Source organism: Uloborus diversus, chromosome 10 (genome assembly GCF_026930045.1).
Source record: "Uloborus diversus isolate 005 chromosome 10, Udiv.v.3.1, whole genome shotgun sequence".
Lineage (NCBI taxonomy): Eukaryota > Metazoa > Arthropoda > Arachnida > Araneae > Uloboridae > Uloborus > Uloborus diversus.
Genome location: NC_072740.1, coordinates 63,155,359 through 63,299,537, shown reverse-complemented (window position 1 = coordinate 63,299,537; position 144,179 = coordinate 63,155,359). Strand labels below are relative to the sequence as shown.

Genomic DNA, 144,179 nt, shown 5'->3' with positions numbered 1-144,179 from the left:
TTAATACGTATATAGTAATTAACATTATGGATGAAGTTTACTAAATAACCCACTCTGAGAAAAATATAAGAAGGGCGTGTCAATTCCGTAAGATATTACAAGCATCCGTTAAATTGGGGGGGGGGGGAATCACAGTTCAATTACCCAACATTTAAAAGGACTCTAAATCGTCCAAAGATAATTAAATAGCAGATTAAATATATGCTTGATTAACAAATGATAGAATATAGCATTTTTAAAGCCCACGCGTGAAAACTAAGGCGTGTACGTATTTTAAGTTTACAACATACCTTTTTGTTTTAATGCAAAAAGAATAAGATGTTAAAAAAGCCTCTTATTTATTTTTGTACTTCATATACATCATACATATGCATATATGTGTGTGTGTCTGTCGTCGTGTTATATATATATATATATATATATATATATATATATATATATATATATATATATATATATGCTGTAGTGAAAAACCGGAATTGGAGCATGTCGACTTCCACCGGTGATTCACCAGAATATTAGGTCATTACCAATGTGATTGCTACATGAATGTTGATGTTCGCCGGCTAATGTCATTATTTACCAGATTTTGGACTTTTACAGTAGTACAATATCTATGCATGTATTGCCCATATTTTCTTTATAAGATTTTTCTCAATATATGCGTGTCTAAATATCTTTCACTTTGCAGTACATTAGTGTTACGCGCTAAGAATCGTAACAGACCGTTGACTGCAATGGGGATAAAAAAAAAAGCGTCGATTTGATTAGTGCGATTCCATAATTAATACCGTTTGATGACATTAGCTTTGTAATACTGATTACAATACGCGTATTCATATATAATTCAAATATATATATGTATATATGCAAAGATGCAACAGGTATAAAACATTGCAAAAATTCAGTTTAAGACTTCAAGTTCATCCGTGATACGTCTCATTAAATGAAGAAGTACCATTCCTGCAAGAGATTCAAACATTTCTATTGTGACTTTTGTAAATGTTTATTTTCATCATTGCAGGCAAAAAGAACATAATTTAAGTAACAAAAAATTAACCTATGCTTAAACTCATATGTAGTAAAACGCTAAAATTCATTTCGCCAATATGTTACATACTTAAAAAATGATTGTGTATTACAAACATTGAATAGTAGGGTTTTTTTTTCTTTCCAATCTAGACTGAAAAAAGTCATAATTTGCTTTAAGCTCTAAAATAAAAATTGCTGACATGAGTTAAGAACACTTCATTCACTTAGTTTTCTGTTCTTGGAGGTACTTTTCGCCAAAAAAAATTTCTTCTGAAAACATTACTGAGATTACAACACAATTTCACCGATAACATATTATTGACGTAACAACACTTTTAGTGTTTGAATGGTATGTGAAACGAGATTATAAGTATAGATTACAGAGCTGTTTTGTTAAAGATACTTTTGATAATTTATGTGATAGCTTCAAAATGACAAGTTACTCTTACTCTTCAAGCATTTAATTCCCCATAAAACTAGCTAAATGCTAGTCTTGTCCACTTGGGACACAAGTTGAGATCAAATTAGAGGTCTGAGGCCATTTGCTGGTACTTTAAATATTGCGAGATGTATGTAACATACCGGCAAATGTCATATGTTCACAGAATTTTGCCCACAAGAATAATGGAAAGATGTGAATTTTAATAACATTAAAATGTAAGGAAAAACACAATTTATCTTACTCAGTTTTATTACCTTAATCATTTATCTTTATCAGTTTAAAAAATAACACTGCAGATATTGTGATATTCATTAATGCCTTGATAAATGTTTTTTTAGCTCACATGAAATGTTATTTTCTGTATCTAGTGTCGTATTCAAAAGCAAATAAATAACTTTGCAGAAATTATAATGTCGCCTCCCCAAGAAATGAAAGTTACGTAAGCAAGTACTCTATAATCCAAAAGAAGTATCGACATACTGAGGTGACAAAAGAAAACAACGAACGAAATCTCCTTCCCAACCTTTTGCCTTCTTCAAATTATTTTTTTTAACATTTTAAAATTAACTTGAAAGATAAATTAAAATGGAAGTCTGAAATTCTACTAAGGGGGTCTGCAGTTAAATGTATACTTCATGCATTCGGGGGCTTATATCACCTAAATTGATTTATTAATTTATATACGTTAAATACTGAAAATTTTTATTTAGACAAACAAAGCTTAAAGACATAATTGATTGTCGTTCTCAGTTGTTGTTTTTTTTTTCACTTATAGGCTCAATGAAAAAAATAATGGCATAATGTGTCTTTAATTGTGTAAAAGATATTCAAATAAGCTTTCAAATGAAAGCTTACGAAGCAACGAAAACAACCATCAATGTTTTTGAAGGGAGAACAGACACATTATCCTAAGATGTTTGCAAACAGTACTTTTAAGTACAGGAAAAGCTGTTAAATATTATTGACTGAAATTTCAAATATCCCTCAAAGCTAGTTCATATTAACTTTTCATTAAAACAATACAGTATTTCCTAGTTAATAATAAAAGATAAATCATTATATTCAACCTCATAAACTCATGTTTTTATTGCTGCATTGGTTCATAATTTAAAATTAAAAAAAAGAAGAAGAAGAAGAGGAAATGACGCGGTAACCATAGTTATTTAGTGTTCATAAATCAAAACATAAAATATATCAAAAATACGAGAAGGGATTCTGTCAGTTTAACTGTAAAGTAAAAGCTTAGCTAAATAATAGGAAAATTGGCATGTAAGGTGAAATGAAAAATGGAAGTTTTTAAAGTTTAAATTTGATGCTCATTTTGTTACTAGAAGATCCTCGAACAAACTTTCACAACTGACATTTTATGCTGCACATCATTCCTGATAAATTTACGTACGTCCTGTGACTCTAGAGCAAATAGTGTTTAAGAGCTATTCTCAGATAAATTTGTAATTTCGTGTCCTGCGCTAAATATTCATCTAACTGCTAGCAGTGAAGGGTCACATGTTCTAATAATCTAATAAGCAGACTTTTACTTTTTTTTAATGTCCCAAAAGTTAGACCACAGTACTTATCACAATTTTAATAAATTTAAATTTTCTGAATAATTTCAAAAGAGATTTGAGCCTTTGTTAAGAATAAAAATTAGTATTAATTTCAAATTCTAATGGTTTTTCCCAAAACACACTTAACATTAAAAATTTCGTTACCGTAACAGTCATTAATATGGTGTTTTAAAAAACATGGTAGTTATGTTTAGAGACATAATGATGAGATTTAGAACTTTTTATTAAAAAAATCTAAACTGTTTACTTGATTTGAGTTCAACTATTTAGCTGTTGGTCATTTCTCTGATTTTGGTTTTCGTTTTTATGCTTACAAATATTATTACAACGGGTGTTTTCTGTTATTGCCACATCCCATTGATAAAAGCTTGCTAAGTAATTAGCGCTGTAATTGAGGCAAACAATTTCTGGTGGATTTTATTTTCTCCATAAAATTAGACATGGCATAAAAAATTGGGAGTTATAAAAATAAATGTTTTAAAAGCAATATTATCCGTTTGTCCGAGAACGACCTTTAAATAAGAAGGGACGTTCCCCCCCTTCTCAATACTCAACCATAGACAAATTAGTGACTCCTAAGGGCTGCATTGTTGGTATACCATTATAGCGCTTGTGCTCATTTTGTTCCAAAAACTTTCGTTTGGATTTAGGTTCGATCTGTTTCCGGTCTAAGTCAAACATATGATGGGAAGTTTTCTATTTTGTAACTTGTAAGTAATTTCAAGAAAGAAAACGAAAGAAAAGAACAGCAAGCAATTACACGCCCATTCAAATTAGTGCTTAATGCTTAAGGAAGTACTTAACATAATTACTTACCAGTTTAGCTCTATTACACATAGCGAAATCACTCTGAAACTTGCAACTGGAAACTGACTGACACTGCTCCCGGGTAGACGAAGCAATATCCTTTTCTTCAAATGATTTTGGGCTGTGTTTGAAATGATATTGGAAGCTTATACTTTGGAACAGGAGCAGACAGTATTTAAATGTACAATGTCATTTGAATAGCAATTTGCTTCCCGTCATCCCGGATAAGTTTCGGTCAGCTTCTAATAGCACATTCCAGTATGATTGTATTCTAAGTCAAAGATCAAACTGGCATCCAACATTAAAAAACTTCTCCTAGCATTGAACATTAATTTAAATGTGCGTTTTTTTCATTCTGTTATTTCTTTTTTATCTCATGCAGCCTAATTGTAAAGTTCCCACGGAATCAAGTGCTTGGCTTGGCCCAGAAACGGTCCGGTTCTTTATCTCAGTAGAAATTGTTGGAATAAACTGTGCATAAAAGTCGTGTAAAGTCAAAGAATATTACTTTGATATTTTCAGGAGTCATTTATTCGTGCAAGGCACTCTGTCTTGAGTAAAAATACATTCCACGGTTCACAGATCTGTGGTCTGTGTATGGAAAGCTGTCATTAAAAAGCTGGAAAAAGAACGATCAAATGGGGTTTTGTCTTCAATTTCATTCCGATAACCATTTTCATAAATTGAATGAAATGCAAAAAAAAAAAAAAAAAGAGTATTGTTCATTTCTGTTGTAAAAATGAAAAATATTGATTCATCTTATTTTGTAGTGATTGAGTTTGAGCTGCTATCAGTAATAAAACCATTTAAATTCTGTTTCTAGAAGGTAACTTGTTTATTTTTGGTGTAATTTCAGTCACGTTTCCGGCTACTCTTCTGCGATATAATGCTACATTTTACGCAAAAACTGCTATCACTAACCAATATTGAAAATGAAAGTAATATTAAAATGGAATTTTAAACTTACCTTTAATACATACAATACAAAACTTACTTGCTTTGCTTAAATTATGAATTTAAGAAATAAGTAACTTCATAATAATATATAAATAATTATAAATAATTATTTTAGTGATTTAATATGAATACTTCATTTCTATATTATTTTGTGGACATTCTAAATTGCTTAAAAGCTACGAAGTGTATTCTTGTTGTGTGGTAAACATTCAATCAAGCATAATCTTGAAGGAAGTTGCTTTCCAATGTTTCTATGATACTTTTTCTTTTAACAGTTTACAAAACTAAAAACGTTCCTGGTGTACTCCCTCCAAAATATGGATATGTTTTCTCACTCATGCTAGTTTCCCACGTGAGTAGTAAAATTAAAAAAAAAATTAAAGAGTAAAAAGATTCGGGGAATGATTTAATACCATAACTGCTATTCTAACCATAACTGCTGTGCTATGGTTAGAATATTAAAAAAAAAAAAAAAAAAAACGTTGCCTAGATAATCAGCTGATCTTTTTTGCAAGCTCTTAATTTTGTTAAAATCTATTTCGGTGATTTTGTTCTTTACGCCGTTACTGTAAAACTTATATTGCAGTCTCTTCATCAGTACGAAAACGTAAAAGGGTCATCTTACGGGAAACGGTCATTTTGTAAATCACGTGACGCCTCATATATTACATTAAAAATAATACTTTTAAATACTAATGAGCTATTTTTTTTCTGCTCAACAAATTGCAATGTTATTTGTGATTTCTTAAGCCAAAAATTTCGCCATTAACCTTTAAAATTATTACTTTTTAATAAATACATGAACCGTCACGTGCGGGAGAGAGGGTTAACGTTTTCATGGAATGGCCCGAAACCACACACAAGGTGGTGTCTGTTCAAAGTTTTCGCGTTGATGAAGAGTTGACTGTAACTTTGAAGCAGTTTTTCACTGTAGTTCTTTGAAAATTCGTGGTTTATGTACTCTGATCATTCACTTTATCTACATTTCAGCGTCGAAAATTCCGATCATTAATCATGCGTACCAAGTACCTACCATTTTCATTGTGAGATATTTTTGTAAGCAATTTCCGTCGTAGACGGTTCGCCTTTCAGAACAATTTGCTTTTCATGCATTACTCATTATTAAAACAAGAGTACCGTCATCGGCGGCTGCTTAAATGAATGTGACGACGGTGTAAAGTTATTTCAGTTAATGTATATATCTATCATCAATGCATCTGTTTAAACCTCGATAATCTATCTGTATTTATATCTATGTATATCGATAACTATCAATAGATGTATGTCTATGTCTGGATCTAACTCTAAAATTATAAATCAATATTTATATGTATTAATCTCTAAAATATAAATTTCAAGAAAACTCTGTGTAAAATATAGTTATTCCCTCATTGTGTTTATCAAAATCTTCCGATGGTTATCAATCTATCTATCTATGTAACATAACTCCATACAATGTATAGTCATTTCTAACTTGAACTGAATTGTTTCGGGAAAATTTCATTATTACGGATTTTTAACAATTAAAGTTAAAATTCGAAAGTTACAACAATGCACGGGATTTGTCGAACAAAATGCTCTAAAAAGCACATACCAAATGTTAAATATTTTTTTTTTTAATTAATTTATCGAAATCCTGACCCCGAGTTGCATATCGCCACGAAAAATATAACTACTAACAAAACCTTATGTAGCATCCTGTACCGTTTTTCCGAGATTTGCGCCACGAACCGACAAACAAACATCTTACTTTATTACTGTATAGATTTTGTGCGATAAAAAAAAAAAAAAGAAATTGTCTGAAAAAGAAATTCTTGGTCCAAATAAAACCAATGGGGGGAAAATAATCCTCAATTCAATTCCCAGGTGAGGCGTAATACTAGTCAAAGAAAATAGATCGTTGATACTAGTATGGTGTTAATCGTATGTTTGGGTGGGTGGAGGAGGCATGTGCTTCGTCTTGCTTTAAAGAAAAAAAAGTAAAAGTGGTGGTGCCTGAGGGGGTTACTAATCTACAAGTTCATGCCAGCTCATTCCAAGCATAGTCATATTTACTAAATACTCACTAGACCAGGGCTGTTCAACTGCAAAGAGCCCACGGACCAGAATTCTGGTCACTGATCACCCGGCGGGCCGCACTTTGAAAAAGTTTAACAATACCCTCTTATCTCTTATACAATAATAATTAACAGTCAAATTATTGATTATAAAACAATGAAACAGAAGGATAATAAAACTATTTGCTTACATTTTAATGGGAAAACTGAGACCGATCCGCTTTCTATACATGCTGAATATGAAGGGCCGCATGCGTCCCGCGGGCCGCCAGTTGGACAGACAATCATCCTAGTACGAGAACCCCATATTTAACTAAATAGAATCTGAAACATATAATTATTTCTTAGGTCAAATTTTATTCAAAAATTCATAAAAATATTATCCAATTGAGATCGCAACTGGAAATTTTGCACAAATAAGTATAAAATACACAAACAATTTTGAGATTTTTTTTAAATAAATTCATTAATGTTTTCTGAGAAATTTAGATTTTTAATTTATTAAAATTTTTTAAATGAAATTTTTTATAAAATTAGTCATGTTGCATATCATATTAAACAGCAAATAATGTACTTTAAAATGCTTTTTTACCAAATCTTTCTACCCATATTTGGTGCTGATTTATTGTCCATTTTATGTTCAAGCGTCCATGAAAAAAGAGGGTTTTTCTAAAAATCAAAGTCTCATAAATACAAAGATAAAAGATATAAAAATCTAAAAATTTGGACTTTTAATTACCTCGAAGGATACAATCGATGTGTCAAATTTCAAAGAAATACAAAAATGAGGGAAAAAATTTCTCAAGTTTTGGATCACACACTTGACATGATCACACACTTTGACCCAAACTACTTTTTCTAGCCCATGTGGGAGGATCGATCCTTGCTCGCCGCGTGATTAGCAGCACGCTCTTACCAACTGAGCTACTAAGCTTCCATCTCGGTATACTATACACTAAATCATTTCGTAATAAATCAACAAAATAAATTGAAATCGTACCTTTATTTGGTTAAAAAGCATTTTTAAAAAGTTTACTACAATTTACCATGTTGAAATTAATGTCTTGTTTCCTGATTTTAAAAACCAACGAACTTTAGCTCAGAGTCCAGCAATGAGATTAGGTCATTCATGGAAATTTGAATCAGCATTCTGATAACAAAATAATTCATTAAAGTTATATCTTTCGGTCCATAAGGATTTGAACTCAATTACATTCGCAACCTAGTTTTAGACTCATTTCAGTAATATTAATGTAGTGCTTCATTTATATAGTATCAAATACAGAAAATAGCTTAATTAATATAGTAGCCAGAGAAATGAAAATGAAAAATACTTTTACTTTTTAGAATGCAATCACCTCTCGTTGATTTATTTACTAATTTATTTTTGAAAAAAAAAAGTTAGTCAACTTTGCTAATGTTAAAGATAAAAGGTCTTTTCGACTATGCATATAGCTTGTAACAGCCGCAGAAATATTTTAACTTGGTAGATTGTCAAAAAAGAAGTTATCAAAAGCGATCAGTTTAGATTAAGTTATGCCATCTTTGATCTGACAGCAGAGTTAAAACTAAAAGTAAGTTTGCAACCTCCCACGGAAGGTTCAACTTTCACCAAAGAACTGTGGTGGATTAGTGAATGTTATGTTAGTATGCAGTTTGCGTCACATTCCACAGATGACAGCAATGCAACAAAGTAAAATATGACCTTGCATCAAACTTACTCCTTTTAACCCTTTTTGGTGATTTTTAAACTTCATCAGATTTATTGATTTGTTTTACTTGCAACGCTATTTTTGGGAGAAGAGTTGCTTTTTTCTTTGCTCTTCTTTTGCCTCTAAATTTCATGTATTGTTTAAAAATTATATGGGTATTTATTTTTCTGATTTAGGAGGCAATTCAACCAATCTTGTGTATGATACAGCCGTGCAAATTTTCAGTTGGTAAAACTGCATAAAACGTGTTAAAATTATTTCAAAATTAATGTATTCAGATAGTGAAAGTTTTACAGAAAACTCGTCCTTAAAATTTGCCTGTTGTTTGGCGGCAAAGTCACTTTTTTGAGCGGATTAAGAAGTGGATTTTTAACTCGATTTTAAGTCGATTGCTTTTTAAATTTCATTTTGATTTATTAATTTGTTTCACATGCAATGCTATTTTTGCGAGAAGAGTTATGCGTTAAAGAGTGGATTTTTAAATCGATTTCAAGTCGAATGATTTTTAAACTTCATTTGATTTATTAATTTATTTTACATGCAACGTTATTTTTGTGAAAAGGGTTACTTTTTTCTTTGGTCTCATTTTGTATTTAACTTCTTGTATTGTTTTGAAATTACGACATGAGTATTCAGTTTGATTACTTTCGCAAAGCAACCGATCTTATGTATGATACAGCCCGTGACAATTTTCAATTGGTAAAACAACATAAATCTTGTTAAAATTATTTTAAAATTAATGTGTTCAGATAGTAAAAGTTTTATAGAAAACTCGTCCTTGAAATTTGCTTGTTGTTTGGTGGCAAAGTCTGTTTTGAGCGTGACTATGCATTAAACAGTCGACCTATATGCGTTCCGGAGCTGCGAAGGCTCCAGGCCTGACCCCATAATTGCAATAAAAGACTGCTTTCCACCAGCGGATTAAATGTATAGTCTGGTGTGTTTGTCTGAGAAAACTGACCTCTTTGCCCATTTATACTTCCAGGGGTTTAAAGACTGCATTCATTTCTTGCAGTGTAATCTCGTTGGGAGTAAATTCACTTGATGTAAAACAAGGAAAATGAGGCGCGCAATGAAGATCCGGTGCTTTGGTTATCCACTGCGAGGATTTTCTATTACGAGGTCAAAAAAATAACAGACAAAATGAAATCAGCTCTCTTCCCAGATGAAAACAGAAACTTCATTCTTTCATCACCTTGAAAATAGCTGTGCTTCACTTCGTAGCATACCGTAAAATGGTCCAACTATGGGCCATTTTTCGATGTTTTCGATGAAAATTCTGTGTACATCTTTGATTTAGAAATTTGAGGACTTTCGCAATGATAGCTATACATCTCGTCTTTCAAATGAAATGTTTAAAAAAAAATCTCTGTTGGAAAGAAGAGGAAGGGGAATTTTTTCCCCGTTGCCCATAGTTGTACCTCTATGGGGTACAACTATGGGCCACCTCATTTTAACCTAGAAAACACATTAAAATCTTGATCTGGCATATTGTTATCTGTGGATACAAGTTACCCTCTGCTTAAAAATGTATAAAAAATTTGTTTAGTCCATTATTTACCTTTTTTTTTCAATTTTTTTAAGGTTTAATCATCACTTATCGTCTTGAGTGATTAATAAAGTTCAATAGAGTAAATGTTGGTAACGTTATTCATTATCTGCCTAAGTTTTGACATAGAAACATTTGAAAACTAGAAAAATCTCACCAACTGAAGGCTTGGTATCTATAGTTCAGTCTCGAAGTCGTCGTTCAGGTCCGAAAAATTTTAAACGAGGTCAACAAAAGTTTTGAAAACTGAACAGTGAAATCACATTTCACGTATTACAGATCTCATCAAAATTATTAAAAATTCTCAGTTTATATTTGGTCCGAATTTCAGTCAATACCTTCTGCAAAAACTCCCATGAATGAGGGCGATAGGGCAACTCCCAAGCTTTTTTCTATCCTTTCTTGCCATTATTTACAATAAATAACACAAAATATGACAAAAGCATCCCTACAGAGAATAAAATAAAGCTCCAAGTCACTAAAAATCGTGTAAAATAGGTGGCCCATTGTTGTACCCCAACATTCCCATTTTCGATAAATGTTGAGAACTTGTGAAAACTATGAAACATTTTAAGTCAAAAATCGGCTTAATTCATAACTGACGAAATAGTAAAGCAAATCTGAACTTACCAGATCTTGGAAAACAATATGAGTGGTCTGCCCAAAGGCGACTTTTGACTCTTCCACGAGTGAGTCGAATCACGCACTAAGCAGGACTAAATTATCTAAGGTATAACAACAACAGTGACAATTTCTGATATACTGTCACTAACTACCTAAATGGTTACACTACCTGGTGAATTTTTTTTTTTTTTTTTTTTTGGAGCTCCTAAGTTCGAAAAAGTGGCCACTAGAGAGCAAAATCATCACCAGGGCAATAGTGGCCCATTGTTGCCCCCTTGGCACAAAGTTACGATATTTGAACAGGAAACTTTTAAAACGCTGCACAATTTTTAGCAAAGATTTTTAAAGCCGAAAATGGCACATTGAAATAGAGGTAGCAAGCAAAGGGTTTTGACTTAGGATGTACTGTAACGGGTCCCCTTACTAGGAATTTTGGCCTTGTTAAGAAAAAAACAAGACACATCTAACGGCTGGTGATTATAGAGCTAATAAAATATTTTATTGTGCAGATTATGCGTCGTTTTTCGTTTAAATGGATACATAAAATTACAATTTTACAATGTACGGAAAGACAGAAAACATATATTACTTCAAAAAAGTGCATTGTTTCAGATACAAATAAACATCATTAGAATTAACAGCCTAAATTTAACAATTTCTAATCTGTACAAAAAAAAAAAAAAAACATTAAAATACAAAAAATAAAAATCTTTGAGAACAAAACATGTTTCAATGCTCTATGTACTGTAAATTTTAGTTATCGGGTGTATTTGAAAAAAATTTGCCTCGTCTGCGTTGGAAATGTTTCGAGGGGAGATCTGCGCTCCAAGAAAGAAGGAAAATTTGCAATATTTCTCATTGACGTGCAAAATAAAACCAATATTTAAATTTGAGAAGCCTTTTGATATAGACACATGATGAGAAACTAAAAATAAAGATACACATGAATTTAAGATCAGTCTGTGTATTTGTGCATGTGTGTGCGTATAATTCTAATTGAAATCAATATTTTCCTTCAGAGCGTCTCTAATTTTGGGGGGGGGGGGGGGTTTGAGGTAAAAAGTTGTTAGTTTCTGAACACTTTACATTATATCGTTTGGAATTTTGCACCATTTTAGAGATCATAAAAAACTGCAAAAAAATGTTTTTTCTAAGATATTTTATTTAAAAGGATTTGCTCACCCTTATTTGCGTGTTTGATAAAAAAAATACTCAACGAGAAAAAATAATCAGCATTTAATATTAATTCAGCTGAAATATTTTAACTCTAATAAGATCTAAATAAACTAAATATTCTTTCTAATAAGTTAAACAATCTTTTGCTTTGCAGTTTTATTGATACTGTACGAACATTAAAAAAATCACAATGAAGCAAAGAAAACATGCAGAAGCATTCGTTCAAAAACGTAAGAAATTATTTTCAGCAAAGAAGTTGACTCTTTTTTGAACAACTTGGAGCTAGTCCTTAAAAGTGATCACAGGGATTACAAGGACCCTGGGTTCATGACATCATCTGAACTTGTTCCATACAATGACATCAGTCACTTTAAGAAGGCCTAAGTGGTTAGCGTGTCCTTGTGGAAGGTTTTTTTTAGCCATAGTATTTATTACTCACTATGAAACCAAATCACTTTTCGTTTTTTCGAGAAGTGTTTTGATAGTTCAGTGGTGGTTATACGGGAGTTGTATTGGAAATAGTTACCTCTTTCTGGATCCTATAGCCTTTTTTTAACTGTAGTGAACTGGTGAAAACTTTCTTTTCTACAATCTTTTATGTGTAAAAGAAGGCTTCTTATAATAGGGATAAGAACAACTGTAAGTCAGTTATAAATTAATTATATCAATGCATATTTTAAAAAATGGAAACGTTTAAGGCAAGGTTATCCCTCTCCTCCTAGTAACTTTTGAGGGAAGAGTCCTCTACAAATCAAATTGCTTTTAATTTTACAAGCTCTTCGAGAGGTTACCAAATTTACATGTTTCATTTTCCTAAAATTAGAGCAACCTTTCGTTCAAATTTGATTGATAAAAAATGTTAATATTATATCCTTCATGGAAGTTCTCGTCTAACAAGTGTATTTGCTTTGAACAAACTTTAGCAGACAAATCCTTTTTTCACTAAGACATATAAAAACGGATTTCTTGACTTCATTATTCTAATGCAGTTTTCAATTATTTTTTGAAACATTGATGCTTATGGGAGCAGTGCAAGCACTTCTATCGAAATTATGGGTTAGCTAATTAATTTAGTGTTTATAAAACTACCAAAACTAATTCCATTACCCCTTACAGACATCAGCTCCAGAACCGTCCTACTACAATATCCTGCTTAGGCTATGACATCGGGTTGTTTAATATTGATCCCCGGATAAATTTAAATAAATGAGCAGCGGCAGTTGATTGCCGAACAACATTTTTTTCCGCTTCGTCTCTCTCTTCTGGCAGTGGCCAAAAGAAAAAAAAAGATTTCGTGGAATTAAGGACATAAAACCCACGTAAAAAAGAAATTAAAGTTGTAAAAAAACAAAGAAACAGAAGAGGAAAAAAAAAGCTGAAAAACCTAACAAAGCAAAAGAAAATCACTAAATTTAGGGAAACCAATCCATGCTGTTCAAGGATCGTAAAAACAACCGGTGCTATGACGGATATGACTTTCCATTTCAAAATCATTCCATAATAGATTAATAGCTGCGAAATGTGTATAATTAGGACCCTACAACATTTACTTAAATACAAAACGAACTAAAAGTTTGGAAGTAAAAAAAAAAATGTGTTTTAAGTTCCTTGCAAAAAGAGCATAACATAAAACACAACACGCTGTTTAATTAGCCAAAACTAGTTTTAAAATTTTAAAAAAATGTCAAGGGTAATGTTCCGGTGCAAATATATGAGATCGGTTTATTTACCTGTCTGTCACAAAGAACAAAGACATATAGCAAAATTTACTCGTTAGCAATGAATAATTTGTTTTAAAGCAGTTATTTCAGCTTGGATTAAGCAGTTTTAGTCCAAAATCTAGAACCGAAGGACGTCAATTCAATGAAATATATATATATTTTTTAAACCTTTCAGCTTGAACCAATCAAAAAATATGTTACAATATCTGCATGAAAAATTTATACATTGCTAACTAAAAACTTATGCATTACTAGCACCCGCACGGTGATGCCCGTGCCAAGAATTTAAAAAAAAATCCCTTGAATGCATGAAAATCCCCTCCCCCCCCCCCCCCTTCCCGCACACACTATAAATAAAAACAGTAAAAGTTTCTTTTGTTATTTAAACTATTTCACCAAAGAAATAAAAAGCATTTAATTACATTAACAGTTGCATTAAGTTGTCAAATAACCCACCAACGCCATTGTTTATCGCCTATCTCGCCAAGCGACCAAGCTACTGAAACCTTACCGATTAGCGAGCGAAGCGATCTCCAATCAAATAGCGATCCGATCTTTTTAACAAAAACTTTTAAACAAAACTCTCCCATTTTATTTCGAAGAAAAATACTGTAATTAAAAAACACATTATATCTAAAACAAATGGAAAGTCCTGTCCCCTGTAAAAAAAAAGAATTTAACTCAAATACGCAACGCACGTTACATAAAATGATCATTCCGCTCTACCTAGAAAAAAATGTTTTAAATTAAAATCCGCATTGCAAATACAAAAGGGAAATCCTCTTCCTCCGTAGAAAAAAGAATTTAACTCAAATACGCACCGCAAATTATATAAAACCAGAAGCGACAAAAGTATTAATTTTGTAAGGATCGTGCACGCCAGAATAGCTCGCAGATGGTAGAGTATTTTTCTACTTTCTTGATACTTATCGTTATATATTTTGAACACGTCACACAATATCTTTATAAATTATTGTCTACGTGTTATTCTGATGTATAAGCTATATTGCTGTGAAGCTTCATTAAAATCCATTTAGTAGTTTTTGCGTGAAAGAGAAACAAACATCCATACACACAAACTTTCGCATAAAAAACTTTATTATAGAAAAATTAAGCTTTCCAGTTGCGAGAGATGTGTATGCAAGAAAAAAGGTTGAGGTTGATTAAAAGAATTGTGAAAGAAAACTAAAAAAAACTCAAAACTTTGACTTTTAAACTCAAAAACCCAAAGAATCTAAAAATAAAGCATTGAAATCTGTTTCCTTTTACCCCAACTGACCCTACTTGGAAATGAAAGTTACAATGAAAGACATTTTAGTGCATCATGTCACAAGACAGCAACTCATATTTCATGTGGATTATAAACTTTGCGATATGGAAAACTGACACAAACTTACTTTATTACAAAAAGTATCCTTTTGTGTCAGTGCGAAAATGAAATGTGTGGCAAATGTTGCTTTGCAAAGAGAGAACTGCACGTTTGCTTACCAAGACTGGTTGTTTTACTATCAATTTCAGATGTAACTGTCACAATTCATCATAATTATTCTGAAAGATCACTTGGGAGGAAGCTGATGAATTATTCCAGTCTCAGATCAGCATACAACAAGCAAGTTTCATGGGATGTAAATGAGGCTTTGGAGGACGACTTCGTAAACCATCGCCGAAGGGGTTCTTAATTAGCTGTATTATACCCGAATGCTTCTTGATGCTTTGAGTATCTAATGTAGCAGAATGTCCTAAACTGTAAAAACCGCAGGTTGCATACGGAACTTTTTAGGGTGCAGTGTTGTAGCACCAGCGGCACATATGAGTATCATTTCGCGACTTTTGGCACCCTTAAAGATGTCAGTTGGTTCCGTATAGCACCTTACGCTGTTAAAAATTCAGGAAACTTTATGGTAAATATTACTGTAAAATGGAATGTTTACAGTAAAGAAAAAAAATAACAATCAATTGTACCGGAAAAAATAAACGGTTGCATCGCCAATTGATACACCACGTGACTTACACCGTATTTCTCCTCACTTGATGTGTCTCAACCCCAACTCAGACAGTGGGTAGAAAAGTCGTCTACCAATCCGAAGATCCCGAGATCGGACCTGCTACTCCCATTTTTGCGTTTTTTAACTCTCGTCTATTTTACCACAAAATTTTACAGTAAAATAGGATTTTACGGTAAAAGTTAAGACACCATGGATGCCAGTAACTTTTACCATAAAATTTCAGTGTTTTTTAGCAGTGCATACACTTCAAAGGACTCCATTTAGTTCCCTTTGACACCTTTAAGATGACATAGGTGGCATAATGACCCCCCTTCCCTTTAAGGAGGTGTCTCTGGTGCTACAACGTTTCACCCTAAAAGGTGCCAGATGCAACCCGCAGTTTCAACAATGTAGCTTTAATTTGTAAATGTTGGTGGTTCTCAAAGCTAAGTTTATATATTCGAATTTGGGAACACCTTCTGTTCAAGCAAATCAAAACTCAATTCTGTACTTAATTCGTGTAATGAATATCTATGATAGTTCTGCGTCGTAAGATGCATTGTATGCATTGTATTTTTGCTGTATGTGCTCATTTCGAAACATTTTTCACATCAGACGTTTCATTCACTATGAATAAAATATGTAATAAAATATGTTACCTATTTAGTTTAGACAGATTTCAGAAAAATCAGGAAGTGAAATTTCTCGAGTCTGAGCAACTCTATTTCATGAAACTAGTTTTATAATGTACATTTGTCTGAAAAAAGGCTCGTGAATAAGTCAATTTTAAACCGTTTCCCCTCCCCCCCCCCTTAAAACCTATTTGAGTTGCTTATGTTAATAGATGTTAGTGTGTGTTAATTTGAGAAATATTTCACATCATACTTTTTTTAAGTTCAACAATAAATGTCACATTTATAATCCAAAGAAAAGAATTAGGTACAACAACTGTTTCATCTGTAATGTATTTCTCCATATACAATGTAAATATTTGGGAGCCATTTAAAGTAGAAATTGCAAACTGTCTCAAGATACAGCACCGTGGTGTGCTCTGCGACAAACTTCAGGTTCAAGCCTCAAAAAGTTATTAAATAAAAACAAAAAACCCGACTGCGTAAAAACCAAAAAAACTAAAAAGGAAAATGTATAAGCCCAGTAGTTTATAATGTATTAATTACTACTGAATAACTACACCGTTGAAATAGTTTTATAATCGTACACAGATAAGACAAATTATAAATTCAAAAGCAGAATAGAAGGATCAACAGTCGGGGCCCATTCCTTTCTGATTCAAGGAACCCCGTAAAATTTGAATGGACCCCGACAGTTAATCCTTCTATTCTGCTTTTGAATTTATGATTTGTCTTATCTGTGTACGGTTATAAAACTATTTCAACAGTGTAGTTATTCAGTAGTAATTAATACATTCTAAACTACTGGGCTTATACATTTTCCTTTTCAGTTTTTTTGGTTTTCACGCAGTCGGGTTTTTTGTTTTTATTTAATAATTTTTTATTTTACACTTTTTAGTTTACTTTTATTGACTTAGTTATTATGATTATAAGACGGTACATTTCGCAACCTTGTCATATCATTGAGAGAGCTTGTATCGTGAGGATTATTAAGTAACTTCCGGTGGTGTAAACTACTGTTAATTAGTCCCTCTAGGGATCTAACTCGGCTTAAAGCTACATGTGCTTGACCTTCGGCAAAAATGCGCGAACTTAAGTCAACCACAGCACAGCTATAGAAACAGCCTGTATAACTCATGATGACGCGAAATCGAAAACGTCCCCCGCCCCCCCCCCCCCCCCCCCCCCCCGTCAGTCAAATCTTTTTTGCAAAACTAAAAAAGCCTCTCAAGAAAATACACGTCGCGAAACTCAGTCCCTTGAATCAAAGCAAGAACAATTGCAACATGTTAGAAATGAAAATCGAATTAGTAGACTTTCTTTCTTTTGGTGCTTATTGTTATATTGCTTGACCTTCGGCAAAAATGCGCGAACTTAAGTCAACCACAGCACAGCTATAGAAACAGCCTGTATAACTCATGATGACGCGAAATCGAAAACGTCCCCCGCCCCCCCCCCCCCCCCCGTCAGTCAAATATTTTTTGCAAAACTAAAAAAGCCTCTCAAGAAAATACACGTCGCGAAACTCAGTCCCTTGAATCAAAGCAAGAACAATTGCAACATGTTAGAAATGAAAATCGAATTAGTAGACTTTCTTTCTTTTGGTGCTTATTGCACGGGTTTATTTTGATGAGGACTACAATCTGAGTGTCTTGCCTTCGTTACGCATGATATATTTTTTATTATAGTACAGAATACATATAAAGAACACATGAAAGAATTTACATCAGAAAGAGGGGAAATTACATCCCGAGCGAGGGTGTCTTGACCCACCGCCTCAAGTGGGAAAAGCAATTGCTTAGACCACTCGGCCATTGAGACCCCAATTAGTAGACTTAGTAAACAAAAAAATTCAGGCAGCGAAAACTACCTGCATTTGTCGCACGCAGGTAGCGTGCGACAAATGCAGGTAGTTTTCGCTGCCTGAATGTCGCACGCAGGTAGCGTGCGACACAGTGTGCAACACCAAATGTGCGCCGATCCCGAACTGACAAAATGGCAATCGGTTTTTGAAATGGTACTTTTGATTGCTGTCATGTGTTTAGTGACACTCCCAAGGTTAAGACAAATCGATTGACGTAAGAATTACCAAAATTGGCCAAGGCGTTTAGCCCTTAGAACGCCACATAGAAACGGACATACATACATAGTCTGATAAACACATTACCCTCCTTTGCGTCGCGCACGCGCAGTCGGGTAAAAAGAGGCATACTGCAACTAATTTTACGCCAACAAACGTTGAAATGCATTTTTTAAATCAATCATTTCCTGATGTTACTTCATTCTTACATCCTATTGTTAGAAAACCCTGCTTTAATTATAAACTAACTTACTAAAACTTAGTCTCACTAAAACTTACTTTCCATTGACCAAACCAGTTTGTGGATTCCCCCCCCCCCTTCATTTTTGTCAACAAATAAAGCCTTTTTTTAAACAGTTACATAGAAAAACAAATGCGTAATCAATTCTAGCGATGTGCTTTCATTTATGTCTCGCAGAAATGATTTTCAAACAGATTCCTTATAAAAATGTTTTTTTAGCCCCACATATGTGCAAAACCTGGTGACCAATGTTGATTATATTTCGTTGTTTTTTTAAAATGCATTTCTTGGCTTTAGTTTTCTTTTTTTTTCTTCTTATCGCTGCAGATATAGTTCATGACTTTGTAATTCATTTCTACGTTGGCAGATTTTCTTTGATTGCCAGCGATTTCAGTTTAGAAACATTTCGTACAGTAGTTAAATTTTCCTCTTCCCATCTCTTTTTCCTTTTCTGACTAAAATAACAGTGAAAAACATGTTCTTCAAGACGCAACGAATTTAATTGTGATAATATGAAATAATAATAAATTTAAAGGTTGTTGAAAATATTTTCCGTTTCAAATAATAAGTTGCCGCCAGAAAATGTAACTCCAAACTTTATTTCCTTTTTCGAATTCTTTGTCGAGATCATTCTAAGAGGTGTATCTTTACCCTCTATATCTCTTCCTGTTCTTAATCTTAGTAAGGGAAGTTAAAGCCTCTGGAAAAAAAATCCTAAAGGGTAAAATTGCGTCAAATTTCACGTGGAGTCAGGAAGTTTCGTTGAAATTTTCTTCAAAAACGGGAAACACTTTCATTGGGAAATCCTGTAGTGCTAATTTTCGAACCACGTAAGAATAACCAATAGTACTTCCTTTTGCTGAAAGCGAATTCTTCATGGTAAGATTTCAAATCTCATAGCTCATTATACTAAGTGAAACACTTCGAAATTGGTGCGAGAGATTTAATATTAATTACAATGAGGAAAAAATGAATTTAGGTTGTTATGTAACGGAAAACCGTAACATTTTCTCTGTGTTATTGAAACAGATACACGCAAACCTGTTTTTGCGTGGTCTTTTTTTGAGCGATTTTTTTTTTATTTTATTTTTATTTATTTATTTATTTATTTATTTATTCATTTATTTATTTATTTATTTATTTTTTTTGCGGTATGTGAAAATTTCAATCAGATTGGGACTCAATTGGCAAACTTATTTATAAAACGTGCGAGGTAGTATCTTTAAGTGAAGGCAGGGGCATCCCGATGGGAAGTCACTGTGACCTCCCAAAAATTTCCCTTTTCGGAAAATTTTGTTCGATTATTTATCAAAAATTATCATCACTTGATTTTTGATTTCGTTTAAAGATATGTTTTTGGGTTATTTTCTACGTGAGACTTTTTTTATGCGGTTCCTATCCACCGCAATAATAATATTTAAAAAAAACTGTGTTGTGAAAACAACTTTTTAGAGCTACTCGTGAAATTTCGAACAATTTTTTTTAATGCGATTTTTTTTATGCGCTCTCTATCCACCGCATTAAAGCAGGTTTGGGTGTAAATATAATTTTATTTCTTTTAAGCTGTTTCAAATACTCTCAATATTTTTAAAAACTGCTAAAAATACATGCGAACCTTCATTTTGAATAATAAAAGAATTCCTATCGTATAAATAAAGAATAAATACCTTTGTGCTGAAAAATTAAAATGTCAGTAATCCAACGTTATTAAGCACAAAACTTGCAAATGATTGCAGACACGTGTTTCGGTGTTACAAGGAACACCTTTTTCAATGCAAAGAAGTGTGAGCTTTTGGATGAAAAGTCATCCGAGAAAAGCAACACGGTGGAACAGGAGGTAGTATAAATATCAAAAAATAGAAATTAAACAAAACAAAAAAGATAAAATGACACATGGAGACAAAATTTATTATATAATTCCATCAGGAAAAAACCGTTAAGTAATACATTTTAAAAGAAAACCCATAAACAATGCAAAAAGTCCAAAAATGAAACCACTCTGAATAAATTAGCAATAAATTTACCAGCGGGAAAAACTATGTATGGAAGCAATGTATCAAATGGAGAAATGCAGAAAAAACAGAGTGAAGGATAAACATATTGGAATTAGTTAATCACAAAACGAAATAAGAAAGCAAAAAATGAAAAAATAAAAGTAAAAAATGTACGACGTTTACATAAAAATAATAGAAAATCTAAACCAATTTTAACAAAGGAGTCCACACAGAAGAAAAATAGGGAATTGCAGTAAGATCGTTAACTAAATTAGAACGGTTCCTCAGGATGTGAAAAGATTCCCAAAAATCAAGATCCAACGAATTGGGGCATTTTTGGATAATTTGATAAGAGTTAAAATCAAAAGAGTGATTCGATTCCCAACAGTGTTGAGCAATACTGGATTTATTCAGCTGTTGTTTTCTCACATAGCTTTGATGTTCTTTTAACCGAAATTTCAAAGAACGGCGGGTCTGTCCGATGTATCCGAGTCCGCAATTGCAAACAATTTTATAGATCCCACAGCAATTAAGAGGGTGAATAGAATCTTTAAGAGAAGAGAAAGAAAGTTTATTAATAGGAGAAAATACCACTTGGAATTGGAATCGCTTCAGAATCTTAGCAACCTGAAAACTGATACCAGGGAAGAAAGGCAGAACAACTAAATTCTTAGTGTTAAAAGTTCTATTAAGAACAACATTTTGAGATTTTTTGCAAAGTTTTTTATAAATGGAATCAACTAAGGTGGGCGGATAGTCTCTATCAACAGCCACAGCTCTTATATAGTTAAGTTCCGCATTAAGAAGCTCAGGTGAAGAACAAATATTCATTGCACGATAAACATATGTGTTGAAAGCTGAATATTTTTGATTAGGAGGGTGAGACGATAATCTATGTGGGGGTAAGGAAACAGCAAAAGGTTTACGATAAACCGTAGTTTCAAAACCGGACTCAGTTCGAGAAACGAGAACATCCAGAAATGGAAGGCAATTATTCTGTTCTTTTTCACAAGAGAATTGAATATGAGGATCAATGGAATTTAAAATGGATAAAGTATCATCAATGCTTAGTTGACCGTGGTTCATAAGAACAAAACAGTCATCAACATAGCGAACATAGAATTGAAACTGTAGTTTCTGAAACAACTTGACCTCAAAGTAATGCATGTAAATATCACTAAGGATGGGACTAAGTGGGTTTCCCATTGCCAAACCATCCAACATAGTATAAAATTTACCATTAAAAACAAAGGAACTTTGCCTTAGACAAGTATGAGTAAGGAAAACTAAATCCTCAATTTCCTTAGAGGTAAAATGAAATTCAGACAGTCTACTCTGAAGGCATAACAATGAACCCTCGACCGGAACGTTCGTAAATAATGAGTTCACATCAAAAGAAACCATAAAAGAATTATTTGGAACGCAATTCTGAATTTTTTTGACAAACTCGATAGAGTTTTTTACAGTGAATACATTATTACTCATAAGAGGAGAAAACACAGAGACTAAATATTTTGCAAGTTTATAAGAAGCCGTACCAATATTGGAAACAACGGGATATTGGACGCAATATTGGATTACGGCTTCTTATAAACTTGCAAAATATTTAGTCTCTGTGTTTTCTCCTCTTATGAGTAATAATGTATTCACTGTAAAAAACTCTATCGAGTTTGTCAAAAAAATTCAGAATTGCGTTCCAAATAATTCTTTTATGGTTTCTTTTGATGTGAACTCATTATTTACGAACGTTCCGGTCGAGGGTTCATTGTTATGCCTTCAGAGTAGACTGTCTGAATTTCATTTTACCTCTAAGGAAATTGAGGATTTAGTTTTCCTTACTCATACTTGTCTAAGGCAAAGTTCCTTTGTTTTTAATGGTAAATTTTATACTATGTTGGATGGTTTGGCAATGGGAAACCCACTTAGTCCCATCCTTAGTGATATTTACATGCATTACTTTGAGGTCAAGTTGTTTCAGAAACTACAGTTTCAATTCTATGTTCGCTATGTTGATGACTGTTTTGTTCTTATGAACCACGGTCAACTAAGCATTGATGATACTTTATCCATTTTAAATTCCATTGATCCTCATATTCAATTCTCTTGTGAAAAAGAACAGAATAATTGCCTTCCATTTCTGGATGTTCTCGTTTCTCGAACTGAGTCCGGTTTTGAAACTACGGTTTATCGTAAACCTTTTGCTGTTTCCTTACCCCCACATAGATTATCGTCTCACCCTCCTAATCAAAAATATTCAGCTTTCAACACATATGTTTATCGTGCAATGAATATTTGTTCTTCACCTGAGCTTCTTAATGCGGAACTTAACTATATAAGAGCTGTGGCTGTTGATAGAGACTATCCGCCCACCTTAGTTGATTCCATTTATAAAAAACTTTGCAAAAAATCTCAAAATGTTGTTCTTAATAGAACTTTTAACACTAAGAATTTAGTTGTTCTGCCTTTCTTCCCTGGTATCAGTTTTCAGGTTGCTAAGATTCTGAAGCGATTCCAATTCCAAGTGGTATTTTCTCCTATTAATAAACTTTCTTTCTCTTCTCTTAAAGATTCTATTCACCCTCTTAATTGCTGTGGGATCTATAAAATTGTTTGCAATTGCGGACTCGGATACATCGGACAGACCCGCCGTTCTTTGAAATTTCGGTTAAAAGAACATCAAAGCTATGTGAGAAAACAACAGCTGAATAAATCCAGTATTGCTCAACACTGTTGGGAATCGAATCACTCTTTTGATTTTAACTCTTATCAAATTATCCAAAAATGCCCCAATTCGTTGGATCTTGATTTTTGGGAATCTTTTCACATCCTGAGGAACCGTTCTAATTTAGTTAACGATCTTACTGCAATTCCCTATTTTTCTTCTGTGTGGACTCCTTTGTTAAAATTGGTTTAGATTTTCTATTATTTTTATGTAAACGTCGTACATTTCTTACTTTTATTTTTTCATTTTTTGCTTTCTTATTTCGTTTTGTGATTAACTAATTCCAATATGTTTATCCTTCACTCTGTTTTTTCTGCATTTCTCCATTTGATACATTGCTTCCATACATAGTTTTTCCCGCTGGTAAATTTATTGCTAATTTATTCAGAGTGGTTTCATTTTTGGACTTTTTGCATTGTTTATGGGTTTTCTTTTAAAATGTATTACTTAACGGTTTTTTCCTGATGGAATTATATAATAAATTTTGTCTCCATGTGTCATTTTATCTTTTTTGTTTTGTTTAATTTCTATTTTTTGATATTTATACTACCTCCTGTTCCACCGTGTTGCTTTTCTCGGATGACTTTTCATCCAAAAGCTCACACTTCTTTGCATTGAAAAAGGTGTTCCTTGTAACACCGAAACACGTGTCTGCAATCATTTGCAAGTTTTGTGCTTAATAACGTTGGATTACTGACATTTTAATTTTTCAGCACAAAGGTATTTATTCTTTATTTAGTTGGCTTAAACGGGCCGTACGTTTGCATTCTACTTTCTTTTTTCTTTCTTCTTGCCTTGAATTTTGGTTGTATTTGTTGTATTTGGTAGTTTTGAATTTTGCTTCATTTTTGCCTTGTTACTGTTTTAATTTGATTTGTATTTTTGATAATAATTTGTTCTTATGTACTTTGTTATTTTGTTTTTGGAATGTCTCAAATCAATAGGTTTTGCAATCTTCGTATTAAGAAGTTTCGCTTTTTGAACCACTTAAAATTTCTTCAAGAATGTAGGCGCAGGAAAGTTATTCCGAATTTTATTTCTTTGAAATGTAACTTACCACGTTCTGTAAAAATTGATAAAGTTATTTTTCGGTCGAAATTGGCTCTACTTAGAGCTTCGATCCAAGAAACTAGGAAACGCCTCTCGTTTATTGAACGTGAGCTCTATGATTTGCATCTCTCTATTTCAAATTCTATTTCTGATTTTGATTATGTTGATAGAAATTCTTGGTCTAGAACCCTTCGTTCTACGGAGAATCATCAAGTTGTTTTGAAAAAGAAATTAGCTAAACTTTGTAGAAATTCGAAAGTTGTTCCTTCGGAAAATTTACCAGTGGTAAATAAAAATGTTGTCGTTAATATTTCAAGAGTTCCTTTAAATAGTTCTCAAATTAATGCTCTAAAATGCAATGATAACTTTGCTCTGGCCAGCAAACCTTCTTTTTCTAAGCTTATTGCTCCTATTGAGAAAGCTTTTAAATTTAGTGCCTTATCATCCAATCAAAAAGATTGCGTTAGGCATCTTATTGCTTCTAATGTGGACTTTAATTCTAGAATTTCCAATCCCGTCTTTACTAATACTGTTCGGCGTACTGTAAAGAATTTAACTTCTAATTCAGATATTGTTGTTACTAAAGCTGACAAGGGTGGTCAAATTGTTGTTCTTGACAAATCATCTTATGTTGACAAAACTAATGATTTGATTTCTTCTGGTCCATACTTAGAGATTTCTAAAGATCCTAGTGAAAATGAGTTAAAGACTATTTCTTCGGCTGTCAAGTCTGTTCAGTCTATTCCAATAAATGTTAAACGCTCTGTTATTCCTTCTATTGCTAATTGCGCTAGATTTTATGCTTTACCCAAGGTACATAAAGCTGGCATTCCTTTCAGACCGATTGTTTCCAATATTGGTACGGCTTCTTATAAACTTGCAAAATATTTAGTCTCTGTGTTTTCTCCTCTTATGAGTAATAATGTATTCACTGTAAAAAACTCTATCGAGTTTGTCAAAAAAATTCAGAATTGCGTTCCAAATAATTCTTTTATGGTTTCTTTTGATGTGAACTCATTATTTACGAACGTTCCGGTCGAGGGTTCATTGTTATGCCTTCAGAGTAGACTGTCTGAATTTCATTTTACCTCTAAGGAAATTGAGGATTTAGTTTTCCTTACTCATACTTGTCTAAGGCAAAGTTCCTTTGTTTTTAATGGTAAATTTTATACTATGTTGGATGGTTTGGCAATGGGAAACCCACTTAGTCCCATCCTTAGTGATATTTACATGCATTACTTTGAGGTCAAGTTGTTTCAGAAACTACAGTTTCAATTCTATGTTCGCTATGTTGATGACTGTTTTGTTCTTATGAACCACGGTCAACTAAGCATTGATGATACTTTATCCATTTTAAATTCCATTGATCCTCATATTCAATTCTCTTGTGAAAAAGAACAGAATAATTGCCTTCCATTTCTGGATGTTCTCGTTTCTCGAACTGAGTCCGGTTTTGAAACTACGGTTTATCGTAAACCTTTTGCTGTTTCCTTACCCCCACATAGATTATCGTCTCACCCTCCTAATCAAAAATATTCAGCTTTCAACACATATGTTTATCGTGCAATGAATATTTGTTCTTCACCTGAGCTTCTTAATGCGGAACTTAACTATATAAGAGCTGTGGCTGTTGATAGAGACTATCCGCCCACCTTAGTTGATTCCATTTATAAAAAACTTTGCAAAAAATCTCAAAATGTTGTTCTTAATAGAACTTTTAACACTAAGAATTTAGTTGTTCTGCCTTTCTTCCCTGGTATCAGTTTTCAGGTTGCTAAGATTCTGAAGCGATTCCAATTCCAAGTGGTATTTTCTCCTATTAATAAACTTTCTTTCTCTTCTCTTAAAGATTCTATTCACCCTCTTAATTGCTGTGGGATCTATAAAATTGTTTGCAATTGCGGACTCGGATACATCGGACAGACCCGCCGTTCTTTGAAATTTCGGTTAAAAGAACATCAAAGCTATGTGAGAAAACAACAGCTGAATAAATCCAGTATTGCTCAACACTGTTGGGAATCGAATCACTCTTTTGATTTTAACTCTTATCAAATTATCCAAAAATGCCCCAATTCGTTGGATCTTGATTTTTGGGAATCTTTTCACATCCTGAGGAACCGTTCTAATTTAGTTAACGATCTTACTGCAATTCCCTATTTTTCTTCTGTGTGGACTCCTTTGTTAAAATTGGTTTAGATTTTCTATTATTTTTATGTAAACGTCGTACATTTCTTACTTTTATTTTTTCATTTTTTGCTTTCTTATTTCGTTTTGTGATTAACTAATTCCAATATGTTTATCCTTCACTCTGTTTTTTCTGCATTTCTCCATTTGATACATTGCTTCCATACATAGTTTTTCCCGCTGGTAAATTTATTGCTAATTTATTCAGAGTGGTTTCATTTTTGGACTTTTTGCATTGTTTATGGGTTTTCTTTTAAAATGTATTACTTAACGGTTTTTTCCTGATGGAATTATATAATAAATTTTGTCTCCATGTGTCATTTTATCTTTTTTGTTTTGTTTAATTTCTATTTTTTGATATTTATACTACCTCCTGTTCCACCGTGTTGCTTTTCTCGGATGACTTTTCATCCAAAAGCTCACACTTCTTTGCATTGAAAAAGGTGTTCCTTGTAACACCGAAACACGTGTCTGCAATCATTTGCAAGTTTTGTGCTTAATAACGTTGGATTACTGACATTTTAATTCCTATCGTATGTTTATGAGAAAGAACAATAAAACGATTTAAGAAAAAAAAGAAATGAGAAAGAAGATATTTTAGATAAAAGTCAATGTATGATGTCGATAAAAATATTTTTAAAGAATGCTATGCGCTTCTTTTCATACAAAAAATTTATTTTTAATTAAGATGTTTTCATGTGTTTATAATAACAAACAGTTAAAAAGAAAACCAGACCATCAAATATCATTAGTATCAAACAAAAGTTTATTAATGCAAATTTTAAAACTGCATATGAAGCATTTTAATTAGTTTGCATTGATCTGATGAAACTTTTTTCTCTCGAAATATATCATGAAAAAGTGAAATGTTTAGTTTAGTGAGATTTTACTACACATTTATATTTGAAGAATCCGAATTTTTTACAATACTGAACTCTTTTAGAGTTGAATCGTTTTTTAAGCCATGAGGATGACATGTAATATTAAAATGTAGATTTCGCAGTTAACAAGATGATTAACTAAAAGAAAAAATACGTTACCACACATTTTTTTGAAATTTTACTTCCCAATTACCACCAGAATCGACTTTCTTTACGATACAGCTACGAAGCTTCATAAGCATAAAAAGCTTATTTGTTCGGAAAAATATGCACACATAAATTATGGAAAATAAAAGCAATATAAGATTTTTTGTATTAATGAAAGGAAAGCTGTTATTTAATTTTTGATAGGGCAAAAATTTATTTTAGAATAAGTAAACTATGCCGCTTAATCTGACATTATTATTGCAGTATGAACTTGAATATCATTAATAACATAATAAATAGTCAATGACTTCATTTCAAAATATGCTTTGAATTGTACGTAGACAATGGTTTCTTTACTTTAACTAACACGGAACTTCAATTTTTATCCCAGTCAATTTCAACTGGAATTGTGATTTTGTACATTTTTCCATATTTAATTTGTTTTCACATAAAAAAGGATAACTATCAATAAGAAGCAGTACGTTTCGAAAAGAAATCTGCAAAAGTACTCTCAATGATAAAGTAACACACATTTGTAAATGGCCTCAGAAAAAAATTATATTTTATTTTCAATATTTTTGATACTAGTATTTTAATAGCTTTCAGATATATTAGTAGTTAGTAGTTACTGCGAAAATATTCAGCAATCAAAAATTGCTTTCGACAAGCCGGTGATGTCTCAATAAAATGATTTCACGATTTTTATTTCCCTACGGGGCTACATTGGACTTTGCTTATATCTTGTCACAAAAGAACACATGAGGCAGTCGCTAAGATTGAAAAATAACAATTTCTTAAGATTCAGCAGTCTAAACATTGTCCACGCTTAAAAATTATGTGCGATATAAGCTTAGTTGGAAAAAGTTAACGAATTATCAAAGAAATTCGTTAACTTTTTCTGAAAGAAGAAAACATTTCGAGAAGTTAGAAATAGGTTATATGAAACAAGTAGACGTAATGAATGCGTTTAAGGATATGTCACTCTTAATTCAAAAGAACGAAAAAATAACTCTTAAAAAGAGTGAAATATATTGCGGGTGCATTCATTCTTTCTGAGTGCTAGCTTTATCGAAAAAAGACGCTTTACGAAAAAACCAAGACTAAAATTCGTCTTTATTGGCGTGAAATTCGGAAACACTTCTTTTGATGAGCGAAAAATAAAAACATTCTTTAAAAGAAGGACTCAAAAACATTTTCATTGGTTCGATTCTGTCACGTGATTTTGTTTAGGGAAAATCTTCTATACCTCCACGTTCGGCTTAACTAACGTTGGTCGCGAATACCAAGTGGATATCGCTATCTAAATGTCTTCATTTAATGAATTTAAACAATATTTTTTGCCGAATGAGATTTCTGAAGGAAATCTCAAAAGCTGCATGGTAAGTGCGAAGAATTTTCTTTTTTATTAAAACTTGTAACTGTTAATATTTCTTGAACTGCTCGTATATCGTAACAAATCACCCACGTGCAATGTTACGGCGAACTTTTTGTAACTTTTTCTTCCATATTAATGAAACTTTCATCAACAATTTTGTTTCGGTCCTCGAATCAAAAATATGACATTTGAAACAGTTGTTATCATCTTTGGTGTGTGTGTGTACTGTATATATATTTTAGGCAGGTGTTACAGACCCGACCATGCACAAATCTATAGGTCGGATACCGAATCCGCTCCCGATGGTCGGAGCTCCAACCACTGCATAATTTTAAATTAATCAAATATTGTTTTTGTGCATAATAAACTTTAAAGAGTATCATAAACTTTGTATAATACACTCATTCATATGTGTAACGGGCCATTCATTAAATAAGCAAGGGTCCTGAGGGAGGGGGGGAATTCTCTACATACCCTTGCTTGGAGAGGGGGGGGGGGTTAGATCCATTCTTACGTAATGTTTTCCAAGCCGATATTTTATATAGAAATCCGCGGTCAAGTGGTTTGGCAAATATTATATTTCATTTGCTTCGGGAAGGTAAAAGTATGTATTATAGGATGAGCTGTTTTTTACTTGTGTTTCAAAGAATGAAACGTGTAAAATATAATAAAAAAATCGCACTGTGTTTTGCATGTCTTATTTTTAATTATTATCGCATCATATACAAAAATTATTTGTCGAAAAAACATTCGGTCTAGATTCCTTACAGTAAACGTTTCTTTACTCAAAAATGTTTAAAAAAAATAATGATAGTTAATTTAAGAACGATCCCAGTGATGTAATATTAGATATTTTATTATTGTGAAGGAAAAAAAGAATCTTAAGTAAGATGGGGGGGGGGGGAGTCTTACATACCCTTACATAGGGGGAAGGGAAGGTCAAAATTTGCCAAAATTGTCCTTACGTAATTAATGAATGGTCCCGAAGAAACAAAATTGAATTCAAACGTATCTTGTCACAATTTATGAGTGACTTTTTAAATTAATTTGGACTGATGTAACTTTTAAAACATTATTAATGTTAAAAGGCACACCGAGAATATAAATATAGAGTTTCAAAATTTTAAATCTATTTATTTGGAATTGTGTGGGTTTTTTAATTTTATTTCAATCTTTAGATTGGGAATTGTACGTAATATTGCACATGGGTGATTTGTAACGATATACGAGTAGTTCAAGAAATATTACCAGTTAAAGTTTTAATAAAAAAGAAAATTATTCGTACTTACCATAAAGTTTTTGTGCATCCTCTTCGGAAACACTAAAAACAGTTTTTTTTCCTTTTTTAACTTAAAAACTATTTTTTTTTTCAAATGAAATAACAGTTTTAAAAACAGTTTTCAATTCAAATACACAGTATAAGCACATGAAAACACGTTTAAAAAACAATTTCACCAAATGAGAGTGAAATGATTTTACCTATTTTATTCTAAAAAAGAGTGAAATAGCGGCTTTCCAAAACGGAAAGCAGCCACTCATTTAGGATATTAATTTAGTCTTAAAAAAGAGTGAAAAACACTTATCAAAAGGGAGTGAAAATAGTTTATCCAAAAGGAGTGAAAATAACCGCTCCGCATAAGGAATGAAATTCACTCCTATAAGGAAAGTGCGTTTTCGACACTGGAAAGGAGTGAAAATTTACTCAGTCTGAGTTAAAATCGCTGGATTTTTTAAAGAGAGTAGGGGAATGTGGGGCAAAGTAAAATGGTGAAATATTTACTCTGCTTTTTGCGCCACCTTTCTAGCAACATTTTAACTATTTAGTAGCGCATGTATAATCTAATTTCATTAGAAACTACTTCACTTTCCACTTTGCCCCATGGAAAAAAAAAGTTTTAAATTTCTCACCTTTTTTTTTTGGAGGAACAAACCACAGCCAAAAATAAAATATAATGCTTCAAAGCAAGCTTTAATGTAAAATATTGTTCTTTCTTTATGTACAGTAAGTTTCATAACAAATTTCCAATCTGTTCACTTTGGAAAAAGAAAGTTATCTTAATTATTTCACTTTTCCCCACATTTCTCTACTCTTTTTTACTTGTGAGCCGACTTTTACCAAAATTCACTTGCAACTTGCTGTAAAGTAACTTTAAATGACGAACACCACTGACACACTTATGAAGAGTTAACTGAAAGCAATTTAAATACATGTAAGGACTGCTATAAATTAAAAGTAGAAATTTAAATTTCTGGCAGCTGGGGTTTATCAGAGACATTGGAAACTGACTTAACCAGTCTCCTTCTCACCTCAACAGCGTTTCAGTTTCCTAGATTAATTTTTTGCTCTCCTAAGGGCCAAAACATTTTAATATTTTCAATGCCAAAAGTAGACCTATTAGAGGTGCAAAAGAGGAACCCAAACCCATCATTTACTCGAATTATAAACTTTTCGACTTACATCCTTATCATTCTAGCCTGTACGTATGATGGACAAATAGAATTTTTTTAGTTTTTGAAATTCCAATGCATTGATTTAAATTTTACTGGACTGTAGTTTCTTTTAGCCATGATTTCAAAGATTGGTGGTGCAGGTCCGTTCTCATAACAGATATTTTTGATGTAATTTTTAATGCAATGTTTTGTGACAAATCTTTTTTTTTTTTTTTTTTTTTTTTTGAGGGAATGTCTTATAAATTTACCTGCCGATGTAAGTCTCTCCAATGTTTGGATTTAATGTATCTGTTTCTTAAAAAAGGGGGGAAAATACACTGAAGCAACGTGGAAAAGTTTTCATAAAGGAACTCTTTGTCCTGCAAAAAATGCCCTATTAAAAAAAAGTTCTTTATTCAAATCCCCATACATATGAAAGCGAATTCACTGATCGAGTAACGCTCCTGACATCACCAACATTGAAACTCACGCCACAGCCTGATAATATGATAACATTTTTTGGTATTGACGTGCAGGGAAAGGCTTTATTTTGAATACACTGAACTGGATCCGGTAACTTAACTGTTTTACTGGTAAGATCAATTAAGGAGAATGAAGAACCGAAACAGGGGTCAAAAATGAACGCTATCTACTGGAGTTTAGGGTTAATCTACTGCAGTTAGGGTTAAAATTTCAACTATCAAAATATCAACAAACAGGCAATTGCTTCGTTCAAATGTAGGAGAAATTTTCAGAAAAAATATTGTAAAATTTCCCGTCAAAATAATCATTCTTAAAGAAAAAAAACGGCAAATAAAAAATTCCTGAATAAATTAATCGCAACCCTCCATAAATACAACCAGAATCCTAAGAAAAAGAAAGAAAATAAATTGCCAGATAATAATTAACAGGGGAAATTTTTACCTCGAAACAAAAAACAAAACTTTATTTAGTTACAGTCGAGGAAAAAAAAGTGGCAACCTTCTGAATGATTTTATTTACGCTAATTTAAAATGAGATCGTGCTAACGATAATTTTCCGATATGAAAATACTGTCCTATTAGGCTTAAAAATGCTTAAAACCTTTCTTCTATTGATTTTGCAGCTTTTTTTTTATTCGAGGGAAGGAAATGAACTCTAAGTCAGCACATTTGTTTATAAAACATAAAGAAATAATTTATTAAATTAATAGACTAACTATTTGCCATCGTAGAAAACATTTTTTTTTAAGCTTTACTGATCCTATTTGAATGGAAAATCTATGTTAGTACATTTTCCAACAAAATACAAATTAAATACATGATTAAATACTAAACCCACTTTGCCCTACCCGCTTTGCCCGAAAGCACATTTTTATTTCAATATTTATAACCTTAAATTTAAAAAAGAAACATACAGAGCAACCATTGTATTTTATGGGTGGATGATGTCAGAATAGCATACTATTATAAGAATATCGTAAGCATAACGTAATAAATAATTTTCAATTTAAATTGGAGAAGTATAACTTTATTTATTTTTTTTATAATAGCAGTTAGCTAGTCAATTTATTTAATCATTTATAAGTTCATATTTGACTGACAAATGTACCAAATCACAATTAGTTAAGCTTACCCGCTTTACAAATACAAATACAAATGTGACGACCAGCAACAGGCTATTGGCCCAGCTAGGCTGGTCCTAGTCAATTTATTAGTCCTCAATGAAGATCAATGGCCCACTTAAAGCTATCCACCCCCTTGCTCGTTACCAACTCTTCCGGTAAGCTGTTCCAAGTGCCCACAACCCTACTAAAGTAGTAATTTCTCCTTATTCCTAGGTTAGCATGAGATTTGAATAGCTTAAAACAATGACCCCTTGTCCTGCTTTCGGTGCAAAAATTTAATCCATTAACATCATTCATTTTGATAAATTTAAACTACTGGATCATGTCCCCTCTGATCCTCCTTTGCTCCAGGCTATACATATTAAACCTATTAAGACTAGTATCATAATCGAAATCTGAAAATCCCCTTACTAGTTCTTCTTTGAACCCTTTCCAATAAACAAATGTCTTTCCTCAGATAAGGCGACGGCTTACCCGCTTTAGTTCCCCTGGTAGGGCAAAGCGAGTTTTTCAAGTATTTGTAATGTTTGGTGATAAAGAAATATTGTGTTTGAAATAATGCAAGAATCGCTTTTTATTTTAAAGTTCACGATTCCTACTAGGGAAAAAAAAACGAAATTGTTGCAATAAAATCCAAAAACTACAATTTTAGAATGTTCTTCTTTAACCTACCCGCTTTAAGCCACCCTTCCCAATATTACACACTTACAATTAGTGCATAACATAGGGCTAGAGCTTATATTCGATGGTCTGCTGCTGATGGCAGATTTTTATTCAGTTTAGAGCGTTTAAGAAAACTTTTATAGTACAGTATAATGTCAAAAATCAGAATTAATCGAAACCATACACTGTAACAAATTTCGGAAACGTTTCTGGATATATCGGAAACGTTTCCGAAATAGTAGGAATCCTTTATCCAATAGCGAACTCCTCAATATTCAGAACGCTTTTTGTTATTTCAAGAAACCTAGAAGCGGAAGTGATGACGCAACGCTTCGAAACCTATTTCATCCTTCCAACACGGGCGCCAACGAGTCGGAAATAACGAGAACTTATTTTTTTTTTAATCTATGGTTGCTGCAGTCAGCAACTGTTTAGCATTGGATTGCTTGTTATTTCATGTCTAGAGAGTAGTAAAATGTGTCGAAACTAATTTTACGCCTGTGCATTTTGGACTGCTCTTGATATTTAGACGATGTACGCAGCTATTAAGTTAGTTTATAACCATTTGCTTCTTTACAATTTCCAATGCGGCCATAATTAGATATATATTGTGTGTTCAAGCGTGAATAGTTTCAACACCCGTGTTTATACTTAATGAAACGAAACCCTTAGGATTACTTATTCAGTTGTAATGGAGGTACTTGGATTTTCCTCCGTTCATGTTCACTTGTAAGTATTAATGAATGTTTTAAAACATGTTGTTATATACATTTATATTTTTGTTGTTTTGCATTTGATGAGGCTCCAATTGTAACTGTTTTTGGGTTTATCGAATTAATTTAAAGTTATCCTACATACCTATGTGCGCGGTGTACTATTTTTTGTAACTAACTGAAACTGATTAATTACGCAAAAGAAATAAGATTTACATTTGAGAAGCAATCACAGAAAAGTTATTTCGAAATACTTGGATGTACATACATTTTGGTTCAAAAAGAAAAAAAAAATCAATTGTTTAATTCATTAAAAATATGGTAATGCAAATATTTTCTAGTATTGTAATATGCTTCACAAAAAATGTGCCAGTATTATTTATCTTTTTTTATTGTAATTTATTCATTCATTTAAAAATATTTATACCATTATAAAATGACCATGTTATCTATTAGTAAGAACATAGTTATGCAATTAATTCATCTGCTTATTCATTTTGTTAAATGTGCTTAACAATAAAAAAATTCCTTGACATTAGTTGTTCCGAAAATAACATTTCCTTCGTGGATATACTAGTTTAACGTAGGACAGTCAGGAGGAATGAGTCAGTAGCAAAAATGGAACAGCTGCATTTACATGCCGAAATAAAAAGTAATATTATTTCATGTCATCGTTTTAAAAGTGATCATTTTTTAAATACTATGTTATTAATATGCAATGCACATATGGGGAGAAGACGAGGGGCGTTCACCACGCAGACTGTGCCATTGACATTTTCAAGGGGTTGCTTTTTTTAAGGGGGAGGGGGCGCTTTATATCATTTTATGGGTGCACCATCACTCTTATGGTGTGGGGGGGGGACTCTCGTATATATGAAATGGAATAATCATGTAATAGAGTTCAATGTTTTAATAAATAAAATATATAATGCATTTTGCGCACACTCTAAAAATAAAATCGGTAACCTATTTTGATTAAGCATCTATATTTGTGATGAACTGGAAAAGGGCAAGAACAGAAGAATAAACCCGAATGGTTCCAGCAGGGGGACTTTGGTGTCATATTTAAATTCATCAATTTCTCTGTTGGTACTTTTCGGTACACTTTGTTCGTCAAAGAAATTGACTTGACGTGAACGAATTTCGGAACGCAAAGTGTAGGTAAGTTCTGTCAAATTTTATCCGAAAATAAAAGCTATCAATTTTGATAAAAGATACGTTTTTAAGTTCTGCATTAAAAATACAATATGTTGATAATTTTGTCTTGAAAATATTGAGAGAAAAACTGAAGTTTAATATTGTTTAACAAACAATCCCACTTTTGAGAAAGTACCCCCTCCCCTCCCCTGACGATTTTGTGATTAGGAATGAAACTATTATATTATTTCATAAATTTTCAAAAATTTATAACTGTGCATATGTTATGCTGTTAACAATGCTATTTGTCATTAGAAATTCAGAAAAAAAAAAAAAATCCACGAATGATTCTAAAATTGCTTGTTTCATTGCTCTTAGATATGAAAGAATTGAAACTGATATGGCATGCAATACTATAGTAAAAAATTATTTTTTAGAAAAAACCACGGAAACAGTATTTTGAAATTCTCAGAAACGTTTTTGAAAATTGTTTGGAGAATTCCGAAATACTCGGAAACGTTTTCGAAACTTTCATGAACCACAGCTGCACAGAATACTCAGAAACATTTCTGGAAATTACGGAAAGAGGATTCCGAAATACTCAGAAACGTTTCTGAAAATTACAGAAAGAGGATTCCGAAATACTCAGAAACATTTCTGGAAATTATAGAAAGAGGATTCCGAAATACTCAGACACGTTTCTGGACATTACAGAAAGAGGATTCCGAAATACTCAATCATGTTTCCGGACATTACAGAAAGAGAATTCCGAAATACTCAGAAACGTTTTTGAAAATTTCATGAACCGCAGCTGCACGATATACTCAGAAACGTTTCCGAATTTCTTTTACAGTGTAGGTAGTTCGATTTTCGAAAATAACGAAGAAAATACCGTTTAGGAAAATAGTATGGCATTTCATCCAATAAAGTGCTTATACAATGCGAGTGAACATAACACATAATACAAAAATACACGATGCTATGGTAAGTAATTACACTTTTTAACAAAATTTAACAAATATTAATTCTCTTTGTTTACTTAACATAAAGGAAAACTTAAATTTTTCGCAGAACTGTATACATTGTGTGAGGAACAAATGTACTGTAATTTTACACAGAAAATTGAATGAACCTGTAAAAAATATGCCCAACTTCACACAAAGAAAGCTGAATTAATTTCTGCAAGGAAAAACGGACTTAAATGTTTCGGATTTTTGACGTCCGGATTTTCAACGTTCTACTGTATTGAGTTTTTAAATACTATGTATTTCCATTTAAATTTCCAGTCTGTCTTAGTACTACAGAAAACAATAAAATGCTGAAAATTGAGCAAAAAATCGCAAAATTTTTATCAGCCTTTTTTTAATACTATATCAGCTACTGTATCCAGGGCAACATTCAGACTGGGATTCATTCCAAGCATTATTAAATGAATTATGCGTTAGTTTTGTTTTGCGCATTCGTGACCACGACCCTTAGTTTGCATTTTGCAGCATGTATATTTGTTGACTCTACTTGTGGGTCATTCTTCAAAAAGTGTAACTTTTCTGTCACACGCCTTTTACAGTAAAAACTTTAAGGAACAATTCTTTTAACAATGGTTTTTAATTTAATCAAAAATATATCTATTTAAACCTGCCAACAATTTTTTGATAATAATTTCTATTTTAGTATATTTTTGGTTCACAACATGTGAATTCTCACCTCCATGGCATGTCATACACCTTGTGTGGCTGTTTATGTTGCTTAATAACTTGTTTAATTAAAAGTATATACTTTTTTATTTATTACTCCTTTCACAAGTGTCTCAAATACTAATTGTTTAAGTACATTAAATTTTTTTTAAATATTGTGTTTTAGTTCGTTTTAGAAGGACAAGGAGTCATATCACACAATAAATTCTCACCTCCGTTAACTAAACACAAAATGTCATTTCTCATTAACACGCGGCAGTAATGACATCAAATTTTATTTTCCATGATACAAGGGAGATTTTCAGCCATAGTTTAAGTTGTGAGATTTTTGTCGAGAAACAAGAAGATAGATTTTGCTTTAAATACTTGGTGTGGGTCTTCTGACTTCTCACCCCCAAGAACTTGAATTTCAGGGATGTAAATTAATGTAAAAAAAAAGATGTAAATATTTTTGCGTATGCTTAAAATGTGCAGAGTGTAGCAACGAAGAAAAAAACATTTTCATGGAAAATGTATCTATTAGGCCTATATTAATGGAAAGATCCTCACCTCCGTGACAGACCTTATCAATGTCATTATTTCTGAGAGGAAAATAACTGATGGAGTGGAAATACGTCAATAATAGGCATTCTACCAAAATTATAAATTGCCAGTATATCCTCAAATTTACTGAATACTATTTTAAAACATACATTTGAAACTATTAACTAAGCCGTACTTTAATTAAGAGAGCTTAATATTATATTCCCACTAATCATTAAAATAGCTTATTGTTTGCACTGTTAACAAAATTACTAATTTGACATTAAATTGATCTCTATTTTTAAATATTAAAAGTTCTCTTCTTTTTTTTCTACTTCTTTCTATTTCCTTGAACAAGTTTTTTTTATATTTTTTTATTTATGAGTAAAATAACTTAGCTGGGCCATTGTTATGGTTACTTCTAGTAAGGTAACACTTTCATGTAAGAATGAAAAAAGAAAGAAAACAAAAGGTTTCGAAATTTAAAAATATTCGTGTTCACAAGTTACGTTTTCTGGAGAATGACCCTCGTACATAAAAAGTAAACTTAAAATGTCCCATGCTTCACAATATTTATCGGATCATGAAACTTCTGAAAAACATTCGGATAATATCTAGTTATAGTTTCATGCATGAATTTCAGTAATGAAGGATATGTAAAATCAGAAATTCTTTTGTTGTGAAAGTCACCGTATTTGCTGAAAATATCAAATAAATTTTCGTTTTGAGCCATTTTCATAAACTGTCTCATAAAACATTACATGTAATGCATAAAATAATGCAATTATGCCCAATGATTGTAAAACAAGTGGAAGTTCAAAGTTTGAAAAAAAATGTACCGTATGGAGCAATTTGAAATTTGTGAATTTAAATTTATTTATTTATTTATTTATTTTAGCTTTAAACTTCTGAAAAGTATACTTTTTTTTGTGCATCAAAGAGCACAAATATTTTTTTTTACTCTTTTGGACACAATAAATATACAAGTGTACAAAGTTTTAGGCATCTAGATCAATCACTGAAAAAAAATTGTATCCAATATAGCCTTAAAATAACTGCCACCAAAGTAAATTTCTGTTGCTCTTTATTTCAGGATGCCTGAGCGAGCAGTGCTCGTGCTGCTATTACTGATCCTGACAGAGTGCGCCACATTTGCATACTCACCTTTCTCTTTCCGATCGTCTTTCCGACACGAGTTTCGCAAAAATGATCCCGGAAGAGTCAAACACAAAATCCCACCAAAGAACCTCGCTTCTTCACCGAACGCTCCACCCAAGTTTCTGGATCAGAATTTCCTCTACAACATCATGAACGTGGCTCAGTACTTGCAATGTAAGTCACTTACAATTTTTATCAATACAGTGGCCACCGCTTATACGAATCATGTTTGTTCTATTGTCCGTTTTCTACGAGAAGGCACTTGATTCCTCCCTCGTCACGTGGCATCCGATGAGTTTATTTCGCTGTTTTGGCAGAAGTTATATTCGGATCATAGCATTTTGTTGTAAAAGCAGCAGTTTTTAAAATGTAAGAATATCTAAAATGACAATAGACAAGTGAAGCTAGTGATGTAAAGGACACTAAGACTTTTTTGCACATTAAAATGCACGCCCGGGTTAAGGAAGTCTGGTTTTGTCTCCTTTAGAAGCGCGTGGATTGCTTACTGATCACCCCCGCGTAAAATCGAACTCTGTGTTCGAGGAGGCGTGGCGAAGTGCCTTCTCGTAAAAAACGGGCAATAAAATGTTTTGATTCCATAAAGCAGCTGATTAAATAAAGCTGGATTTAGTTCTGTTTTGGGCAATTTGATTCATTAAAGCGGTTGATTCAATTGCCACTGATTCAATTAACCGGTGTCCACTGTATACTTTTGATCGGTTATTTTCACTGCGTACTTCGTAGATTTTTTTGTTCTCAAGTAAAAATGCAGTTCAGAAAGATGTTTGACAAAATACGAGAGGTGATTTTACTCAGATTTTTTAATGAACAATGGTTACCATTGAAACCAAGGTAGCATTCCACTATGGGTTAAAAAAAAAGAAAAGAAATGAGGCATTATGAAGCAAAGGAGTGCAAGTGATAAAATGAATTTTAGGACACAGCTTGTGCAAATGATTTCTTGTGGCAAATACAATGTAAGTGTAACAGATGAAGAGTCCCGTTTTCCAGCAGGATTTAGAGCAGGGATTCTCAAACGGTGGGTGGCGATCCCCAGGGGGGTCGTGGGATGGGTCCAAGGTGGTCGCGAGATGGGAAAGAAAATAAAGAAAATTTTTTTATTGCTGTGTATTTATTTACAAAAAAGTGTACGCATAAAGCTTTTAATACACATAAAAGTTTTTTTTGTGCGTGTGTGTGTTCTATTAGTTTTGTGATACAAAGGCGTGTTCGGCATTGTTTCTTTGTAACACACAAAACAATGTCATTTTCCAGTGTCAAACGATTTCTTGATTTTGTTTTTAAATTTATCATTATAGAGAATCCTTGTTCACAGTTGTAGGATGTGGAAAAAGGCATCAAATTATCGCACTGTGTGCAAAGATAGAACTTGAAAGAGCGCAAGGTCAATAACTGCCATAAAACTACTGCAAGATTATAAAATCAGTAAAAACTTAACCATTTGTGTAGTTTTTAGTTATTGTTTTATTGTTTAGACAGAGTTAAAACTTTGGGGTTAGCCAAATTACTTAGTCTAAAGAGGGGGTCGCAATGTCCAAAAGTTTAAGAACCCCTGATTTAGAGAAAATTTTCTATAAAAACTTATGTATTCTTGGACTTTTCAGTAGTTTATCTCAAAAATTCCCTTTTGTCATTTACGTCACATTGTTTCTTCCTATCTGCAAAATGGACGAAGCGAACTATCAATTGCAAAAGGAAGGCGAAATCGTTAAATAATAATCTGCATAAAGGAAAAACTGTTACTTTTATTCTACCAAGGGCTTATAGAGACCGATTGCCTCATTCCAATGGAGTTTTGCTTTTTATTTTATGATACATTCAAGACGCCCTTGCGTAATATCTGCCGAGGAAAATGTTCTTTAGCATGCAGGTGGTCTGTCTTCACAAATTAGTATTTTGTTTCTTTCAATATTTTCTACAATTTAAAACACAATGTAATGTCAAGAACTCCTTTTTTTCTAGTGATTTAATGTTTACAACCACATTTTATTCGCTTTGCAATGTAAAAATTCCGGCATGGGAAGAAATAATTGCCTTCCTTGAATTGGAAAGTTGTTATTCACAGTAGCTTAAGTTTTAGTGGCGCCATCTATTGCACGATAAGTTAACTGTTTTAGTGGCGACATCTATCAAATGGCATGTGAAGTTCAGCAGTGGTTCTCAAACTTTTTACTACTAAGGACAACACGGTACCCGTTCCGAATCCTAAACAGACTACTTACGATGGAAATAATATTTTCACAACAATTATATTAGGTGAAGCAAGATGAATCCAAAAGTTTTCTTTAATCAATTTAAAAACAACTCTAAAATTGATTCCAAGATAAGTTTTCACTAGCTGTTCACGGACCACATGAAAGTAGCTCACTTACCACAGGTTGAGAAATACTGATAATTAAACAATATGTTCTGGTGGGGTAAAGTGGCCATAAAATGCAGGTTTCTTAAACTTAAGTATACACGAAGTACAGGAATTGCCTTTAAAGTTTTTTTTTTTTTTTTTTTTTGTTTTACATTACATCAATAAAGAACACGCTGCACTGAATTTTCGAAAGAAAAAAATTGATTTAAATAGTTTAATGGCATTTTCTTTTTCATGTGTGTTAATGGCCTGAGTTGATGTAAAGTGGTCATGGTTAAAATGAATTGTTCAAAACCATCATAAATAACCGTAATTTCTTTAATGCTGAACGCACCTAGTTCTTTTGAAGAAATTAACTTTATTTTAATAAATTTTTGATGGTCAATTATGGTCAATGTTGGTTCACCAAGAATTTTTATCATATTTCACTCTTGGATTTCATCAATATCATCAGGAAAGGTGTGATAATTATCAATGTTTTATTTCTTTTGGAATGCAGTAAAGATAGTGTCTGAATTAAGTCTAAACTACCTAAATTACATAATAAGAAAATATTACACTCAAATAGAGTTTCGAAAAAATATTACTTAATTAAAAAACAAAAGGGGACATAGTATCAAGATTTATGTATTTATTCAATGTATGTGAACTTCTAGTTCAAAGTTTCTACTTTTTACTGATATTTAATCAATGATCTTTTTTTCAGAGGGATAAAGGGTAGCATAAGTTATTTTACTAGAATAAACTGAAAGCTTTAGTTGCAGAAAAATTTTATGATTATTTTTTCAAATATTATAGGATTACAATCTTGCTTTACTTCAATCGATATGTTGCATCATATTTAAACTCAGTTGTACTTAATCCAGTTTACCTTAAAAACAGTAAATGGTTAGTAAACTTAATATTTAACTGATATCTGCTTTATAAGTGAAGATTAAATGATTTTACATGAAGGATACATGTCTATTTTGATCTATATATGACCACTTTACCCCATCTTACTTAAGTTGTTATGAAATATAATATAAAATGAATCATCTTAGCTGTTTATGCAGACGTGTTCTAGAGTCATCCGGGAAGCTACCTGCGAAACCAATTTGCTAAAATATTAATGAACAAAATTTTAAAAAGAAGTTAAAAGAGGTGATCACATTTTAAAATGTTTAATGTGCACACAAAACAATTTTTTTCACGCAATAAAATACTGTCAGTTTCAAAATTTTGAATTCAGAATATAGTTCTTAATTGTTAAAACATAAAATAAAAAGTTGCCCTCATTATTTCATTTATTTCGAATTCATAGCTCTTTATTTTATTTATGACCACTTTCCCCCACCAGTCTCCTACATCATGAAACAATATCTGGATATCTTTCCCGGGTAGTTCCCGAGAACCAGGTACTTTTGCTTTAATAAATCTTTTAAGTAAAATAAAATTTAAAAAAAACCAGAAGACACTTTACTTATTTACTTATTTATTTATTTATTTATTTTTTGTAACTTGTTACGCATTCATGAGTTTGCCATTGATTTTTTGCGGTAACAAGCACTTTTTTAATACCTTGTTAAGGGGGTCCGGGACACATTTTGAAATTTTTTTTATTATGTACTTTAGAGTTTTGAAATTTTTTGAACTGATTCATCATTTATTTAATAAGCAAAATCATAACATAAATATGAAAAAAAATTATTTTTTTATTTAAATTTAATTAGTTTTTTTCAAAAAAATGGGGTTGCTTTAAATTGCTATAACTCAAAATATTGTTGGTCAATTTTCAATTTTTTTTCAAAAAAGTATGCACAAATATCTAAGCTTTAATTTTTATTCGGCGATTTGAAAAATATTGATTCAATAAAAAATAAAAAATATTTGAAGAAAAATTTCGAAAAATTCGAAGATACTTTTTTTTAAAAAAATCATAATTTTTGCAGTAAACATTTTTTTCAAATTCGCCGAATAAAAATTAAAGTAAATTGCTTGAAAAAGATATGCTCCAAGTTTCATTACTTTATCTCTATCGGTTCCTGACTTATAAGAGTTTGAATGCAAGAAATCGGGAAAAATTGCATCATGGAGAAAAACGCGTTTAAAGTTTTAAAGTTATGTACACATTCGTTAGATGCATGCAACAAAAATAACTATAACTTTCGTTCTATTTAAGGTAGAAACAAGATTCAAACGTCCTCTTAAGCAGAAAAAAACGGAGCAATTTTTTAAATTATAAAAAAAAATTGCAAAATTTGAGGATTTTTGTGTCCCGGACCCCCTTAAGTTTTTGTAAAGTAACCAGAATCGTGACTATGATACACTTTTACAAACAATGCGCGCACAACTCAAGTTTTAAAAAAGTTTCAAGTAAGTTAAATGGTACAGTTATTTCCATTTTAATTTTGATGCTTAAAAACAAACAAGTCTTTGGTCAAAAGATAGTTTGAAAATATATGTGACGGCAGCATGTTTAATAAACCGTAAAAATATTTCAACGAATTTGAACTAGGTGATTTTGTCGTTTAGTGATTTGTGATTTTTTGGCGTGCTAACAAAAACAGGCATTTTTCTGAGGACTAGATTTTGTTCTTGTGGTATTTTGAAAATAATTGAATCAATTTACAGCTATTAAAATCGTATGACACATGTAGCTTGGAAGTAGATTTGAGATGTAATATAATAATATCTTCGTAAAAATAAAAATTTTGTAGTATCCAACAACTGAAGTAATATTTTCGGAAAATTTTATTAATCAGCCCACTGCGCTTTACCTCCCCACGGCAGTATGATTTAGCACTGCCAAAATATAGATAGCTTTATATAGTGTAGTGCTTCTCAGCCGTTTTTATTTGACGGCACTCTTGATAGTTGGTTCGATTCTTGCGGCACACTGAACCAAATTTCACATGTCAATATGGACAATGTTTTCATCATTCTCTAATCGAAGAAAAGAGATTAAAAAACCAACGTTTCCATATGGATTTAACATTTAATCTTTTAAATATTTCAGTTTCTTTATAAATTGGGTTCATCATAAATTTTAATGATTATTAAGACTAGAAAGTCCCAAACTTTCACTTAAAACGACTGAGAAAGTTATGGCTGCCTTGAGAGAACGAGGCACTTTTAAATCATTTCTATGATAATATGAGCTATAGGAAGTTTTTAAATCGTGGATTTAGCCACAATATTTGTTGTTCTTGAAAAGTGTCAATGCTAAGAATAATGGTAACAGTAACAACTCATGAATAGCGTGATCAGAAGTTTTTAGGTATACACTTTTTACTAACAGCCAATATACGTCCAAATGCACTAAACCCTAGTTTTAAGGAGCGGTCGCTGTTGAGATCAATACGTTTTTTTAATGAAGAAAGTTCCTTGCTGATGCGTCAATGGATCACGAACCCAGTTATATTATTCTATGCCAGTCAGCTTGAAGTTGCGCTTAAATTTTGTTCTGAATCATGGCCAAATGTTCTACCACCATTTTAAGCTTTTCTTTCAAGGTGTACATACAGTTGGGGCAAACATAACCGGGCAGCATCATTGTACTGTAATTTGAATCTGCGTAGCTTTCGTAATGCTGCCAGGCTAGGTCTGCCTCAACTATAATTGGTCCTTTTAAATTTCCAATGGGCCACGATCGAATTTCTTTCTCCACTGCTGAACTTTTGGTTTGAATCCGTTTAATTGTGCATACATATGAACACGATACTCACCGCGTCCCTGAATTCTCCGAGTCAATTCGTTGAGATTCTAAAAAATATCAGCCGTGTACTCTTGTTTTCCCAGAAAATATTTGTCTTGTAATAAACTGGTATGTTTCGTTTCGTCGTGAAACATCAGAAATTTGAACTTCGTCCCCCAACTCAAAAGTTCTTGGCTGGCCCTTGCTTTTCAAAAAAAAAACAGCTAAACACCATGTGAAGAAGCAGGGAGTGACTATCTGCCCCCACGTCTTCCAAATTTACAATAAAGATGTGAGAACATTAAGTGGTCTTAATTGTATGATGCTGACGGTTTTTACTGCCTCAACCATGGTCATATTGTTTGCCAAGAGAGTTTTACGATGGAGGAAATCGATTTGAACACCTGGATTTTGATTTTTTGCATTCAACATGAACCCTTCGATATATCCCATCTTTGCAACTGCTCCATCACTGCAAGCGCGTGTGCAGTTGTTACACTAGATCCTATTACCTTTTATTACTTTAGTTGTAACGCAGAATATTTCATCACCCATTGCATGATGAGAAAGTTCTTGGCAGAAAATAAAATGATCTTGAATGCCGTCCTCATCAGCAAGAATAGTACACCTTTTATATCTCTGTTGATTCATCAACTTGAAATTGAGAAAAAAAAATCAGCTACTTATAGTTTATCAACCATTGTTTTTAATGTCCCCCGTCGTGTCATTAATTAGTCGCCTGATATATAACATCGCCTGGAATTGGCACTATGACCATTTCATTCATTGCATCGGATACTATCGTTCCCCGTACGATTTCTTTACATGTTAGTAAAATAAATTTTCACATCGTTGGTATTAATTTAATGAAACTAGCAACAAAGGATGAAACGAGGAACATTATATGTGATTTCTTGCGGAGGTAAAATAGGTGTTCTTCCTTATTCTACAACTCCGAAAATACCGTAAGGACTTTGTCGCGGCACAGCACTGTGCCGAGGCACACCGGTTGAGAAGCACTGATAAAGTGGTTTCCCTCTAACTTACTTAGAGCAAAATAATTTTTCTGAAAAACTTTGAAAACTACTGGTTACATCCTTATGACAGAATAATATAGAACACCGATGCTTTTCCAAAGTTATTTTTTAGCAAGAAATCGCAGAGAATTCAGTCATCAAGTACTGATATTAAAGCTATAGAGTAGAAATTCTGAATAGTACCCGCAGCTACCAGAGTAACAAAAAGTGGTAGCTACTTTTGATTTTTTGTAGCCACTTTTTAAAAAGATATATATTTAGCCCAAAAAAATAAATAACCTTATTATGTAACCAAGATGTGAGTCAATTGATACGCTGAGCGTCCCAGGATTGGAAGCGTGTTGTCGTAGACAAATATATGATATGATTCTTAACAAATAAATAAATACATGGTCGCTACTGCGACTAAACCTTGATTTTTTGGTAGCTGTTTCCAGTGAAATGGTCAAAAACAAAAACAAAAACAAAAATAATAAAGAAATAAATTTTGCTCGCAACCAGCATAAAAATGTTTTTGTGGGAAATTATTTCTGCTTGCTAGGTTTTATATACAATACAAAACAGAAGATTTTCTACGAGTCGTAAGTGCAAAGAATTTGCAGAAAAGAAAGAAAATAAAATAGACACTTTGTTTTCGTTTCTCTTCTGTAGATTCTGAAGTTCGACCCTCGATCAGATTCGTCTAGAGATAACATCCTAAAAAACAGACCCTGTGTTTTATAATAGATAGAGATAAAAGTATGAAAGGAAAATAAATGTCTAAAAATGACTCTTGCACGTGCAAAACAGCGTAAAACATTTCTAAAAATGTTTGAAAAATGAACAGCAACCGACTGAGGTTTAACAATTCGTTAACCAAGAGTGAGAAACGTAATGAGATGCTGATTACTTTTCTTCTGTGTTACAATTTCTAGAAAATGCAGTATCTACTTTCAAGGTCCGATTAAGATATCGATTAAGATCTTTTTAAGTGTATGTGTATATCGTCGGCACTATGCTAAACTAACAAATGTGAAAAATCACGTTTTTCAACTTCGATGTTTACCGTTGTACTCAAAAAAGGCTATTGATTATAACTACTTAAAAAAAATAGTTTTTTTACTCTTTATGTTGTTTTAATCTATAAAAATTAAAACAATGAAATAACTACACGCGTTAGGGGAAAATAAATTTCATTGTTTTGGCTGTCCTTAAAAGTGTCAATTTTCACATTCTTTAGTTTAGCATGGTGCCAACGATATGATCAAAAAATATAAGATAAAAAATATGAAAGACTTTGAGGATTGAACCTAACAGGAAAATTTATATTTCAGCTCCTGTTCTGACTTTTAACCGTAAACATTTCTTCGTTTTCTCATAAAACTTTCAACTGCCAAAAACTCTGAGAGAAAGTCATTTACCAGGTGTAAAAAATCTACTGTAATCTGGGAATCGAAGCTAAGCACTTCAATTCTTTTCTATAAATACTAAAAAGTTAAGTCAAAGCTGTGTGCACCGCAAGCATTGCAAGAAGAGATTTATTAATTAGCTTCTCAATTTCAGAAGAAGTAACCAATTATTTTTCAGATTCATCTTTTATTGATTATTTCTCCTCTGACAGGCACAAAGACTTATTCTTTCAATTTTTCTTCTAGCTCTTCCAACTGGTTGCAATTATGAAGGCAATCGCTATACCTGCAACATAGGTCTGGGTTGCATTTTTCAAGGTCAACGCCCTGTCGACTTATGCAATGGAGGATTGTTATGGAGTTGTTGCGTCCCCAGGAATATTGTTCCATCTCTCATCAATTTAGTAAACGAACCAGGTTAGTGTCTTGTTTTTATGTTTTCCTACAAGCACGAAAACGACATTCACGAATATTACTGGGTGTTTATAAAGTATTGCACTGGTGAAGAAAATTCATTAAAAAAATTAATAATAAACTTAGGTTGGTGGGGGTAAGTGGGACACCTTTTCAGAAGAGTTCGTTTTTGAAGCTTTATACAAAAGTTTTGAGACAAAAAAAATTAGCTTATTAACGTATTTTATTTTCGACATTATTAATAAATAAAAATTCATCATTCTTTTCTGAAATAGTGCTGTCAATATTCTTAAAAATTATCATTTTTAATTAGAAGGCCCACCCATCTCTTTTTACCCCATAAAAAGAAATAGGTGGCCCATCCTCCTTTTATTTAAATTAAATCAAATATGTCTAAGAAAAGGGGGTAATGGGGTCTTATTTGATAAAGCATGTAAACTTTTAGTATATATATATATATATATATATATATATATATTGTAAATGCATTAATTTATGGAACATCAGTTGATTAAGATCAATTTTGGTTAATTAGCTAAAATTATAAGTTGAAAACGAAGTTGGTAACGCTACATGGCAGTGTCTATTTAAAGTTGGCTAAGAAGAACTATTATCACTTCTTCAGTAATTATTCCAACATCATCAGCATCAGGCCAATAAAAAGTCAGGATTTTTATTCGTTCTTGCAAATTCAGCAGTGTTTTTTTTTTTTCCTTTGCATTATCAACTTCCTACATTTGAGCTACATAAAACTTCATGGTTTTCCTTCATGAAAGTTTCACAATTACATGACTACCAGCTTAAGCAGTTTTTGTAGTTCAACTATCAATTCCTACTAGGTCTTCATAGTTACCTTGTATTTCAAAGTAACTTCAATCCCTTCTACATGTGCAAATTTCGTAGTTCTCTGAAGATGTGTACGATTTTCTATTTCGCACCAGGCACTAGTGCAAACAGGCACTAGTGGTGAGGGTTTGGTCATAAGTCTTTATATGAACACAAACTTATATTAGGAATGGCATATATGTGCTTCAGGGCAGAGCTCGACTATGACTTTAGAAGAGACTAAGGTCAAACTGTGTTTGGTGCCCTCCCTCTCCCCTCTTTTATAACATATTATGAAGCAATTATACCATTTGATACTCATAAAATCATAATCAGACCAAATTTGCTGATGTATATCCTCAGGATCCGAAAAATCCCGGGCGACTTAAAAAAACATCTTTGCGACTAGTTCTTTCCGAGCAAGAATCATTAAGAAACCCTGTTATACTGAATATTCCAATGTACTTTTAGAAAGGGTTATCTTGCGTCTAAAGTTGTTTCTTGGCGTCTAAGGTTTTACAATTTTTGTCGGTCTCAAGTGTATCTTATATTATAATATACAACAATTTTAAAGATGCCTTCGAATTTTTCCAAGATGCAATAAGATATAAACACCTAAATCGCCTCTCATTTTATTAAAGTAATATTGTTTAGCTAGGAGTAGCATTAGAATTTGCGAAAGAAATTAAAATTTTAAGGATATTTCTTTCTTTCTAGACACATATTCATATAGTGTCATTTGGACTTTTTTTTTAAATTTTAGCTACAGTTTTGGTGCTCCCCAAATTTTGGTGCCCTGGGCCAGTTCCCCATGTACTCATGCCTCAATCTATTGTGGGGTTTACCCTCAACCCCCCCCCCCCTTTCCCTTCGCAGCTCCCGTGGTAGTCATAGGCGGATTTAAGAATGAGTTCCTGGGGGGGGGGCAGGGTTTTTTTTTTTTTTTTGAGCAACATTTTTATTCCCCCCCCCCCCCACTCACATGTTTTTGTCTGTTTCCTGTGATGCATAAGTCCATGCTTTACTTTTTTAACCGACTTCAAAAAGGAGGTAGTTATCAATTCATACCGTATGTATGTTTTTTTTTTTTTGTTTGTCCACTCATAGCGTCTCACCCAGTGAACCGATTTTGATGATTCTTTTTTTAATGGATAGGGGATGGCTCAACTTAGGTCCCATTATTTTGTTTGACCATATTTGTTCTTTAAAAAAAAAGTTATGGGCAAAAAACAATAAATTTTATGCAATTTCCCTATTAAATGACTTTGTAGCGAAGTTCGCACTTTTCATCCGTGTATAGCGGAGGCTCAGTGGTAGAATTCTCGCCTCCCACACGGGCGACCCGGGTTCAAATCCCGACTAGGACAAAGTGAATTTTACTAAAATTTCATTTCTACTGTTTCCCGTATTTTCTCGAATCTTCTATTAATTTCTGTATCTTTCCAAGTCTGGAAAGTTCCAGCACTTTCTCAAGTTGTATATAAGGAGATGTAACGTTCAATTGTGGTTCTGAATAAAGATCTCGAGTTGAGACTAACGAGTATTCGCTTCATTTAGCTTTCACATTGTCTTCGCTATCTTCATCTACGCGACAATAGGAAACTCATTGTTATAAAACTTTGGTGCCCTATAACAGTAACATTAATAGTAATTGTAATAATAATTTTGAATGAAGGCTTCTCTGAAGCAAGCATCAAATTTCTTCAAGGGATATTTTGATAATGGGGAATCTGGCGCTGTCGTCTCATTTTTGGCGTAAATAATTTTATTTTAGTAACCCTGCTGATTTATAGTAACCCTATGTGAATTATCAAAATCTTCCTTTCTTCAGTGCTATTGCTCCATAGTAGGGGTAAACCTAACCTGGAAGCGAGGTGATGCAGTGATTAGGATCTGCTTAGCCTTCACAATGCTATCATTAGGTTTGACTCAACTACTCTGTAGTATTTTTATCGTTATCATCTATGCCGATAACAGATGATCGGGGCTAAGTATAAGAAAATACAGGATTGCATCATGAGCAACTTAGATGCTGTGGAATGTAAATTAGTTAGGAAAAACGTAATACTTAAATGGTTATAATTAAATTAACTACGCATGATTTCCAGAGAGGGACGAAGATAAGTTTTTAGTGCCAATCGCTTAAAGTTTAACGCCTGTCAATATTTATTTTTTTTTAGTATAGAGCATTTTTAAGAAAAAAATGTGAAGTTTCGTGATGGTAACTTCTTATTATTTCTGAAATACCTACATTTACACTAAAAAGAATGAAATAAAAAAATTTTGAAAAAAAAAATAGAACCGACTTCAAAATTGCTCTAAAAAATGAAAAATAATTTTATTCTTTAAACACCATCGATAATGCTTTTAAACATAATTTTTGAAGTTGGCGCAAAAACGATAGATAAAATCATTCACAGCCATAACTCATATACAACTATAAATTTAACCAGGACCAGTTTCTACACTATCACATACATTATGCATTGATGACAGCATATTTGAATAACGTGATAAATGTTTCGTTCGTAACTTTGGATGCTTTTCTGAAAAAAATATGAACGAAACATGGTACACTGGATTTTACGTTTTGTTTTTGCGCCAACTTCAAAAATTATGTTTAAAAGCATTATCGATGGTGTTTAAAGAATAAAATTATTTTTCACTTTTTAGAGCAATTTTGAAGTCGGTTCTATTTTTTTTTCAAAATTTTTTTATTGTGTGTCGTTTTCATTAATGTGTGTTTTCATGCTGTCCTTTTTGAATTGACCTTAGGAGAGGGAGCTGGTATCAAGAGAATGACGCAGGGCTGCCTTTTAAGTGGGAAATAAAATATCACCAATTTTAGGGGGCCGGGGATTTCTCCCCCGGAGGAAAGTTTGTAAAATGGATATAAAACTCTGCATTTTGAAGCCTTATAAAGGTTAATTGGATAGACATAGAAATTGATAACTAGATTATACAGGTGTACAGTATTGTTTAAACTTTTTAAGAAACAGCTATTTTAAGTTTGAAAGAAAAAATAAATTATAGATTTCTCATTACAACAACCTGTTTTTAATTATAAGTAGTGCAAAAAACGAAAAGGAATAGAGGTAGTGTATCATTTTTTTTTTTTCATAACTAAACAGATTAACAATATGCAGTAGAAGTAATTGGAGCTCACTTTGCTTAGGATTTTCAAAGACTTATCTAATTATTTTCAAGGACTTTAGAACAAATAAAATTATTTAACGCACTTCATTTGTACTTTCCAGTCTCTGATATTTTAGTACTTTTGATGGTAAATTTTTACAGTCCTGTTCTAACTTTGAGAAATAGATATTTTAAATTTAAAAGAAAAAAGAAACCATAGATTTCTCATGACAACAACATTTCTTCAGTTGCAAGTGGGGCAGAAAACGAAAAGAAATAGAAGTAGTGTGTATTTTTTCCGTGCTAAACAGATAGACAATATGCAGAAGTAAGATAAAAGCAATCAATACAAAAGAATTTTCAAAGTACTGCATTTGGGATTGAATAAATAGCAAGATATGAAACATGTGAGTCACAAAAACTTATTTCAAATAATATGTTACAAACGTGAGAACCATGATTTTTACATTTTTTATACAGGATGGGGCAAGAAGCTGAATTTGACACATTTTGGCACTCCTCTCCCTCTACCTCTTGTTAGAAATTTTAAAATTTAAGGTTTGTAGCCACACGTTTCCAAATATTCAAGGTTTTCAAGCACTTAAAAATGAAATTAGTTTTTTCAAGTAATTTCGATTTTTTAAGGAACGAATTATGACTTTTTTTTGGGAGTTAGGGACCCACTTCAAAGCAGGGGCCCTAAGCAATAACATGTTTATCTTATAAGCAAATTCAGCCCTGTTTGTAAATCACTCTTACCTGCAGATTTTTGCTTGATTTTTTGTAATTTTTAGGAAAATTCGTCAGTTTTTACGGTTAAGGGATTTTTACGATTTTACCAATCTTTGTTAGGTTTTTATAGACTTTTATAAAATTTCAGCAAATTTTTCCAAAACTTTTGATGACTCAATTATTTAGATTTCAATAATGACAAGGACTGACTCACTTAGATTTAGATGATTATAATTTACCTTACTTTTTAAACAGTATTTATAAAGTAAGTAAAATTGTACCTCTAAGTAAAAAGATTTATTTAATCAGAATACTCAGATAACTGAAATTTATTCAGTTTGCGATGGTATTTATTTTCTCACTTTTCAGAGAGAAGGGAAAAAAAACTATGTTTTTTAGAATTTCTCAAAAGGCCAATTAATCTACTAAGAACATAAATATTATGCACAAATATACTTTAAATGTGGACACATCATAACGAGTAGTGTGGGGGGAGGGAATTTTTTCCCCTTTGCTTTACATGCTAATTTGTAAAAATAATCGTCAATTATTATAAGTGTTGCAGCTTAATGTATAGCTCGTTTAGCCTATATTTTCATTCATATACTAGCCCAAATGTTTTTCAGTCCAAAATAGTGAATTTAGACACATTTTCTGCACCCCAGTGACAGCTGTACAATTTGTATTTAATGTTCGTTTTTTCCCCCTTTCTCCCATCAGAAAAGGACATTCATTTTTCTCTTCATTTTCATTGAACTATTCATTGAAAAGGAAAAGTCATGAATTTTTTGCTTTAAGATTTTGGAAGATGTGTTGTTACTATATAAAGTCCTCCCAAAACTAAGGTGAATTGCCCCTATGCCCCCCCCCCTCTATAAATCCACCCATGCAATTCTGAACTATTCAAAAAAGAAAAAAAATGATAATAATTTTTTTTTAAATTTTTTGGAAGATGTGTTGTTACTACATATAAAGTCCTCCCAAAACTGAGGGGGCATTGCCCCCCTCTGCCCCCCCATAAATCCGCCCATGGTGGTAGTTTTTTCTTTCAAAGTCGCCATTTTGAGTTGTCGATCTTAGCACCACTTACATACCTTTAGCTAACACTGTACTAACGTATATGCTGAACAGTCACTGAACTTTGCAGGGAGATAGAAGTTGTTTGCGTTAACGTTCAGTTTCACCAGACAAAACACCAAACAGTCTTGGAGGTTTTAAGACTTAACTTAATAGTTAAAAAAATTTTACTACATTTTCAAGAGTGGCAAATTTACCATTACAATGGGTGAACTGATCGAAGGGAGCATCTTATCAAATTCTGGTGACTTAACTAATATTCCAGACATAGTTGCACCCCATTAGTTGATAAACCTACACATTTTGATCAATCTAACTAACATAACATTTACCCAATACTGCCATTCAACTCAAAATTATCAAAACTAATAAATTAATCTGACCAATCATGTTTGTACCATCTTCAAGTTGCTGCGAAAAATAATCAGTTTGTTTCATACAAAGTAATGACAGATAACTTCTCACGCATTTCCGACATTTCATCAATTCTTCTCCTCAAAGTTGTATTTAATTTTTTTTTCATCAAACTTCATTACTTACTAATTTTGCTGCAGATATCGTAAGCTCTTTCGCGATGTCTGTTGAACCCGTCATTATGATTTTAACAAACGTAGATCATAAGAAACAGTTGTGTGTTTGGTTTGCTCTGGATTGAATATTTCTCCGAAATTTTCCCATTTGGGAAACATTTCCTTTCTTGATTTGAAAGAAATATGAAGTTCCCACACATTTCGGATGCTTACTTGATGGACGCCTTTTAGGTTTTGAGAGAAATCCCACTCACACCCACTGAAAGTTTTCCTCAAATTCAGGAAAAGCAAACCCTCATTTTAAACAGCCAGGGTTATATTTAAAAAAATAATTTTATTTTCCTTGCTATTTTTCGATAATTTGGACTGGACATATCAAGTTACTAACTCACAACTTTTGGAATCAGAGTTGAAAATTCAGTTATCAATTGACAGCTGCGTTTTTTCCCGTTTGACTCTACACTGTTAAAAATTTTCCGGAAAATTTACGGTAATTGTTACTGGCATCCATGTTGCCAGTAACTATTACCGTAAAAATCAAATGTTACTGTAAAATTTTACGGTTTCCTCGGTAGGCCACAGCAACCAGTTGGCGCTGGGATCGCTTATTTCTCCGGTATAAATTACCGTAAAAATCAGCGATGCGTCGGCGATGCAATTTTACAGTAACAATTACCAGAAAATCTTCCTGAATTTTTAACAGTGTAGTCTTACATATTTACTATGTTTCTCGCGAAAATTTTGAGTGACGTCACATTTCAGTTGTGAAACGTTGCGAAACACTTACACTAGACAACAAGAATTGTATTGGCACTAGACCAGCGTCCACGGCTCAGTACCATGCTGCTCGCGGCCCACTTATGGCCTGAGGTCCATTGGTTAGGAATCGCTGGTTTAGAGGGATAAGACTGGGCGGAATAGCTTCTCCTGGACGTCCTGCATCCAACGGTGACAGTATTGACAACGTAGATATTGCCAATCTGGAGCGATAGGCTTACAAACACACAGGCAGACACGCTGAGAAATTAATTGTACGGATAAAGTTTCTTCATCTTCAATTATTTAACGTTTAAAAAACTTAAATAAATTATTTCATTTTTGCATTGTACAGTCAAAACCAAATTTCAAAGATTTATGGATAGGGCGCCCCGATGGGAGGTCATGGAAGATCACCGTGAACACCCAAAAATCTTTCTTATCCGGCAGATTCTGTCTGACTATTCCACTAATTTAGAAACATAACTGCAATATTGCAATGCTCATGTGCCCGAATGACCCGTTTCATTTGATGTACCTACTTGTATGTGCATACTTTTTTTAAATATTATTCGGCAAATTGAGAAATTTTGCCCTCACAAAAACTTTTCAAAGGCATCCCTGAATGCCGTACGAGACTAGCAATCAGTAATTACACACCAAGGTATACGATATGGGAAGATATCATGCCGGGAAAAATCTTCTAATAAGAAATAATATAAGATAAATTGCATTTTGAATTGTTTCATTACATCATCTGGTAGACGGAGACATTTCGTAAAAATTAAAAGTACAAAAACAGCTCTTATTTTGGCAAAATTGGCCTATCTCTGTTCCATTCAAATGAATATGTATTGGGAAAAAATACCGTCTACTTTCAAAATGCAATACTTTTAAAAAAGAAAAACTAAGACCTAGTAAAAAGAATACAGAGTAGAATAATTCAACAGTCATATTTTTTAATTTATCGTCTGTGTAAACCCTAGAGGGTACAAGTGCTGATTCAATTTTGGGGCAATTAACTCAAGAGGGGGTTGAGCAATCGAACGTTAATTGGTGCATGGCACGCAAAGCCAGCATGCAGGTAAAGTTTCACGAACTACGGTAATTTTAAGTAAAAACTAATTGAATAGACGCCAAATGTAGCCAAATAACAGCAAATTAAGCATATATAAACATAAAAATAATTACTAATTTACAAAATTTGCAACAATACGTTAGATCCAAACATTACCAATACAGATATAGAAGAAAGTTTCGTGATAGCCTCAGCACACTAGTTTTTCTTCTCTATGCTTCAATTTCAATTTTCTTTTTCCACCTTTTCTCAGCTCTCTCCTGTTCAGCTTTTTCCATGCTTTTGTGTGTGTGTGTGTGTGTTTACGCGGCCCTTTAGATGTTACAAATGTAGGAAAAAGAGCACGTTAACGTTCATTTTTCACTTCGTGTCTATCTGGTCAAATAAAATCCGTTTGAAACAGGGGTTCTCCACATTTTAGGCTTTGCCCCCTCCTTTGAAGAACATTGATGATTTCGTAAACAAATTTAATATTACTACGCATAACTTTGTTTTGAGCATAGTCTGATTAGAACATAGAAAATTAAAGAACTAAATGCAAATAAATTGGAAGCTATCTAGGACCTAGATGAGGTTGATTATCAACCTCTAACAGTACTAAAAGTTACAAAGCTGAAGAAGAACATATAAAAGTTGCTTTTGTAACTATTGAAAATCATTCAGCCATGCTGGCAAAGAATTTTAAAAAGTATTTTCTTGCTGACGACTAACAGATAGCAAGTTACGAGTGGGAAAGAGATCCATTTTATAAGATTCCCGAAGGACTCTCCATTGATAAGGAAGAAAAATTCATAGAGTTTACGCCAAGTGGTGAAACCAAAAGTCAATTCAATAATAAATCACAATTTGAATTTTGGTTAGAAGTAAAGGATCCTTTTCCGCACTAAAAACAAGGGCATTTCGCATTCTATTACCATTTTCAACATCCTACCTTTGTGAAACTGGATTTTCTGCTGCGGCATCTTCGAAGACAAAATATAGATCTCGGCTAAATATAGAAACAGAACTGAGAGTAGCTGTATCTAATATTAAGCCTTCCTTTAAAGAACTTTGTTCTTCAAGACAGGCCCAAGGAAGTCACAAATAATTACGAAATTTCTTTTTAATTTGGTATGTTTTTATTAAGTAAGTTTTGATTCAGAAGTTGTTTACTTTAATAAGATAATTATGAAATATGTTGAAGTGCATTTTTTTTTTCCATTTGTATGTCTGCTTTTTCTTTAAGCCAGTTAATCAACTCTTTTTAATAGTTTTTTCTCTTGGCTTTTTTTGTGCCCCTCCTCGAGTGCGCTCGCGCCCCCCTACTGGGGCGCGCCCCACAGATTGAGAATCACTGGTTTAAAAGAATTGACTTTCTCGAGTTCTAAATCTTCTAGAACTGACTTGTATTTTTGATTTACACATCTTGTGAAGTCTTTCTCTAACTCCTTCATTGGAAACATTCTCGCCGGTAAGAGTATTCAGTACCTGTTCTGGATTCTATGGAACTATTCCACATTTTTCAATTTCCATTTTGAATTTCAGATGATATAATTTCCTCAAAAGCAACTTCCAATAAAGGAGAGACATCCTTTTTCTTTAAAATTGGTTTTGAATTTAGGTTTTCCAGCTTCCATTTGTGAACTTTCTCTTGCCATTTTTGTTTTAGATATTTGAACACTGCAACATCCATGCGGCACCATCCATATGCGTAGCGTTAAGCAAGAGTGCTGCTAGGATGATATCATTTTTATTGCAAAACCCACTATTATGCAAGGTAATGTAGCAAGCGTAGGGGAGGGTGGCCCAAAGCGGGTAGGCCTTCGTATCCCCCCCATTGTGTGTAAGCGGCGATGCATACGTATGTCATGTTTACCCGAACACCCCCGATTTTTATTCAGTCCCAGCGAAGCAGCAGTGAAGCGGCATGGCGCAACATGGCTTAAGATATAAAAAAAATTTACACATTTCTTTTTAAAAAAATGAAGTTTTGTAACTTGTGATTAGTCGAAGACCAGCTTATTATTTTGACCGTTAAAAATTTTACGTTATTCTGACACCATCGAGCTAGAAACTACGATGGTCATTTCGTTTTTTTTCTTTATTTAAATTTAAGGTTATATTTATTGAAATAAAAAACGTGCCTTCGAGTAAAGTGAGTCGGGCAAAGCGGGTATAGGACTTAATCATATATTTATATATAATTTCTTGACAAATGTGCTGACTTAGATTTTCTATTTCAATAGAATAGGTATAACTTTAAAAAGTTATATATTAGGATGGCAATAAATTAGTCTATTAATTTAATCAGTTTTTTCTTCATGTTTTATAAACAGATGTGCTGACTTTAAATTGGATAAGTACAACATTTTTGTATTTTTTTATAATGGCAGGTAGCTAGTCAACTATTTTAATCATTTATAACTTCATATTTGATTGGCAAATGTTCCAAATCACAATTAGTTAAGCTTACCCGCTTTGGGCCCCCTGGTAGGGCAAAGCGTTTTTTTTTTTTTTTTTTTCAAGTATTTGTAATGTTTGATAATAAATAAATATTGGGTTTGAAATAATACAAAAATCTCTTCTTATTTTGAAGTTCAAGAACCCTGCTAGGAAATAAAACTAAAATTGTTGCGATATAAGTCCAAAAACTGCAACTTTCGAGCGTTCTCGAAAACCTACCCGCTTTGGGCAATAAAGACATGAGTTCCTAAATAATTCAATTATAATGGAAAAAATAGTCCCCAAAACTTTTCTTTCAAAAATGAAAAAATAATTCTGTAGAAATCGGTCTCTATAAACCTCTAATGGAAAAAGGGTAACAGTTTTCCAATAACGTCAACCGACGCTTTAAAAACCTCTTCTTAGACAGGGAAAATAATTCCAAAAACAATATTCAGAATAAAGAAAACTTCCGAAATAGCAATAACAGTATTTATATTTAAAAAAAAAAAAAAGGGAAAAACATTAGGATTTAAAAAAAGGAAAGAAATAGCATCAAAATATTTCTTTTTAAATAAGGACAGTATTCTCCGAAACTCACCATTGGAATAAGAACGCCAGTTCCTCAAAATCCACATCATCAAAGACTGCTCATAAACTCCGCTCAAACAGTTAATTTTAGATCCCAATTGTATTAAATACAACAGTAATAAAAAATTCAGTTATAAAACCAAAATATAATTTTCAGCGATTGTATCAAAGCTGCAAAAACAAATAAATAGACGTTAAATAACAATTAAAAAATACATAAATAAGAAAATATAACCCCTCCCCCCCCATTATCGAAGACGCTAAAACCAGCTGAATAATTTTATTTTTCCACACCTGAGCAAAAATGGCAATTCGCTCCATAAAAAATTCAATATTTGGCGCAGACGATTTCAAAGATCGAATTTAGAACTGATTTTCCCTTGCTAAATGCGTATAACTTTTTTCTTGCCTTTATTTATTTTTATTTTTTTATTTTTTTTATGCACAAAAAAAAAGAAAGAAAAAAAGTGTGAGGTAACCAAAAAAAATCAATAATAAGCCCCCCCCCCCTCTTCCCATTATCGGAGAAACCTAAAAACAGCTGAAGAATTTCATTTATCACATTTGAGCAAAAATGGTAACGATTCAAATTTCGAATTAAAAATTAATTTTCCCTTATTTAAAATACTTGTTACTTTATTGCTCTTTAATTATGGACTTTTGTTCCATCGGACATTAGGCAGAAAATCTTCGAAAAAGACAGTTTTTCTACTCTTATCAATCAAACTGAAATCGAGACAATTCGATGATTAGTTCACACAGAAAGATCCCTTTTGGGCCCTAAAATTAAATTAAGAAAAAAAGAACTATTCATTGATTATTTTTTTTCGAAACGTTCTCTATAAACCTTCCCAACACTAACAAAAACTGAAAAATTCAATGAAATCGATTATGTAGTTTCCGAGTTTACCACTGACATAATCATTTGGAGTTTGTTTTATTTATATAAAGTTATGTGGATATAATAGGTTGCGGTTGTGTGATTAAGAAGAAAAAATCCGTAGTAATGAAATTTTTAAAAATGATTTAGAAAATGCAAAATCACTTTCATGGTGAACTGGATTTTGTAAAAGAATATAAATACTTTGTTACTGATAAAAAATATTGCTAATCAAATTGCAATTACATTCAGCACATTTTTTGGAACAACTATAATTTTATTAAAAGTATGAGAGACATAGAAAGCTTGTCGCCAAGAGACGCTTACAGCTCCACCTGGCAGAAAAACTTGCTATTAAGTTCTAGCCACATAACTCAGCCTTAAGGCATCTTATGCACTTCAACATCAAAATGTAAAATTAACTGCCGTAAATGTAATTCAAATAGATTTTGTCCAAAATGCAAAGGTCTAAAAGTCCTGTTTTCGACTACGAAAACGGTTTTTGTAAACCTCTGAAAAGTGAAAGGTCAAGATAAGAGAAAAGATAAAAATTGTTTCAAACATTTTTCATATGCAGCTTTTAGGAATATGAGTTTCAAAAAAAATCAAAAAGGGTATTGTGCAACCATCCGTCGACTTTGTATGGATTAACCTTTTTATGATTGCGCAAATTAATTAGCGTATAAAAAACCACAAATAGAGTAGAAACATTTGACCAGTGCCGAAAATTGCCGGATTGAAGCATTTGAAAAGAAAAGCATTATAAATGACTAGTGACACCGCGAGAGAAGATGAGATCTGACTTACCCCATTTACAGAGTAAGGCAGTAGCAGAAACACCAATCATAGAACATCTCGTTACGTCAATTGCTGGTAAAAAAATCTTTAATAAGCAGTGTGGAAAAAGGTTTTCTTCAGTCAGATGCTCGAATAAGCAGACGAACAACTTTCGTCACACGCCAATAGACCCAACTCTATTTGTGATTTTTCAATGCGCTGATTAATTAGCGAAACAAAACAATGGGTGTTGTCATTTGAAAATTTCAAAATTCTGTCACTGTAACCTTAACCAAAAATGCGTTGTTTAAAATTGACACGATTCGCAACACATACATTGCTTATTTCATTCAATTATCGAACATTTTTGTGTTCTTCTGATAGAGCAATCTGTTTTAATCTCATTTTCAACACGCTCTGTTAGAATTTTGAACTCTAATACGTATCTCTTTGAATTTTGGGGGTAAAATGCTTCAACTTGCTTGTGTTAGTATAGCTTTTATGCTTGTGAATATGACTTGTGTGTGTGGTGATTTTCCTAAAAAATTACGAGAGGACGTGGAGGCCATATAAAAGTCTTTCATTATTTTGCGTCACACTTTGAATAACTTAAATCTACCTCTGATTTTGACCATTTTTTTTCAATTGAAAGTATGTTTCTAGGAATAACGGTTGTAAAATTAGAAGTCAAGTAGATTAAACCCGGACGCGCTGGATACATACCCACGCACAAGCGTGCGCTCAGGATCTATAAAAATGATGCGACAGTCCTTTAAGGGGTTACAACAAATGGTCGAAGTTTAATCACTAGAATTCTACAATCAGTGGCGGCGATTGGGGGAGGGACAATGGGGGCAACCGCCCGCCTCCCACTTTTTATGGTTCATTAAATAATTTTACTTTTCAATTTGCGAACCAAAACTACAAATATAAAAGAAGCAGAAGTGTCAAAATTTTCAGATCATAATTATTTGTTTTACTTTCTATATCTGTTGATGAAACATTATTTAGCACAAGCAGTAACTTTTAGTTTATGTATTCATTGTTTAGATATTAGTAAATCAATCGCTTAACTAAAACAAGCCATATTTGATGCATGAAATTATTACCAAGTGTTTATGACATCTCAAAATACTTTGGGGTAAATAATGTAAGTCTAATTCATGTCTAAGTGTTTCTTTGGGGAAACTTGTTGTGTACGAAATTCATTAAAATCTTAGTAAAAACGTGAGTTAAGCTGTCAAATTAGCACCCCCACCCCTTTTCAGTCCCGATCGCTGCCTCTGTCTACAATTAATGAAACTCAAAATATTTGAACGTTTTCAATGAAGCAGCTGGTGCTCCTTTGGCGTCAGCCGGTGGGAACTTCTAGAATTTTTTGCGGCATTACGAAATGTGTTCAGCCCCCAACGCCACTGTGCCCAAAAAATGTGAGAAACATTTCCCACTGACGAGAGCATTGGAATTTTTCAAATACAAATACAAATACAAATGTGACGACCAGCAACAGGCTCTGGGCCCAGCTAGGCTGGTCCTAGTCAATTAATTAGTCCCCAATGAAGATCAATGGCCCTCTTAAAGCTATCCACTCCCTTGCTCATTACCGCCTCTTCCGGTAAGCTATTCCAAGTGCCCACGACCCTGCTAAAGTAGTAGTTTTTCCTGATTTCCAAGTTAGCCTGAGATTTAAATAGCTTAAAACAATGACCCTTTGTCCTGCTTTCCCCGCCAAAATTTAATCCATTTACATCTTTCATTTTGATAAATTTAAATAACTGAATCATGTCCCCTCTGACTCTCCTTTGCTCCAGGCTATACATGTTAAGCCTTTTAAGTCTGGTATCATAATCTAAATCTGACAGTCCCCTTACTAATTTAGTTACCCTTCTTTGAACCCTTTCCAATACAAAAATATCTTTCTTCAGATAAGGCGACCAAAACTGAACAGCATACTCCAAATGAAGTCTTACTAAACTCCTATATAAAGGCAGAAGAACTTTCTTAGATTTGTTTGAAATAGATCTATTGATGAACCCAAGCATTTTGTTGGCTTTGTTACTAGCAATACTGCACTGTTGACTAAACTTGAAGTCCTGATTTATAAAGACACCCAGATCCATAACATTTTCTGCGTGATTTATGACTGAACCCTGTAAACGATATCTCATACGCTTATTTCCATGACAATGGAATTTCAAATGTTCTCCTCCTGCTACCATTTTCCTCTGACTTTCCTGGTTACGGGTTCTTATGCAATTATCATTCCTTTAGATGCTATTTATTTCCACTGAAAGTTTGTCGGAATATTTATGAGACACCTGAATGTATTGAGAATAACTGAAAATTTGTAATTTTGTTTTTTCCTTTAAAAAAAATGATTTGTGTGGTGTGTTGTGTGGTCTATTTATTGAGTGATTTAATTAAATTCAGCAAAGTTAAGACATTGAATAAAAGCGTATTTATTTATGTACGTATTTGTGTTCTAGAATGTGGTCGAACTCACATGAGATCCGGCAAGATTGTTGGTGGAGAAAATGCCAACTTTGGTGAACAACCGTGGCAGGTAAAGTATTTCATTTTGAATTATATATTTTGAGCTTTTAATAATGATGTTTCTACTACGCGAATTGAGTAAAATCCTTTTTTTTTTTTTTTGTCTTGGAAATGCTGTACATTTGTATTGTTATACGTCCTATTCTAATTTTTTTCGCAAGAGAACGTTACCGTAAAACAGAAAAAGAAATTCAAAAAAAAAAGGAAACGGTCATTTGTAAATCAGCCAGATGGATGAGTTAAAAACTTTTCAAAATTACCAATAGTCCTTCCAAATTTGCAAAACTATACAGGTTTACCAATGGAAAACAAATACAGTACACACACACAGTGTCATTTTAACCTTCCAACGGGCTCGGCCTCTGTACTAACATGAAAGGTCGCGCGTATCTTTCAGATACCCTATTCATACAAATAAATTTTTAGTATTTCTTGCAGTTGAACCTCGCGAGTCTAATGCACTTGTTCTTCTGCTTTAAGATTATCTTTCGATTTCCAAAATCCATTAATGCAAATGATATATGAAAATTTTATCCTTTTTAAAACATTTTAAAACTTATTTGTATTTGGGTCAGCTTTTAAAGATTCGCAATGGCATTCATTATACGTAACAATAAACCTGGAAACCAGCTTCCTGTATGAGAAACAGAATAGGTAATTCGGTTTTATCCTTCGTAAAAGGAGCGTATGAAGAAAACGAATTTTTACTTTCGAGTCACTATAGTGCGGAACAGTTGTGGTTCTTGATTGCTAGATTTACAAAAACACTTATTGAAATTGTATAAAATCTTCTGATTGCACTAAGCACTTGAATATTTAAAAAATGAGTAATTTCAACACTTCTTTGTGATTATTGTTTCTCCCAAAATGTTTGCTAATTTTCAATATTGAGAGTATGTCTTCCAATCACGCAAAGCTTTAATTTTTTACAAGCAAGAGCCTTTTTTCAAATATCGTGAATTTTGAAACTAACTTATTTTTTTTAAAGCATCATGGGTTTTAAGGTTGAAATGTAAGCCAAACAAGTTGTGTAAATGGTCTTTAAAATTAAGGTTCATTAAAGTTCTAAAACACTTTCTATAAAATACCTTACGTACAGTTTAACATATATGTCTGATGCTTTTTGATTTGTACAGATTAATCAAAATTTGTAGTGAGTTTTTTTTTCTTTTTAAATTTTTTTCCACTTTAAAAACTCCTACATAATATGCATAGATTTCGATACTGTCCTTATGTAGTTACATGTTAATTTCAATCCTCATCTGCTGTCAATTTTCAGCGTAGGTTGGTTTTTAGTCATCATTAATATCCTCGTTAACTCACAAATTTATAGAAATTTTTAATAAAATATCATAGATAATGGCTGGAATGCTCTCAGAAACTTCTAGTTTTAAAAGTGTAGCTTTCATTTAAACTTTTGTTTTTAATTTTTTGCTTCTTTTTTGTCTGAACTTTTATGAACTTTTCTTGTATGAGACAAATCCTAAATTCCTCTAAAGGTTGAGAAGTATTTGCTCAATGAGAGGAATACTTTAACCTTTCTAGTAGATGCTCTTCTTGATATCTTCAAGTCCCACGTCGTAGCTCTTCGTGCCTCACAGATAGTCTTTCCTTGTTTTGGTTTTAAGATTTCACAAGATTACGATGTTTATCAAGGGTGATAGTTATAAGTTGAACTGCACTATAATGAAAAAGCCTCAGGGATTGCGCCTTATCAAAAATACATTTTTCGTTTTGTTAAGTTAACTTCCTCGCCCATGGGTTTAGTCAGATATTAAGAAATCCCTCCCACCGAAATTCCAATACATAAATGATGCCATTTAATAGTTGGCATTAACAAACAGCTCTGAAGCAGTGTTGCCCCCCCCCCTCCCATGAACATCAAAAATACTTTGGAGCACATTTTTACGTGTGGAGAGTTAACATGGCCCCAAGCGGCAACAAATAGGAGACACGAGTTTTGTAATTTTCTCAAACAATGCAAATTCATTTTTCAAGCAAGCTAAATAGGGCAGATAAGACTAAATTATAAATTCTATTTCATAAGAAAGAAGTTATTCTCCAGAACTGTAGACATATTAACGTCAATGCAGATTGTTATTATTATTTTTTTTTTAATTGTATTGAATTTACCAAAAATATCAAAATAAATTTCAGTTTTCGTTAATTTTTACGGATGAAGGAAATTGAAAGGTAATCGAGGTAGAAAAAAAATATTTATAGCTGTACCTGTTGCAACTTTTGTCTCCTACAGCGGTAAATCAACACTGAACCAAACCTTTTTTTTTCTTTTCAAATGCAATGGAGTGAGGAAATTCATCATTTGTTTCGAACATTAAGGCACGTTACAGTATCAAAAGATACGCATTATCCGATTTCTCTTTCTTTCTTTTTTTTTTATTTTAAGTATTTCAAAATCGCAACTTTTCCGCACAAAACAACTCGAAAATTAAAAGTTTTGTTGATCTTTTTTCCTCGCCTTCCTAGTAAAAATAATGCTTATTTAAAAATAAAAAAACACAAGCTTCAGCAGCTTTCTCTCAAAAAGATCTGAATTCGTAAAATATTTTATTGAATAACTGAGAGTCTGAGTAAGGGGCCAGGTCAATGTTAGTTAGCGCACATTTGGTATTACAGCTGTGGAAAAAGTGCAGTTATTTATCCCAATAAAATATAAATTGTTAACTTATGTATAAAGAATCATTCTGTTTGTCTGGAAAAGTATTTGTAAAATTTGTGTATCAAGCGCTTAGTATCAAAACCAGCCCTATCCATCAATTTTCAAAAGTTTTTTTTTAATTTCATGGTTTGATACTTTTCAGACGTTGTTATGCGCTACAAAGTGATTTGTAACGCACCCAGCCCAGTTAGGTGGTAAACATTTGTGTTTTCTTTGAAAAGCAACTCAAACCGTAAACTTTGAATTCCTCCTATAAAATTTCAAAAAGAAACGGAAATGGGTTTTATTCTAAACTAAATACCTTGCTTGTATACAGTGTATCCAGAAGTTGGTGACGCATGTATCGTCTCATCACATCACGAATTCCTTTAATATCTGATTTACTACTCGCTTTCGATGATAATGGTGAAGACGGAAAGGAAATAGTCGAGGATGTTCCTACAACTGATCAAGTATAAAATCTCTCAAACTATTTTTACTTCTGAATGCCAGCTAAAAAGAAAACTTGCAAACTTTTTTTTAGTACAGATCGTAATATAATTGAAATCGTATCTAAAAAGAAAAAACAAATGAAGAGATTACACATTTTTCCTACTACTTCATTGGATAAGATTCAATTCTTAGGTTTGATTTTTAACTCGGCCCCTTATTTCACGTTACCCCCCCCCGTTTTTTTTTTTTTTTTTTTTTTTTTTTTTTTTTTATCACCTATCCGATGAAAACGTAAAGTCAGGGTTCCAGTTTATTACACACGTAAACTGCTAAAAGTTAAAAAGTGCAACCTGTTTTATGTTTAAAGTAAATAACTAAAAATAGGAAATATAGAGGAAATGTGCCCAAAACAGCTCTTTATTGAATTGACAGAGAAATGTACAAACTTTTAGCACAAGCGTGATTTACATCAATAAACGGTTAATTCTTGTATAAAAGAATACATCACAGTTTGGAGTGGAAAAGTTGTTTGTAACATTACAAAAAAAAGTTGTTTGTAATAAAGTGTGGACCTCTAACTGAAATTCATTATAGGCATTTCCATAATGAGAAGAAAACTTGCCATTGTCAAGAAGTTGTTATGTTGACATTTCCCACGTCAGGCAATTTGCTGTGACAATTTTATCGTTATATCGTCCTAGGTGTGGCTCAATTTATGCAGTATGGTTCGGTTTTCACAACATAGATGGGAATACTAGTCTGTCTCTTAACTGTTGAAATGATCCGTAACGAATATGTTTGATTTCAATTCAAAAATTTCCTTTCTTCAAGTTTTTATTGCGTCCGCTCTTAAATGTATCGGATTTTTGTGTTCGGACTTTAATCCCGTTTTCCTTACAAACGTATCATTGTCCTTACAAACGTATCATCGTACGATCCGTAAACACATCCCTGTGCTTACAAATCATGCAACCAGACAACCTTAACATTGGCGCTCATCTGAATGCGCGAAAAATTCTTTGATTATCCTTCAAGGCACGTGCTTCATTTGTCTGCTGTTACTTTCGTTTTTCTTAAGATTTGAAAACTGCTTCATTTACGGTAAAATGCTGGGATCCGAGTATGCCTTTTGCCAAAAACAGCGAAATAGAATCTTACGATACCACGTGACGAAGGTGGAGCCAGGTACCTTCTCTTAGTAAATGAACAGTAGCAAAGCTCAGAGGCGTAGCCAGGGGAACTTTGATGATGTATCCCCCTACTCCCCCATAAATCTCCGGAAACTTTCTTTTTGGACGATAGAGCAGGAAAAAAACTAATCATATACCTCCTCCGAAATTTGTTTATTTGTTAATGTTTTTTTTTTTCCTTCTCCGCCACAAACTGTCCATTTTCCTGTATCCCCCTCACTTCGTCACAGTTGCATCGCGACAACCAGAATACAGACGTACATGCGACAACAGCTTTTCACTATTTAATTCGAAATTTCTGTTTGCTATTCAGCTCCAACATATCATAAGCAAAATCAAGTGATTATAAAGATCACACGAATAGCTAAGTCTAACACTGCGATCATTTTACCCCACTTTTCTTTAGCTGTTGTAAGAAAAAAACAAAGCAAATGCAATCTACCTAGACACAGTACACCCAAACTTGTTTTTATGCGGTGGATAGGGACCGTATAAAAAAATCGCATAAAAAATTGTTCGAAACTTCACTAGTAGCTTTAAAGCGTTGTTTTCGCAACAGTTAAAAAAACATTATGCGGTGGATAGGGACCGCATAAAAAAAGCCTCACATAGAAAATAATCCCGAAAACTTACAAAATTGTAATATCAAAATAAACCAAGTGATAATTTTTGCCGAGTAGTCGGAAAAAATTTCCCAAATAGGGAAATTTTTGGGAGGTCACAATGACTTCCCATCGGAGTGCCTATGTCGTCACTTGGAAGATACTACCTCGCAGTCGTTTTAAAAATAATTTCGTCAATTGAATCCCTATCTGATTGAAATTTAAATATACCGCACAAAACCAATTCGCGCAAAAAAAAAAAAAAAAAAAAAAAAACACACATAAAAAAAAAAGACCGCATAAAAACAGGTTGGGTGCAATATCTTTCTCATTAACAAGATAAGCATATGTATATTAAAACTAGTTGCAATCTGGACGAGAAAGTGATGCAGAGAAGTTAACTTTAGTTTGATAGGCGGAGTCAAGCACAAAATCAAAAACAATATCACATCATATTAAAATAATGTAGAGAAATAAAACAAGTAGCTCAAAAACATTGCTTGTGATATAAATAACTCTCAAAAACAGCACGCCAATAAAACAGTTACTATCTTTTTTCTAGACTATTCGGTTTACCCCACCAGACCCTAATTATTAAATTTCCCCACTGTCAATGACCGTCAAATGTTTGTAATACGTAATTTAAAAAAGGAATAAACAGAGAAAATCGGAAAAGCGAACGAACTTTTCTTTCTGGTTGTCCTTTTCCCTCCAGCTAGATGAAAGGGTTTCATGGCGGTCTTCGTTGGTGGTCCACATCCCCATTACTTCAGTTGAATTTTTTTTCTCTCTCTCTCTTCACTACGTTAGATTAATGGGTAGTATTAGTCAAAAAATAAAATAGAATAAAATATATTTCAATTTTATTCTGAAGGGCAATTCTTTGATTTTTCTGAGAGTTACTGTTTTGAGAAAACTTAAATGCGTAAGAATAATCCTGGTATTCATAGATTCAATCCTCAAAATGCATAAGAATCAAGTATCAAAACCTAAGAAACATAACGTGGGCCCGCTAATGTAATACATTTTTAAAAACTGGGCAAAGATAATGCAGCTTTTATGTTCCAATTAACAAAAATCGCTTTGGATTCATTTAACTGCAGAAAAAGTGTGTAAGCAAATAATATCTTTTTCATTTTTACGCATAAAAGTTGCTCAAATTAGAAATAATCCTCAGAACTTAAACATAAAAATATTCCGACTTCCATGAATAATAAGTTTAGAAAAGTGTATTATGAAACTTAACTTATTTCAAAATTGCTTTACTCTGTAAAAATACTATAACTCTTTCTAATGTAAGAACAAAAATTGCTATGTCTTGACTGAGTATTACACAGAAAGAAATATATTACAGCTTGTTACCCACTACTAATCAATGTAGCCATATTTTCAACTCTTACACAACTTAAATGAAATTCACATCATCGAAATAATTCACTTTGAACTAATTAAAAAAAAAAAGTGGCATCAAGTGTTCTCACATGGTTATCACTGTTGATGAACTAACTGCCTTTGCTTTACGTGAGTTGCTTTTCTTTCAGGTTGCAATAGTCAAGCAGTCGTTCTTGTATAGGAAGATTTCTTGCGGAGGTGCATTGATTAACCGTCAATGGGTGGTTACTGCTGCACATTGCGTAGCAAGGTAACGTTTTTACTTCTTATCTCACAAAGGTTTCATTTTTACATCAGCGAGCTTTTATCTGTCAAAAAATATTTTTTGTTCTCAGAAAATTTAACTTTAGAAATCCCACTTCAGGCAGATTTTTCACATAATTTAGATAAAACTTTTCGGCTAAACTTTCGGTATTAAAGTACCATTGTTTTGCAAAAGTTTCCTCTGGTACCCACCTTCTACCCTTACGTTCTGTTGCCTTTGTTAAAAGCTATACTGCACTGCTGAAAAAATTTAGGGGGAGTCCGTACCCCCTATACCATCAATGTTAATTTGCACAGGTTCATGTACCTTTTTCTTAAAATTAAAGATACAATTATCAATTTTATTTCTATACCTTAAGTAAACTCTTTTTTCTATACTGAAGTAAAATTTTACAGAAAGAAAGCTTGGTTGTTAAAAAAAATCTAATGTGCAAATCAGTGTATTTTTTTTCAAAAAATGTCATTTTGCACCACGAAATCAGCTCTATAAAAAAAAAAATTCGAATATGAGAAAAAATTTACTTCAGTATATGGAATTAGATGTTTAGAATAGATGTTAAAAATTTCAAAGTCAAACACAATTTAGTTTCTGAGAAAAAGGAACATTTAGTTTCAAAAATAGGGGAGACCGGGGCAGGTTTTCGCGCATTTTTTTAATTTTTTTTAAATTTTTTATTTATTTACCTAAATTTGAAAAAACTGTACTACACCATTCAGAGAAACCTTGGCTACAACATGGAATTACTTACATCAATTAATTAGGCTTTGTTTTACAGAAAAATAGTTTTAAGTGCCCTTATGTCACGTGCGAAAATGTGCCCCATGACCGGGGCAAGTTTTCGCATACCTTATTAATAGACAGGGGCAAGTTTTCGCATGCACTTATATCAATATAACTTAGGAAATCAAATAAAATATTTTCAAGGTAGGTTATTCATTGATTTTCAGTAAATATACATTTAAAAAAACTCATCACCAATTTGGCTACTTAATAATTTTAATACATGTAGGACTTTTAGAATACTAAACGTCATCGTCACTGCCACAATTAATGCATACAAAGAATATAGGGTTTCCTTTGATGCAAGACTCGTGGGTCCATCTTTTGCAACGAGTGCACTTTACCCATATCTCTTTAGCCTTAGATTTACTGTACAAGTCTAAGCATAAATGCAAGCACAGTCTTCTTCCTCTTCATCACTTAATTCTTCATTTTGTTCGGGCTTGTTAGGTTTTCCAATTTGTCTCTTAAACTTTTTTACATTTTTCTTATCTTTCTTTTCATTCTCATTTTTCATTTGTTTTCTCTGCTTAGCTTGTTGCCGCTCTAGTCTAAGCTGCTCTTTGACTGGAGTGTCGGTCAATGGAAGAATTTCTCTTCTTTCTTCCTTTGCCGGTGTGTTTTCTCGGACCCGCTTTTTCCAGAGGTCTCACTTCTTCTGGGGTGGGACAACCTACGTTTGGCTGTGTTAGAACTTGAGTATCAGCCTCTTCGTGCTGCCCTGTTATAGGTCTGTACACCTCTGCCTGCACTGGGGTAGGTCTGTCGGTGAAATAGGCTGGCATGTAGTCGGAATCTGTAAAGATATCTGGGTTCAAGGGAAATATTCAATTCTCAAGGGAGTTTCAGTTACATTTTCACAGGTTAACATTCTACAATAATTTGCCAAAGTCCTGTCGTACAATCCGAACTCTGCCGCTACACTTTTTATACTTCTTCCTTCTTTTATTTTGTTATCAGCTTCTACCATAGTCTCTATGATGTACTTGCCTCTTTCAGGCTTCTTTTTGTAGTGTCGTACCATGACAAATCTAAAAACCCAACACACAGATCAATATCAAGTCATAATAATCAAGTCATTCTGTGAACATATCAGTTTAATGCTATTTTATAAACACTTAGGCCTATTTTGCTTTAACATATATCTCTCATGAATGATTGAGATTGTGATTTTTTTTTCTGTTTTTTTTTTTTTTTGTTTAAAAATATAAGTTGTCAAATAAGAAGCTTACCATTTCATGTGTATTTAACTATTTATGCTTCATTTAAGAGTAAATAATATAATAAACATCGATAAATAGTATCGATTGAAGGGGGCGGGGCATATTTTCGATGCGACGGGGCACGTTTTCGATGCAAAAATATTCCCCGCTTGGTGTTCGAAAACGTGCCCCGTCGCCATGTTTTTCCTTTAACTTCACGTAGACAGTCAAAAAAAGAATTTTACGGACAAACTATCACATCACAGGTAGCTCCTCAATGTGCTCTTTCGAAATATTACAACAGACAAAAACTTAACTTAAGACGTATATGTTTGTTTTTAGTTTAAATGAGGTCATCAAAATTTACTTACCTGTATAAAAACAAGTGAAACTGACGTTACGCAGCGATGTGAACAGCCATCCAACTGAAACTCTCGTAGTTCTCGTCTACTGGCGCTGCCTTTCAAATAGTCTGGTCGGTGCTTCGCTCTACCAGTTCGCTAACGAGTTAAAGTCAAATCGAAAACGTGCCCCGCGCGAAAACCTGCCCCGGTCTCTCCTACCATTTCGAGATATTGCAATTTAAAGGGGAAAATCATACCTCATTAAAATAGGTTTACGTTTTTAAAACTTATTTTAACTTCTAATAGGAGCACGATCAAGAAGTTTGTATCATTAAAACGGTATTGAATTGGAGTTTCAAAATATATCAAAATCAAAAAATCGAATTTTTGAAAGTATTTAGGGTACTGACCCCCTTAAAGTTTTATCTCATTAATCCACCAGCAAGCAGTATGTACTTATACGTTTATACATATTCAACAACTATTTCTGATTTGATTGTGATAGAGTCTTGTAGATTATAATTTACATGCTTATTTACATGACCTAAATAAAGCACTTGACATTTCCTTACATTAATCGACATAGACCACTTTGCTGCTCGCGTAAAAGTCTGATAAAAATATATTTTGCTATTCCCCATGACAAGAAAAACATTAAGAGGTGTATGTACTCCCCGCTATCTTCTCAAATTCTTCACTTGTTTGATTGTATTTAATGTAAAGTGAACGCTAAAAAAATGAATAGATTATTTTAAACTAACATTATTTACGCCTATTTTAAATTCGTAGGTTTTCTAATTTTTTGCCTAGTACAAAACTTTTGCGATTTCGAAAAAACCTGACGCGACGGAAAAGTAAAAGTTGTTTTAAGAATCCGCGCTAAGTAATGAAATAATTGCACTAGCCAGAAACATTTGCCATACGTCAGGATTCTACAATTCTGATGATTAATCCTTATGCACCTTTAGCACTAAATCCGTAAATCACCTTAGTTTTTTTTTTTTTTTTTTTTTTTTTTCAAGAATATTTCACAAAATGCACATTTAAAGTAAAAAAAAAGCGTCCTCAAAATGCAAATAATACGTCTAATATATTATTTGCTTCTTAATTTATATGGTATGTTGTTGTATTTAAACAAGTGAAGGACAGAAAAAAAGGGGGGAAGAGAGCTCATTTGCAAAGTCAACCCAGAGCTCATTTACTTCTTTTCTTGCCAAAAAAAAAAAAAAGCTGACCTTTTTTATAACCTCCCTTTAACATTGTTCTTCATAGATATTACTCTACTTTTTGCTCTTTTGAATTTGAACGAGAGCTTTGAGGGGCTTCTAACTGAAAGATCAGTTTTTGTCAGCTCCAAATACAAACTTAGCTTCCGAAAATATTTATAAGTAAACTTAACGCATTAAAAGATAATTTGATAACAAATTTTTAAAAAATAAATTTGTTTACAGGCGATGTGTATTTAGAATCGCTTCCACTTTCTGATTCTCATTTCAGTTGTCTCCGTCATTTCTCCTACGTAAAAGAGAAATAATTCTTAAATCTTCTTCTTTCTCCGTTAGGTGTCTTATTGTAGCTAAGTTCCTAAATCGCAGCTTAAGTAGTGACACCTCCGCCATCTTGGGAATAAACGCCGCTTTCTTCCTATGTTTGCTATGATGAACTAGCCTGTTTTGCTTCTTGATCATGATGTTTCTTGATTGTGAATTAACGTGGAGTTAATAAGAAACCACAATCAAGAGGCAAAACACGCTATTTCACAATAACTGACATAGGAAGAAGCATCGTTTAGCCCCAAGATGGCGGACGTGCCGCTATTTAAACTACGTAATTGTAGCTATCAATCAAGAGACTGGCTTTGACTCGAAAAATAACTCTTTCAGATTGGTTATTTTTAAGTTCTGCTTTTCATCTCAATAAGTTTGCTATTTGCTCAAAGAAAGCACACTGTGTTTATGTCGTCCCAGGGAGCAGAATTTTGTTCAATAGTCTTCGATGCAGATTAAAAACCCCATAATAGTCTGCAAGATAAACCGATATTATATTAATCAAAAAATGCATAAAATAAGATACTAAACTCAAAAGTTACAAGTGCATACTACTTGCGAATTAAATCCCAGAACTAAGGAAATGGAGCACAAATCTTCGTTCGCTGAAACTGTAAGATTTTTTTTCTTTCAAAAAAAAAATTTTTTTTTTCGTCTTAACAAAGAAATAGTCTGCTGCCTTTCTCAAAAATCGTAGACGTACGTCGCAGCGTCGCGCTGATTTTTGCAATCAGAATGTCGTCATTTTTATATCATCATTAATTGACATGTCGTCGTGTTTATTAATGACGATCTGAGACACATATTTGCAGAAACGCTTGGTGAATATCAGAAATAAATTCACTTTAGTTTATTTTTTTAAAAGAAACATCAAAAATTACAGTTCATACTTATAAGAGGCTACAAGCAATCATTCACACATACCGTATTACTCTGCATAATCCGGCATGCCGCAAAATTCGGGGGGGCACCAGATTTTCAATAACACTTGCGTGGTCTTTTTCGGCATGCCGGAAAAATCGAGGTTAGGAAAAAAAATCAATACTATAAAAAATACATGATCATCTTAAAAACGAACATAAGTTCCATGCATATTTTAGTAGTATTAATAAACAGTCTAATTTTGTAAAAATATTTATTAACAATGCCATTTGTTATTTTAACAAGAAAAATATTTAACGAACGATTTTATGAAGTTAAATTAAAACTAAGTAAGCAAATATTTAAGCAGTAAACCGCCCTTTAACCAGTGCTAAAGAATTTGCCATAGCTATTCAATAAATAAAAATTAAACTTGCCTCTTTAAAAGGAACCTAAAATAATTTATTTAAAAAAAATATGAATAAATCGCAGTAACGATGATTGCTTCTGAATTTATTACTTTATTGGCATGTAAATAAATCCATTAATTATGGCCTACCATAAATAACAAGCACAGATTACATGCAATACACATTTCTTTTGAAAGGTTACTTTCGGGATTTATTTTTTTTTTTTCCTTGCAGTGATTTGCTTTCTGATTGGAACTGAATGGGGAAATTTACTTTTGATTTGTTGCAAAATAAACCTCAGATTATCCGGCATGCCGGAAAATTCGAATTTTTCGGCATGCCGGTCAACCTCGCTTTTTTCCGGCAAGCCGGATAATGCGGTGTAATACGGTAATTTGATTCTGATGGAAGCTTAGATCCAATAAAGTAAGTAAGGATGAAAAGACATCCGACAAGGCTTTTTTCAGATGTCTTTTCATCCATAAGCTCATTACTTTTTGCATTGATAAATGCGTTCCTTGTAACGCCGAAACACGTGTCTGCAGTAATCTTTTCGACGTTCTCATTTCTTACTTTACTTTTCAGCACAAAGGTATTTATTTATCTTAGATCCAATGCTATCTCCCATGCGACATCTCAAACATTTTTATTTTTAGAGCCTGATGAGGCAAAATGATTTAAGATCTATTTGAGTGGTTAAAAACTTTGCACTCCCTAAATAATTTTTTTTTGCTAAAATAAATTTTGTTAAATGGTTCAATATTACGTATAAATATTTAGAGTTCATGGAGTATTCCTCCATACATTACGATACTCCGAAAACACTCCACGGTTTGTCTGTCAATTTTTCTGATTTTTTTTTTTTTTTTTTTTCAAAAGGAAAGTATGGTTTCCATTTTCATTCTCGACTGTGTTATTGAAGCTTTCTTCGCCTGACCTTCATTTTGTAAAAAATGTTCTTGTTTTATAATTATCTTGTTATATAAAAAATGTTCTTGTGAACATTAATCGCTCTCCAACAACCTATCCAAATTACACTTCTACAAGTAATTAATCTTTGTTTACCTTCAAAATAATATAGGAGAATGTGGGGCAAAGTGAAATAGCGGGGCAAAATGAAATGGTGAAATATTTTTCCTTGCTTTTACCACCACCTATCTATAATATTTTAACTATGCCGTAACACGTATAGTCTATTCCAGTCTATAAAAAATTACCTCTGAAAATCAAAGAATATGATAATACAAGCAATTTTCAAAACTTGATACTCATTTTGCAGTATTTTGTTGTAAGTAAAAAATTATTTTTGGTATTATTAAATGATAAAGTTCTTGTTATTAACATTTGAAATATCAATTGAGACCTACTAATATTCAGTGCATGATTTATTTGTTTAATATTAAGCTTATTTGTATTTTAAATGTTTTGTACAGTAAGTCAAGTACATGCGGCGCAAAATGGATGGGGCGAAGTGAAACAGTTCATTTCACTTACTTATTCAGTCTTTTATCAAATCACTCATACATTCATTTATTAATTAATTCATTTTCATTCTTTCATTTATTAATCCCCTTATTTTTTCATTCATTCACTATTTTCTTCACTCATTTATTTTTGCTCATGCATTAACTTAATTATTTATTTATGTATTCGTTTATTGCTTCATTTCCTTTTCATTTATCCAATCATTCTTTTATTTACTCATTTATTTGAACAAATATATCTTTAATAATCGAATATAAAGTATTTCATTTTGAAAAAAAAATTCTTCACTTTGCCTCATAAAAAAAGTGAAATTTTTCCATCTTTTTTTTAAGGTAAAAACTCACTGCCAAAAAAAAAAAAAAAATGTTTCAATGCAAGTTTCTTTGTAGAGAAGACATTATTCTTTCTTTATGTACCGCAATTCTCAAAACAAATATCCTATTTTTTCATTTTGAAAAAAGTTAGTCATCTTAACTATTTCACTTTGCCCCACATTCCCCTGCTTAGTTTTTCTGAATTTCACGCGTTCACATTAAGTATCGACTTGTTAGCTTCGTGAAAGTTATTTTCTGTTAACTTATAACAGTCTTGAATTTTTACTTTAGAAGTACCTCACGCAATATTCGGAGTAAGGATGGTAACGAAGGTTTCAAGTATAAAACGCAATCGTTCCGTTAAAAACATCTTGAACTAGAAATTAATGAATTTAATTCTCTTTTTCTTTTCTTCTTAAAATAATTCTGCATTGATGTAGAAGTTCGTGTTTTATTTATTTTAATTTCCCATAAATCATCAATAACATATCAGTAGCATCATTTCTCATCTTATCAGCATCATCTTATCATCAACTTGTTCTTTATCTTATCATCATCAGAAGTATCATTTTCTTCGAAACGATTTTACTAAGTCACAAACAGAAATCCTCTTTTCTTCCCCTCCATCGTAAACTCGAAGAAATGTGGTTACAGTACTCATTATGAGATTTTTTCCACGCTTTAATTAATTACTGGTGATTTCTGTGCATGCGTAGTTCATGAAGGTTACGCAAACGAGCAATAAGTTGAATATTTTTTTAACCGCGATATACTGAATGCTGCATTTATTTTAAATTATATGCTGTTTTTTTTTTTTTTTAATTTGTATTATAATCTCTAGTTAAAAAAATCAGTTGATTGTGATGGAGAAGTTTATTTATTTTAAGTATATTTATTTGCATTAGTATTACATTTTTTGCGTGAACTTATTTTCCGTATTTTCCGTAACAGTTTTTGTTTACTTATGAGAGAACAGTCTTTCTTTTCAAAAAAAAAGGAAGGATCTAAGGATCTTTTTTTCTTTTGGTTTTTCTTTTCTTTCTTTCGTTTTTTTCCCTGCATTCTTTATATTTATTTATTTATTTATTTTTCTGTTTTAAGAAAAGTTTAAAAGTTTTTCTCGATTCTCTAGAGTTTTCGTATGAGAATATTAATAAGAAAATATATCGGGTCTGGTGGGGTAAAGTGGTCATAAAATCGTAGATTTTCAACTTAGGTGGATAATAAATGCAACAAATTCTTTAAACACTTCAACTTGTTTTGTTGTTATTGTACATTGCATTATTAAAAAACACGGTACATTGAATTTTAGGAAGAAAATATTGATTTTAGTAGTTTTATAGAACTTTCTTTTCCCTATGTTTTTATGACCACTTTACCCCATGGGGTGGGGGAAAGTGGTCATAGCATGGGGCAAAGTGGTCATAGTTAAAAATAGATGCAAAACCATCATAAAGAACCCTAATACTTGTATATTTCAGTCGTTTTTATAGTTACAAGTATATTCACGAGTACATGCGTGTATACACGAATATATACGTGTCGTGTTATACACGAGTAAACACGTTTCTATATGAGTAGATACATGTATACATCAGATACATGCATGCACATGCCTACTGAAGTATATACGTGTATATACGAGTATATAAGCATATATATGTGATTACCTACAGGAGTGTATAGGTGTCTACATGAGTACATACGTGTCACATGTATATACATGTCACGTATAAGTACGTGTCACGTGTATATACGAGTATATACACGTATAAACGAACATCGTATGCGTGTATGCACTTGTATCTCGAGAAAATACGTGCATACTTCAGTATATATGTGTATAGTAGACGTATATACGCATATATAAGTGTACATAAATATATATACGGGTATACACGAGTTAATTCGTGGATACATCCAGTGCGTCTTTGTACATGTCTACTCACGTATATATAATATGGAAGCACGAGTATATACGCATGTATACATGTAAACACGATTATATACCTGTATAGACGTATATACGTACATTTACGTGTATACACCCGACCAGAAAATGTATGTATACAAGAGAATAAACGCTTATATACATGTCGGACTACAGAGTAAATCTAAGCTCTTGGGCAAAAATCAAAGGGGTGTGAGAGGGGAGGATAAGAAGCAAAGAATCATAAGAAAGTTATAATCACTGACGCGCTACATGCACACAAAGCCAGAAACTGATGGATGCAAAGCAGGGCACAAATTTGTTGCACAAAGATGATTTTACTTAACATTTTAGTTTTTAAGAAATATTTAGAGCAGTTGTTGAAAGTTACAGTCTGTTGTAGCTCTAATACACGCATCGCAACAAAGGCGCAACGGCTGATGAAAGTTCTTCAAAAGTCTCGTTATTGCAACAGAGAGGGATCTGTGAATGCGACGCATGTATTACAGCTGAAGGCCGCGAATTTCATCAATCGTTTTAAAACTTTCTTAAGTTCTAAAATGTTTTGTCTAATTATATTTGTGTAATATGTATGTATGTATGTATGTATATATATATATATATATATATATAAAATTAAGCAAACAGAATTTCAAATATTAAAAAAATTATATATAATTGATGATGATAAAAAGGAAAATTGCAAGCAGCTATTAAATAGGAAAAGATAAAGTATGAATCCAGAGCTCATCAGCCGTGGAGGATTCATTAATTATGGTCAAAAGACCAAAAATTTAACTATGAACTAAAAGAGAATGTTTAAGCTCCAGTACATGCAATATAGAGTAACATTGGGCAAAAGCACCACTTGCTAAAATTAGCCCGTAATTATCGGAACTTGTTTTCCTAATTAGTCGAGGCGAAACCCCCTGCTTTTAGTTTTAGGTTTGAGCTCTAGTTTATTGTTTTTAGTTTAGCAAGTGGTGCTTTTGCCCAATGTTACTCTATATTGCATGTACTGGAGCTTAAACATTCTCTTTTAGTTCATTGTTAAATTTTTGGTCTTTTGACCATAATTAATGAATCCTCCACGGCTGATGAGCTCTGGATTCATACTTTATCTTTTCCTATTTAATAGCTGTTTGCAATTTTCCTTTTTATCATCATTAATTATATATAATTTGTTTAATATTTGAAATTCTGTTTGCTTAATTTTATATTTACTTGGCTTTTTAATTTTGCTGCGTTGCGCATCTATGGGCTTTTGGTGTGGTCTTTTCAATATTTTTCACTTTTATTATATATATATATATATATATATATATATATATATATATATATATAAATTTGTGATTTGTTTTGTATCCATCAATTTCTCACTTTGCGTGAATGTAGCGCGTCAGCATTGTGTTTGTCACCATATGTTCGTTTTCTTGCTTCTTATACGCTCCTCTAACACCTTTTAATAATTTGCTGAAGAATGTAAACTCACCCTGTGTACTTTTATATCATATGCTTGTATGTAAGTGTCTACTCCAGTACGTATGCGTATATACGTGTCTACTTGAGTATATAAGTGTTCTTATACATACGAGTATAAGCGAGCATATACGTGTATAGTAGAATGTATAGCTGTATGTATGAAAAATACTTTCAGATACCCATATACGTATTTATTGGCGCATTTATGTGAATACGTCTATGTACATGTCTACACGAATATATATGCATATATATACGCATATACTCGTATATTTAACCCCGTTTACCGTAAAAACAATACATATTAAGTAAAATCAATATTTAATTTGTATCTGCCTTATACCTAAAGATTAAGTGACATTAGAAGAACAATATTCGTTAAGCCTAATATTATGACCACTTTACCCCATCTTACTTAAATTGTTCTAAATAATTATCTAAAATAGATTCAGCTAACTGCTAATAAGTAAGAGTTCTTGAGACATGTAGGAAGCTTCCTGTACAGTCAATATGTTCCTAATTTTAAGAAACAAAATTTCCCAAGGATGATAAAATAGGTGTTTAGATTTTAAAATTTTTCATATTCACGCAAAATATTTTTTTTACCGAGTAAAATTTTGCCAGTTGTAAAATTTTGTATTCAAAATGTAGTTTCTAACTACCTTACTCTAAAATAAAATTTTCACATTCATTCGAACATTTATTTCCAAGCTATAGCCATTTATTTGACGTATGACCACTTTACCCCATTGAACACTTTCCCCCACCAGACCCTAACAAGTTATTTAATGTGCTATGTTTGGTTTTTACTAATTCATTGTTGGATAAAAAGTGCTTGATTAATCATTTACTATTGTTTTCCTCTCATGTACTGCTTTTCCAAAAATACAACGAATGTGCATTTGAGGAGAACTGAATTTCGAGATTTTACGTGTATCTGCGCCTTGTTTTTGGACGTTTTTGAATCCGATCATCCCAACTATTTTTCCAACATCTGCGCCGATGTGAATTTAACACAATAATAGGAAAATAAATCTGCTAGTGTCATAATGTAAAGAAAAAATGTAGCGTCGTAAATACACGCAAAGAAATGAGGGTTGTTTTCCTTGCAAGTACTTAAACACTGAAACGACGCGTCATTGGGGAAATATTAAGATTGTTAAGATCATAATAAATGCATTAATATCAAGGAAAATAAAATCTCATCAAGAAAACTCTCTGATCCAGAAAGAAGCAAAAATTTAATAAGTGAAAAATGGTTACCTTTAAATCTTACAACCTTTTATTTTTGATTTTTTTTTTTTTTTTTGTATCAGAAGTTAAAGTAGAACTTTAAGACTTACGGTTTCCCTAAAGCTTATCACTTAACTACATCCACGTTTGAGCTAGGTTAGTTTGAACTAGATGGGCTTTATAGCTTTTGCGGCGCACAAGTTCATTCACAAGATAATTATTTTTGTAAAATGAAACATATACCCCGGAATGTTCTGAAACTTTTGCTGTAGCAAAACAACTATATTGCTAGTTCATACGTCAAATTTGGAGGCAACTCATTAACCAGAAATTAATAAATTATTTTTAAATGAAATTTTGTATTCTCGTAAAAGTTTATGTACAAAAACAAACTATTTACATTTCACAATTCACAAAAGTCTTTTAGCTGTCTGTGGTATTTAAATTACCCCTGACAAAATGGAATATGTAATTTTCATTTGATACCACGAGGTTATGGAAGGTTGAGGAAGCGAATCGGCCTCAGGCTTTCCTAAATCGTTGATTTGCGCTCTTGCACTGAATAATACTGCCTTCTAATAGTTATGAAGTCACGTGAGAGGATTCCTAGACGCTCTCTATTGGATTGAGATCTGATCTGAGTGCTAGCGAGTTCATCACACACACATCCCCATATACCCCTGACAAAATGGAATATGTATAATTTTCAATTGATACCGCGAGGTTATGGAAGGTTTAGGAAGCGAATCGGCCTCCAGGCTTTCTTAAATCGTTGATTTGCGCTCTTGCACTGAATAATATTGCCTTCTAATAGTTGTGAAGTCACGTGAGAGGATTCCTAGACGCTCTCTATTGGATTGAGATCTGATCTGAGTGCTAGCGAGTTCATCACACACACATCCCCACATACCCCTGACAAAATGGAATATGTAATTTTCAATTGATACCGCGAGTTTATGGAAGGTTAAGAAGCGAATCGGCCTCAGACTTTCTTAAATCGTTGATTTGCGCTCTTGCACTGAATAATACTGCCTTCTAATAGTTATGAAGTCACGTGAGAGGATTTCTAGATGCTCTCTATTGGATTGAGATCTTACCTGAGTGCTATCGAGTTCATCACACACATATTCGATAACGAAAGCCTGTCTTTTGTACAATGAGAAGTTTGTGTATATGTGTTGTCTTGCTGAAAGATCCAATTGAGAGCATCTATAAGTTCACCAAGCGACAGCAAATGCCCACCCACAGATAATTGTTGAAAATCTTTTTGAATTTTAGTGTAATTTAGGATGCAAAGAAATGTGGTCTTTTTAAATTCAAAGACCCAAGACATCATCAGCAATCGTTCCCTGCAGTATATACTCGTTGAATCTTTCCTCAAGTCACGCTAATAGAATGATAACCGACCTTGGCCATACTAATTCTACGTATTTTCATGAGAGAAAGTAATACTCTTAAGTCACGGTCTTATATGGGCTATTTTTCCTATTACAATCTTGTTTGTTTGTGGTGCTGTGTCAGAAAAGGCTCACGAACAAATTTTTGTTATTTTGATGAATTCTGATTCGGTTGTTCGTCTACTTATGCTGTTATGTGTTAGTTTTGATCCAAATTGAACTTTTTTCCGATTACAAGACAAATTGTCAGTTCGAGCCTTTTGACGCCTATTGAATGTTGACCCATCTTGGCCATACGAATTCTATATATTTTCATCAGAGTAATACTCATTCTTTAGTCACGGTGTTATGTGGGCTATTTTCCCAGAACAATCTTGTTTGTTTGTGGCATTGTTTCAGAAAAGGCTAATGTATAAATTTTTATTTATTTATTTATTTATTGTTGATAAATTCTGATTCAAGTTTTTCGTCTGCTTATGCTGTCACGTGCTAGTTTTAACCCGAATTGGAGTTTCATCCGATTATGAGAAAAGTTGACAGTTCGATCCGATCTTTTAATTTCTTTATTCTTACAAAATATGCCTATTCATGGCTTTTTTGAGAAGAACGCACGTTTAAAGTGCTCTGCACAAAGTAAAACACCATATACTACCATATATGGGCCGATTTAAAACAAGAAAATTTGAGAAGTGGATTTAATTTCAGCTTTCAGCTTCTACATTGTTTCACCTTCTTCAGGCAAGAACTACAAAGGTTTTGGAATTTTGATTATTCGTTGAGCAAGATCTACACTTTATAGTCTTAGATAAAAAATCTCTCCCTTTCGCCGCTTATGATGTTTCAAAAGATATCTGTATAAAATCTGATTTGTCCAGAATCTTTTGCGGCATAAAAAAATGTATTAATCAATTTCTGGTTTTCATTAGGATTATTTTTTCAAAACTTTCGATGTGTATTCATGATCATACTATCCAGCTACAGTAGAATTTTAAAAGTATTCCGTTGAATAGGTTTCTTTTTGTTCAAACATTTGCATTGTGCTTAAACGTTTACGCTCCATTGTACACTGGTTATACAGGGTGATAAGAAATAACTTGGACACACATGATACAGTATATAATTTTACTATGAAAATATTACGACCAAACTTGAAAATAAATATGAATACATTATTTCGTCTAATATATTTACAAATTCATGAAAAAGACTACCATTAGCTTTATACACAGCGTTAAACGTGTCAGAAAATATTCGGCTATGGGCCGCTACTCAATTATTGATATTTTATCTCATTTCTTGCATAAGGATTTCTTTACGGATGCCAAAGTCGTATGGGCTTTAGCACATTTCCTTGCCTCTAAGATGGATTAAACAGAATAATCCATTGGGTTCAAATCTGGGGAATATGGTGGCCATTCTAGAGCTCCAATGAAGTCCGAAAAATGTGTGTTGCACCAATCTTCAGTGCTTTTAGCTCTGTGTGCAAGTACGGAATCCTGTTGGCAGGTCCATATTTGTTGTTACCAAAGAATTTTTGGGACTAAGATAAAACAACATCTTACAAAATGATTTTACGATATGTTTCTTGGTTAATCTTTATCCCTTGATCCACAAAAACAAGTGCCGTTTTCCAACTAGCACATATTTTACCCAAAAACATTAGATTAGGATAGTTGACGCCGTTTAAAATTCTGAGAATGTCTTGGAGACAAGAGTGTGTACTAAACCACATAAAGTTTGGCATTTTTAAAGAAATCCTTATACAAGGAACGGGATGAAACATCAGTAAGTAAGTTGCGGCAAATAGTCGAAAATTTTGTGATGCGTTCAAAGCTTTGTATTAAGTCTAAAGGCAGCCACGTTGAAAATTTTTAAATATATTAGAATAATTAATGCATTCATATTTATTTTGAAGTTTGGTCGTTATATTCTCATTAGCATTAAAATTTTAATGTATCATGTGAGTCCAAGTTATTTCTTGTCACCCTGTATCTTAAAGGACCCTTTTTCTGCTCTTTTTTTATTTTCATTAACTTTCACAAAGTAGTTATTTTTCTGAGAAAGACATAAATAACTAATAAATAATTATTATTATTGTTTAATCAAAATTAACAATCTTTGTTTTTAGTAATCGTTAGTTATGTATTTTTTCAGTTTTCTCCTTTTTGTTTATTAAATCAATAAAATTCTTTGAAAACGGCAGAAAAATTTATTTAGGAAAATATATGCAACTGTAAGAGGCAACAAAATGGCGCAACTGTAATCTTAAGCACTAAATCATTTCCATGCATGAAATAATTCGCCCGTAAGGTGAATGCACCAATAATGGTCACTTAAGAACATTTAGTCAGTTGTATTAAAATGTTTAAAGAGTTCGGTCGGAAGATTACTTATTCATCATTGCTAAAGCATAAAATCATTAAATGTATCGGGTAGACCGGGACACGTTTACGAGGATTTTTTTCAACGAATTTTCTAGTTTTTGTTTTAACAGAGGAAATTTTAAACATTGTGGTTGTATGAAGCAATTAATGGAGTCGAAATTCGTATATTCAGTCGATGCGCAGCTTGTGTTTTTAACCTTAAAAAAAATGTTTTTTTGAGTTCAAGTCGTTTGCGTAAACATGCCCGAACGCGTGGCAAGTTTACGCATAGAAAAAACCCTAGCAAGGATTAAGTTTTTGAAATATTTAACCACAAATTTAAATGTTTTATTTATCTTAAAACACTTTAATCATAAGAAAATTACACACAATTAATTAAAGAACATTTTATAGGCATGAAGACAACGCTATATGATTGTAAACTATAAGATACGAATATGTTACTTAATTAGAAATGAAAGGTGATTTTCAAAACTAAATAGCATAAAAATATTAAATGTTTGAAACAGTAGAGAGCGAAAAAAGCGTCCGGGCTCCATTTTGAAGTAAGACAGAGTTATAAGACACAGTAAGAACGTGCGTAAATGTGCCCCGCTGAAAATGCTTTAACGTGCCCCGTCGACAAGTTTAGATTTATTTTTAACGTGCAACAAAATTTCATAACTTTTCTGTCCATACAAATGCTCTTCTCAAAAAAGGATAAAATTCTGATGATTTATATATATATATATATATATATATATATATATATTTGTTCTTAACTGCGTATTATCTATTCACAACAAGCTTCAAAACGTTCAACACAAAATTTACTCAGCTTGGTAGAAAACAGATTTTTCTATGCGCATGCTAATCCGAAGCTCGACTGTTGCTCAAAAACTTGTGAGAATATTTGCTAGAAAATAGCATCAATCGGGTATGACAGTTGGATCCCCAGTTCTAACTCTTTTCGGAAAAAGGGCACTGCGTAAACGTGCCCCGGTCTACCCTACATTAATTTAAAAATAAATAAAGCTTTTACCTTATCTTTGCTTCTGTAACGGGCATGCTAAATTTCATACGTACCAGTTATGAATCCCTCTAGATTGGACCACTAAAAATGTATTCTTACTCCAAAAAAAAAAGCAATTTTTTTAAATGTATTGAAAAAATCAAAAAGTGTCATCATCCAAAAAAAAAAATAGTTAATCACTTTTTTAGGCGATTAACTAGGTTTTATTAGTAATAACGCACAAGTGTATCAGTAATGGACCGCAAGTCCATCAAAAATGGGTCATTTTTGATTGGCTACTGGCTTTGATCATCAAATAACAAATTAAAACGAGCTGATGTGTGCCTCACATGACTTCCTTTTACTCCATTTTAATGTCATTTTCCCATTATTGGCAATTTTAATGTGATTCAATAGTTTAATCTCTAAATATTAAAAACGATGGCCAAATTAAAACCAGATAAAAAAAATCGCCAAATTTTCCGCCAAGTTGGCGACAAAACTTGGCGACCAAAAGACTGGCGATATATCGCCAAGTGTCCGCCAAATTGTAACACCACTTAAGTTTGCATTGATATTAACAATGATTTCCCCCCAAAAAGGTGCAAAAGACCCCCTTAGGAACATCCGAAAGCAACCAAAAGGGGAGGTGCACAACTAGACCCCACTACGAGTCTATGTACCAAATTTCAACTTTCTAGGACATACCATTTTTGAGTTATGCGAGATACATACGCACATACGCACATACGCACATACACACATACGCACATACATACAGACGTCACGAGAAAAGTCGTTGTAATTACCTCGGTGATGGTCAAAATGGATATTTCGCGTGTCTATACATTCTTAGGCACTTTTCCGCATGTGGTCGAATCGAAAAAAAAACTCAACATTCATTTGGGGGTGAGCAAAATGGAAATTAAGGGCGATTTTTGAGTGAAAATTTTTTCGCGAATACAATACTTCCTTTTTTGTAAAAGGAAGTAATAAAGATATGTTGAATGAACTAATTAAAGCATAAATTAAAAAGTTAAACATCAAATTAAAAATTGTCGTTTAACGTAGCAAAAATTGAGCAATACATGTCCCCTAAAATAAGCTACTATTTATATATTAATAAATAAGTATAAATATTTATTTATTAATATTAATAAATAAATATTTATATTAATAAATAAATAAATATTAAATATTAATAAAATTAAATATAAATATTTATGTTTTATAAACGTCAGTTACAGACTATTAAATATGTAATGAATTATAAAAAGACATTCTAAGAAAAAAAATTATACATTTTTAACAAAATACTCTTTAGAAGAGTAAGACTTACTTCTTAAGAGCTATTTTCACTCTACTTAATAAAAACTATTTTCTTCACATCAAACAATGATGTAACTCTGCGTATTTCAAGGAAAGGGATTCAACCAATCAGGTATTAATTTATTTGTTTCCATTAGGGTCAAATAAGCTTGTTTTCATTATTCAAAACATCCCATTATAGGTACATGGCACATTATTTGTACATTTACCCAGAGCCGTAGAAATGCCACGTCAGCCAAGTCGAAAACAATGGGGCCCGGCCCTTGAAAGGACCCGGCTCGGAACTGGAGTAGTATAAATTTTAACTATTTCACGTGGGGAGGGGGGCCCAAATGACCAATCTAACAAGGGGCCCGCCTTGGCTCTCGGCAGAACTGCATTTACCATAGGTCCAGAAACAATTCTGAGATGGAATATCAGAATCCTTTTAAAAAATAAAATGTTTTCAGTCTATGCAGCTACTTAAGTATGCTAATATTTTAATGTTTGAAATAGGTCTCAGACTTCTAGCTTGAAGGTCCGCTTAGGCGAACATGACATTAGGCAAACTACAGAAGCCTATGCTCATGAAGAATTGGCTGTAAGGCGTAAAGTTGTGAATCCTGGCTATAACCCTGCCAACTACCAACACGATATTGCACTGCTTCAGTTGCAAAGACCGATTAGATTTCGAAGGCATGTCATTCCAGTCTGCTTACCTTTCTTTGGAGAAGAATTTGCTGGGCAAAAGGCAACTGTAACTGGATGGGGTAGAACACGATACGGTGAGTGAAGAAAAAATTCTTTTTCTCTGTTTCTATATTCATTTCATTCCTCCATAAATCCAAACATTTTCAGTGTATTTCCCTTTTTACTTCTTTTTACATAGTAAAGGAAGTATTGTATTCGCGAAAAAAGTTTCACTCAAAAATGGACTTTAATTTCCATTTTGCTCGCCCCCGAATGCATATTGATTTTTGTTTCAACCAGATCACATGTGGAATGCCTAAGAACGTATAGACACCCGAAATGTTCATTTTGACAATCCAGAGTTAATTACAACGAGTTTTCTCCTGACGTCCGTATATACATAGTAAATGCATTGCAGTAAATCGACAAAACGTTTGACTGTGTTACATTTTATCTTAAATTTGTCATTGAAACAAATATTAAAAGACGTGGTGTCACCTTATTTCTTTTTTTTTTTTTTTTTTTGCACTATAGCAACGGAAAACAATTTCTGGCCTTGCATTGCTATATTTTCAAGAGTTATGCAAGCTCATTTCATCTCTTCACCGAAACACCCTGTATCAAGGGCGCCCATATAAAGGGGCAGGGGGGGCTCGAAATCCCCCCCTTAGAAATTAGAACTTCCTTGTTTTTAGTATTTTTTCTTTGCAAAAATGTAAAAATATTTCTCCTCCAGTCATTAATGAATTAGTAATTAAAAATGTCCAATTTTAATGACTCTAATCGGTCTTGAAATTGGTTTTCATGGGGAAAATATCATGCTAAACCATGGTTAAAATATCTGAGCCCCTCCACTTACAATTTTGCATATGGGCGCCCATGCCCTGTTCTCAAGAACAAAAACGAGGTTTGAGTCGATCTATGTACAGAAAGATTTGTTATTTTTTGGGGAACTTAAAACGATCTCATCTTTACGACATTAATTAACAGAGTTATTAACTGTTAAAACCAGACGTTGGTTTTATGAGCTAGTTATTTAGCAGCACCTGTAGGTTAAATATGTTATCTTTTGATTTTGATACTTTACTCATTTATTTGTTAATTTTAATTAATTTTCATGATTTTTTTTTCTACTTCCCTTAATTAGTTGACACTTACAGTTCAAAACAAATGGCACTATTTTTTGCATACTAAAAGCCAAGTTTAAACATGGAAAAGGGTTATTTATAGAGCGGCTGCGATGACAAGACATCTGACATAGAGAGAGTTCATTTTCTGTTGGGTAGAAAGTTAAGGAACTCTTGCCACTGGCATAAAGCCAATAACAGTCTCCTAACGTTTTTGGAGAAGAATACCGGCGTTTTCACCGTTATGTTAACAAATGAGGTCCTAAACTAACAGACCCCATCGTCCATCGGAGTTGAAGCTATCAGAGTCAAATTGCAGACTTCTCAAGCTCTATGTTCCCAAACTTCTGCACATCAACCATTCTAGTTTACCCTGTAATGGAGTTGTTTCCTTTAGTCAAAATTACTACTCTTAGTCACTGAAATTGATAGAATAAGCAAAAAAGAAAAAAAAACATGAAGCGAGAAAAAACTTTCATTTTCCCAACGCTTAATTTTTAATTATTTTTTTTTAAATGTCCGATTCGAAAACAAGGCGTGGTCTTTATGACGTCACAAATGATGAACTTTGCCGCATCTGCCTGCCCCATTTTCACGTTATGATAATCAAGAAGCGAATGAAATATTGCGCTCTACGCTTGCTTCAACCATATCGTTGCCACTACATGTGAGTAAAGATGCGAATTAAATATAATTATTTATGAAAATGGCAACAGTGAATGGCATTTCATCATTTGTGATAACATCGGGCAGAAACGTAAACAATGAATGCGCACCGATTAAAGTACTTTTTAAAAAATATTAAACTTAGTCAAATTATTTAAAAAATAGTGAGATCCTATGTTTTTAAGCATGCTCTTTCAGAAAAAAAAACTTTTGAAATTTTGGAAACGACCCCATTACATTTATATAACTTTTTCAACGTGAGGTTTTTATTTTCATTTACAGGAGTCCGTGATTCTCCCGGAATATTACAAAAAGTGGAACTGGAAGTGATTGACCATACTGAGTGCCAAGATTGGTATAAAAGCATTGGGAGAAAGGAAACAATATTCTCTACCATGGTCTGTGCTGGTTACAAAGAAGGAGGAAAGGATTCATGCCAGGTAAATAAAACTTTCATTAAAAAAATGTTTTTGTCAAATACAGTAAAATTAACACAATTTTCTTTAGTGTTACATGACTCTCTGAAATAATACTAAATGTATACACTTAGCTGAAAGATATTCCAACATCAAAATTTAAAAAAAAGTGATCTAATGAGCAAGAATAGGTTTTTCATAGCTTCTTAGTATATCTATAAACTGTTTTCATTTTCACTTTATTGACATTTCATTACTTTGCTTTAGAAATTTCAACATTTAAATACCATTTCTTACAGTACTTTATTAAAACATATCTCAATGCACTTAAAGTTATCATACATTGAGTATAAAATGGAATACGAGTTTTTGTTTTTTTTTAAGTGGAAAACAATACTCTAAACCTTAAAGTAACAAAACAATTACATTTCATCCGTCATCCTTTTCTGTCGTTTTATTTTGCAAAATAGTACGAAGAGAAATCGGGAAAGAAAATGTAATTATAAGTTGTTTTCAAATTGTTAGAAATAGAAACGGAAAATTTTAGGAATTACTAAAAAAAATAGAATGTTTGCTAAGAAATGCACTGAATTTAGCACACACTTACATGGAAGTATCGACGGTATAAATGCCTTTTAAATTTGCAGTATGAATATGTTTATAAAGCACATTCATGAATGACGTAAAAACAAATATTTGTGTGATTTATAGCTACGTTAAGCTGAGCAAAGTGCTTAGAGAATTCTATTGAATATTGCATTATGCTCATATTATGCATTAAGGTGCATAAAAAAACTTATTTTTTTAATTCAAAATTTCAAAAAGTTGCCCCTATGAGCCAGTGTCCAACACAATTTTTTTATTCAAATATATATATATATATATATATATATATATATATATATATATATATATATATATATATATATATATATATATATATATATATATATATATATATATATATTATATATATATAAAAAACATTTGAAGTTGACTGATGTAAACATTAAAGTCGAACAGTATTGTCAAAAAAAAAAGCTTTTTGCTCTTATGCAATATTTAGGTCTCCCGCATAGTACTCAAATACATGGATTTTTTTTTAAATTTAAAGTTAAATTTTTATGAACAAATTAATTACATTTGGAGGAATAAAAAAAATGCTATTCTCACTGGTTCTTAAGTAAAATGATCGCCTGAAGTAAATATGACTACAATTTTCCCAGATCACCCTCCATTTTTTAGCAATGGTGGCCCTAATTTTTTAAGTTTTCGACAATTTCACTGCCGTTATTTTGATTAGGGCGGGGGGCGGAGCATTAAATTAACCGTAAACATTGCTCTGAAGAGCTAAAGAGATGGAAACGTTTTGAAAAATAAACACTTTTAGGCAGCTGTGGAACTCATGGCGATATCTCCCCCCCCCCCCCCCCCCCAATAATTGAAAAGTCATCAAAACGATATCTGGTTTATTTTTCACATTGCTCTTCACTTACTTTTCGGTGTAAAACGAGAGCATCAGCTCCAATTCCTTGAGCTCCGAACCCGAATTATTTTCACCAAAAAAAAAAAAAGAAATCATGGAAGCGTCAACCGTTACTTACGAATCGCATTGCAGATCTTCAGTAAAGAAGCTTACATTCATACATGTAACTAAAAATTGGAAATGAATTTGTTTTTGATATTGAACTAATGTATATTTATATTTTTGGTTCATACTAAACATATAATGCATGTGTGGATTGTAAATGTGGTCCTGCTCTGCACTACCATGAGCGGCAAAATTGTGTCCTAATATTAGAATTTTTAATAAAAATATAGCAGCTAACCAGAGTAAAGTTGTGACGTATACCACTTTACACTCGGGGGACCGTTTACATCTTTCAGGGGAAATATAATATATAACAAGGGTGTAAAATTATATAAGCGCATCGAGTATGTCTTGTGTAAATAAGGAATTTTTGTAGTGTGTCTTTTTGTATTATAGCATAACATTTGCATTTATTTTTTAAAAAAATAACAGTGATAAATATTTTTTTTCTTTATTTTGGCAACATGTGCGATACGATCCGATCATCTTCTGCACGGTCCCTACCATCGAGAAGGGATAAAATGAAGGGAGTGAAGACTTTCATTCGTAAAGCAAAGACACTAAGCCACGTGATAGATTTTACAGCGAAACATTGGAAGAAAGCAGGTTTCTCTCACCATTTTCATGCAAAACGCGTCAACCATTCGTCGTTGTCAAATCACGTGACTTGAGCTCTTTGTCTAAGCTTTTACTAAGCCAATGATTGAACTAGCTCCCTCTATTTACTTTTTTTTTTTTTTTTTTTTTTTTTGCATTTAAGCTTTTAATATCTTTTGTTGGCAGCTCATTTTGACCATTTTTGCAATTCGAAGTATTTTTCTAGAACTAACGGTTATGAAAACAGAACTCTTGCTGGTTAAATAAGCTTTCAAGAGGTTGAGTGTGTGTGTGTGTGATTGATGTAGTATACTTTTGAAAATATCTGCATTTGATAATGTTATTAGCTTTTCATGAAAGCTACCAAAATAACATTGAAATCTTACGCGTAACTTAAAAAATATTTTAAGTACTTCAAACTTAAAAGCTGCTCAAATGGATTTTCAATATAAAGTATCATGAAGAAATATTTAAAGTAATGAGTTTTCTCTCATACTTTGCATTTTCTTTATTTTTGTTTTAAACATAAGTTAACTTTCAGCTTTGTCTTTCTATTTTGATTTCAATACTTCAGGTTAAATACATTTTAATCGAGCATAAAAAAACAGTTTCAAAAAGATGTTATTGTTTAATGTCAGTAAAATATGGCAGAAGGCTTCAAAAACTGAATTATAGCATGTGCCTAAGATTCATATAATAATTTTAGTTTTAATTATTTTCTTCCAAATTTAGTTTTTTAATGATTGTACAGAAATGGTAAGTGTTCAGATCTGACAAGCTAAAATATTTCATTAAAATATTTCCTAGACTATTGCAATGGAGGTTTTTCCAGGTGAGTAATTTTAACATTTTGCAACCACTTGCCTTTGGTTTAGAATCATAAATCCAAAAAAAAATTCTGAAGGTAAGTAACACGGGTCAGGCATATAGTCTGGAACTGAGAAGTCAAAGCATTTCATTTTATCCACGTTTTGTGATGAATAATCTTTATTTTGTGTATATTGTCCAATAAAAAGTTTTTACTAAGACGATTACTTATACCATTTACGAAACAAAACCTTTTATATATTTTAAATAATCTTTTCATTTTTGTTCATAAATATACAGAATGATGCTAAGCAGATGAAGCAGCTGTTTGTAGCCGAGGATTTGGTATCATCTGAGTATGAACATCCAATCTGAGGATCAAATTTGTGCTTCCTATCATTAAGTAAAACAGTAAAGTATTAGTAACAGTGAAGTCCGGTAAAGTATTGGATATGTCTAGTGAATATCGTTATGTATCTGAAATTCACATCAGAAACTTCAGTGAGCATTATTAAGATTACTCTTTCCGTCCCAAATTAGTCGCTACACTTAGGTCAAAAATTTTGTACAAAGTTAGTCTCTACAGTTGAAAATTTTTCTATTTAATCAGGTGTGCCCATTCCCCCCAAGAGCAAATGTGCACCCTCCCCTCCCCGAATACCAAGAAGACCACCCCAAATCGGAACCCCTCCTCCCATCCCCCCAAATAGAGAAATACGGTAAGCAACCCGTCGAACGTGATCGACCGGTCGATCTCCGACCTGTTGAAGGTCGATCGCGAAGACATTCTGGACCATATTTTTGTCAGAGAAAAAAGTATTATTTTCTGGAGAAAAAATAGACTCAACTTCTAAATCAAAAGCTATTTGAATATTTTTCAAGACTTTAAAAAAGCTAAAAATGCTACAAATATGTTTATTTTCAACAAAAAAAATCGCCTTTTGTTCTTGAAAAAGGTCCACAGAAGTTACAATGAATTTAAAGATAAAAACTTGACACTAATGTTTTACAAGTTCTTGATGTATAAAAACATTGTTTTGTACGGGGATTTTACCAGTGGCACAGCGATAAAATAAGTCCCCTCCCCCCTCTTCCAAAGTCGAACTTAGTGTTAGTCTAATTCAGAAAGTTGACGGCAGCTAGTTTAGGTTGCCTTCGCTGCCTTAAAACACCCCCTCCCCCCTAAAAATTTCAATGGCGCAGTCTGCGCTATGACCTCCCCCCCCCCCAGGTGTTCCCCCTGATTAAATAATTAAATTGATAATTTTTTTTAACCATTTTACAGGGATTTCAAGGTTCTATGACAATCAATAACACGTACTTACCTATCATCCCCTCCTTTCCTTCTTAAATCAGTACCAAACTATTTTCAACAATCTTGAGTCCGCACTTTCCATTTTCTATTAATCCGTCCACCATTAATAATCACATAAATCTATCTTCTAGATAATAAATCGCAAATTTAGTGGAAACAAACTGATCTTTCTGGTATACTGGTGGTACAGTCCTTATAAAAGGGGGCATGGCTTAAGAGAATGTGAACTTGGTATCCGTGAAAATTATTTGGTATTGATTTTAGAAGAAAAGGAGGGAATGTTTGGTAAGCAACTGTTGTTAATTGATAGCATAAAACCTTGAAATGTCTAAAAATGATCAAAAAACATCAGAAAAGCATTAGTATCAACAATCAGTACAAAACTATTTAAACGTAGCAATTAATTTAGGTCGGATTAAGTAAGTCTTTAAGGATAAGGGTGATTACGTGGTCGCTTATCAGCAAGAAATGGGGACGCTTAGCTTCCAAAATGAAACTTTTAAGGAAGTGAAGAAAAATGAGCAGTACATGACCACTTGCATAAACGCACTACTCACCTTTTTAAAGTAGTACATGTGGAAATTAAATGCGTACACAGACACAGAAAGCATTGAAGCTTCAATTTTAACCTTTAAATGATTGAAAAAGAGGGATGAGCAAAAAAAAAAACTAAGTTTTACAAAGTTGACTCTCCAGATCCTTAGCGTGTTAAAATCAATGTATTTTAATGAGTGTATCTTCTTCCCTTCAGGGTGATTCTGGTGGTCCCCTTACAGCTGTGAAGAACGGAAGGACCGTTTTAGTAGGACTCGTCTCGTGGGGCGTAGGATGTGCTAGACCCAAGCTGCCAGGAGTCTACACAAAAATTTCTGAGTATGTTACTTGGATAGATCAAGTCACTAACAGAAACTAACTCACGTACGAAAGTTTCTGATAAGTCAGATCCAAACTCGACATATTGTATAAAGAGCATTTGTTCATTTGTGTTATGACCTGATTTCTAAGTTCAAATGAAGCAGCTATGTGTTCAAACTCAAACACGAGAACATAGATTTTGTCTTTCATTTTCTTAATTTTAATTGTGAGCTTTCATCCTGTGAAGCTCTAATTCCTCTTTGTATCTCTTTTCTTACATTAGACTACAATTTATAACATTCTTTCAACCCATTCATGTTGTTTCTTGCAACCTTCTGTAATAATATTTCAGAGTTAAATCATGGCTTCATTTCCTTTCATAAAATACAAGCATAATCGTAACCAGTTAAACTCTAGTCTAATTGCTTGGTGGATACGCTGGTCGTTTTAACATCAAATGTAATGAGAATAAAATGTTTATCTGTGTCCAGTTAATGAATATAGTAAAAATACCATTAGAAAAGTTAACACGCGTTTTCATCTCAACTTTATATAACAGTTTATGCGTTACGGCGTTATACGAATGATTACCATATTCATCAAATGTCATGGTTGAGAATATTTACCCTACAGCAGCATTTGCAAAAAAAAAAAACTTATAATCTTTGTCTTTTCTGTCATCATCTTTGTGAAAAGATATGCAGTGAGATTTTACGGTTCAGGAGAAGATTTAGTTTTTCTACTGATAAAAGATACATCGTAAAGTATTTTCCTCATCGTATTAAAAAAAAGTTTATACATACTGTTACACTGGTTAAATTGACAACACAAATTCTTAGGCATAATACTTAGTTTTTTTTAAAAAAATAGCTCATAAAATGAAGATTTTTTTAAATAGATTTTATGAGAAACGTTAAATGTTCAGGAGTTAAGTGAGGCTTTTTTTATAGCATTTTTTTAGACATGATAATTCTTGTTTCATTTGAATAATAGAACTTTTTTTCTAAAATGGATTTAGTGTCACGCTAAAAGCCCTCTGATTAAAGTTTACGAATGGAAAAAGGTATTCTTGCAGTATGCTTCAAATAGAGCGATGTGAGTACGTGATAAAATCATGTATCATCTTTAATTCTAAATCATATGTTTAAAAAAAAAATGTTTTATTTTCTTACGTGCCCCCGTTTTTAAAATACAGTGAGCAGTCAGTTCTGAAAAAAAAATCATGCATGTTTATGTCCAAATAAGAATGAAAAGCAATTTAAAGAATATGTATTTCATGCTTAACAAAAGGTTTAATTTATTGTTTATTTATTATTTTCTTACAGCTGCACAAATGTATGATGAAAGTGCAAAACAAACAATTGTTCCTTTTTGCAAGATGATTTAGTTCAATTAGCTATTGATTTACGTCTTCTGTCCATTTGAATGGGTTTATTTCCTTTAGTTAACTGAATATTGTAACGAAAGAAAGATTGTATTAAAAGTTCAAAAGAAAACAAATTATTTTTTTCCTACTAACATGATTAAGACTGACACCTGAAAAGTTAACTTTTTATCTTCATTCTTCAAACCTAGAACAAAAACTAGATTCAGTTGCAAAATTACCTTATTTTAAGTTAAAAAATAATTAATGGCAAAACTGAGTTTATCAGAATTCAACAGATTTTTGTAGGCTTTTGAAAGGCTAGTTTAATATTAATAATGACTCAAACCCATGTTTTTGGTTTTGTTTTAGAAATATGTTTCAAAGTTTAGGTTTTTAAAGAAAATTGCTTCAAACTTCATCATTACTTCTTATACGTAGGAGATACCAAGAAATTAGGTAATACTAATACCTGCATCGAGTTTAAAGAATCATTGTACAGCAAATTTCTAAGATGAAAACAGATTGTAACTACAATTCCACTCTACAAATTTTCTTCCGATAATAACATCCCCCCCCCCCCCAAAAAAAAATAATCTTAAGGAATACTTTAGAGTCCGCATGACCATGCTATCTAGATTAAATATGATGACACATTCCATCTTCTTGAAAGCATTTGTTTTTCTACGATTTTTTTGTGCAGAATGGGTTATTAATATTTCTATTAATCAAATAAGATGAAGCGTCTGAAACTCTCATTTTAAAAATTGTGCTTCACAAAAGGATTAACATTTTTACATTTACAAAATCGGACCGGTTTTCAAGTTCTTTTAGCTCGTGATGTGTTATAATTTCAATTTTGACGCAATGTAACTTGGCTAAAAGCACATGTGTCAGCTCATGTATTAGATTATTTTAGATAGCTGTTTTAAGCTTCTAATATTCAGTAAAATAGTAAAAGAGCTCAGTGCCAAGATAGGAAAGAACTTTTTTGTTAACGTTTTGGGAAATGAATCAGAATATGGGAACATAGGATGGTACGCTTTCTTCTGGATTAAAAAAAAAAAGAAAAGTCATTTCTTTTCTTTACAGCTATACGCTTTCAAATCAGTGTGTTAAAATTTTCTCTCTTTATATTAAAGTTAAAGCATTGTTTTTTATACATTGCACATGCGAAAGCTTTTATCCAAAGTAATATGTAACGATTATTTACTCGTAAAATCAGCAGCTTTTGTTATAGTTATTATTTCATTATCAGTTAATATTTGCGGTAGTTGTGTTTTTATTTCTGCTTTTTAAATTTAAACCAATGTTTGTTTTAATTTAATTTAACTTTATTTTGTTAATTATTTCTTTTAATTGCTTTCTCATTTAAAACAATGTTCATAATGGAACAAACGTTTAAAAGATAAACAATATCCTTTTCCTGACGTAATGCTAAAATATAGAGTAAAATGTAATATTTGACTATTGAATGAAAATGTTTAATAATTTAAATTGAATATCTTTTTTTTTTTCTTTTTCGTGAAATTTTCTTCATCTTCAAACGTATTACGTAAATATACGTTCGCCAATAATTGGGTATTACTACGCGTAGATGTTCTGCTTATTCAATCTCATCATTTGAGGGAAATGTTGTGGAAGAGTTTCAACAGTTTATCTTGCATTTGGACGATATACATTGCTTGATTTATGTCTTTTGATGTACATATGGATTGAAAGTTGTTAAAATTGTACATGGATGTTTATTTTTACGTATTTTAAATTGTAAATAAACATTTTTTCTACATTTTGTGATGTTTTTCACCTGGAAACAAACACCCCAAAAAGATTAATACATATTTTTATGGCGTCATTTACTGCAAAATCATTTTGATTATTTAAATATTACTTGGTTTGGATACTGCACTAAAATAAATTAAACTTTAACTGGTACTCAAAGAAGTTCTAGTAAAGAAATAAATTTAAAGCATGAAAGTGACACTTAAATATTTTAGAATGAAACCCACTGATTAAACAAGCATAACTTTTATTGCTTTTAAATATTATGATACAGTCGAACTTGCTTATTACGAGACCGGTTTTAACGAAAACTCGGATTTAGTGAAGAAATCAAAAAGATTTGGTTGGTACAATGCTAAATTTACGGGAACATACCTCGCGTTTAATGAGCAAATCCCGCTTAAAGAGAGCAATATTTTTTTAATTCACAAAATCTCTGTTTATTTCCTCCTCACAAAAAATTATTCCTTTTTTTTGGAAAAATTCCTTTAACATTTTGAATTCAACCGAATGTTAGAGATAAGACATAAGTCCCGAAAAACAAGTGATAACGCGACCATTTTATTTATTTATTTATTTATTTTTTTTGAAATTCGTGGAGTAGAGGATAATTTCAAAATTAAATGTATGTTCAAGTGAATGTTATTGAAAGTAAAGCTACTGTAGATAAGAAAAAAATAAAAGTGACCAAGATAACGACAAATGTGAAGAATTTGAATTTAAATAGCTATCGAAATACTAGGCTTCTTAAATGCAGAAAAACTTCAAAATACTTTGAAGCCACGGATGCAAATGACGATGTTTTTCGGAAAACACGTTCCTCGAAAACAATAACAAGAAAGAGACAATAAGACGGTTCAAAGAAAATAACCAATTTCTTTGATAATTTACAAATATGTAAAAATATCAATGCAAGCATGTATAAATATTGATTATTTTATCGTAAACCCATTTTTTACCAGTCTATGCATTACAACAAAAATATTTTTAAAAGAACTGAAATGCTTTTTGCTTTAAGAGACGTTAAATTTAAGCTAATTTTCTGGTATCAGTTGCCTGAGGTAAATGGTGATGGATGTGTTTCCCAAAAAAAAGACTGGCCACGTGAAGGATCTATAGGGGAGGGTGGGGCTAAAAGTTCCGCGGGTAAGTTGCTCCCTTTGAAATAGCTCAATGAAGAAAAAAAATAAATGTATTTTGTAAATACCTGGTAAAATGGACTGTTGCAGCGCACCGATGGCAGCCATATTAGCCAGGCCAGTGCCATCCCGTATATAAAAAGCTGAGCACGTGCATCACTGATCTACTTTTGTAAAGATTTTCGTTTTTGAACTTTTTGGTCTTTTTCACGAACTTTAAATGATAGAGTTTAGATTTTTGGTATTTTATGCAAATACCTACTGTGTATCCTAAAATACTCGGCTAAAACGATTTACGTTTCGTTATCTAACCTATAATGTAATTTGTCAAGCACTTGTGCTTGTGGAGCTAGTTGTTCTTTCTCTGTGGGGTAAGTTGTTCCGAGGAACAGCTAGCTCCAAGGAACTTATTGCCCCTATTTATCTATGTCAGCAGTGCAGTAAACAAAAACACAATATTAAATGTATATATTCATCACCGTAAACTATAGAAATCTGAGAATGTCGACTCTCACCAGTGATTCACCGAAAGTATCTGATCGTTCTGTTATAGACAGGTAGAAAAATATGATTTTTTTTTCTAACTAGGAATCAAAATATGTTTCATATCTTAACATGAAAATATAAAATTTGTTGTTCTAGATCTGGACTACCTTGCGGTGATTTGAGAAAGTAGCCAAAGAGGTAAAACAGTTCAATGTTGCTCAGACAAGGCAGATGTCCCTTTAAGCAAATCATATACTACACAACGTGTAGTATACGTGATCTACGCAAGTGGATCTGTCTAGGCTTTACCTACTTAGCCGACATTTGCCAGAGACTGTAGTTTCAGCGTTGTGAGTTTCACCAGGTCAAATTAGTGTAGGACTTTCATTATTGAAGATGTAAATTAAAAACGCAAGTAACCTTCCTTTTCGTAATCCAGAGAAATCTAGTTGCAACAGTCGCTGAAAATGGTAATTCGAATATCATGCATAGGGGATGCCACGGTTACAGCGTATAAACAGAATTCGTGGATATTTGTTGATGTTGCACTCAATAGAAGAACTTAGAAAAAACAATACCAGAACATACAAGAGCAAAAGAAAATCAAGAACACTGACGTACATTCAAACGATGCTACACTGTTAAAAAAAATTCCTGAAAATAACGGATAAAGTACCGGCAGCAAAGTTGCGTAAATATTACGTTTCCGTTAAATTATTTTCCGTGACTTAACAGAAGTTCCATTTCTCATTTCTCCGTTTAATTCTGTTCTTCCATTTATAAATTTTCCGTGATTTAACGAAAATTCCATTTATCTTCTTTCCGTTGATCTATTTTTCCGTTTTTAAATTTTCCGTTCATCTATTTTTCCGTTTTTAAACTTTCTGTGTCTTTACAGAACTTTCGGTTCTTGATTTTTCGTTGCGCTATTTTTTCGTTTCTCATTTTCACATATTTTACTGAAATTTCATTCTCGTTTTTCTATCCCATGTTTAAAATGATATATAATAGAAAAAAAGTTTAACTATTCAAAAACTATTATTTTTTTAAATTTGTATTTATTACTAAAATATATTTTAAGTGAAATTTTTGCTTGATAACTTACCTTTCAAGCATATTTCTCGAAATTCGCACCTTCAGATGAATAAAAATAATCGAAAAGTACCAACAAGGAAATTAGTGGATTTGAATATAACACCAATTTTTGATGCTGATACTGTTCGATATTTTCTTCCACATCTCCTCGTACATATTCTGGTGTGGCATGGAAAAGCATACATGAAAAATAGAATATTTTTATTTGCAGAATGAGTCAAATAAAATACCATTAAAACCCGGTTGACTTTATCATGGAATAATATACCTGATGGAAAGTACCGCATACCAATTTACTGCGTTTAAAAACAGAATCATTGATATACACGTGAAGAATTTTTTGCTCAGATGATGTATACCCCCCCCCCCCCCGGTGATTTCCGCATTTTTCACTCATTGGAACAGCAACATAGATTTTTAGTGCATAAGCATTATACTTAGGCTAAACATATCAATCAGTTCGTTTTACCCGAAATGTTTTTACAAGAAACTTGCAATAATCTCAAATAAGTTGTTGGATGAGATCCTAAGGAAATAAATTAAATAATTTATATTTTTTATTATAAATAAAATCCCGAAAGGAGTAATGAATGTTTCCAGATTTCTAAGTAGTCAAGAAAACTTATTCTTGTCAAAATTTTATTTTCAAAGATTAACCATCTGCTATGCCTTTTTGCAAAAAATATAACAGCAAGAAATACTTTTATTTAGAGATTCAAAATGTTTGCTTTCAATCTGTCAAAAAAAAAAAAAAAAAAAAAACTGAGTGATTTTTTTTTTGGCTTGCTCGCACACTACGATAATCTCCGGTTGATACGAAATGTTGGCATTTAACGTTTTAATGATTTTCAAGAATACAACGCGTTAGAGCAAAAACAGTAATTTATAATAGTTCTATAAATTCTAAATCAGCTACCATCGGAATTCTATCAAATGCATACTAACAAGAAAAATGCATTTGTATTTTAACATGTACAAAGATATTCAACAATACTTAGGGGAGACCGGGGCAAGATGACTATGCTAACAATTTTCGTGCTTTATTAATTTATTTTTAAGGATAGTAAAAATAATTTTACATGAGCTGTCAGAGTAGTCCTTTGTAGTATTAAATATATTACCATTTAATTTTTCAAATAAAAATAACGAAGGATATTTTTATTTTTTCATAACCTTAACAAATCGTCATCTTGTCCCAGTACCGGGGCAAGATGACTTTGACCTAGGGGCAAGATGGCAACGTTGAAAAAGGTTGAACATACTTAATGCTTTGAATGTGTTATCTAGTTTTACAAATGATAACTGTGTCTTTACATCTTACTAAGTGTCAAATTAAGCGTAATGCATTGTAGCGTAATGTTGAAGTGTTAAGTTGTGCAGCTAGCAATAGACACAATTAAAAATGCCATTGTCAAGATTTGAACATTCCTCATGCCACCACTCTTGGTTTTTACAGTTATGTATGCATTCTTCTGTTGGAGGGTCACAATATTCCACTTTCCAAGCAGGGCATCTTAGAACACCATTCTTTGAAGTTGATGCAACTGCATTGCTTGGCATGAATTGTATTGACTTGTGCCTACAGGAACTTGGTCTAAGTATTTTTACTCTCTTTTTAACTTCGCTAGCTTATTTTTCCTGCTTTTTTAAATAATCTTTGTTTTTTTTTCCTTTCGCTTTGCTCCTTGTTCTGGCATTTCTTTGATGGGTTGTGCTTGTAAGAATGTTTCAGCTCAGTTTTCTGCTTTTCCTTTTTGTTTTCTCGCATTGGGTTGTTTTAGGCAATGCATTGAAATCAGAAACACTAATTGACTTCTTTAAAGCATCGGAATCAGCATTTGCCATAATTTCAGCTTCGTCTAGAGGGTTTATATGTTGGTTTTCAACTCCCGAGGTCTAAGGATTAACACTGTTATTCTCAGTTTCATCGCCAACAACGTCATAGTCCGCAAAAAACAACAGAATTATTAGACTCGATCCCTCATTCTTTAAACCCCTTATCGGCATTTCCAATTGTAGCTGCTTTGAAGTAAGCGGTGCTCAAAAGCTCACCAATATTTTTGTCTGTGATAGTTTGTCCTAGATGAATGAGCATCAAGTTGTCACATGCTTGGCTATAGTAGGTTTTTAATAGGCAGAAAAATGATGCATCAGGAGCTAGAGAAGATGCGAGATGTGTGCAATGGCAACCCAACCATGATAATGTTTTTCCACTGCAATATTAGTGAAACAAAAGTTATGTGAGATTTATGATTGTCAATAATCAACAGAGCAGGAGATTCTTTGCTTGGTTTAATTCATTCAACTAGTCATTTGGTCGACTGGTTTATAAATAACCCCTGGTCACCTCCTTTTGAACGATACCTCCCTTGATTCAATGCGTCCTTTAGCCCCAGAGGAGAAGCGCAAGGTCTCGTGGACAAACACACAGACAAATAAGCGTTTACACGATAAAATGGACAACATAGTTAGTTTAATAAATTCCGAAGCACGGGCAATAGGCAAGCTCGTCATCTTGCCCCACGTTGCTGCCCGTCATCTTGCCCCAGACTGCCTGTTTGAACGGATTCTTCTCCATTGCCATAACATAGGCGATTAATTCATATTTATTCATGGTAATAGGTAGTATTTAAACTAAGTTACTCATAAATACTAAAGAGACATGATATATCCTATATATATATCTGTAGCAGAGCTTATTTACACATGCATAAAAGTTATACCGGAGCGACGATAAACAATCAGAGCTTTAGAACTAACACAAATATGGCGATTTCAGGGTCTCTATACTATTGCTGAACGAACAGTGGATAGGAGAGCCAGTAGCATGCAGTTGATGCAGTTACCTAGTTTAAAACGGAAAAATTAAGGCATTCGTCATCTTGCCCCGGTCTCCCCTACATGTGACCAGCGGTGCTAAATTTAAGTGTCTCCATTGCATCTGGATACAAGTAATCCAATAGCCTTTATTTTAAATGGATAACACGGGATCCTAAAACTATTCTCACCGCTAGAACACACAATATGACTAACGAATAGAATTGTTCGAAGTATTGAGCAAAATAATACACCGCAATAACATTCTAATACTGACTCAGTAAAACCCACATCAAATCATCAGGGCGATCAAAACACATCTGCCAGTCTATAAAAATGGCGCGAACATTTTCCCACACTTACAAAGCTCAAAGGCGTGTAAACAATTTCGACATAACGAGTATATTACTCTCCAGACATGAAATAGCAAGCTATCTATTTTGTCTACAGCATCCGAGTTGTTACTCTAAATATGCTTTTAATTAGCAAAATGTAACAGTGCGATTAATAAGCACTATCAATAAGGGATGTTTATCATGACTTGAAGACTAATCAGAGCAAAGTACAGCATAGCGGCAACCCTAGAAATGGAAAAATTCCGTTTTCTTCGGGATGTTTACGTTGTTGTAAGGAAAAAATAGGTTTTGAAGCATTACGGAAATATTCTGTTAAAATCAGTCAGAAAACTACATGAACTTTCAGGTTTTTTTTAACAGTGTAGACGCAAACGATTAAACTAGTAACACTAATGAAAGTGACAACTGTACTATGTAGAAAATGTACGTATATGCAAAAAACAAATCGCTCATTACTATAAATGGACACAGAAAATCCTGCAAACAGATCAACCAAATCAAATCAACTTAGGTTATGCCAAAAGCGTTTAAAGCAGGAGATTTTTTTTCTAGAAAAACTGACTCGGTCACTCGTTTACAGGCATGTAGAGTGTGGATATAAAAATCGGGTTTCAACTAGTTAGATTTCGGTGACAGAGGAAAGTTTGATGTATTTGGGAAAAAAGGGGAAGAAAAAAAATGGAAGGTCTAAAAATAGATCGTGCACGTGTTAAGTTAAAATGAGTATTTTCAAAATTCAGTAATTTATTAACACAAAAATAAATAAATAAACAATCAATAAACAAATCCACAATAACAATATCCGCCCGCGAGTAATCGGGAATTTATTGTTATCATTTGCACTGACCCCTTTAATGGATCGGCTGCGAAGTATCGTATCACTTATAGTCAAAGATGGTTTTCTGTTATGATTGCAGAATGAACTAGTTATCATAGTAGCTACAGAAGCTGTTAAATATTTTATTTAATTTTACTTCATTATTCTATTCTTACTATATTTTACTGTGTTAATATAGTATAATATTACTATGCTTATTAACTGTGCCTCAATATATGTATTTGTACTTAAAAGGTAATCATTAAACCTTCAAATACAAGACATAAATGCTAAAATGTAGAAACAAGTTTTTTTTTTTTTTTTAAATATATATATATATATATGATTATTCGGACAATATTGCTTATTAGTCTTTAAAAAAACACTTGTTTTTAATCAACATTTTTTTTTATCACAAATTATACCTTTAACAAATTACTCGTCTCGAAACGTAGTTTATCTCGAAATCATCATCGTTAAACATCGTTGTATTAATATCGGAACAACTTGCCCCACCAGCGGAACAACTAGCCCCAAAAAGGGGCAAGTTGTTCCTTCTTGACTTTTGGTACTATAAAATTAATTATAAAAAAAATCTTACAAAATGCTACACAAAAAAACAGTTGTTACATCATAGGGGTATATATTACTCTATTTTAATTTCAGAGTAATAATTCTAGAACTACATTTTCATAACACATTTTGAACTTGTTTAAAAAACGGAACTTCTAACCCTGCTCTCCCGTACTTTGGCCTCCACGATCGGCCGACGCGACGTAACTCTGAATTTCCTTTTGTGGCTTTATACAAAAGACATGGTATATCAAGTAGATATTTTAATATATCCATGTTGAAGAAAAGGATGCAATCCTCATTCGTCACGGATACACCGCATATACTTATTAAAAAATGGATATAAAGAAAAGGGTACGAACACGAGAATTTCTGTGTTGTGATATTCAGTTTTCTTGTGATTTCCGTCATCATTAATCCTTGAGAATTTGAGGTAACTCGTTTTGACACGTAGTCTCTTGTCTGATATGTCGAAGTTAAATGAGGAGGACTTCGTTTCCCCTGGCTTCAATTCTTGAGCAATTCTAACTGAAAAACGTTACGGCTCAATTGAGATATCAAATTTTTTAAATTGCTGATAAAACTGATAATATCGATCAAGAGTGAAGCGAAATATATTTGAGTACATAATATACATTTATATATATTACATAAATTCTAACATCGTTTAAAAAAAAGCTTCAAAGAGACTTTTGAAATCAAATCAACCATAGTTCGTCTTATCAGGAATTCGTTTTAAGCATGTTCGAATTAACGAGTATATGTTATTCTGAAAGAAGTTCAAAGTCAGGTAAATATTGGCAGTGACCGGTGAATATCAAAGAAATTGGTGAAAGCCTGAACTACCGGTGAAAGTCGACATTCTCCAATCCTATCATTTATGAATTACTCAACAAATGTAAGGTATTAGAGACCTCTTAGCACTCGAGTATAGAATACAGAAATAAATCCCTTTGACCTTAATAATTAGACATTCTCTGATAAAACTTTCTGATCTCCATTTTAGAGTTCGACAAGAGCAAATGTCAACTGAGTCCCTGAAGCAACAAGGCGACAATCTACGTTTATGCTTCCGAATTCAGAAAGATTTGACAAACCTGTTTCTATCCAGAAGTAATCAGGTTAAAAGACTGTTTGCGCTACAGAAAGGCGGGTCAACAGCCTTTATGCAGTCGCAATCATCTCACGTATTTTCTAGCCTCTTCACTTTCTTTTACCAGGAAAATGTCAAGGTTACCAAGAATATTATTTTATTTTTTGCAATTGAATTATCTGGAGAGTTCATAGCCTCCTTCATACTTGCACGTACAAAGAAGAAACAAATTTGTTTATGCTCTTCATTTTGTGGTTTCTGTTGCTTAAAGTGAGGCGAAAGATCTCAGTCGCATAAGATGGATTACTCTTTGTGGAACATTCACCCTAAGAATGCTTCAACTTAGATTACCTTTAAGGTGTGGTCTGTTCTTAGTACCACTTAAGAGTTTAAAATTCAATTCATCACCATCAGATGAGCAATAAAACGTGAAGCTTCTTTCTAAGAAAATATCTGAATGAATAACATTTACTGTGAAACTAAAAGGAGATTAGGGAAACTTGATGCACTTTTGACGAATTATTTCCTTTAATTGTTATTTAATTTCTTTTTTTTTATTTATTATCTTTTGTAAACTTTGAAAAAATCATAACTAAATAATCCAGGACCCAAAAATAAAAATTAACACTTCCATAACACATTAAATATATTTTTATGCTTATTGGTTCATTTTATTAATTTAATCATTTGAAAATGTTTTGAGAAATATAGCTTGCCTAAAGGGATAAAAATAACTGCTTTGATATACTTCTTCTGGATAATTCACAGCAATTAAAGTTAGAAATAATAAAATTACTGGAAACGCAACTTATAATTTCATGAGATACAGCTCACATCTCAGCAACTATCATAAGAGGAAAAGACTCCAACGAAATCATTGTTCCGTTTGGGAATCAGAGCTCTGATCGCCCCTACTAATACAGTGACATCAGTACTTAAACAGTGCTAAACGTATTATTCTGCCTCCCAGAGTTACCTTCTTCATGGAAAATGTACTTAAAATTATTGCTATTTTTCGGTCTTTGGGAGCTACAAATATTTTTAGGGTAGACTAAACTTCGCACGGAAAATTACCCGCTTTCGTTTTAAATGCTTGGTTTCAGAACAATGTCTTACCTAAATTGTTTTAAAAACATAATGGTACAATATAAGTGTAAGCTATTTTTAAAAACGAAAGCTAAACAAGAATTATTGTTTGTAAATTTTACCACAGTCACTTAGATGAAGTGCAAAACATAATTTTAACTGAGATAATTCACAGTGAGTAACAAAACATTTGATGCTGTACTCAAATGGACGAAGATAATCGATAAGCTGTTATAATGGGGCTTAAATTATGAAAAGTGCGTAACAATCAGATGGAAGTCACTAAAGTCATTGAAAACGAAAAAACTTTATTAAGTCTTACATTAATAACGACTTAAACACAAATGACAAGTAAAAGTTCATTTTTTGAGTTCAAATTACAAAGAAAAATACCTGTTGAAATTTTGGGATTATGAGGTGTCCCATAAATTGAATTATAAAGTTTTTTGTAGTTGTACAGATTGCAAAGTGAAACTATTCATTTGAAAATTAATCGACTTGCTGATCTAGTATTCCTTAAATACTTTTCAATAAAGATTCATTTTTACACATGTTACAACTTTTCAAACGTAATCAAAATTACTATAAACAAATACAACGTACATTAGGCGCAAACTACATACACAATTGAGTAAAATGCTTTCACAAGAACAGTATTAACATTTCGGCTTTTCTACTCTTTCTCCAAAATCACGAAACAGTTTCAATTTATCACTTTCAATAGAATCAAGTCAAATGTCATATTCTTAATCTTTTACAATTTTTAGCAATATTGATCAAAATATGTAGCGTAAAAGTTTTTTAAAAAAAAGTACTTCATTGAAAATATAAACCTGATAAATATTTTTAAACGCATATTCCACCTTGCGAAAAAATAATGAATCTTAACTGCGGAATTAAGTAATTAGTGAATAAGTTAAAACAATTTATTAAAATTGATAAGCACTATTATTTACATAATCTTCTCACCAGTAAGAAAGAAGTGAAAGCAAAAAGCTAGCTGTAACTTCAGTATTACATAAAAGGCACAAGCAAAGCTAGAAGTAAAATAAATAAATAAATAAATAAAATAAATCAGTACATCTTCCAAAATAAAATCAATATCCTCTCATTTGCTTGATCCACGACAAAAAGTGTGACACTCTAGTGTATACATCAGGGAATCCTCTTTTTGCGCACCCTGATCCGAATGAAGTCAATCCAGCTAAAACCCATCCACGATCAGAAGTCTGGCAAGCTAAAGGTCCACCAGAGTCACCCTATATGCAGAAAATCACAAAAATTAATTGTTTTGGTGAAATAAAAATGATTCTCTTGTAGCTAGTGATCTTTGGAACAGAGGGTGTTTCCAAATTATTATACTCAAACTTTTATGTATTTTTGTTGTTTTTGCATATGTAATTTTATTATTTGAACACATTTTAAAGTTTATTTAAAATACAAGTAAAATATATTAAACGTAAAGCACCTTCTGATAGATACGATAAATAGGTGCAAAAATAATTATTTAATATTTAGTAACTCCGCCTTTTGCTGCTATCACGGCTTGAATGCGGCGTGGCATGCTTTCAGCAAATGATATGATCACTAGAATCTCCAAGTATTCTATATAAAATCGTTATTTTTTTCCAAAAACCACAAGCACAAGAAGAAGGTTGTAACTTGAAATTTTAATGGACACTGACACTGACGTTCGTCACATTTAAAATAAAAAAATAAAACATAAAATAAAGTTTTGCCAGAACTTTATACTTTTAAATAAACATTAAAGTGTGTTCAAATAATAAAACTATGTAAAGACAATAAGAAACAATAAAATTACAGAAAAGGTTTGAGTACAATAATTTGGCCATCCTCTGTAGAATCATGCAGGAACATAAAAGTGATTGCGGGGACAGAGTCGAACTTATTTTGGGGTAAAGTAATCGGTGTCGAAGGTTTTCTGTTCGAAGAGTTGGAGTCTGTCATTTTCCCTCCGAGTCCGCAAATCTGTGCTGTGGAGTCGGAGAGAGATTGATCTTATTGTAAAAGAGTCGGAGTCGAAGGCTCAAAAACTCGAGCAGTCGGAGCCGGAGAATTTCCCCCCGTTTCCGTAGTCCTGAGCATTTTCGACTTGTTGTGCTGTTCTATCACCTGCTATTCATCAGTTGCATAACACAGAGTAAATTACTACACAGTTTAATGGCATTGCCTCGAAATATTTAATGTGGTTCAATGACCTAATAATACATCGCCTCCTAATCGCGTGCTTTTTGTGTTATAAGTTTACGGTCAATAATTTTCAAAGAATTTGAAAAACGTGTAAAAAATCATTAACTTTCAAAATTATTTAAATTCACGGCATATGAAATTTACACGTGTATGAAACATTAATTTCTTTTATCAGTGAATTGAAAATTAGTAGAAATATATTGTTGATTTAGAAACTTTTCTTATGAAAATTGATACAAAATAATTTGAAAATACTTTGCTGAAATGTACTATAATTACTAATTATCGTCACGAACATTAGACTATCTAAATTATACATTGAAACAGAACTCTATTTTAACTTTTTTGTAAGTGGTTCAAATATTTCAATAAAAAAAAACTCTTTAAAAGATTGAAATACAGTGAATACATTTAAAATCCCTAGTACTATTTAGATTTCTCTTAATATGCTTTTTAAATGTGAATAATATTTAAAGTTTTGTACAGTTACGAATTAAACTTCGGATTTACACCACACGCAAAGAGTTAAGATTATTTCAAAAGGAAACAAATGAAACAATATTTATTGGTATGATATAGGGCCGGTTCTGTAGTTACGAATCAATGGTAAATGGTCTCTTTGGAGTAAAAGCGTGGATCTCATTTTAGAAGAAATTGTAAAAATTCACTAATGTCGAAGTGGATATGATACTCATCTATTCCTCTCAAAAACTCTCAATAATATTCAGGTAAAACCCTTGTGTCGGTTGTGAAAATTTTTAAATTTCATCTTGGTCTCAAGAACCACCCTGGAGACTGTGATATAAAAAAGAAGGTTATGCAATCTTGTTAAAGAGTATCACTAATCAAGAGAGAGAGGAAAATTTGATTGCTCTAGAGCAAGGGTCTCCAACCTTTTTTACCCATGGGCCCCACATTGTAAATATTTAGAGGTAAAGCGGACCAACAACTGAGCAATATTTCAGTTCAGATGGTATAGTTAGTGTTCCCCCCTCCCATACACCCATGAAGTTTTTTTAATTAAGAACTCAGTGGTTTTTGAGATTTTATGGTATTAGATCTCTCAAAAATGCTTAAAAAGCTGTTGATATTACCAAATAAAAAATGATTTTTTCCGATTGGTAAGCTTCCGCGGGACATAGGTGGCCAACAGGCCGTAGGTTGGAGAGCACTGCTCTAGAGCAACTTGTGTTACCAGAATAGTGACGTAGTCTTTGACAATGATTTTATCAAGCAAAGTCATGCATTTGGAAGATTATGACGATATGGTTGCTCATCACACTACTAAACACCACTATTTTCTTACTTGGAAAATGTCCTGGATCATGAGTTCAGGCTAGCTTTCTCCAGTTTCAAGTTTATCCGAATATCTGAAACAATAGGGTCTGGTGGGGTAAAGTGGTCATAAAATCGTAGGTTTTCAACTTTGGTGGATAATAAATACAACAAATAATTTAAACACCTCAACTTTTTTTGTTGTTATTTTACATTGTATTATTAAAGAACACAGTACATTGAAGTTTAGAAAAAAAAATATTGATTTAATTAGTTTTATAACACTTTCTTTTCCCTTTGTATTTATGACTACTTTACCCCATGGGATGGGGGAAAGTGGTCATAGCATGGGGTAAAGTGGTCATAGTTAAAAATAAATGCAAAACCGTATTAAATAACCCTAATATTTGTATATTTCATTTATTTTTATGGTTACAAGTATATGCACTAATATATGCGTGTATTCACGAGTATATACGTGTCGTGTAAACATGAGTAATCACGTTCATATATGAGTAGATACCGTGCATACCTGAGTATATACATGTATAGTAGACATATATACGCATATATGTACAAGTGTACATGTGGGTATATACATAACTGTACATAAATGTATATACGGGTATACACGAGTTAATTCGTGGATGCATCTAGTGCGTGTTTGTACGTGCCTACTCACGTATATACACGTATATATGGAAGCACGAGTATATACGTATGTATACGTGTAAACACAATTATATACCTGAAAAAAAGTATATACGTACATTTATGTGTCCGTACATACTCGTCAACCAGTACATATATGTATTCACGAGTATATACGCTTACATACATGTATGCGTACAGAGTGAATCCAAGCTCTTGAGCAAAAATCTAAGGGGTGTGAGAGGTGAGGATAAAAAGCAAAGAATAATAAGGAGTTTATGGTCGTTGACGCGCTACATGCACACAAAGCCAGAAACTGATGGATGCAAAACAGGTCACAAATTTTTTACACAAAGATGATTTTACTCAAAATTTAGTTTTTAAGAAATATTTAGAGCACTTTTTAAAAGTTACGGCCCGTAGTAGTTCTAATACACGCATCTCAACAAAGGCGCAGCGACGGATGAAAGTTTTTCAAAAGTCTCGTTATTAAAACAGAGAGTGCTTTGTGATTGCGACGCATGCATTACAGCTGCAGGCCGCAAATTTCTTCAATCGCTTTAAAACCTTCTTACAACCTAAAATGTTGTGCCAAATTGTCTTAGTGTAACAAATTTGTGACCTGTTTTGCATCCATCAGTCTTTGGCTTTGTGTGCATGTAGCGCGTCAGCATTGTGTTTGTGACCATATGTTCCTTGTGATTCTTGCTTCTTATCCTCCCCTCTAACACCTGGTAAAAATTTTCCCAAGAGTTTAAACTGACCCTGTATACTTGTATGTCATATGCTTGTATGTAAGTATCTACTCGAGTACGTACGTGTATATACGTGTCTACCTGAGTATATAAGTCTTCGTATACATATGAGTAAAAGCAAGTATATACTTTTATAGTCGAATGTATATCTGCATAGATAAAAAATACCCATATTGCAGATACAAATATACGTATTTATTGTAGCATTTATGTGAATACGTTTGTATACGTGCCTACACGAGTATATGCGTATGCATACGTATATACTCGTATATTTAACCCCATTTACGGTAAAAAGAATACATATTAAGTGAAATTAATATTTAATTCATATCTGCCTTATACATAACTCTTAAGTGACATTAGAAGAACAATATTCGTTAAGCCTAATATTATGACCACTTTACCCCATCTTACTGAAATTGTTCTAAAAAATGATCTAAAATATATTCAGCTAACTGCTAATGAGTAAGCGATCTTAAGACATGTAGGAAGCTTCCTGTGCCGTCAATCTGTTCATAACTCTAACAAACAAAATTTCCCAAAGAAGTTAAAAGAGCTGTTTAGATTTTTAAAATTTTCATATTTACACAAAATATTTTTTTTTACCAAATAAAATTTTGCCAGGTTTGGAAATTTTATATTCAAAATGTAGTTTCTAACTCCCTGAACCTAAAATAAAATTTTCACATGCATTCGAACATTTATTTCCAATCTATAGTCATTTATTTGACGTATGACCACTTTACCCCATTGACCACTTTCCCCCACCAGACCCTATAACTCATATGACCAAATAACAGTTTTCTTTTTCTCCACGGACCATATTGGATATTTTTTCTTCTGTCTTTTATTTGAAATTGTGTGTAAAGCAGTTAATATTTTTGAAAGTAGATCGATTATGAACCTATGAGTTAGAGTACGTTTTTCTTAATTTCATTATTGGTAGGCTTTATCAAAACACTGTTAAGTTCAATAGTCATTTATGTAGTAAAAAGAAAGAAAAAAAAAACCTTTAAAATGTTTCTGACATTTCGTCGGCTGATTCTTATGTAAAATGACCCCCTAAATCCGAATATGACCTCCGTTTTCCCCCTGTACGTACCATTCTTTTTTCAAAGGCCCCTCAAGTTTTTTTTTTTTTTTTTCAATTATCCTTAGTTTCAGAGAATTTTTTTTTTTTTTTTGAGGTTAAATGAGCTTTATATTAACTGCTAGCATAGTTTTGGCGGGCAAGAGAGGTTCAAAGTTCAAGATCATGGACACCGATAGCAAAAGGGGGGGCAAACCCCCCCAAAATATTAGCAAAATCACGAAAAACGATCTTTTTATTCTGTTTTTTTAAAAAAGATGTTTTTTAAAAAAAAATTTGGTGCAGAATGAGAGTATAAGACTCGCTTCTATGACTCCCATGTCCAAAAAAATTTTCGCGATGTAAAGAAAAAATTAAAAAAAAACTATCTTGTGAATGTCGCACGTTGCATACGACCCCCCCCCCCATTACGCCCCCTTTTTAGAACATTCCCCTCTCCTCTGATTCAGAGCGATTTTTTCTTTTAATTTGGAGGAGGAAAAGAGCATTAAAATAACTGTAAATATTATTCTGAATGACTAGAGATGTGCAAAGCTTAAAATCTTGTGCATATGTAAAAAAATCTCAAATGTTTCTGAGGCTATTCCGGCTGATTCTTCGGCAAATTGACCGCCTGAATCCGAATATGATCTCTGTTTTCCCCTACACGTACGATTTTTGTACAACCCCGCCCCCCCTTTTTTTTTTAAAAAAAAGAACCCCCCTTTAAAAAAAAAAAAAGAATTCCTTAGTTTTAGATCTATTATTTTCCTTTGGGGAGAAATGAGCATCATGTTAATCGCTAACATTGTTTTGGAGGACAAGAAAGGCTGAATGTTCAAAATCATGTACTGATAAAAAAAAAAAAGGGATACTTGGGGAAATTATTTGGAGAGGGATGACCCCAAGTTTTACTTTTTGCTACATATGCACAAGACTTTGAGCTTTGCACATCTCTAGTCATTCAGAATAATGTTTACGGTTATTGTAAGGCTCTTTTTCAATTTCAAATTTAAAAAAAAATGGCTCTGAATCAGAAGAGGGGGGAGGGTTCTAAAAAGGGGGCGTGATTCGGGGAAGGTGATCGTATTTGGAAACAAGGGAGTCATTTTATATAAGAATCAGCCAGAAAAATGTCTTTTTGAATGAAGACCTGCGATTCAACTCGTATGCAACGTGCGACATTCACATGACAGTTTTTTTTTTTAAACTTTTTTACATCGCGAAAATTTTTTTGGACATGGGAGTCATAGAAGCGAGTCTTATACTCTCATTCTGCACCGAATTTTTTTTTACAAACATCATTTTTCGAAAAGCAGAATGAAAAGATTACTTTTCGTGATTTTTTTTAATATTTTTGGGGTATAACCCCGAAGTCCCCCTTTTTGCTTTCGGTGTCCATGATCTTGAACTTTGAACTTCTCTTGCCCGCCAAAACTATGTTAGCAGTTAATATAAAGCTCCTTTAACCACAAAAAAAAAAAAAAAAAATGCTCTGAAACTAAGTAAAATTGAAAAAAAAAAACTTGAGGGACTTTTAAAAAGAAATTGGTACGTACAGGGGGAAAACGGAGGTCATATTCAGATTCAGGGGGTCATTTTACATAAGAATCAGCCGACGAAATGTCAGAAACATTTTAAAGTTTTTTTTTTTTTTTTTTTTGCCACACAGTGTAATTGTTCATGTGGGAAAACGGGATGTGCAAATACAATCCTGCCTTTGTGAGCATTTAAACTTATTAGTGATCGTGGCAAAGGCAACCTTGATGGAATTTTTTGCTGAGCAGTTAAAATGACATAATCGAATCAGAGGGAGTGCGTACAATTCCAGGAATAATTCTGGTTTGTCAGAAGCAAGGAATTTCGCCGCTATTGTGTATTCTCCTAAATTAGTTATTACTAATTTTGCACCTTTATTCATCCTTGTTTAACATTGAGATTTCTAAGCAGCATAATGATGGCAATGTTAAAAGCATTGATGTATTGTTTCTTAGTTTTATCAATAACAGAACTGTAGCTTAGAATCCTGCAATGAGTTAATTATTAATAAAAACTTGGATTAGAAGTCTTCTGAAGAAAAAAACAAACATAAAAACGAAAATTTTTTGCCCGGGTTTGAACTAACGCCCTTCTCATTACAGGGTGACAAGAAATAACTTGAACACACATAATGCACTGTGACTTTAATGTTAATGAAAATATTACGACCAAACTTCAAAATAAATATAAATACATTATTTCGTCTAATATATTTACGAATTTTCTTAGTGGATACCTTTAGCATTAATACAGAGCTTTAAACGTGTCACAAAATTTTCGGCTCTTGGCCGCAACTCACTGATATTTTATCCCATCTCTTGCATAATGATTTCTTTAGGGATGCCAAAATTTTAGAAAGTTTAGCACACAATCTTATCTCTAGGAAATTCTTGCACTATTAAACTGTATCAGTGACCCCAATCTAATGGTTTTGGGGTGGGATATGTGCTAGTGGGAAAATATCACTGTGTTTATTGATCAGGGGATAAAATTAGTCAAGAAACATATCGCAAACGCATTTTGAAAGATATTGTCTTACCTTCGTCGCAAAAGTTCGTTGGAAACAAAAAATGGGCCTTTCAACATTATTTCACACTTGCACACAGAGTTAAAGTCACACAAGACTGGGGCAAGACACATTTTTTGGACTTCGTTGGAGCTCAAGAATGGCCACCGTATTCCCTTGAAATTAGGACACGAGATGGGGTTCGGGGCTCTGCCCCAGAATATTTTCAAAATTAAGTTATAAGAACGCAATTGTTGGGCATCTTTGACGACGTTGGGGGTAGGATTGGAGACGGAAACCCCAACTCCAAGAAATGTTTCGGTATTGAAGTTCAAAAAAAGAAATTTTAGATGGTACTAGGGATGGATGAATTCGCGAACTCTCAAACCTAAATTTGTAGGAATTGAAATCCTTCCTAATACTGAAATTTCAGATGTTTTTTGAGGACTTTGGGTGGATCAATTCTGGGGAGATCCCTGTATTCGCCACTGATGTGACTGCATTCGAAGGCTTTTCTTTTCCTAAATGAAAAAAAAAAAATTGAATACAAATATTCCAAGATACACTACTCATGCTCTTTAGCAATTCAATTTACTTAGCTGTATTTAGCGCCATTCCGAATTTTTCACTTGTTTTTGCAGAAAAAATTGGTGATAACCATACAATTAGTGATTGAAATACCGGTATACCGGAATACCGAATAGCGGTATTTGGAGCTATTTTGCAATTTCGTAATACCGGTATTTTCGGTATTACCCAAAAATAATAAATAGTTTTTAATTAAAGAGTTTTCGCCACTTTTAATGAGTTTATGTGAACCATGTTTTTAAAGTCTCCATTTTTCAAACTTATCCTATTATGAAAATTATTTTTAAATGTAATGAAGTGTTGGAATTTAAGTGTTGCGCTACGAACAATTTATTTCAACCATCAATTGCAGCAGTTCTTTATGATATTTCTTTAAAAATATTTGTCTCGACTCTACTGAATTTTGAGAAAAACTTTTTCTTGTTAGTAACTGAAGACCGCCTATATTGGACCCTTAAGAACAAAAAGCCCGTGTCGCTAAATGTGAAGAAAAACAAAAATAAAAAATAGGCATTTGAAGCCAAATTTAATTAGGAACCGTCATAGGTACTTACATTTTCTGTAAATATAACGATTTTTTTTTTTTTAATAATTTTGAAAAAGTTGCAAAAGTCCAATTTAGAAATATATACGCCTATATTGAACTATTCGCTTCCTAAATTGGACCGTAACAGTAAATGATATAATAACTTGCATTTGAACTGTATAGTCTTTTTACAGGATTTGCAACAGAATTTCCTTTGCTTTGGACTAACTTGGCGCAGTGTTGATGAACCAATTGTACTAACAGGTCAAACTCTCTTCTAGAGAATACATTCACAAAATATTGGACACGCTTGCAGTTTGTTCATAAGATTCACCTAACAGTTCTCTTATTACATATTAGCTAATGGACTCCATTGTATGTTCTCGCATCCACGTATCACAGGTTCGATTGAAATGTGTGAACATAGGCTTGAAAAAGGCCACGTCAAAAGGACTGTATAAGATGCTTAGTGTGTGCTGGAAGAGGAAGCATTATTGCACCGTTATCGTTAGCCAAGTTTATAGCATAGCCCCATATCATGGAGGGTTATGTCATCCCTCTTGGGGGGCTAACACCTTTAATTTAATGCATTTAAATTTAGTGTGACATAATACTCTCACTTTAAATTTACTCTAAACGTTCTGGAAAAATACCCCAAACAGCAATTTTTAGATGCCCCCCATTCCGAAACCCGACGCACAATGAGGTGGGACTTTTTACCTGTTCTTATTGGGAGGGTAATAAACAATTTGCACCAGGTTTAGCTTCTTTTTTTTTTCTTTTTTTTATGTTTGGGTCCGACCCCTGTTTTTAATGTACTACTAGTTTTATGGGTGGCAGCTTCTAGAAAATGTGCTTGAAAAAAACAAAAAGTCAAAATGAATTTTCTTAAAATATGCTAAAATTGTTAAAATATGCTCAAAATAATCCTAACTACGTGATTAAGTTACACTAATCACTTATTTTATAACGTAATAAGTAAAAAGGCTTGCTTAATTACATATTCTTAAATTGGACTACCGGTCCGATACAGGAAAATTTTTTCGGTCTAATAAAGGAAAACACGCCATTTTTTATTCTTTTATTTATTCCTTGTCAACAAGTTTCCCAATCATGCATGTAAACACATCGCTGTAATCACCATTAAATACTGTTCAACATACTATAAAAGCAATTTCCTCAGTTCACAAATTTTAGTATTATTCTACTAGATACGAGTTCTCAAAATAAAATCGAACACGTTTTGAACACAAATCCCATCGTAACTCAAGCTATGCAGATCGAAATGTGATGAAACTTCATCCTCTAAGGTTTCAGACACAAATCTTGGTATTTCCACTGACAGAGTGTAGCACAGAACTCTATGCTAGATTTTAAGCCCCCGGTCCAATTTAAGCAGTGGTCCAATATAAGCGGTCGTCCCTACAAGCAAAGAGTAATTTGTTGTCATCGGTATTGGCGTGCTGTTCTATCTCGTGATTCAGTTTTACACTAAGCAAGATAATATTTATAATGCGGTTAACATTTGCAAAGAAAAAAGGTATAATCAGTTGGAACATATTTTCAGATATTTGCATAATTGTAAAGAATTTCGAAAAGAAGACGAAAATGAAAAGAAAAGAAACTAGCAAGATCAAATTCATTGTAAATTTCAAACCAAAGGGTAAATGAAAAGCAAACGCAAAATTATTCTGACCAAGAGGAAATAGCTCAAAATGATGTTAATGCTGGGAAAGAATTGTCGCTTGAAGAACAGTTACAATTAGCTATGAATAATGACGATAAAATAAAAAAAAAAACTATCCAAAATACAAAAGAAATACTCGCACTCATAAAAATGATTTTTTTTTCAAAACCAACAAGGTAAAGACCGAATTAATTGAAGAAGAAGGACTTTCAATCAACTAAACAGAATGTGTGACGCACATTTTTAGGAGTACCACCGGCCTGCGTGAATTCAAAAAGAGTATTTTTCAACTGCAGGAAATTTGTCCATTAAAACGAGTTCCAGGCTTAGTGAAAATTAAATAGATGCATTGTGTTTTTTTTTTTTTTTTTTTTTGCTATTATTGATTTTTTAAGATATTTGTTCCTTTATTTTATATTTGTTCACAATAAGTAAATAATGCACTTTTTGAACAAAATAATAAAATATGGCAACGAAACATTATGTTTTTGAATGTTTCTTGGGAAATTTCTAATACCGGTACCACGTAAAAAAAAAAATACTGAATACCAGTATCGCATTTTTGGTCCGGTATTGCAATCCCTACATACAATGCTTCAAAAACGTTGCTTTGTTCTGAAGGATAAACTCTTAAAGGCGTTTCGCATGGCGTGAACTGTAAACAGCTTGAATTCGAAACTGAGCATACACGTAAAACTCCTTCTGGAATATTTTTTAACAAATTTGCTTACATTATGTTAAACGTATGCCACTGTGCAGAAACAACTACTGATATAAAAACGTTAGAACAGCACAAGTCGCAAAAAGTGTTGCACCAACACAAATCACAAAAAATGCTGCAGATAAAAGTTTCTGGGCTACTCCTCAATCGATGCATAGTGCTTATGGGTTCCAAAATACAAAATATCCCACTGAAATTAAAAAACGCAAAGATTATAATAGTTCCATTTGTGACCAAAAAATTTCACTTACAAGTAACCCTACCCAAGTGTGAATCACCGATTGGATAAAACTTTGCACATCGATAAAACACTTTAAAATTTTGAACCAGGTTTTTTTTTTTTTTATCGGCAAAAAATACCTTTAACAAGGTGAAATTTACCCCTAAATATTGGATAATTGGAAATTGGAGGGTATTTTTTTATTTTAAATTATAACTGCAAGAATTCAAATAATGATTGATAATTTGAAAAAGTAACAAACTAGATTCGTCGTGCTTCAGGATTTTTGTGAATATAGGGGCAAACCATCCTTCGCAATATTACCCCGTCACGGCGAATGACCCTAAAACTTTAATCTATTATAAGAAGATCATGTTACATATCAATAGAAAACTTTATTGTTTAACTTTACAATATTTTTTGCATTTTCATTCTAATATAATTAGGAGAGAAGTTACAGTCATTTGTAAGAACACACTTTTCATTTTTTCCGCACATTTTGAGTTTGTTTTACAGGCTTATATTTCAAACAATTTTTTAAATAGGAATCTAAAAATTGGCAGAATTACTTATCTTGTCATATGTGTCCTTCATGTCGAATTTTATTGAAATCGGAAATGGTGATGTCAAGAAGGTGATTTTTCTGACATGGAATTGCTTATAGGCAACTGGCCACGCGACTGGGTAAGATTGCGAGGGATAGTTTACCCCTATAAATAGTATTTTCAGAAAAATCCTGAAACACATCAACTTTAGTTTGTTTAGTTTTTTCAAAATTTGTAATCCTTATTTGAATTTTTGAACTTAAAATTTTAAATAAAAGAATATATTTCTCACTCTAATTCCCAATTATGCAAATTTTATGGGTAAATTTCACCCCATCAAAGGTGTTTGTTGCCGATACAAAAACAAAAACACGGGTTCAATATCTTAAAGTGTTCTATCTATGTGCAAAGTTTTATTCCAATCGGTGACTCACACTTGGGTAGGGTTGCTTGATAGTGAGAAAAGAAGGGAAATATTTACTTGGCAGGTTCCTTTGCCTCCTTCCATCGTACCAGCACATAGATGCCATGCTTGAATAGGAATTCGGAATTTTGTAGTATACGCGTTGCAATTCTCATTGTCAAATACTTGGATACCAACGGCTCGAAGATCTTCAGACGCTCGCGATGCTGCAAAAGGATAATCGTTTTAGTGGAAACTTTGTTTATACACTGCTCGACATTGAAAATGCAACACCAAGAAAGAGTAGTTAAAATGTGATGAAATTTGGAAAAAAGACAGAGACAGCAAGGAATAATAAATGATCTTAATTTCAAAATGATTGGCAGAATACAGAGCGAGAACGGCGTCGGCTCAGTAGGATGTAGGACCACCGCGGACAGCGATACACGAAGAAACACGTCTAGGCATAGAGTCAATAAGGGTGCGGATAATGTCCAGAGGGATGGCTCTCCATTTCCTTTCAAGCATTTGCCACCATTGCGTCTTCTGAACGAGGCAGGGACAGAGTCTGCAAACGGCATCCAATCACATCCCCCACATGTTCGATTGGTGACAGGTCAGGAGAGTATGGTGGCCAGGGAAGCATCTGTGTGCCTTGGAGAGCATGTTGGCAGTGCGAGCGCTGTGTGGTCGGGCGTTATCCTGCAGAAACATTGCATTAGGTAGCCCTTGAAGGTAAGGGATTGTCACCGGCCGCAGCACATTATCCAAGTATCGTTGGGCCGTCATAGTGCCCTGAATACGAACTAGAAGTGATATGGAATTGTACGCAATTGAGCCCCAAACCATTATGCCACGTTGTCGTGCGGTGGGACGTTCCACAGTTACTGCCGGATTAGATCTGTCTCCACGTCGACGACACACACGTATGCGGCGACTATCACAGGATAAACAAAAGCGGGATTCATTGAGAACACGACATTGCGCCATTCTGTCATCCACGTCGCTCTAGTCCGGCACCATACTAAACGTTGCTGTCTATATTGTGGGGTCAATGGCCGTCTTCTTAGCGAACGCCGTGATTGCAGACCACGTGCGACCAAACGACTGGAAATGGTTCTTGTTGACAGGGGAACATTCAGGGTATCTTGCACCTGCTGCAGAATCGAGGAACAAGTGACTTGTGCGTCTGCTACAGCTTGTCGGTGGATGCGTCGATCCACGCGTTCTGACGTCACTATAACTATCCCTGCACCCCTCAATCTTGCCACATTTCGTTGTTCCAACTATCTTCGGCACAGCCGATGCACCGTGCTCGCATCCATGTGGGTATCAGCTGCTATTTGACGTACGGACCAACCTCCCCTTCTCGGTCCGATCACCATACCCCTCGTAAAATCGTATATCTGGTGGAAGTGCCTTCGTTGACATCAGCCTGTCATTCTCTCGTGTTATACATATCTTCCAAGACAAAAACAACATTTCTTCGATAATTCTCCAGTCAGAAATAACGACACGGATATTGCCCATTCTGCAAGTTCCTTCCCTTATATCTTATTTCACGTGCGTCGGAGAGCTGCGCATTTCACACAATTTACATAACTCAGTGATGTACGTCTACTCTAAAATTTGCATAAATTTCTGAACACTCCTTCTTGGTGTTGCATTTTCAATGTCGAGCAGTGTACTATAGCCGTTATTTACAGCAAACACTAAAAGTGCAAGGAATTCAAAACCGGACTAAACCTAAACAAAGTTAATTCGCTAGATTACAGAGGGTAACCAAATTAATATACTCAAACAAACTTTTCTGTATTTTTACTGTTTTTTATTGTTGTTACCCAGTTTTATTATTTGAATACAATTTAAAGTTTATTTAAACTATGGATTAAACAATACTATAAATAGGTTAAAAAACAACTATTTAATATTTAGTATCTCCGCCTTTTGCTGCTATCACAGCTTGGATGCGGCGTGGCATGCTTTCAATGCATGATATGGCTACTTGAGTTACCTAGTATTATATATAAAGTATTTATTTTTTCCCAAAAATCACACTTACAAGTAGAAACTTGTAACCTGAAATCTTAACGGACACTGACACTGATGTCTGTCACATTTTAAATATTTATTTAAAAAAAAAAAGTAAAGTAAGCCAGAATAAACTTTAAACTTTTAACAAAACTGTAAAATGTGTTCAAATAATAAAACTATGTAACAACAATAAAAAACAATAAAAATACAAAAAAGTTTGTTGGAGTATAATAATTTGACCACCCTTTGTAGACAAGGAGCTTAAGGTTGAAAAGAATTTTTCACTTTTCTTTTGATGTGGTGCTCATTAGTTAGCAGGAGGAGTAGAGTCAGTCCTGAGACTTTGTGTCGCTTTGAGACAGAAATGCTGAACAAATGCTGACATTAAAGGCCCGTTTACAAAGGAAATGTAATAAACCGACATGAAACATGAAAAAATGGAGATTGATATCTCTCGTTTACATTACAACCGGAAACTTGACAAATAGCATCTCTGAAGTATCCTGAGTTCCACCCGGTAAAAAGTAGGTTTTAAATTCTATCTGCAACTTTTTAGATAGACACATGAATCAACCATTATAACTATTGTGCTTATAAAATGTAGATGGTGCTTTTAGATACATTTAAAACACTCAAAAAAACTAAGCAGTTTCATCCAATGACTTAAAAGTTTAAGAAAAATAATTTATTGCACAAATTTTAAAAAATATTTATAAAACTTGTAGACTTGACAAGTAAATTTACCTCTCTTAACATGCTTAGTGTAGCGTACAGAAAAACCTTCCTGGGGTTTAAGCACACGTCTGACAATGAATTCGTCAAATTTTGCTAAACTCCTTCACGACAGTTGACTAATTTTCTTATAATAGCTGGAAAACAATCGAAATTTTGACAAAAAATACAATTTTAACTTACAGAAATCAACCTTTCCCCAACCAGATGCAGTGCAAATCATTCCACTGAAAGTGTCAGATTCTTTAGGAAGACAAATAGGCTTGATGTTGGAGTTGCTAGGTACAGGTTCGGCCAACTTCATCAGAGCAATGTCATTGTCGTATCCATGGTACCATGGGTAGTAAAATATTTGACTGACTTCAATTTTTTTCTCACTATCTTCATATTCTTTTAAATTGTGCTCTCCAACGCGAGCTTTCCAATAATTCGGATGGGGGAGCACGAACATCGGGCTACAAAAAGTTCAAAATAGTTAGTGCTTAGAATTCTTTCATTTTTGCATACACACACATTATGAGATTAATTGGCATTTTCAAGAAAATTAAGCATACCCAACATATAACGATTAACAGAAATCATGTGGTAGTTTTTTTCTGTGTTTATACAAGCCAAAACGTGTTTCCAGCAGGTTAATTTTGTGCTCCAAGTACAGAGCCTGAAAAAACCTGCATCGTGATTAACGATTTAGATATTTTTGTTGAAATCATATTATCAACCTACGTCCATATCAAGTGAGACAAGATTACAAAAAAATGGCCTTTATTGACTCACTTTAAAAACGAAATATCAATTTTTAATGGAGTTATACTTTCTGAAAAGTATTAGTGAAATTAATAAACACATTTCAGCCATACCAATATAGCACAGTGGTTAAGGCACAAGGTTTTAAAGTAAAAGGTCTCGTCATCAAAAATACTGTTCAAACAAAAGCCATGGGTTTTTTTCCTGGCTTGCAGTGAAAATGTTAAAATTGGTTCAGCTTTTCACTATGACATTAGTTCAAACTTTCGTTAATTTTATGGTATTTGAAACAAACACTATTAATGGAGGAAACCTATCACTAATATGATGGTTGCAACTAAATTCTTCCTAAATTTATCCAATTTGTTGGTGAAACATTGACCTTAATTTTTAACAGCTATTAACAGAGTTTTATAACTATAGAAAATAACGTTTAACGTTGGCTTGACTTTAGCAGTGTAGTGCTGAAGCCATGCTATTAACGGACTCTTATAAATATAGGAAAAGGCGTTCAAGTGTCGTTTCAATAGTACTGTTTGATCTCTTCTAGTCGATTTCATCTATGGGTGTTACGCTTTATGAATCCTGTTAATGTTGTCATGCAGATAGGGAACTGATGAGACATTTCAAAAGTAGTCAAAGTTTCTTACTGTATAAACTAGATATTGCTTTAAGTGCCATGACATTTTATTTATTAAATTTCATTTAAAGAAAGAGTTACTTCAATTCATCCCTGAAAAACAATTTAAAATTGTTTTAACCACGCAGACATTTTTTGCAGAACTAATTGCAATAAACTAATAAAATAAAAAAGCAAATAAGCCGATATTCTTCTGAATCGGCTGCTATAATTTGAGAGCGAGGGAGAGATAACTTATTATTTCTTCCTGTATAGTACTCCAAAATAGTTAATTTACCGTTGTTATTATTAATTCTACTCTTATGAACTACTAGCTACGACAGTTGAATTTTTTACAACAAAATTAGTGAAATTCGGGTAAATAGTTACAAGATTGTACAGAAAAGTGGACTTTCGCGTGAACGTTTCTTTCTTAAATATACAGTAAACTCCCTATTATCGGCGGTCGGATTATCCGCAGGTCTTTTCACAATTTAGTTTTTTAAACTTATGATTGTGTCATTGTTCGCATTTAGATTTTATACATGGTATATTTCATATTCAATGTTAGTAGATGCAATGCAGCAATGTTTTCAGTTTTATTTAAAAGCACGTGTGAGTGTCATTAATATTTTTTAACTATCGTTTACACTAAGTATCGTTTTCTACCTGTTATTCGGATTATCCGCGGTTTTCGCCTATCCGCGGTTACCGTGCCAACCTATTCTGCTAATAATCGGGAGTTTACTGTAGTAATTTTAAATTTAAAAAAAAATACTTTTTTGGTGCAATTGGCACTAAAAAAGGTTACTAAACGACTCGCTAATTGAAACGAGTATGAGAAGGGCATTAGACAGCCTTATCTGATGAAGGTCCTTGTGACAGGGATTTCTTCTTCGAGTGGCGCCTTCAATAATCACCTAACAAGTTTCAAGCTGTCGCCGTAGTTACTGCCACTACTGGTTGACATGCCCTATAGCTCGTTCCTTACCAATGCAAGTCATGTTTACTATGAAAAGGAAAAAGTGGACCTGCTAAGAAGTAGTTGATTTCAAATTGACCTTGAACTTGCAAATTCTTCGCGATCTGGTTTAAATGGTCGTGGGATAATATTTTCCCAAAGAGATAGAATCCCTCCCTTCCCTCTTATGAATGCCTTTAAGGTGTAACAGTGTGAATTAGGGATATCTGTACGTTGGAGCTAGGTGATTTGTTTACTTTCTACTTTGGCAAAAATAGACAAATGCCGTTCACGTTGCAACCATGTTTGCACTTCGTGCTTTAAGTTTACATTTCAGTTGTGTTTTTAATGTTTTTTACTGGCTTGACACATATATTTGGCGGGTAATTTTTCATTTTAATTGAGCTTTTAATATTGTTCAGTTTAGTTGGCGATTGTTTTACATTTTATATGAAACTTTTAATATTGCTTAATGACTTTTTCGATTTGTTTGGCAGATTATTTTACATTTTAACGGTCTTTATAGACTTTATTTATTTATTTGGTGGATTATTTTTTAGAATAATGGAACTTTAAAAAACCTGTTCAATGATCGGTTTTATTCAAAAATGGTGTATTTCAGAACAAACGCACATCTGGACATGGGGCTGCCTTTCTCTCTGCACATTTTACAACATTGCAGGTGACACGATGGCAAAACCACGCGTATTACGGTTTCAAAGTTCCTGCAATGTTGATGGAGTGGTTGCCTACACTCGCTGTTTGATGTGTTTTTACCAAATAAGATCTAAGGGTTCAGGTCACGTGAACATAGAGGCCATTCTACGCAGTCACCATACCTGACTACATGCGGTTGGAATGCATTTTACGTCCGCTATTTTTAAAATTACTATGCGGAAGATGTCTTTCATTTCTTAATTTGATGATACTGAACAAGTTTGTAATTGAGTTTTTTCCCTCATATCGTACCGTTTCTGAGATATGAAGTTTTGCCGCTCTGTGGCGCTGTAAGTGACTTCATTTCGTAGCGCATGGCAACTTTACTGTTCCTAAACCATACTTTTATGACTGCTGTTAAGAAGTTACTGGGGTGGCAACGGACTTAAGCGGGCACTCTGTATAGTCGTATGTACGGTATGTATATGTACAGGGTGATTTTAAATTGTTTTTACAAAGTAAGCGGAGTGATAAAACCTATCCAGACGATCAATAAATACAAGGAACACTGGGTGGCATTCCACTTTGAGAGGCAGAAAAGAGGAACATTAGAATTCCAACCTGAACTTACACTAGTGTTGGAAAAGTGAATGATCGAAACCAAAAGTTGCACAGTAACATTTATTATTTAGTGAAAAACGCATAGCAAACCCTCAAAATGCCAACCACACTCTTCGTTGCATTGATGACACCGGCGACGTGGTACCGTTTTAGTTGACAACTTTTGCTCCGATTGCCTTCCTCCGGTACCAACTAAAAGGAAAATGCTGATGCTATATAAGCACGTATCAAATGATATCAGAAGCTACTACTTGTTTTTCTTTATCTCGAAGGATATATTTCTACTTTCTTCTTTTCTACCTCAATGCAGCCGTATGTTCCAATGTAATTACTAGTCGCCTGGATGGGTACCATCACCCGTCTTAATTTTTAAAGAACAATTTAAGTATAATCACCCTTAAAAAAGTCAGACCTCGACATAACGAATCTGTCGAAACCAAGAAATTTGCTCGCTAAATCGGGTGTTTTTGTAAAATCAAGGTGGACAAGGAAATGTTATTTTCTTCATACTGCTCTTATATTAATGACACAACCCACGTAAGGCAAGCAAAATATCCATGAAAGTTTTGGACATCTGCTAATTCATTAGAGTGTTTTATAATTCATGCAGAGAAATAATCTTTTACCTTAGCAAAATACTGGTATTTAGTAATAGGAGATCGAATTCTTCAAATTCTGCAAAATTTCAAAATGGTACATAATCTTCTTTTCCTGCGTGATGTTTTTTCAAGCAAAGTACAATTAAAAAAAAATAAATTTCCAAATTTTCAAAAGTTCCAAGACTCTTGCCTTAAAAGCTGGAATAAAAATAGCTGTGCCATCATCATAACTAATATGAATAGTATTTTGTAGTAAGTTACCGCCTTAAAGCCAGGGCTAAGGCAGAAATACTTAAAATACACCGCCAGCTCAGTTATTCCATCCGAGGACTGCAGTTTCGAGCTCTTTAGCACTCATCAGCCCGGAATAGGAATCACATGAGCTGGAGGCGAAAAATCACTTAATGGAGCCAAGAGAGCCAAACAAACTGGTAGCTAATGCAGAATTAGCAGACCAGATGAGCGACCGCAGCAATGGTGCGGTTCAACTCAAAGATTGATGGCAAAGCTTAGGTATTTTGTAGTAAGTTACCACCCTAAAGCCAGGGCTAAGGCAGAAATACTTAAAATACACCGCCAGCTCAGTTATTCCATCCGAGGACTGCAGTTTCGTGCTCTTTAGCACTCATCAGCCCGGAATATTAATCACATGAGCTGGAGGCGAAAAATCACTTAAGGGAGCCGAGAGAGATAAACAAACTGGTAGCTAATGCAGAATTAGCAGACCAGATGAGCGACTGCAGCAATGGTGCGGTTCAACTCAAAGCTTTGAGCACGAAACTGCAGTCCTCGGATGGAATAACTGAGCTGGCGGTGAATTTTAAGTATTTCTGCCTTAGCCCTGGCTTTAGGGCGGTAACTTACTACAAAATACCTAAGCTTTGCCATCAATCTTTGAGTTGAACCGCACCATTGCTGCGGTCGCTCATCTGGTCTGCTAATTCTGCATTAGCTACCAGTTTGTTTGGCTCTCTTGGCTCCCTTAAGTGATTTTTCGCCTCCAGCTCATGTGATTCCTATTCTGGGCTGATGAGTGCTAAAGAGCACGAAACTGCAGTCCTCGGATGGAATAACTGAGCTGGTGGTGTATTTTAATATGAATAGTCCCATAAATAAACAAAATACTGATACGTTGCTGATTCGAAAAATTGCAACATGTGGTAAAGCATTGTCTGCGTTTCGATAAAAAAAAAAAGAAAAAAGAAACACTACATGACCAGAAACTTTGAAAGATTATATTGAATGGACAAAATGTATGAAACGCTGAAAATAACACTATGTTTAGATCTCAGAACTCACATATTGAGAAAATCGAGAAAAAGTCAATTCCAAAATGTTCTCTTTTTTTCTTTGTCAAAATACTACTCTTGAAATCTTTTTGACGTTTGAGGAATGGTTCGAGAATAATTCATTTTATACTTTCATATCCACCGGTGAAGTAATGACTTAACCGTACTATTACCACAAACAGGGGCGTAGCTAAGGGGAGGGGGTTTTGGGGACAAACCCCCCCCCCCCCCGAACCCAAAAAAAAAAGAGAAAAAGAGGGAAGAGAAAGAAAAAAAAGAAGAAAAAGAAAAAAAATCAAAACGACTTTTTCCTGAGTAACAAAGGTCAAAATTTCATTTCGCTCCCCCCCCCCCCCCAATGCCATTGAAAATCTGCTCCATGTGTGACCCTCAAACATAAAGACGCCTTCCTCTGCTGCGACAATTTTTTGATAATTGAGTGAAAGTTGACACTTCGCTTTAGAAATGAGATTGATTTGTTAAATCCACGTATATGCAGCCTTTGTTTGTCATTGATTCTGCAAATTGTTAAATATGTTTAATTTTATGAGCCGCGCAGTGGGAATATTGCATACAGTCGAATCTGTATATTTCGAATTTCACATTAAAGAAAAAAATCGAGATAAAGACGTTTTGAAATACGGGGGCTTTAAGAGACTTTTTATAGAAATTTGAAATATGATGGTGAAAATTTGAAATCGATACTAAAGACAACGTGGGCTCTTGATTAAAATTCATCTTTATTAGTTTTGTTAGGTATTTATTCTATTATTACATTATTTAGTGCTTTATTGAGAGTTTAAGGAATCATTTTGACAGTAAAAGAAACTTTAAGCATATCTTTTTCAAGAAGAAGTCTTTTATTGCTTTTTGGTCCCTGATTTTTTTTTTTTTTTTTTTTTTTTTGGATTCATTATTTATGCTCTTGAGGTTAGCAATTGCAGCAAATCTAACTTGGTCAGTATTCTACAATTTTCCTTTTTTCATCACTTGAAAAAAACTTATACTTTCTTTTCACTCCTATCATTTCGGTTTTCTAAGGAATCACAATTTTAAGAAAGAGAGCTACCAAAGAACAGTACTAATCCGGATAACAGAGCGAAATGGTTTTTAACTTGAATGATCTTTAAACATGAAATTGAAATGTTCATCTTAACATTTCAAACCTGTGAATTTTACCCCTTTACTCTTCTTCCAAGAAAGTGCGCGAAACGACTGTCCTTTGGTTAATCTTCCTGGAAAGCCTATTCGTGGAACGCATTTCTCCCTTTTTTCCACTGCCTCCTCAGCTCTTGAAGACAATTCCTCTGTTTCTGAGTTGAAGAAAATGTTTTTGTTTGCTGCTTTAAAGATCATTTTGCTTTGAATCCGAAAATGATAGCTTAACCGGAATTCGAGACGATAGAGGTTTTTGTTGGTCTGATCTCGTGTGTGTCATAGGTCATAGTCAAAACGACCTTTGCTAACCAGAGTATCCTTTGCAATCACATTGATTTTTCATCCAGTATTTACTGCATATTCTTTTGGAAACGTACAGTCTGTTTAAAATAGTACATTCTAAGTGAAAGTTGTTGCATAATGAAGCGAGCAAGACCGATAACAAGCTTTTTTCAACCAAAAAAAAAAAATTAAAATGACGAAAAGGATTGCTCTATAAAGAGAAAGTTAACGTCGTCTGAAGAAAACGAAGTACAGTCTGCAAAGCAACATCAGTCCCATCGAACCCTTCTGAAGGTAATTTTATTTTAATTCAAAAGAAAAACTGCATAGCATTACATGAATAAAATGTTTATAAACAAGATGAATCTAGATTATTTCTATTAGCTTGGTTCGGATTAAAAAGTAGAAAAAAAAAAAAAAAAGACTTTTGTTTATAATACCCGAAAATTGCTGCTGCACTCTCAAATAGATATTTATGTAAATTCTAAAGCGGCTAATAAAATTAAAAATAAAGACTTGAGAGGAGAACAGATGGTATGCATTTGAGCGAATAACTTTCTACCGCCTATATTTCTTCCCTAACTTTTTTTACTCAAATTTTATTAACTGCTTTAGATTTAGCATAAATGTAAATACATAAAAAGCAACATATAAATATAACGATATGAAAAGCAATTTTATTTTTTGTGGGTTATAATTCAAGAAGTCTTTTTTTATTTTATTTCATACTTTTAGTGCAAACCAAGTTAGTAAAAATAGTCTTTATAGTCTGACCACCGATGAGATTGAAAGTCAAACATCCAATTTACAGGCAGAAATGGAAGTATCTATTAGCTTTCAGGGATGCCAGCTTTTGTAGATGTGTGTTAGCCTCTAAATTACGCAGTCACACTGAAATGAACGGAACACGCTCATCAGATATTTGACTTCCCCTTGATTTGGAAAGACTGGTTTTGACAAGAGAATGCCAGAAAATTTCACTTTAAATTAAAGGAAAAAGAAAAAAAAGTTGAATTTTCCACAACATTAAAAAAATAAAAAAATCCTTGCTTTTGTTTTGTTTGACACAAGTATCGGAATAGGGTCACCCCTTTCCAAAGTATGTAAGATACACCTCCCTCTCATTTCTTTAATACTAAAAAAATGTATATATATATATATATATATATATATATATATATATATATATATATATATATATATATATATATATATATATATATATATATATATATATATATATATATATATATATATATATATATATATATATTTATATATATATATATGTAAAAGAAGAAAACTCCCCCCCGAAAGTCGGGTCTAGCTACGCCCCTGACCACAAACTTCAAACAGTTGTGTCAATTAAATGAAAAATGATCAAATAAGCTTATTTCTAGAAGATAATTGAAGTGGTAGAACAACGTAAATAAAGTACAAATTATCAAGTAAATAATCTATTTTTTTCTCCAAATTTCCTGCAAAAACTTTAATGGATAATTTGCGCTTTATTTAAGTTGTTTTTTCATTCCAATCGTGTCCGTCGATGCAAAAAAAAAAAAATAATAATAATCATTTAATCACTTTCAATATGATAATAGCTGACGTAATCTTAAAAATAAATTCAACATAAAAACCATAAATTTACCTTAAAACTTAATGCTCTGTAAAAAGTTTAAGCTTTTAACTTGTGCAGAGTTCATAGAATTGAAAACGTTGTGTGGTCATCAGGAGCAAACTATAAGTGAGTTAAAATACATTCCACTTAAATTTAAACAATAATTTAATCGTAACTAAATATATCTTTTTTTTTTTGAGATCAAGCATTGCGACTCTTACAAATTATAAAATAGATCAATATGTTATGTAAAAATTACATTAAAAAAATCTAGAATGATATCAATATTTTTTTTTTAGTTGCATTACTAATAAGACAAAAACTACGTATCTAAAATATACATCGAACTTAAAGAATCCGTATTCAATGTTTTTTTCACTTACTTGACAACACAATGTGCAGCAGTTAGAAGCCATTGCTGGTCTATGAGAACTCCGCCGCAAAAGTGCGGGATCGTTCCTTTCTGAGGATGATTAAGCTCCAAAGAAATCTTTATTTGGAAAAGAAGCAGAAAAAATTATTATCATCTGCAGCTGACATAGATTTGATGAGTAACAAATATGCTAGTTGCGCCAACTATTTCTAATTTTTAGAAATAGTTGGCTCAATTATTGGCGTTTATTGAATAAGTTAAATATTTTAAAACACAAAACTTTTTTCAGAAACAAAAAATGCATATTTTAGAAATCGCTTACAAAAAATTTGGATTTTTTCTACACTGACCAAACAAAAACTCGATATCACGAAGGAATTCATTTCCAGAATGAAATTTAGGCAAAGCATTAATCTAGGCTACATATTTTCATAATTTTAGTTTCAAGGTGAAAAATTAAAATATGAACGAAATCAGCATGAACTGACTTGATGGATTTAAGAAACGGATATTTGAGTTAACAAGGTAAAAATGTAACAACGTTTTAACAATTTTATTTACAGTAAAAAAAAAAATTTAGTACATTAAGCAAATACTGCTTCATTTTTTATAATACGAGAGGGCACCATTCTCATTGAATGGAACTTATTGATAGTCGATTTAACTTGTCCCGAACCTTCAGTCTATTAAGTCGAGCTCTGCTCTGAGAATGAAAATAACAAGATAACATTTCTTGAAAGTGATGCTTTTTAACGTTAATTGATGTCTTTGCCGAAATTGCATTAACATAATTCCATTATGGTAACAAGGCAACAAGGTTTTCATATAAATCCTATTCAATGCATAAAAAGTGACAGAAAGACTGTCGGCGAAATACAACACGTGCTCTGACAACAGTTCATACAAACAGATAGGAATAGACCAGATAACAGTAACTGTTGAAACATTTTCCGTTTCTTATTAGAATAATAAACAACAGATCTGCTCGAGACATTCGGTATTTTTGGCAGTAGAGATGCGTTCCAACGCATTCTTAACTAGCTAAATTAACGGTTTTTCTTTCTTTTTTTTCTTTTTTTTTTTCTTCCTTCATTTAGAAAAGAGTTTAAACATGGTAAACTATCACACTTTCAACTTTCAAAAAGTCGTAATATGATGACGTGATATCCTTCGGCCTTTAAGGCAACACGTTTTTTATTAAATAGTTTCTAAGCACTTTTTTTTTTTGCTCTTGTAAATTGGAAAAAAAAAAACACATTTTTGCGTGAAAACCTTTTTTTTAAATTTTGTTCATATACAGGTTACAGAGCGTACACAAAAATGGAAAGTAATGTAAAATGTTACAAGATTGTTCATTATTCAAAGCACAATGATAAATCAATGTTAGGTAGCTATTTATTCAATACTGATAAACAATTTAAAACTGTCTCAAATGGATCGCAAAATTGGAATTTTCTAAATGCATTCGCAGTTATAAGTTAATTTGCAAAAAACAAATTTAGTCCAACATAATTTCTTGGTTGAATCTAAGCAAATATTTCTAACTAGGTGAGCTTCTTTACCTTAAACTTATTGCATTAGTAAGCTACGTATTATTTTTTTTATTTTGAGTACGTAATTTAGGAAGTTCGAGTTAGCATTTTATCGCTCTCTTAGTAGCTATCATTTTCCAAAAGTGAGTCAGTGAGAAGAAAAGGGATGTATGTGAGTGGGCTTTCTGAACTTTTGAGTAAAACGTGGGGTAATATCAAATCATACGAAATACCATTGGAAAGTTTATCAAAGTAAAGCTGTAGGGCAGCACCTACTAGGGAATTGTTATTACTATCTCTTGTCCCAAAACAGATGAGAGTTTCGTCAACAAATTTGAACTAGTTATCTCCAAATGTTTCATTTTGGCTCTTACACTCCTTTGCTTTGATTGGCTTCAAATGTGAAAATTGCAGATTTCTGAAGAAAAATATTTTTCAGCTATTGCTGAAAATGAGTCAGTGAGAAGAAAAAGGTTGTGAGTGGTCTTTTTGAACTTTTGAGAAGTAATGCTGAAATTGCAGCACCTGCCAGGGCTATTATTACCATCTCTTGTCTCAAAAGAGATGAGAGTTTCTTCCACAATTTGAACTAGTAATCTCCAATTGTTTAATTTTGGCACTTACACCCCTTTACTTCAATTGGCTTCAAGTATGAAAATTGCAGATTTCGGAGGTAAAATATTTTTTAGTTTCAGTTCAGCTTCAGTTGAGGTTTACAATAAACTTATGCTCCTTAGGGAAGGAGAATATTCAGGAATATGTTACGTTTTACTTTCTCCAGACGTAGTATAAAGGCCACGATTTTAAGAGAAACGCTGTTTTTAAAACTATTATTACCTGCCATGGAAATTCTCCTCTGGATGCAAGCCTGCCCCCGACTATTCTCTCGGAAATATTGCCGTATCGAGTGACTCCACAATCTAGAAGTTGAAAGTCGAAAATAAAGCATCTTAGAATTTTATTAATTACATTGAAAATTCTATAAACAGACTTAGTGACTTTAAGCAATATCCAAAAAAATGACAAAAAAATATCATTATTTATTTATTTATTTATTTATGCATTTATTTATTGTATTTTGTTAATTAATTAATTTAGTTTTTGGCATTTATTGTTTGCCCTTACATTTTTTCCTGTTGCTACCCCTAAGACTTTTTGTCTGTTCAAGGTAAAGTCCTGTTTTCTTTTTTTTTTTTTTTTTTGAAGTGATAACTTCTTATAGGAGGGTAAACCGATTTGTGACATAACGCGCGTAACGGCGCAACTCTCGTCTGGCATTCCTTTCGTTCGCGCATACGACAGAAGCACGCATGGTCGGGGAAATTTTGTTTCTTTACTCTTTGGGTCAGCTTTAAGCGTTAAGTGATAGTAGAAACAGTAATGAAACTATAATGAAACTAATAGAAGATGAATGATCGTTGCAACATAACGGAATCTCCTAACGAAAGGTGAGTTTAATAATACAATGTAATACCAATAACATTGTAAACAATATATATTCAAAACAGCATTTAATCTTTAAATTTATTTTCAAAATAAAAACGTTTTTGCGATTACTTATACTAAAAATATCTCGCTTCATTTAGGGTTTTGAACTGTGATAAGATGTACATATTTTAAACTAACTTCATCCCCGCAGACTCCGCAACGTAGGGGTTGGGGACGGCCGAGAAAACAAAAATAATAAATAAACATTTAATTTGTTCATAACAGAGTAAAATCTAAAATGTTTCGTAAGTTCGAGTGTTTTTCTGATAAACGAAATATTTAGAAACGACTCGTCATTTAATCTATTGTTTTTGCACCGACATCAAAATTTATGTTTAAAAGTAGTCTGAATGATGATCAAAGAATAAAATTATTTTTCATGTAGAGCAATTTTGAAGTCGTCTCAATGAAGCAAAGCATCAAATTATTATTGCCAACATTTATATATCTCCAAACAAAAGTATTTCAAGTATTGTTCAATTTATTCATAAACAGCTTTTAAATTATACATAAGAAGGTTCTGTTTCAGTTAATCAAGATTATTATACAATTCATTTAATTTTAATCGCAGATTTTAATGTTAATTTTGCTTCTGTGGTCGAGGTAAAAATTTACTATCGTTTCTACAATCCAAATTACAATTACAAATGATTAATAAGCCAGAAGAAGCCACTACAAGTCACGGAATTGTACTTGATGCAGTCTTTGCAAGATTTTTTGATAACATGCAATGCAAAAATTTCGTTGCTTATTATAGCTACCATAAGCCAATTGTTACTTTCATAGGACTAAATAATGATAATAATTTAATCCTATGAAAGTTCTCACTTCTGACGAGCGTCCCGTGACCCACTTTTTTTTTTTTTTTTTTTTAATGTTTCTATATGTGTATAAAACAAAAGTTTGCATGGATTTTGGTCAGGCATGTACAATTTGTTTTCAAAATATTCAAAGTTATCTTGGATATAAATTTTAGACCTGAAATGTGAAACTCGGTTAGTTTTAGACACATTTCAAGAAACAAGCAGTAAATAATGTTGGCTTCATACCATAACCATCTTTATTTACGTTTTTCTCAGACTTCTGCTTTTGTAGATCCAAGTGTTTTCCAGCCCCTCAGACTTATTTTCTGTTCAAGGTAAGGTCCTGATTTTTTTTTTTTTTTTTTGAAGATGTCTCCATATGTGTATAAAACAAATGTTAGCATGGATTTTGATCAGCCATATGTATAATTTGTTTCTTAAAAAATTCAAAGTTGATGTGTATAGAATTTTCGTGCTTTTTCGAAATTTATCTACAAAAATTAATACATTTAATTCAACGAAGAGTCACTTTTTTTATTTAATACTATCAATACTAATAATAACAATACCAACAAAATACTAAAAATGTTATACATTTGGTCCCAATAATTCAATAAACATAGATCACTTCAAATTAAGTATTTTGTAAGTTTATATAAACTTCAAAAATTTCATTTTGTAGATGTTTTTAAAATCGCTAATTAAACTGAAATGTTTTTAAAGAATCTGTTCAAAATTGCAATCTGAAAATAATCCATTTACTACTTCTACTACCACTGCTTCCGAGAAAATTCTTTTGAAAGGGTAGTATAATGGCCTTATGGTGAAAAAACAATATGATGAACGAGGAATGGGGTTGTAATGAGCCACAGTTCCCCCGAAACTTGTGAACTTCAAAGGTGTAAACAACAATATCTTAAGTGAAACGAAGTAAATAGCTTTTGCCTTCCACTTTCTCGTGTTTCATTACTACCTTTGCTTACGTATGTGAAGCTCTGATTGTTTTTTCTCACTGAAAAAGGTCCTTTGTAAACCTGAAAAAAAGTGACAGCAATTATTCTGAAATTTTGTGTGTTTTAACCTTAGAGCAGGAATTAAAATGGAGGTAACAAGCCCAATCATTGGCTTAGCAAAAGCTGACCTAAAGGAACCCAAGTCATGTGACTCAACAACAACAAATGGTTGGCACGTTTTGCGTGAAACAAGCGAAAGAAACCCTTTCTTCCATTGCTTTGCTTTAATATCTATCACGTGACTTGGGGTCTTGGTTTCATGAATGAAAGTCTTCACTCCCTCAATTTTATCTCTCCTCAATAGTTTTAACGCTGCTTTTTCTCCTTCACTTTTCTTGCTCTGGTGCACGTTTAGTTTTTTTTTTTTTTTTTTTTCAAATATTTGCACTTAAGAAATTAAGCCGGTTAACATAAATAATCAAATGTAAAATTCATATGTAATGTTCAAAAAATGTATTTGCGGTTTGTTTTTCTACATTCAGGATGCTCAATTAAATAATGAACATGATTTTATTTTCTGCATTGTTTCGAAAATGAAGCAAACTAGTTTGAAAAAATACTATATGCAGTTTCATTAATCTACAGAAAGAATGTATTTCCTTCGTTCTGAAGATTTAACTAGTGATGTTTATGAAAGATCAGTATGAGAAAAATAAAAGTATGTGTATCAGTAGTAGATATATTCATGATAAAATTGACCACCTAACCAGAACATCCGCCCTGCCCCGCCTTCCTCCAGAGCCCTTGAACTCTTAAACTAAGCTGAGTACCATAGACATTGGGTTGTTGCGACACTGAGTTTACTTTATTCATCATTATATACATAGATAAAAGAACTATATTTCATTACTATACACTGAAAATGATAAAGATGAAAAACGGAATTGTTACTTAAGGAACACGTGGCTCACACACGAAGCAGCAAAATATATTTAAAATAACTTTAGAAAATATCGATAGCAAACATTAGTCTCAAATGAAGTGCGGTGAAATGCAATGGATGTATACAAGAGATATTTATTGCTATTAATTTGCTCATTTATTTCATTATTTTTGCTAAACGTTTTGCAAAAAGGATCAGAAGAAGTTATAGTCTTCTCCAACAGCTCCAACATATTTGTTGCTTTCATGTGTGCTTTATTGTTATTAGTATATGATTTATGACAACTTAATATTTTACTTAATTATTTTATAGCACAAACTTATTTATTTATTTATTTAATCATTTATTTATTTGTTTAATGCTTCAGAAACTACTTTAGCACTTCTACCTTTTATTAATAAATTTCACTTTACAGAAAAACTCCCGATTATCCGCGGAATAGGGTGACACGGTAACCGCAGATAAGCGAAAGCAGCGGATAATCCGAATCATAGGTAAAAAAAACGCTACTAGTGGATGAAATAGCAAATAAATATGAAGAACACTCAAACATGCAATTAAATATTACAGCTAAAAACGATAACATTGTGAGTAAAAATTGTATGTAAAAGCTGAAAATAGACAATAAGACAATCATAATTAAAAAAAAAAAAACATTTCATGACTATAATATTAGTACATATCTTTAATTTTTACCAAAAAAAAAAGTCGGCTAATTGTTTTTACATTCTAAGAAAACTTCTTCCTAATTCGTGATTGAAGTTTTTTCAACAATATTGTGAATGTAAAAATTGTGAAAACACCCGCGGACAATCCAACCGCCGATAATCGGGAGTTTACTGAATTTCGTTTTTTTTTTTTTTTAATTAACTTTATTAGAATATTTTACAAACAGAATACATAGATAAATAAAGAAATATGTAATGTAGTATAATATGCCATAAAGTAATTAAAGAAAACGAAAACAAATCAGTAATACGCTAAAAAAAAGTGTATTGTTTGCAAATAAATAAATAGATATAAAATGAAATAAATAAACACGGTAAAACTATCTGCATTACAAAAAAGTACGAAAATGAATGTATCTCAAAGAAATTTCGATTTTTTTTAAAATCAAAAGAAAGCTTGCCAGTGTTTCTTCACTGGGTCGTTAAGCACCCAAAAAAGCCGGAAGCGGTACCATTTAAGTTCCCGCATTTTTTTTTTTTTTTTTTTTTTTACACATTTACTCGTACATTGATCAATTAAAATGTTTTAACTGACGCGAGAATTTAATTTTATAATATTTAAAAATGCTAGGACTTATGAAATTGTGCTTAAGTGTTCATTCGCTGGTCGGTTTACCTTATCTTCTGTCATTTATGAAACAGAAATTTTGCCACATACTAGCATAGTAGTTCATAAACTTATTAGGATTATTCAATAATGTGTGGCAAAATATTTACTTAGCATCAGGCTTGGAGTAATCGCCGATTACGTAATCGTAATCGGAGTAATCGATTACGTTTTTGTGTAATCATAATCATAATCGTAATCTGTAGATGTGATAATGCCGTAATCGTAATCGAAATCATAATCAGGATTTTCATGCGTAATCGTAACTGTAATCTAAGTAAAATAATCCATAATTTCCCCTTGTAATCGTGTAATCTTGACTTTCTAAAAATGAAAAAATATAAGCCGCCCTTTTACTAATGTATGAAAAGATAACATAGTTCAATAGTAACAGAAAACGACTTCTTTCTTTAAACGTCTATTCAGTGCTCGTCCCCACTCGTCCCTGTTTGCAAACAAGAGTCATAAATCGAGTCCTATCTTAAGTGTTTAGTACAATTAGTACCCTGTGAGCATCTGCTTTGACAGGAACGTTTCAGGGCTTCTTGGGAATGACTTCCCAAATCCTTACAATTGGTCATTCATCAGTTTCCCCTTCATCTGTCAATATTAGGCAGTCAAGCAAAGCACATTGCCGCCTCAAAATCGTATTTTAGCAGTAAAAGTACAATGATATCAAAAGTACAACTAAGTTTCGCGCAACAAAAAGTTTTTGGTTTTTTTTATACTTTCATGAGAAAATAGTGAATGACTGAAAAAAGATTTTGTCAAAAGAAAACCAAATTTGCATTTGTGTTTCAGTGATTCCTTAAACATTCTTGCCTTTACACGTATTGCATTCAATTTTTGCTACATGCCATCTGATCTAAATCCTGGTGAATAAGTTTTTTTTTGTATGTTTTCAAAATAATTTTTCGCATAAAACGTTTGCATTGATAGATTTAATAAAATTGGTTTACGTTTTATTGTATGAAGGAATTACACAAAGTTGGAAATTTAATTAGCTTTTTATGCCACATTTTTAAAGTGAGAAAAATTGCACTTCACTGCTGCATTAAAACTGTGTATAAATACTATTATAAAATACTCATTTAGGCAAAAAAAAAAAAAAAAAAAAGCTGTATGACTAAAAAGGGGAAATCATAGCAAAACATGTTATGCCTAACCTTTTTTTTTATTAGTGTTAAATTGAAAACTTTTAGCACTTGTAAAAGTGCAATTTCTTTAGTATGTGATTGATTCAAGAATGAAATCAAAGCATATGCAAATAGCGTATGCAAATGATCATAAAATCGATCCTGCAGAATTGTAGGGGTCTAACACTCATATGTATCCTTTTGCTAAAAATAATACTACCCAAGTATTTTTTTAATATCTGCGTCATCTGCTCTAGTCCGACGATTGTTTAGCATTGCTGGAACTTTTTTCACTTCTTAAAGAACGAGAAAAAAAAAACCAGACATCTTTGAAGTATTAATTACACTTAAATGTATTTAATTCCTTTCTTTTTTTAATTTTCAATTGTTTAGTTCCGTATCTTTTATTTACACTTTCTGTGTATTTTATTTCATTGCAGTTTTTCTGCATATAGAACCATACAAGGTTTTTTTTTTCTCTTTTTAAAGTAACTGCGTATTAAATTAACTGATAATATACTAAACAATTGAGAATACAATGCTGAAATATATCACACAATTTTCAGAAATTTTAAGCTCTAAAATGTTGAACTGTTCAGCAGTAAATTATCGCCCGTAAGCGAGGCTTAAGGCAGAACTACTGCAATGGCAAAATAATAATGAACAGCTTAGTCAATAACAATATGCACTGTGTAAACATTTAATGAAGAGTGTGCCTATACCTGCATACAATGTACAGTCATTTGTAGCGTTGTGTAAGTACGCAATTTGAATTTTCTAGATTTTTTTATCTATCATATATTGCTTTTTTTCTGCAACAGCGCAACAATACAAAATAAATAATCTTTAAGTTAATACTACATGGTAGTTGCAATTATCTCTTAATATTAAATCAAAAATCATAATTTTCAACTATCACGGTGTTGGTGCAAATGAGTGATATATAGATATATATATATATATACATTACAAAAGTCTGTAATCGTAATCAAAATCATAATTGGCATATTATAATCGTAATCGATTACATTTTCTACATAATCGGATAGTTGCTGTAATCGTAATCACGTTTTGACAGAGGATTATAATCGTAATCGTATTTGTAATCCCCCTTTTTTTGTGCCCGTAATCATAATCGTAATCGATTACATTCCCTCGTAATTGACTCCAAGCCTGCTTAGCATCACATGATGTGACTGGAAAACAATCTAAAAATGAACTAGATAGAAGAAAACTAAATTACGACATTAGGTTTACTTCAAAAAAGCAAGCATTTGAAAAAGCATCAGGAGTATCAATTAACTCAAAGAAACGACTTTCCATGGACTTAATGATCTTGGATTGGTATCTTACCGGACGTAAAACTAAACTAGAATAAAAATTAAACTATGATGTTGGCTTCATGTCAAAGAAACGATATTTAAAGAAGCATCAGGAGAATCATTTAGCTCTCAAAAACAACTTCATTTGGACTTAATCGTCTTCGATTGGTATCTTAACGGTCACACGCATGTGTAACTAATACTATGCAAGCATTCACAGTTAAGAACTTTTTGTTTGGAAGAAAAAAATGTTTTATATTCATTATAAAATATGTTTTCGATACTTGTTTTTTTTTTTAAATGGTTTTTTTTAATGTGTTCTTTTTTTAATGTATGTAATTAACTATTCCTCAAGTTCGCTGAGAAATTATGTCTGAAAAAGACGTTTCAATATAATTTAAATGAAATGCTAATCTTAATTTTAATTCTCATTTCAGCCCTTCCTTTTTTAATTTTAACCAAAGTAATTTACTACCCCCCCCCCCCAACCTTTTTTTTTTTTTGAGCGCTTAAGAATATATAAACAACTTCTACACATAAACTTCCTTGTACTTCACTGAAACAAACTATTTTAAAACGTGCAGCTTTCTACTTTACAGGAATTGAAACAAGCAATTTTTTTTTTAAAAAGTTAACTTTTTGGATCATTCAATCCTCTCCGTAATGTTTTCAAAGCAAGAGAGATGAAGTTCAAGGCCTTTATGCGGTTTGAGAAAAAACAAAACGAATATACTTACTTTGAGCAAATGTGGACGTCGCGAAGAACACAGCTATGAACCACATGGCGGAAACTCAGCCCACATTTCACTTCCAAGCTTTTATATATCTGACTCTTCGCAAAGAACCGGCTTGGTGCCTACCTGCCATCTGATCGGACAACGCTCTCGGGCGGAGGGAGTAACTCGACCTGAAACCCCCCATGTTTTTAAAAGCTAACATCACACAACGCAGTAGTTCGCTTTCGGATGCAAAAGTGCAGAAGACCTTCCTAAATCATAGCTCTGGTGGTAAAAATCTTGCCTTGCAGTTTTAAAGATAACATGGTTTCTGTTTTAAAAGAAAAATGGTTTAATTTTTTTAAAGGACAGAATAATCAACACATGGAATGTAACGGCGAAGAGGTATTTAAATCTGCCACTCAACAGGGAATGAATAAATGAATAATAAATGCGTGGCAGACCCGTAATTTCATTTCAATTTTTCTACCGGTTAGATTGATGAAAGGGGCATTCCGTGACAATAATTGGAGTAGTTTTGTCAGTATATTTTGTTTTTTAAATACAAATAAAACAAGCTAGAAAATTCATTTTTGATAGCAAAGTAAGGATTTGTCTTAAGAATTACGTAGAAGGTGAAAAGTTATCGTTTTTAAGTAAAATAATTGAAGAATATGCAATAAAATGCCCATGACGTAACGGGACTCGTATGTGTCCCGTCCGTCACAGGCCTTTTTTATTAAATGTCGTTCAATTATTTTCCTCAAAATGATTAACTTTTGATGTTCTACATTGTTTTTATGACAAATCCTTACCGTTGATATCAAAAGTAAAATTTCTAGCTTGTATTATTTGTATTTATAAAGCAAAATCTAGTGCCAGAATCAATACAAATGTCCCGTTCTATCACTTGGAAGGGCCCAGAAATAGAGATAATGAAAAAATACTGACGCATTTTGTACAAAAATGATAGACCAGTTTTATTAGCTTGCTTTAATCACAGAACACATTACTACACTATGAGCTTGACATAAAAGATAAACATAAAAAGAA

General features: G+C 32.7%; 2 protein-coding genes across 2 annotated transcripts; one reads left to right on the top strand and one right to left on the bottom strand.

The window, feature by feature from the left end:
- The first annotated feature begins 28,905 nt into the window (after nt 1-28,905).
- Nucleotides 28,906-95,463, top strand: LOC129231028 (serine proteinase stubble-like). Its single transcript, XM_054865275.1, has 8 exons — nt 28,906-28,940; nt 38,795-39,033; nt 47,590-47,760; nt 63,046-63,122; nt 69,558-69,658; nt 87,858-88,126; nt 90,107-90,264; nt 95,302-95,463. Exons 1-8 carry the CDS (start codon nt 28,906-28,908, stop codon nt 95,461-95,463), a joined length of 1,212 nt encoding a protein of 403 aa, XP_054721250.1.
- A 13,117-nt stretch (nt 95,464-108,580) lies between these two features.
- On the bottom strand, nt 108,581-143,193 carry LOC129231027 (trypsin-like). The gene is made up of 6 exons (XM_054865274.1): nt 143,148-143,193; nt 135,268-135,350; nt 132,909-133,015; nt 124,161-124,432; nt 121,290-121,438; nt 108,581-109,271 (listed from the first exon to the last, which is right to left on the bottom strand). The coding sequence occupies exons 1-6, from the start codon at nt 143,191-143,193 to the stop codon at nt 109,110-109,112; spliced, it is 819 nt and encodes a 272-aa protein (XP_054721249.1). The 3' UTR covers nt 108,581-109,109.
- Nucleotides 143,194-144,179: the final 986 nt, after the last annotated feature.

What these genes read in the sequence shown, in the direction of transcription:
- LOC129231027 (XM_054865274.1), bottom strand. Translation starts at nt 143,193, where the DNA reads ATGTGGTTCATAGCTGTGTTCTTCGCGACGTCCACATTTGCTCAAA. An exon ending in GACGTCCACATTTGCTCAAA is followed by an intron (nt 135,351 to 143,147) that starts GTAAGTATATTC and finishes TTCAACTTCTAG; the next exon opens with ATTGTGGAGTCACTCGATAC. An exon ending in TTGGGGAAAGGTTGATTTCT is followed by an intron (nt 121,439 to 124,160) that starts GTAAGTTAAAAT and finishes ATCCTTTTGCAG; the next exon opens with CATCGCGAGCGTCTGAAGAT.
- LOC129231028 (XM_054865275.1), top strand. Translation starts at nt 28,906, where the DNA reads ATGAGATTTCTGAAGGAAATCTCAAAAGCTGCATG. An exon ending in GCTGCACATTGCGTAGCAAG is followed by an intron (nt 69,659 to 87,857) that starts GTAACGTTTTTA and finishes TGTTTGAAATAG; the next exon opens with GTCTCAGACTTCTAGCTTGA. An exon ending in ATGGGGTAGAACACGATACG is followed by an intron (nt 88,127 to 90,106) that starts GTGAGTGAAGAA and finishes TTTCATTTACAG; the next exon opens with GAGTCCGTGATTCTCCCGGA.